Source organism: Perca flavescens, chromosome 3 (assembly GCF_004354835.1).
Source record: "Perca flavescens isolate YP-PL-M2 chromosome 3, PFLA_1.0, whole genome shotgun sequence".
NCBI classification, from domain to species: Eukaryota; Metazoa; Chordata; class Actinopteri; order Perciformes; family Percidae; genus Perca; species Perca flavescens.
In genome coordinates, this window is record NC_041333.1 from 10,371,818 (window position 1) to 10,505,250 (window position 133,433).

The following is a 133,433-nucleotide window of genomic DNA, read 5'->3' on the forward strand; positions in this document are numbered from 1 at the left end:
AACATTGTTTTCTGTCTTCAGTTGCAGATGGCTGGAAATACGGTGTTGTCCATTGTCGGCCGCATTCAGTGTGGTGCTTGTCTTGCCGTCCTGTGCCTGTGGTTTCTGGCAAACCATTCTACAAAAACCCATCTTTGTCGGCTCATTCAAACAGCTCCAAACCTCCGATCACGTCTCTTTCTCTTGCTCTGCAGCCTCATTTTAGGCAGCTTTCCTCAGGCGGTTCACCTGGTTGCCTGGCCCCAAGGTGTCAATCTGGACCAGGTGTCCCTTTTCTTCCCATCACCCCCTTTAGTGAGCCATGTCTGACCTACAGGAAGTTGCCAAAATATCACACCCCACCTGCACTGGAGGCCTACGTTTCCTCCAATCTCCATCCCCTCCGTTGCTGATGGCTGGAAGATATGCTACACTGCAAACTTCCTGGAACGGAACTGTTTAAATGTGCAACTTCGCTAATGAGTGTGAGTTATTGCCACAGATGGACATTAATAATGAACTATGAACAATTCTTAGGGCAGTGTAGTGATTAGAGAGCGTGTCTCTCAAGCAGAAAGGCTTGAATCCAATCACGTCTGACAGCAGGATCCCTTGGGGTGCCATTCTGTAGCTGATTCGGCACTTTGATGGCTTTGTGGCAGTGAGGTAAGCAAAATGAATATCTTAGAATATCACAAAAAGTGTGTAGGTATTACTCATATGTCCCTTTATGGTCTTCTAAGAGGTATTTCCTTCCCAGGGAATCAATTTATAGGACAGTGATCAGGTGCTGTTGTATTCATCGTGTTTTAAGGGGGGCAGAGAGGAAATTGTCCCGTTGGACAAGCCTCTGTGAATCCTGTCAGAGGCTCCGCTGGGGCTACCGAGACTCCCTCAATCAGGCCCAGAAGCCGCCAGGACCCTTGCATCTGGTCCTGCTTAGGGCAGCCCCCAGCCTCTCCCGAATAACACAACATTCATTTGCTTTTGCCCCAGTGTTCTACCACGGCGAAGCTGCAGAGGGGCGCTAAAACAGACTGCTGGGTGTGCTCATCTGCCGTGCAACTAAAGCATGCGTGAAAACAGTCAGGGTTTGGAGGAAACACATGCGCAAATACATAAATAAACACACACATATGGAGACTCACATACACAATAGAGAGAGAAAAAGGTCAGCTCTGCCTTTGCCCCCTCCCTCATAGACATTCCTGGAGCACCTGCACTCACTTAATATTTTGGCAGGAGTGGACAAAAATGCTCCTCCGCTCAGTGCCTGTCATGTTTGTTCACTGAAGGAAACAAGTTTGGTTTTAATTAGAGCCCCTGCCAAGAGTTGAGGTAATTGCCACTCTGTATGTCTTGCTTTCTTTTCAAAATGTCTTTTCTCTCTTGTTGCCTCATATACTTTAAAGTGGAGCTGAGTGGAGCTGGTGCTCGCGGAAAAAAAACAGTTTTGCAGAAAAAGCATTTGTCTGTGCGTGTGTTATATGTGGTCAGTGGGTGCATCTGTGCTGGGAATTGAAAAAACAGAAGGTCTGCAGCCCCTGAGTGTAGCCAGAACCTGTTTTGTCATTAGTAACACGGGACATACAGTACACGATGAGGAACATAATCATTTGGATAATTGCTGTGTTCATCCAAAACCCACCTCCCCGTGTCTGTATGCTTAACCTCTGGCTGTTTCTGGCCCAGACCAAGGTCTTGTCCTCCAGGGGTCCGGGGAGGTTCCGCTTTTACTTAACCCTCCTCACAACCTTGATACCCCCCCCCCCCCCCGCCCCTCCCAACCTGTAACCCAGCTGTGGCCTTGTGCAGCTCATGAAAATTCCCACTTACGTACTGCCGTTGATCCAGGCTAGGGTCCAATATTCACACTTACATAGCTAAATACGCTACTTCTGTGCCGCAACATCCCCTCCTCAATATAAGTTACTCCAATATAATTGATGCTGATGCAGACGTACACGACCCCGAAGATGATTTTTTTCTCACCTGTATCCAACTAATCTAAATCTGAAACCCTAAGAATATAAATGTATTGATTCGGCTGTACTGCAGGCAAAAAGGACTATAGCGCTCATCTGGAAGAAAATGGAGGCACCTACAATTAGATGAAAGAAATGAAAAGAATTTGGCGCAATGTATGACAATGGAGAGATTAACATATATATAAAAAACAAATTGGGGGTGTATGAGGAAATCTGGAAAACATTTGACCAGAAGCCCAGAAGGGGAAAGGACTGAGGCATGTCTTTGAGGGTGTTAAAAGTTGTAATTGCAATGAAGAATCAATAAAAACATTGTTAAGAAAAAAAAAACATTAAAATATGAACAGCTCTGAACTTCTACATACATGCATTTTAATGTTTTGCTGTTGCTGATAGAGAGGCCTCTGTTTAGCCATGTAAGGCTCCCACTGTGCACATGAACTTCTTATTCAATGGACATCATGTCATGTCTGTCATATATATATATATGCAAGAATGCAGTCAGGTCTGAAAACTCAAACATTGGTTCCACGCCCAGAAGTAAAATTGTTTCTGGGATGTTCTACTTCCTTCCATGACATGACATCATGCTGTTTAGTGTCGACCTGCTGTCAGTACAGCAAAACCTTAAATACACTGCGGCGCAGAGACAGTGAGACTGGCACACAAATTTTCTGCCATTTGTAAACGATTGAACCCTCATGTGATGCCTCAGGTAAAATAAACCACAAGAGACGCATTCATTACGAAGCACTCCGTGGCCACATTCTCCATGTTTCCTTTTAAATGACTTATTAATCACCGGTGCAGAAATGTCTATGCCAGATGCACTGAGGTGTTGGCAGGACATCCCTCGATTTTGAAGGACATGGATGTTTTACCCATTTCCCATCGCCATGTGGACTCGCTGAAGTTCAATCGAAAATACACAAATGAAATCCCGGGACACACACGGATCGCGAAAAATTTCAAAAAACATCAGCAAATGGGGGAAAAAAAAACATTTAACAGCACCGATCTCTGTATCCAGAAGTCGAGTGCGTTGGGTGGCTTTTGCTCAGGGGGTGGCCCCCGCCGTGGCATGTTATGAGTGTTGATTGTATACGGTGTGAGTATCAATTGTAACACCCCCTCCTCTGTTCGCCGAGGGGAGCATGGCTCCCTGTGGCCCTCACCTCCCAGGACACAGAAGGTGAGCTGGACACCAGCCCGGATAAATGTAGCGTCTGTTCCAGCTGGGGTTGTGTCAGGATCTCCCGGGCGGCGCGGACAGGCCCGTCTTTGTCCAACAGGAGCTGCGTGTGGTTCTGTATCTTAACAGAGTCATAATCACATCGGTGATCGGGGTGTTAACGGGCCCCCACAGCTGTCAGAAAGCGATGCACCCTGGGAATGCATGACGAAGGAACCAACCGCTGGCACTCGGCGTGCGAGTTGCAGTATGTGTGTGTGCAGCGTGCATACGTCTGTTCATCTCTGCGAGGGTAATATGGGTGGACGCCTCATTTTCTTGTCCAAACACACCAACAGCGATGGCAGCACATCCACCGCTTCATCCTGTAATTTAAGTGTCCTATGGAAAGCATCTGTCTGGGACGTCGAGTCGAGGCATTCCGAGCGTTGCCGTGATATATCTTTGAACAAATGCCGAAATACAGTAAATGACTGGATTCAAAAATAAACATAACAACATGAAACAACAACATAATTTCAGAACCAAAAAAACCCACAAGACATCATCTGCTTTAAATCAACACGAAGACATTCTCTCCTCGCCGAGGAGACATTTGGAGGCCTTTTGATGCGTGGAGTGTGACCCAAAAATAGCCCGGTGGTTAAGGCAAGGGGATCTATAGGGCATTGCAGGGAACTCTGTTCATGACCCGCGCTCAAGTACCTCCTGTCCAGGGGCTGATTCATGAGCAGGGGGGGTCAGTCCTTCACAGTATATATCAGGTTCTCAGTTTGTTGCTTTTAGCAGCTGTTATTGCATTCAAGAGACTGAGCTGCCCCCGCTGAATCGCAGGCATGAGCGGAGGGAGGGGGGAGGGCTTTGCCCTCAAGGGGCCCCAGCGTGAAGGCAGAGCAGGAGGCAGGACCTTCGCGATGACGCCACGGCACTACGGGCCGGCCCATGCCAGGGATACGGTAACACCGGCCCATGCCAGGCTGTCTCCAGGCTGGCAGGCAAGGCAGCACAGGCTAGGTGGTCCGGTCCTGTTTACCCCTAAAGCCGCACGCACAGGTTTGTTTAAACAGAGTGGGTGCCTTCACAAGCTTCCCCTCAGCCCTTGGACGTCATTAGGCAGGCGCGTGTTGTTGTGGCCCTTCCCTGGAGCACCCTGGACTGTGTCCTCCAGAGAGAGAGAGAGAGAGAGAGAGAGATGTTGCCAGCTGCAGGACTCAGACCACAGCAGCCCTCGTCCCAGTTGTTTGACCAGATGACTGTGAGCCAAAACGATGGCGAAACTGCATCAAAATCTTGGCTCCGTGGCAGCCCTGATTAACATTTCGATGCTAAAGTCCAAACCTCCAGCCAACGATTCAACATTCTTCCGCTCCACAGTACTGCCTGCTCTTTCCTGATTTCCAATACTCACTCCATCACCTGTCGCCTGCTTCTTACAGGTGATCCTGGCTGAAACCGTGACCAGAAGTACATATCTTACAGAAGGAATTCAAGCATGTTGATCATAAGGATTTTTCTGAAGTTGTAATATGGGTCATGAAACCAACACAAACTAAAACCTGTAGATTTCAAAGAGATAAATGGTTAACAAAAAAAAAGAAACTAAAACATTATTGTTAAAGTGGTTGAAATGATTTGGTTTCAAAAAAGATGTCTGGCCTTTGGCTCATCATTTCAATGTCAACACCTGCACAGGTGTTTTCAGTTCAATCTTTATTTATTATTTAATCTCAGAGTGACATTTGGGAGAACTAAAATGGAAATAAAGATGGAGATCACCACGTTTTATAATCTGATATGAAGCAGAAAATGTGTAAAGTTTTTGGTCTTTGCAGGTGCAACAAGATAACCTGACTCTGCCAGATGGATTGCTTCGCATTTGCTCGGCATATCCATCTGGGAACTTTCCGTTGGAGAACTTTTGGGAAGGGGTGAAAATACTGGTTAGCTGATTGGATAAACCATCTGTCTATCACCTATGTTGGTGATAGACGGGCCAAATCAACCAATCAGATCCACGAAGCGTATGAAAATACAACCACAAGCCCGCCCCTGCTGCTGCAGGCAAAGCATAGCTCGTTAGCTCAGCAAGCAAGCAACATGTCGGTAAAGGATATTTGCCGTTTGTTTAACGAGAATTTAGGAATAAAAGGCACCATTTCAGGTTCCCGGACCGCTGTCTGAAAATACTGGTTAGAAGAAGAAGATTTATTTATTTATATTAGGACAATGCACATTAATCAACATTTCAGTAAATGCACCAGTGTTAGCCAGTCGGCTAATTTTCAACTGTAGTCCTAGTTGCATGCATGTCTTTATGGTGGGAAGAAACCGGAGCACCCGGGGGAAACCCACGCAAGAACATGCAAACTCCACACAGAAAGGCCCGGGACGACCTGGGTTCAAACCCAGAAACTTCTTGCTGTGAGGCAGAAGTGCTAACCACTGAGCCACCGTGCTGCCTGTTAGCTGATTGGATAAACCATCTGTCTATCACCACCTAACCCACCTCAAAACCAACGCTCCAAATTTTCTCTACCTCAAGATGCCAGACTGATCTGCGAGTGGAAATCTGGCACTCACGAGATTAGGACGGTCTCACGAGGCTAGCAACAAGACCTCTAGGCAAACAAAAACAGAAAAGTGAAGGAAATGTCAATCAATCAAGCGCACGCATTTCTGAGAAGAGGTCAGGCAAAAGATGTGAAAACACCTGTGTAGGTGCACCAAGAGTGTGTTGGACCTTTTAATTAAAAGTCTCTGATGTAAGCCTGATCAATGTTCTAAATATGATGTCCATTTCTACCATTGAGAAAACATTACAAAGCCTATGGTTTAACATTCACGGCCAATACATTTGAATACAGCAAAGCAAAGCCATGATTACACGACACAAATAAAAGAGAACTTAAGAAAAATGCGTGAAGGTGCTGGTGTCTACCGTACCTCCGGACAAATGGTCTAATCAGAAGAGCCATATAAACGGAACTTTATCTCCTGAGAACAACAAGCTGCTATCTAGTCACGCTGAACCCTTTTTACTGAGGAATCTTAAATGCAGAAAATCTCCCACGGTCACTGATACCGAGCCACATCCATATCAGTCAAGAGCAGTTGAATGACTCATTAGTAGCTGCCATGAAGGCCACTTGGCAGCTCACTTTATCATTAATCAAAGCACTGTGTCCCTTAATGGCAGCCAATAGAGTGTAACAGGCAGTGCTATCTGTGTGCTTTGATCCAGCGTGGGCCTGTTCTCCATCACCCTGTTGGCCCCGGGGTGGCCCTGGGTGGCCATGGGTGGCCTTATGTTGTAGGCCCTGCCTGGTCCATGGGGACATGGCTTAGAAAAGGTGGCTATCTCAGATGTCCCCCCCCCTTCCTCCATACCGTTCTTCTGCATCCCTAAAACAGCCCCCCATTTCTTTAGCACATGAAAGCTAACAGAGGGCACGCCGGTCTGATCCCAGCCACTGACATTCATTTTTGATCAATGACTGGTGCCTCTTTTCTAACACCGCTCCTCTCGCCAGCCTCCCCACTCCTGATGGCAACACCCCCATCCCCACTCCACCCCACTCCTCCCCTTTCCTCTCACTCTAAAGCTTTGGGCAACTCCAAATGTCAATGATGTTAGTTTAGCCATTGTACACGGCTGGCCGCATCTGAATGGCTGACTTGTCCCCAGCCAGCCCTCTACAATGGCCTCCTTTCTCACTCGGACTTGTTCTCAGCATTTTCCCCCCTCCATGAAGAAAAGGCTCTCTCTCTCTCTCTCTCTCTCTGGCTCTTAGAGCTCTTTGGCTCTGCTGAGAACCCTGGAGCCGGAGTTAAACTGGAAGAGAGGGAGCAGGAGATCAAGAGAGAAGGCCAGAGAGGGAAAGAGAGGGTGTGAAGGAAGGATGGAGGTGGGGAGGTCAGTGGGGAAGTGGACCGTGACCGAGCAGTAAGCGTTTTATTGTTCAGAATTGTTACAGTGTGCCCTGCCAATAATTACCAGCATAGAGCAACGGCGGTAAATCTGGCTTTCACAGAGCAGCTAAGCTCGTTAGTGTGCTTAATCGGACAGGGAAAGAGTGTGTTGTGGCGCTGAAAGCTTTGGGGACTGAGAAAATGCGAACGTACTTTCCCTAATGAAGAGTGACGAGAGAAGATGGGGGGAGGGGGAGAGGGAAGTCATACGTGGATGATGAATTTACAGATCAGGATGGATTGAAATTCATCATCTGTGAGAGACTGCCTGTATGGACTGACATAGACCTGAGGGGCAAGCAGGATTATAGAGGGGGAAAAAAGCCGGTTGAGAAGAAGGTTGGAGCCCTTATTTGGGCCCCAATGTGAGGCGAACTGGGGCCCAGCTGATGTGGTCAGAGGAGACCAGTTCATGTCAAGGCTCGAGTCAGTTGAGACAGGTTCAAGCAAGCAGTCTTGTGAAACTAAATGTCAAGTCTTTATAGGCAAATCTAGTATCTAACTCTCTCATGTTAAGATGATACGAAATTTGAAGGTTTTCCTTTCCAAGTTATTATTATTTATTACTTGCAAATCTCAAGCCAAGTCAAATATTAAAGGAACTAAGCATACACATTTCTCAAGTTCTCAACCAAGCTAAGCATAATGTCATTCACATGCAGTGTTGCCAACTCTTTTTTCAATGAAAGTAGCTAGCACTAGCTCCAAAAGTCACTAAAAGTCTCCAGATCACAACATATGCTCATAACGACATCATCTGCCTGCTGCCACAGCGCAAGTAGAGAGGGAGAGAGAATCTGTGCTGTTGGCAGAAGTGCTGTGGACTGTGATTACGCTGAGCAGAATGCATGGAAATGAATTACAATATAATATGAACTCCATTTTTCCCCTGTTGGTATGAAGTCACTACATTTGTCGCTATTTGCCTTTTAGAAATGAAGTTGCTAAGAAGGTCCCAAAAGTCACTAGATCTAGCGAGAATGTTGTTGTAGACACAGTTGGAAACACGGTTCAGTGTTCACATGAATTTGACTGCTAAGACCATTTGTAGAGATGTATTTATGAAGCAGATTCATAAAGCCCTGAGCGCAAATTTTTCCCCCATCGAAACATTGTCAACTAATTCACTAAATTTGCATCGCCCTGATAACATTTGCATCTATTCGTACACACTTGCATTTGCCCAGCCTCTAAAGCTCACTGAGCAGCCAGGCCTCAACCCTTTAAAGCGCCCATATTATGCTCATTTTCAGGTTCATAATTGTATTTTGAGGTTGTACAAGAATAGGTTTACATGGTTTAATTTTCAAAAAACACCATATTTTTGTTGTACTGCACATTGCTGCAGCTCCTCTTTTCACCCTATGTTGAATTCTCTGTTTTCTGTTTCTCTCTGTTTTATCTCACTTCTGTACCATCTTTGTTGGCAGTCGCACATGCGCAGTAGCTAGATAGGGACTAGTAGCTAGAAGCTAGCGCTGCTAGCTGTTAGCCACCTCGTTCTCAATGGCAAAACGCTGCTACAACACTACAGAACTACTGACATGTCCCTGTTCTGCAGGTATTCCACGCAAAGTTGGAAGTGCGCCCTCGTCTCCCGGCTAATCCTGCCTCGTACTGACTGAAGTTGGAGAAACAGCTAGCTGATGTGGTATTAGCTAAAGTGGTTAGCACACATCAAATGTTTCGGCCAATGATGTAGACGGCCCTGCCGATTTTGACCAGCTCACCTGGAGACTGAAGGCAGGATACATTCAGAAACCCGTATCTCACTCAAAACAACATTGATGTTTTTTTTTTCCAAGTTTGTTTTCATAATATGGGCACTTTAACACCCGCGATAAGTAAGTAAGTAAGCCTGACTCGAGTCTCAAGTCTTCAGCTCAAGCCAAACACCCTTTTTCCCTTTCTTTTATTGTGTTATATATATTTTTTGTGCATGTTATAGGTTCACAGTACAAAGTGAAAAAGCCGTCATATTTGTAAATAAAAATTTTATTTACAAAAAAGTAATATCTGCAAATAAACATTTTAATTACAAAGTGAAAAAGCCCAAAGCCCACCCCAAAGGGAATTACTATCTCCAACAGAAAACACTGTTCACAAACTGCTCCAAACAGCTCTACTGTAGTCCAGCCTTTACTTCTGTGATGAACGTGGTCACTTTGTAACACACGTTATAATGCTCACCTAGCTGCTAGCGTGGCACGCCCTCATACTCTGCTTCTGACTGGCTAGTAGTCCTTACCTAGCTACTTTCAGGGCACGCCCTCATACTCTGCTTCTGACTGGCTAGTAGTCCTTACCTAGCTACTTTCAGGGCACGCCCTCATACTCTGCTTCTGACTGGCTAGTAGTCCTTACCTAGGTACTGCGCATGTGCGACTCCCAACAAAGATGGAACAGAAGTGAGATGCCTCACTCTGTAGCTAAAACAGAGAGCTCAACACACAGGGTGAAAAGAGGAGCTGCAGCAATGTGCAGTACAACAAAAATAAGGTGTTTTTTTGAAAATTAAACCATGTAAATCTATTCTGATATAACCTCAAAATAAAATTATGAACCTGAAAATGAGCATAATATGAGCACTTTAAAGTTTAAAGACGGATTCAGCTTTTGGAGAAACGCAACCCAACGTCACGTCGCGGTGGCCAATCATGTGACCGGCGACAGCCCTAGAAGGATAAATGCATGTTTGAGCTCCGTGAACGATTATGTTGACCTCCTAAACCCCCCTCCTCCCCGCCCTCCCCGAAATCTACGCCTATGAATATCATAAAATAGCATCCCTTGTTTCTCAACACATTTATTTTAGCATGTTAAAAGAAAAAACAACGTGAATGTGAAATGTTCTCGAACAGCTGCTGGCTGGGTTCGTTTTTTAATAGCGGACACACTTAAACACACACACAAAAACAACTTACCCCCACTCTTCCTCAATGGGGTTTTTATAGACCCTGAACATCTGGAGCAGGAAGAGAAGTAACAAGTCACATATTGTCGCTGACTTTCTTTTGAAGGAACAAGGTCATTATTTTGGCTTGAATTATGATGTTATCATTTTCTGAGTTGTGAATCTTCGTTCATGCCTACTTTTCCATCCAGTGGTTGTCGTTCTCATTAAAAGAATGATCACGACTGTCTTCAGCCGTACACTGATAATCCGTCACATGGGGAAGAGCAAAGTGTTGAGTACAAAATGGTATCTGCAGGGGATTCAGTTCCAAAAACCAAATGCTTAGTTATTATAAAGTTGAACATGGAATGGAAGCACAAACATTTAACACACAACAATTGTTTTTAAAAAGTGACTTGTAAGAATTGCTTCTTTTTTTTTTTTTTAAACACAGGTTTGCTTTCTGCATGTAAACTTTGTTTGCTGCCATCTACTGATGCCTCTATGAATTGTTTGGAGTCAGGTACGTCCACATCTGGAAGGCACATGCCTTCTGAGACAGATGTATGAGGGGTCAGGGGTCACCCGGGCCCTTTAATGCAGATTAAAGAAGAAAAGTGAAGAACAACAGAGACGAACAAACGTCTGAAGTGGCTCCAAGGCTGGACAGCACAGAGTGAGACTCTGATCAGCATCACTCAGGTATGCCTGAGATGACGGACTGGTTGATTGCACAAAAAGGCTGCAGAAACTGTCCAGGAGTAAAACACATTTATGCATGATTGCATTGATAACATGGGGCACACATCGGACTCATACTGGTTTTAAATTCAGGTTTTATTGCAATGTTTTTTTCCTGCTCTACTTAGGATGGTTGTAACTTCTGACAGTCCTACTTTAAATGTAGACGTGTTACGCGGCGTGCTTTTTCTGTCGAGTCTTTGTTCCCTCGGCTCCTCTGCTACTCGCTCTGCTCAGACATGTTCCTCTCTCCCTCCCCTAAATTCCCTTCTTTCAGAGAGGGGGTCAGAGGCCAGGGACTGTGACCTACCCTGGGGGGTGGGTGAAGGACTCCCCCCACCCTCCCTTCCTTGAGAGACGGGCCGTTCCTCCCCATCTCTTTATTTTGTATACACCTGAGTCCCTTATTTTCCCTTGGATCAACTGACTGAGTGCAGAAAGAGCTGACGTATCCAGTTTCCAGCTCTATTTTGGATTGTCCCGACAGATCAATAAGTGCTCCGCAGCCGGTTGTATGGATTCATTGTGCAGGCAAAAAAAAAAAGGGAGGGAAAAAAACATGGAAACTTTACTGATCATGCAGCTTAAAATAATGCAATTACTTTACAAATCCAATGGGCATAATGGCGCCCGCGTAGAACTGAATCACGTCCATTTGTGCGGTTACATTTTCCAAAATATGTTTCCAGTTAGAAGTAATCCCTAAGTTTTCCACATCCTAAATAGACTTTTTCGCCATCATTACCTGCTCAGGCTGTTCCCATGAACTATCATGCATATAGCTACGAAAGGTAATGCACTGTAATTCGTATGTATTCCACATATTTATTACTGTATGAAGCACAATATCTAAGAGCGCGAAACACAGGGGCTTTCAAGCGGAGGGTGGAGTTTGCATCCTAAAAGAAGTTTAAGTGCTCATATTATGCGCATTTTCAGGTTCATAATTGTATTTAGAGATTGTACCAGAATAGGTTTACATGGTTTGATTTTTTAAAAAAACACCATATTTTTGTTGTACTGCACATTGCTACACTGTGTGTTGAGCTCTCTGTTTTAGCTACAGAGTGAGACATCTCACTTCTGTTCCATCTTCGTTGGTTGGTTGGGAGTATGAGGGCGTGCCCTGACAGTAGCTAGGTAAGGACTACTAGCCAGTCAGAAGCAGAGTATGAGGGCGGGCCACGCTAGCAGCTAGGCGAGCATTATAACGTGTGTTACAAAGTGACCACGTTTGTCTCTGAAGTAAAGGCTGGACTACAGTAGAGCTGTTTGGAGCAGTTTGTGAACAGTGTTTTTTGTTGGAGATGGTAAGTCCCTTTGGGGGTGGACTTTGGGCTTTTTCACTTTGTAAACCTATAACGTGCACAAAAAAGATATATAACACAATAAAGGCAAGCCAAAAAGCATAATATGAGCACTTTCAGGGGGAATAACTAGACTTTCACAAGGAAAACGGGTGTTCCTGTCCTGGGAGTACTTCTTAAGGGGACTGGTGTTTTAACCCAAATCACAATCTTTCATCAAATCCTAACGATTCGATGCCTAAACTTGACCGCAGGACGGTCACCTTTTGTTGGCTAAACTTAACGGTGCTCTTTACCCGGGCTCACAGTCACCTGTTCTCTGCTAAATGTAACTGTTAAGGCCGCTAAACGTCGCTGTCATGTGAACGGTCGTCACGTGGAAGGATATCACACGAACCCATGAGAACACTTTGACCTGGTTCAGGGAAGTTACGTCAGATGAAGTCAGGACTCAGTCCGAAACAGACAGTGTGTTTCATACGCCCATGCGTTTTGATGTCGACCAGCCTTCGTCCTCCGGTACCCCCTGCTGCTCCTTGGCACCGGTCCTGCATGTGTGTTGGCTTAGAGGAATTTTCTGGAGCCCGCAGGGGAAAACGAGTTGCATTACACGCCGCTGTCTCCTGCTCGCTCGGTTCCAAAGCAAAGCGTTGCTGGCCTCCGTCTCTGCTTGTGCTTTTCAAACACGTTGTAACAACCTGCCTCCTCTCTGCTCCCCATTCCACATTTTGACAAGCCAGACAAGCAGAGTGTTTGGGATGAAGCTGGCCCCGTCTCAAGCTTGTGTCTCCTCACAGCGCCTTCAGCGATCTGGACGATTTTCACAATCTCCTGCTCCGTTCCCAAGATCTAAGATGTTCCTTATCATGTGCCTGCAGCCTGTTTTTATATCCAAATTTCAAAAATGTGAACGTTATAAAACAGATTTCAAGTGATCCAGTTCAAGTGTTTCTTCTGTACGTATTCTTCCATTATTACTTTTTTTGTTACTTGATCTCTGTTATATAAAGATGTTTATCATTCTTTGGGCGCCCAGATAGCTCAGTTGGAAGAGCAGGCGCCCATATATAGAGGTTCGACTCCGACCTGCGGCCCTTTGCTGCATGTCATTCCCCCCCTCTCTCTCCCCTTTCATGTCTTCATCAGTCCTGTCAAAAATAAAGGCCGAAAAATGCTAAAAAAGAAAAAAAGATGTTTATCATTCTTTGTCTTTGTGATCTTAATTATTGCTTTTCTTGACGTATTTCTATCCATTTCACGTCCATGTTTTATAAAATGCAAAAAGAGTCACCCGTTCCAATTTATCGCTCCTATTTTATGTTTTGTCATTTATTTCTTAACAGATAAATCAAACGGATCAAAGACAAATCCAAAATATTTCACCAGAAGCAGACTAGAGTACTGGAACAGTCTCAGAGTCCCTATAAACTGTTGAATTTATACTTTTGGCGAGGTTTTATGAGCGGGATATGAGATTCTGCCCTTCAGCTGGTGGCATTCCTTTGCTCCTCAAATGCAATTATCTTTTCCCATTTGTCTGTTTTTGTTTCCCCTGTTCTTCCCTCTTATACTCATTTCCTGTTTTGAGCCCCCCCTCCCCCCACTCCTGCCCCTCTTCCCATTAGTATGAGAGCATATCTGTTATTTACAGGCCCCAGGGGCTACCTGTCATTCTCACCGCCTCCATTGTGATTGCCATGGTGACACCCAAATTCCACGGAGCGCAGGTCCCGACCCCCACCCGCTCCACCATAAAGCTCTGACCCCTCACCTCCACACCTGGGGATGCAGGTCACAAACGTTATTGCTGTTATTGCTGTGATTAGAGAATGGAGGAGGAGACACACAGAGGCAGAATAAAACAGATAGGTAGGTAGGTAGATAGATAGATAGATAGATAGATAGATATATAGATAGATAGATAGATAGATAGATAGATAGATAGATAGATAGATAGATAGATAGATAGATAGATAGATAGATAGATAGATATTTCACCAAATGTTGAACTATTCCTTTTAAACCTAAAGCCATTTCTTGACATCAATTTAAAAAAAGCAGTTTGATGCCTTCTTCAACACAATGTGATATTCCAGTTACATGGTTAAAGATCTGAGGATCTTTTGGTTTTTTTTGTTTGTCGTTTGTTTCTGTGGTGCTGACTTCATAACTGTGCACAAGCCTCAATGTGTTTCTACATGTTCCTTTGTAGTGTAAGTCAACACTTCTCAAACCTCCTTCTTCAACCTGTGTGCGTGTGTGTGTGTGTGTGTGTGTGTGCGTGCGTGTGTGAATAGGTGTGTGTCTCCAGTTCACCATTGTAGACCTGTTTCCGTGGATACAGAGACATCAGAAGGCGTGATAAGAGGCTGCGGTGAACTCCTGACCTCCTGTGGGAGGCAAAGTTACAGAGAGTTACACACTGCCGCTGAGTTTAATCTGCTAACTATGGATATCATCTAATATCTTCCATTGTAATGCAGGAAAATCACACAGCAGGGTTTCAGTTTCTCTTTAAGGTCTGCCTCATGCTGCTACTGTTACCAGAAATTATGATACGTCTGACTGTTAATACAGGAAAAGAGGCTTATCCCATTCACAGGCGCCTTGGAAGTCAGTTGTGTGAATGGAGAAAAGATCTACCATTGTGCGACTGTTAACATTTAAAGTTGGGTGAATTAACCCTCCAGCCCCTCAGGCTGTATTACTCCATAATTACATGGTTTCGTGCTTTCCCTTACTCACATTTAGTCATGTAATGGTTTACTCCTGCAAATATTTTGCTACAGCTGGCGCTAAAGTGTAACTGTAGAAGGGGAGTAGTGCCGGGGTGCGCGCTTGTCTGCTCATGAATGGACTGACTGAGTAACGTTAGAGAGGAATCTATAGGCAGACACAATAAAGTCATAGAGAGAGCACATCGTGGGCAGAGAGAAAAACATGTCACTTTTAGGAAATATCAGCAAGAGAAATATCAAACTTATTTTGGGGTGTTGACTTTTAAAACAACCTCGCTATAAAATCCACCCTCTGATACTTTTCAGCCCGGTCTCATGGCAGTTTGTGATATGGTCACGTTATTGAATATTGAGTCGTGGACAGGACACGATAATGTCGTTTTTTTCGTGTGGTGATTACGATTTTTAAAGAAATGTATTTCAATGGGAAGTGCTGCCCGCTGCAAAACTTCTCTTCAATGCATTACCAGTCATCATTATACGTAACGGTGGAAAGCTAAACAGATGACGACAGCGCTGCGACGTCAAAGTCATTAGTAAACATTGCAAGATGGCTACGGATGAACACCAGTAGTTTGAAATGGATGAAATGCTAAAATGAACAAGTTAGACTTGGCTTTTTATCTAGAAGAGGAACAGAAGACGGCGCTCGAATCGTTCCTTTGCAAGACGGACCGTTTTGCTGTTTTGCCGACCGGATACGGCAAGAGTTTAATCTACCAGTTAGCTCCGCTGGTAGCTAAGAGTTTAATCTACCAGTTAGCTCCGCTGGTAGCTAAGAGTTTAATCTTCCAGTTAGCTCCGCTGGTAGCTAAGAGTTTAATCTTCCAGTTAGCTCCGCTGGTAGCTAAGAGTTTAATCTTCCAGTTAGCTCCGCTGGTAGCTAAGCGTATGGGCTCTGGATACGTCACCCGTCACCCGTGTATTATTGTGATTGGTCGTAGTATTATCCAATTGCATGCAGGGAGATTTTCAAATGCATGCTTGGTGCTGCCCCTCGAGTTGGGCCATTTTCATTACTCTTGCCAGACCCTTAATCTTTCAGATTTGGGTCTGGATTTCCACGCTAATTATACATTTACATAAAAATAGGCTATGTTAGCACCATACAATGTTCCAGAAATGCGATTTGACTGCATGGGTCTGGGGTTCTTCCTGGGGCAGGTTCCAGAGAACGGGTCATTCGGTATCGTTTAGTGAGTGCAGCTGGGCTGCCGGGCTGTCTGGACTCGAGTTTGAAAAGTACGGAAGTGAGGAATGAGAATGTATATCTCACTGATGTTAATGGTGCTTGTTCATTTGTTTTGTTTTTTATTAAGTCTAGTGTGTGTTATGTTCATTCATTTTTGTTCTTTTTGTTATTCTTTTATGTATTTTTTTTTAACAAGGTTGATATTAATTTTTCATTGCATTTACAAATTTCAACAACTGAGCTTTGTGACAGTAAAACATTGGTGCAAAGTGGCTAGTCGTTGCTCATAAAATGAGTATATTGGAAAATCTATTTGATTCCGTACAAAATGCAGCTTTAACTGTTGATATTTAAGGAACTTTTTTCTCTTTCCCTTGATGAGTGAGACTCATCGTGACGCCACGTAGTCTATATTTGGTTATAGTAACGATCAAAATAACAGGAAAATAAGAAACGGTTACAGAACCATTTTAACTCTCACCAGAGAGAGCTCAAATGTTAGTGTTACCAATTTTATGGATATTTAACATTCTTTTATAAAAAAAGGTATTGGTAACACTTTACTTGAAGGGATCTACATAAGAGTGGCATGACATTGTCATTAACACATGACACTGTCATGACACAGTAGTGACACATGATACTGTCATGAACACATGATACTGTCATGAACACATGATACTGTCATGAACACATGACACTGTCATAACACAGTCATGACACATGAACCCTAACCCTAACCATAACTTGTCATGACATAAACCGAATGACACTTACTAAAAGAAACGTTATGTCATAAACGTTTATGACTTGTTTATAATGTTTATGACACGTTCATGATAGTGTCATGTCACTCTTATGTAGATACCTACAAGTAAAGTGTAACCAAAGTATTACATTACGGTAAAAGCAGCAAAGACACAGACCGAGGTTTAAAGAATAGCACACTGAGTGTCTCATTACCATAAACAGTAACCAAACTCTCTACCTTGTTATTTAACAGTGTGTTAACCCATCTGTTGCCTTTACGAAACCTTACAGTCCTGTCCCAGGAGCGCTTCACAAGCTCTTTCCCCTCTGGAACAAACTGCTCGGTCTCGTGGTCCAGATCTAATGAGGCAGACATTATTGTTGGCCCGGGACACTCGCTCTTCGGTCTAACCCTTCGTGCCAACATGCCAATCTGATTCCTCTGCTGCTGCTTTCCATCTGACTGCCATCCCGGCTGCTCCACACCCCGTGTGACGCCCCACCTGTCCATCACTGTTTGTTTGCCTGTCTTCTAAGCTGTCCACTGTTGGGCCAAACCACACAACCGTCTGCCCCTGTGCCTGGCTCCTGTCCTCTGAGACATGGATCATCAAAATGTTATTCCAGTGTAAACCTCAGCAGAACTACTGGAACCCCGGCGCTCTGGCACACTCCGGTATTGTCTGGGAGACGTGAGGAGGGAACGTTTGAAGGAAACTCGACTGTATGAGCGATTCCCTCCCTGGGAGTCCTGAATGGCTTCAGAGAGAGCAGGACGTCGGGTCAGAGGGCCCCGGTACATGTGTTGTAGAAACACTGAGAACATGTGGTCAGACACCACCACCCCTTTTTATACCAACTGGCTGTAATGTCCATTATGTCAACCTGTTTTCATTTCTTATGCTTTTGTAATGCGTATGTGTTTTTTTGATTTCGATTTTTGAAATAAAGTAACACAATTCAACAATTTTAATACAAAAAAGGTTACATTTGGAAGAAATGCATTTTCCCAGCAAATGCACTTTGTGGTAAGCAGTGGTGGAAGAAGCATTCAGATCCTTTAGTCCTGCATTGAAAATGTTACTTAACTTAAAATATGTATCATCAGGGAAATGTACTTAAAGTAGGGCTGGGCGATATAGAGAAAGTCAAATATCACGATATTTTTTACCAAATACCTCGATATCGATACCGCAGCAATATTGTAGTATTGACTATTGGTGCTTTCACAAAATATTTACACAATGAGATTTTTGATAAATTATCATCTGTAATGTGGATATAATGATTAAGTGGGTAAAGGCAAATAATACAGTTACAACAGTCTGGTAAGTTCAGAAAATGACATCACTATACTGTAATGCAGCCTTTAAAACCAGGAAAAGACACCACTTATGCCATATTACGATATTACGATATCGAAAATCTAAGACGATATCTAGTCTCATATCACGATATCGATATAATATCAATATATTACCCAGCTCTAACTTAAAGTACTAAAAGTAAACGTACTCAATGCAGAAAAAACTCGAAAATGGAAACAGTCGTGTCAATCAACTAAGTGCTTAATCGGAAAATTATTTTAGCTGTACGTGTAGGCTGTTATATTGTTGGATTTTTTAATTTATGAACAATTAATGAACTAATTCATTAATTAATGAACTGCATGTGTTTTGTGTGCAAACAAAGTAACTAGTAACCAAATCTTTCAGATGAGTGTAGTGGAGTAAAAAGTAGAAAGTGGCATTAAAAGAAAAGACTAAAGTAAAGTAGAAGTAGCTCAACATTTTGGACTTAAGTACAGTACTTGAGTAAATGTACTTAGTTACATTCCACCAGTGGTGGGAGCATGTCTGGTCAGCATCGCTCTGATTAAGAACACGATTCATCAGTGTAACCACAGTGGAGACAGTAAAGATAGATTCACGTCACTGAAGAACATCTCTACCCCTTTTTAACCTAAAACCTCTCCATCACCCTACTTTCACACACGCGCCTTTATTATTTTGTTGCTCTTCTCTTCTCTGTTGTCTTTCTTTGAAAACAGCTTTCAATTTCCTGGGTAGCCGTCTTCAAAGGGAGCGGGGGGGGGGCGAGAGGCCGAGTAGGATGCCAGAGGCACAGTGACAGCTGGGAGGCAGGAGACTCCGAGACGAGATCAGAGGGTTTCGAGTTTCTGCCCCGCCACAGACACGCTGTCATTCTCTGAGCTCCTGCCCCCGCTGCTACACACACACACACACACACACACACACACACACACACACACACACACAGGGAGAAGTACATGCTAAAGACAAACAACTACAGTTATACAAACTGCACTTCCAAATACAGAGCATGGGCTGTGCATGAACACACTTACTGCACATACACACACAAACTGTTGAAATGAACACACACACACACACACACACACACACACAAAGTAGTTCAAACATACAGTCAATTGTTCACAAATTCAAAGCTGCCACAATGCAAACTTCAGTGCAAACTTTCCCAGAAGCACCTGCCCTGACTCGGCGCAGCAGACGTCTTGTGAGGCTGCAACTCAGCTTGCAACATCCAGCTTTTATTCCCAGGTGATGATGTAAGTTTTGAGAGAAGAGCGAAAATGATCTTATTCAATTTACATAATGTGTTGACTTTGGAACTGATACCATTGTGCTGGAAGGAGCGCAGGCCATTTTCATTGGCAGCTCTCTCGCTCAACACATTTTAGTGATTAATGCACTCAAACTGACTTGAAACATCTGTCCGACTTTTCTCATCGAAACGTTTTGGCGCTGCAGTTGGTTTGCCCACATGATACGGGTTTCGGCATGTCTGCTGTGCTGTGCGGCGGCTTGGTTGGCCTTCAAAGCCAGGCCAGGTATGGGCACTTTGGCTTTTGTGATGCTGCCACAAGCTCACAGCTGTGACGAGCTTTTTGAAGATGCTGGCGCCAGATTACAACAGTGTCTCTCTCCACTGTTAGATCCTACCTTTCTAGTGGCCCGGAGAGCTCACTGTAAAGGGAAACATGAGTCCCTGATAGCACTGAGTAAAGTGATGCCAGGCTGTTTTGTTGCCGCCTGACGTGTGGCCTGGCAACCCCTGGAGTGAAGTGACATCAGCGACCACAAAGCTCCCGTTTGCACACGAGCAGGAGCGGGGATAAACAGAGGATCTGTTTGGGAAAGGCTCGGCGACGCTTTGCTAAGTCTCACCTCAAAAACCAGAGTGTTGACTTCTCTCGTATTCCCAGTGCATCTCGCACTCTCAAGGAAAAATATGCAGGAGTGGTGGAGGAAAGCATGGGATCGAGTATGAAAGAGAGAGTGGAAGAAAATGAGACAGTGGGGATTCCAGCTAGAGGGGGAAAGTGGGGGGGGAATAAGGGTAGGGTGAGAGAGGGAGAGGCAGAGTGAGGGAGAAAGAGAAGGGGGGAATGGTCTTTGTTAATCCCTCTACATCTGGCTTCTATTAGGATGTGGGGGCCGCTAAAATAATGTTTTTCACCCTACAAGCCTTTCTGTGCTATAAATTACCCACCAGCCACTGTGCCTTCCTGACTGAAACTCTTTCAGAGAGCCTAGTTTTCGTTTCTCAGGCAGTCGACACGACGACTCCTCCCCCCCCTCCTCTCGTCCTCTCTGCTTTCTCAATTTCGAAACTCCCTCTTAGCGCCGGCGCAGTAAAATCAGGCCTCTCTTCCTGTCAGCCTTCCACACTTCCTGTCCATACTCTGCTCTATATAACTGTTGATCTTACTACATTTGGATATCTCCCTCACCTTCCTCATGAGTCACCCATGGGCAATCACGGCAGTGTAAGGCTGTGTTTTGGAACAGAGCATGTTAGGAGCGCGGGGGCGTTAAAATGTTGGAGGGTAGCCTTATCCGCCCCGCTCCAATTTTGCTCTGGTACCGCTCACACCTAGCCTAGAAATCTAGATGCACCCTAGCAGCAGCAAATGTAATTTGCAGCCATGGTCAGTGTAGCAACTCTCCGTTGGCTTGCGAGCTGGAAAAACCAAATTCTGGTCAGGCCAATCCCATCGTGTATAGAGTCGTTGGGCGGGCTTAACATAAGGACGGCAGAGTTGCGACGGTTCCACGTGAAGTCCCTGCTACTTCAAAACAAAGAAGATGGCTGCTGCTGCTGGCGAACAGTGGCCTTTCGAATCGGCTTTGGCCGCGACTCTGGAAGACTTGGAGTTAAGCGCTGAAGTCATTCTTAAAAAAGGAAGATGTGTTCGGAGTTTTGCCGACCGGATACAGCAAAAGTGTAATCTATCAACTAGCGTTGCTCTGGTTGGCTATGAGTGCAGAGGGAATTTGAAAGACAACCGTTTATCCTGCCGCTCGGATTGAGCCCTGCCAATGGTGAGTTCCCAGACCCAAAATCTTGATGTGGGTCTGGCTTGTCAGGCTAACTCGCACCATGAGTTCGCAGCATGGCCGAGCCCGACTCTGTGTTACTGCAGCATAGTACATGCAGATGAACAGCGCCCGCCCTCCCTCTCCATGCCGCCAGTGCCTGTCACCCAGCGGACATTTTGCTGGCGGAGCTCCGGGCATGAAGGGAGGGGTGGGCGTCGTTCGTCTGATAAATACAGCACAGGTTTTTGTCATTTTTTGGAGGAAGCGGTGAGCGAAGTGGCCGAGAGCGGCTTTGAGCGGGGGAGCGGAGGGAAAGAACAGCTCCGTGAGTGTGGAACAGAAACTCCCACTGCTCTGTTCTGTTATCATGCGCTTGTTTGGACCCAATAATAATACACCTCTAACAGCTTGAGCCCCTTGAGGCAAATTCTTGATTTGGGATATTGGGCTGGATAAATAATTCACTTTACTTGGCTAGAGTGATGAAGGCAAGAGTGGACCTGTGTTTGTAATTCTGTATCTGGAAGACCTGGCAAAATCTGTGGAAATTTTGAATTTAAACTTTGTTTGGTCACATTTCAGTCTTCAGTTGAGTCTGGATAGACTGATATCACAGAAATACTTTTAAAGATACAACCCGTTCCTGAATAAGTGGTATTGGGAGCACAGTGTGAGTTCACTGATGGTGGCTAATCCTAGCTCAACTCTCAATTTTGCATGCGTTAAGCGTGCAAAATACCTTAAAGCTTACACTGTGTAGCGTTGTGTTAATTCTACTGTTTACCTCACAAGTCCTGAGACATAGCGACATGTTATTTCCTCCACGATAACTTCTCACAGTTGTAAAACTCTGTCTCAGAGCAGTATAAACTGCTGCAATGCCTTGGCATTTGACGAGTCTTCAAACTGGACTTCCAAAAGGCCAGATCCGTGGCCCCCCTTCAGTCTCTTGGCAGTGAGACGGTCAGCCAGGTCTGATCTGTCAGAGGCTCATCACCACCAGGGGTTACACAGAGTTCAATGTGCAGAGGTGCATAAAAGTAGTGGGCCTGCATGTATGGAGCTGGAGACATGAGGTCTGATGGCCGGTGAGAGGGCCGGGGAGGGAGGGACGGAGGCTGGTGGAAAGGGTGAAGGGCCGCAGGTCAGTGCCTCTTCACCAGTAACACCAATTAGATAAATAAGAGCTGACAGCCTAGAGGATGAAAGGGAGAGGATTGACTAATGCGCATATATTTAAGTGGTAACGATGAACTGGCCGAACCTGATTTTATAGCCATTAGGCACCTGTTTTATTAGGGGCAGCTGGTCCGGGCCAGGAGGCCGAGGCTTCCCCAGGTGATCCCCGATACCCGGGCACATCAGAGCCATGTAGACTCAAGCACCCTCCTGCTTTGAGCCTAGCAGGATCAGTAGAGAGATGCTTTCAGAGATCAGAAATCAAGTACAGTTAACCAGAAATCATGTACACTCGACACACGATGATGATTAAGACCTTCATCAGGCAAGATTCAGGTTATTTTACCTGATGAGCTGATAAAATGTGGACGATTTCTGGCTTCTTCTCAGGCTACATCTACAATACTACGTTTTGGTTTAAAAACAAATATCTTTTTCTAAATTTCGGCCACGGCCACACTACTCGGCAATTCCGAGCCTCTAAAACGGTGACATTTGGAAACACTGCTGCCCCCGTTTTGGTTTGAAAACGGGGTTGCTTTGTAGTCTGGACGGGCCCAAACGGAGACACGCGTCAGTCAGTCTTAGCCTTTAGGTAGGCTTACATCCCTTTCAGTAACAGTTCCACCTCGTCGTCGCTCCAAACTAATCAATCCCTGCTCTTATTGTTCACCATTGTTGTTCTTTCTCCAAAGTATTTTCTGTATTTTCAACTTCTACGTCCATGATTTTCAACCGCCGGGTAACGTCAGACAATCTGCTTCCTGTTTACACCGGCACACACATGCCCAATGTGTGTGAATGGTCATGTGACATGTGTTGTCAGGCGTGTTAATATGGATGGAGATTAGTTCTGCTACGTAGCTGAAACTCTTGTGTGGACTGGGATCGTTTTGTCTCAAAACGCTGCTTGAAAATGAAGACATATACTAGTGTAGATGTAGCCTTAGAGATAAAATAAGACCTGGAAGACCTCTCACCTGTCCCCTCTGCTCCACGATGGAGCAACAATCTCCACCTACCCTCTGAAACTGGCACTCCCCAGGTAGTGCGTGGGCATCGCCCAGAGAAAAACTCTCTGATATTCAGGAGGACAGAAATGAGAGGTATCGTCTATCTATTGAGCATGATTTATGTGCTTTAATGTGGCAGCGCCGAGTCAACTCCGCTTTTGATAGTTTGAAGTCGTCCTGAGAAACAGCCGGGTCATATGAGCCTGGAGAGACATATTTCAGCACGGCGTAATCCTAGCTGGTCACGGCCTATCATCTGGATGGAGTGGATGTCATCCCTGTGCGGGTACCCATTGTGTCAACCCTTTGCCACATACTTCCATGTGCCCCCTGTGTCTTCTGTCTGTCCCGCCATTACTCCATCCCATAATTACGTTCTGCACTTCACTCAGTGAACCCAATCCTTCCTTTGCCTGTATGCCAATTCCTCAGATGTTCAGAGAGAGAGAGAGAGCCATGTCATTAGCCTGCTGAGATGAGGCTGAGCCAGAGCATTGACTGTCTGGGCCCTCTCTGGTTGGTCCGACAGTCTGTGTGTCTGTTCACAAATAACGCCGGCCTCCAAAACAGCTCGGGATCTTAAAGACTGTGATTTATTATTCGCGGGTTACATTTCTGTGGTCTGATTATCTCAAATTGGAAAAACCGCTGTTGCTATGTCTATCTGCTTGCATGACGCCTGTGTATCCTCGGGCTGTCAGAGTTTATCTCAGCTTCGAGCGAGAATGTGTAGATAAGAGATGAGCAGCGCGATAGACAGTTTAAACGCTGAGGTTGCAGATGAGTCTCCCCCAACAGACGAGGTCCTCGAATTCCAGCATGGGAATATCCCAATTCATCCTGTGAAAAGGTGAGGAAAGAAATGTAACAAACAACCTTTCAAAGGGCCATCTAGATGTATGTCAACCATGCTCAGGATACTAGAGCCCTCGTCATTTTTCTGTCATGATCCATGGGATTATTTGTATGGAGGTGGTTTGTGTGTGGGGGTATGAACAGGGGAGGCTACTCCTCCACGCAGGGGTCTAAGATATCAAAGCCAGAAGGCTGTGGGGAGGATGGAGAGGGTGGATGCAGCGGGGGTTTGCTTTTGTTCCAACCCCTTCCACCAAGATCCCCTGAAAAGATCACCACGCAGGCGGATTCGTCGCGGCTCCGAACTCTTCCCTCTGATTGGTTACGGCGGGCGAGCAGATGTTGGAGCTGCAGCAGGGGGTTCGGATGATTCCAGCTCCTCGACTCTCACACCGCGGGACGGTCTCACCAGCACCAGCAGCTCTCACACAACAACCTGCTGATACGGGGGGTGGGGGCACAACACACACCCCTCGCTCGGGTGACTCTCAATGACAGATGCACACTACGCACTGTTCACTTCTGCTTCCCTACATCAAAGATGAACATAAATGCTTGCCCTTAAACTATGTTTGCTTCTGAAATGTATTATGGGTGTTCGCTGACCGTGTATGAATCCACTTCAAGCAGCTATTGACAAAGTAAACATCATGTCATGGGGTCAGAGCTTTACCCCTCCTTTACAATAGATTACAAAATGCACACGGAGCACTGCTTTTCATATGATCTGAGTTCATTGCGTTCAAACCGATTGGCATCCATATTATTTATATTAACTTCTATATGCACCGTTTTATGTGTTTCCTTGTCGTACTGTCAGCTGGAATAACACAGTTAGCCTTTATATTTTAATGAGGCTTCTGCAAGCTGCTACTCACAGTAACTTGAACAGAAAATGAATAGCTACATCTACACTACTTTATTTCATTTTCAAGCAGCGTTTTGAGACAAAAACGGTCTCTGTCCACACAAGAGTTTCGGCCCCGTAGCAGAACTAATCTCCGTCCATATTAACGCGTCTGACAACGCATATCACATGACCATCCACACACACTGGGCATGTGCGTGCCAGTTTAAACAGGAAGCAGATTGTCTAACATTACTCTGCGGTTGGAAATCATATATGTAGACAGATACTTTGGAGAAAGAACTACAACGGTGAACAGTAAGAGCAGGGATTTATTAGCGTGGAGTGACGACGAGGTGGAACTGTTACTGAAAGGGATGTAAGCCTACCTATTCTATATCCATGACATTCCAAATCCGGGATTTCTCATGTGCCGCCGGAAATTTCATCCGGGTATCCATTACTTTCCGCTTTCTTTGTGTTGTAATTTTAAACTCCGGTGGATTCCTGAGGACTATGATTAACTGCTCCTCAGATCTCTGCAGGGTAAATCCAGACAGCTAGCTAGACTATCTGTCCAATCAGAGTTTTCTGTTGCGCGACTAAAACAACTTTTGAACGTACACACGTTCCACCAAAACAAGTTCCTTCCCAAGACTACTTGGCAGAGGCACCGTGACTCTGCCTGGTGCTTAGTGCCACCCATGACGATTGTGATTGGTTTAAAGAAATGCCAATAAACCAGAGCATGTTTTTCTCCCATCCCGGAATGCTGTGTGGACTAGCCAGACCCTCCTCCGCAGTGCCATGGAGGAAGGTCTGGCAATGCGAGACTACAGCCTACCTACCGATAAGACTGACTGACGTGTGTCCTCGTTTTCAAAGGTCTCCGTTTGGGCCCGTCCAGACTACAAAGCAACCGCAAAGTTTTAAAACCAAAAACGGGGGCAGCAGTGTTTCCAAATGTCTCTGTGTTAGGGGCTCGGAAATGCCGGAGTAGTGTGGACGCGAGGCGTAAACGTAGCAAAAGATATTCAGTTTTTAAACCAAAACGTAGTAGCGTAGATGTAGCCTAAAGCTACCGGTGCTTATGATAAATTAAAAAATTAAACAAAGGTCTGCCCAAAAAAAGTTTATTTGCTCCCGTAATGGTGAAGTGTTTCCTCAGTAGGGGGCTGGTTGTATGCAGTCTCAACGCACATCTACATCACCCAAAGACATCACAAGTGTGTAGAAATGTTTTAATCTAAAAAATAACGGAGTTCTGAACTTCTTCTCCCCAGAAATATGTTCCGTACAGTATTAGTCTTTTCAAGTCTTGTTCAGGAACTGCTTGCTTTTTTTCACTAACAGAGCTAACTGCCCAAGATAAAAGGAAACAGATGCCTCAAGGCTAATATTCAGACCTAACCCCCCGTTGAGTGAACTAATTAGTGTGATTAGTGCACGGATTACTTGTCTGTGTATCATTTGAGCGATCCTGTTTCCCATAACGTTGCTCTGTAGCTCTTTATCCCTATCTTTCGCTTCTCTGCTACAGCAGATAAGACTACAGTGTGTACATAGTAGTCTTGTGAAGGGAGTCAAACACACTGAAGCCTCAGCTTGTAGAGGCAATGACTTCTGCAATTTGGGCAGGAATTGTAATTGCTCTGCTTTGCATCAACAGACTGATGCTTGCTGAAGGGTCTGGGTCCCATACAAACTCTTTGTGGCAGAGTTAAAGAGGCAGATACGCTATCTGGAGAAATCTGCAGGCTCTGGAGCTAAAAACAGTTCCCATACTGTTCCTAAATGGCCATTTGGTTTTCCCTTTCTCTTTCTGACATGTCTTTTTATATACACAACAACAAATAGATCCCAATAAAGAAAACCAAAACCAAAAGTGGAGACACTGGCAAGTAAACAATGAAAACAGGGACTAACAATTCATTTTGTGATATAGTAGTCTATATCAGGGGTCAAAGTTTTTTAAGCCAAGGACCCCTTAACTGAAAGAGAGACAGATCAGGGACCCCCTACTACATATATTGTATAAAATGAAGTTGCATATTAATCTGGTCCTACGATAACTTTTAGGGCAGCCTAAAGCGTTTATAGATAACGTTTTTGCATAATACTAAGCTATTCAAATAGCCTAATAATTGTTGGCATGATTTTATAAATCATTTTTTAAACACACTTGTGGAACAGTCAATCATTTGGGATGAACTGTATCTGTGGATGGCTACCTTAGTGATTACATTACCTATAGGCCAGTAAGCCTGTCATCAGTGGGGATTTATATTTGCTAATAATATGTTGGAATCATGTTAAGACTTTTTCATTTTGAGGCCCCCCTGCAGTGACTCTGAAGACCCCCTAGGGGTCCCGGACCCCCTGTTGAACATCACTGGTCTATATCAACGACGTTTCACTTCCGGGATTGTTAAAGTGTTGGCGGAAATGCAGCCGGATGTCTTTCATTTCCGCCGGATGTCAACTTCTGCTTTCTTTGTGTTGGCGTTCTAATCTCCGGTGGATTTCTGAGGACTATGGTTAACTGCTCCTCAGATCTCTGCAGGGTAAATCCAGACAGCTAGCTAGACTATCTGTCCAATCAGAGTTTTCTGTTGCACGACTAAAACGTTTGAACGTAAACATGTTCCACCAAAACAAGTTCTTTCCCGAGGCTATTCGCTGTGGAGGAAGGTCTGGCAACGCGGGACTAGTGATAGATAGTGACCTGAAATAACTCTAATGCAAACTTGAATCATCTGTAGGGTTAATCAAGCCATGTCTAATAAATCTCCACAAGACGCTTTTCATTTCTGCTTCCATCTTGCTGGGATCTGCATTTACAGTTCTGGCAGGGGTCATAAGTAAAAGTGAGCATGTGAATGTGCACGTAGTTCACACACGCAACACAAATCAGAACATTTGGAGAGCCAACAGGGACTGATGAACATCTCAAGAGATTTATGGGTCAATTTACAGCAGTGCATTTTATTATTTAGAAACAAAACAGATGTAAGGCGATCATGATGGCAGTGGTTTTATTCACAATAAGGCCCTGCATTGTGAAAACCTTTCCGCCTGAGCCTGGACAACTGCCACCAAAAATGAAGAGCAGCAGTTTCTAATGACTACAGTGTGTCCATCAGAACCATACAGCAACGTCCCCTCGGCCCTCGGAGCTCGGGCCGATGTGTTTAAGGTTGATTTAAGATTATTCAGTTTGTTTCCTGTGTTATTTTATCGGCATTGGCATATTTACCGCTCCACTCACTTGGATCAAAATGTCTGTGTTTCTTCCACATTGTGTTGCATGGTTTTGGTTTTCCTGCAGTTCCGAACCACGCAGAGACAAGCAGCTAATGGCGAGTGATTTAAAGCAGGAGGCGCACACAGGAAGGAATTTCTGATTGATTGAAATAATGAACAGTTCAGTTTGTCAACGTTAAAGCCAAAGGGTCAAGGGGCAATGCTTCTCAGAGAACAGACAGGAGTTGTCTTATCCGCTCAAAATCAGCCTGCTGCGGCTCTGTTGCGTGTGCGAGTTTGCTCTCTTTGAAGCTGGGCGCTCCCGTAGGTATAGCATGGCGTGACTCGAGCCGAACGAGGGTGAGGAGCCCTCTGAGGGGAGATATTCTGGTTGTGGTTATCGGTGCGCTATGCTGGCATCCAGGCAGCACAGCATGTTGGAGAGATAACAGGCCTTCAGGAGGGAGAGCAGGGGGGGGGGAGAGAGAGAGAGAGAGAGAGAGAGAGAGAGAAAGAGAGTTAGATCATCCACCTTTTTAATACAATGTGACCGGGCCTCCACCCAGGTTGCGGACAATTGAAGTCTGAGCCAGTAATGCACATCTGTGCCTTATTTTATTGCTGTTCAATTTTGGGTCAGTATGTGCAGAGGGAGACAAACAAAGCACAGTTCCACCTTGTTCCCATATCCCTGCCTGAAAACTCCCTGCCTCCCCCCATGCGGAGACCCATTTAGATACACATAGGCATGCATTACAGAGAATGCAAAGGTACAGATCTTATATTGAAGTAGCATTCCAGAGTAGCCCCCACGGGGTAGACGACAGGGTTTTACTTAAAAGAAAAAAAGGCATGCAGGGGGAGACTTCAAGTCTGAAGAGGATATTAGAAAAATACATTGGAAAAAAAAAAAGTCCCCTCTGGCAATTTTGTACCTTTCCTTCAGAAGGAAAAGTGTGTTCAGTTAAGAGGGGGAAGGAGGAAGGGAGGGATGCTGTTTTTCTGGGTAGGGCTGAAGTGCAAAGGATGTAATGAAAACCAACTGGCAGGCCGTCACTATCTATCTATCGTGGTGCAGGAGTGCATTGACATGGAGAGGAAAAACAGGCCCTCTCCTAATCCAGTCAGGCCTGTGCTTCTCTTTTTCTCTCTCTCTCTCTATTCTTCTTTCTTTCTTTCCTCTCCTCTCTCTTCCTTGTGTTACATTTTCAAGATCAAAACAGTTCTCAACATTATTTGATGTTTGCACAAAACAAGAGAATGCCTTACAACCAGGATAATATATATTATTTGTACATATACTGTATATATATATATATATATATATATATATATATATATTTTACATTCTACACTCAACCCATTCCGCCTCCTTTTTCTTATGCTAAACAGCTATTTCTTTTACATATTTGTTTCTGTGTTTATTGTTTATTCTTATTTATGTTCAATCTGTTTGTTTGTTTGTTTGTTTATGTATGCACCACCAAGAGGAACTTCTAGTGTGACTTTCTGTGGCAATAAACACTTCTGATTCTGATTCTGATTTTGATGATGATGTGAGCTGATGTGTAGCCGTGCTCAGGTTATACGTTTCTTTGTCAGAGACTCCCGACAACATACATTTCACTCGTTTTCCTCCAAACACCAAGAACAAGACTTTAACTGTAATCCCATTCCTCAAATCCCCCATAAACATTTCAGATGGGTTGAGTGTTGAGTCTTTATGTTTTTTATTTTGCTTTGACTTGTTAAATCTCAGTTATCTAAAAGGTAGAACATAAAGTCCAAATGAACCAGGTGGGATTTGTAGTCCTGAACGTGTGTGTGCATGTGAATGCAGGGATTCAGGACTACATAAACTGACTCCTCAGATATGCGGCGTCCCACCTGGCTCCCCGGTGAAAGCGGTCTTTGGGTGGACTCTGAGGGTTGTCCAGCAGCGGGGGGGGGGGGGGGGGGGGTTCAGTCTGCGGGCCGATAAGATTCTGAAGAGAGCTCTTTCACACCCACTCTGCTTCCTAGCCACCCTACCCACCAAGCCCAATATTAGCTTTCCTGCAGCTGGCCAGTGCAGCTTATGAATATGAGCATGTTTGTTTGATTGCGTGTGTAGTGTTCCTGAGTTTGTGACTCTGTCTGTCGACATTTTACTCTGATGCAGATTGGATATTCGCAAAGCGCCATGAGGAAAGTTTCCTGTTTCACTTTTTTTTTTTTTTTTTTTAAAGAAGCAAACCTTCAAATTTCCAAGCTGGAACTAGAATAGAATATCTTTATTTGTCATTGTAACAGATACAACGGAATTAAGTGCAGTCCTTGTCAAGTGCCAAACATCTATGAAGTAATATATGCATACATAAATACATAAATAGAGAATGCTACTACTGCATCCATATTAATGCTAAAAACTCATAGGAGACACACCCATACAGACATCCACATTTAAAAATGGCACATAGCCCTATTGACATAGATACGTGGTGGGAACTACAGTACAGGTCAAAAGTTTGGACACACCTTCTCATTCAATGCGTTTCCTCTATTTTCATGACTATTTAGATTGTAGATTCTCACTGAAGGCATCAAAACTATGAATGAACACATATGGAATTATGTACTTAACAAAAAAGTGTGAAATAACTGAAAACATGTCTTTTATTTTAGATTCCTCAAAGTAGCCACCCTTTGCTCTGATTACTGCTTTGCACACTCTTGGCATTCTCTTGATGAGCTTCAAGAGGTAGTCACCTGAAATGGTTTTCCAACAGTCTTGAAGGAGTTCCCAGAGATGCTCAGCACTTGTTGGCCCTTTTGCCTTAACTCTGCGGTCCAGCTCACCCCAAACCATCTTGACTGGGTTCAGGTCCAGTGACTGTGGAGGCCAGATCATCTGGCGCAGCACTCCATCACTCTCCTTCTTGGTCAAATAGCCCTTACACAGCCTGGAGGTGTGTTTGGGGTCATTGTCCTGTTGAAAAATAAATGATGGTCCAACTAAACGCAAACCGGATGGGATGGCATGTCGCTGCAGGATGCTGTGGTAGCCATGCTAGTTCAGTATGCCTTCCATTTTGAATAAAACCCCAACAGTGTCACCAGAAAAGCACCCCCACACCATCACACCTCCTCCTCCATGCTTCACGGTGGGAACAAGGCAAAACATGATGGACTCTTCAGAAGAGGTCATTATCTTCACTCGAGCTCCTGCGTGCGAAAGTTGCCGGACGCCACAATCTTCTGAACACAGCCATACTGAGAAATACAGAGAGAGTTAACCTGATAGTCTTAATTAGCTTTGTAGCAACTCATTTGGCAATGGCTTGAATGTAACGGACGTTCATTAATATCAAAAAGTTACGCACTAAAGCTTTAGTCAACTAATCATTTCAGGACTACCCTGGACAATGTTTTTGAGAAGACCTTTTTTGAAATAATAATCAAAAATACAAACTTAGTGTGGATGCTAGCCTCCCAAAAGGAAAAAAGTGAATTGCATTAGCAGGTCTACAGATTTCATTAAGGCTGCATCAGCTTTTCACAGTATAACTCAGCCTGCAAAGATTCTACAGCAACCTTCTTTGGTATGAATATGAACGTAGAAAGATTCATTAGTCAGGTTGATGAATAGAGAGACAGGCTTGTCCATTTGCGGATGTCCATCAAAGTCTACCAAACAAAGCCCAAATCCTATTAAAACAACTGAGCTGCAGTGGTTCACTGTGACATTTAAAAGCGTAAACGCTGTACGAACTCAACTGGATCACAAATGGTGCTGGGATCTGAGCTGAATTGCGATTATGAACACGTTACACAGGGTATTGCTGTGCAGTCAAAGGAAGCACAGTGGTGCCTATTGTCGCTGTGAAACATTTATGAGCGCAGCTCTGCAGTTAAACGTTTGTTAACACTCCATCCAGCCTTTTCCTAATCATCAGTCATTAGTAAAGTCCAACAGGCTCCTCTCATTACCCAGCCCAGGCTGACAGCTAGACACAGCCTTTCATTCCCTCCACATTTATTATTGCCTACTTTAATGGGCACTTAGAACCATCACCTCCACTCTGTGATTTATAGCATTTTCAGCCGAGATCAGAGGCCCGGGCCCGTGAGGCCGGCAGCCTTTCCTGACACCCCAGGCCGGCCTGGCCACTGGGGAGACACAGCTGGGCCCAACATGGCAAGAGGTGTGAACTCCCTGGGTTTAATGAGCTGATGGGAGAGGCGGATTACACAGGGGGTCAGAGGTGATGGGATTGGGGCCGCAGAGGCTGCTCTTAATATCCATCAGCCAGCTTAAAACAGAAGAGATTAACTCCATCAATGTGCAGTCCCAGGGAATTCCTTAAAACCAAACTGCTAAATGTTCTGGGACAAGTTGACAGCTAAAGGCCCTGACGCGCCAAGGAGATCGTCGGCGGTCAGTCTATGTAAGTGGGCGTGGCTACTCGTCTGCTTTCGTCTGCCTTCGTCTGCCTTTTTTCAGCATGTTGAAAGTAGGGCTGGGCAATATATCGATATCGACATATAGGCTAGATATCGTTTTAGATTTTGGATATCGTAATATGTCTTTTCCTGGTTTTACAGGATAAGTAAAGTGATGTCATTTTCTGAATTTACCAGCCTGTCATTATATCCACATTACTGATGATAATCTATCAAAAATTCATTGTGTTAATATTTTGTGAAAGCACTGATAGTCAGCCCTACACATCCTCGACATCAAAGTATTTGGTCAATAATATGAGGATATTGTGCATATAAGTGTTGTAACAGAGCTAGCTTGCCTACCTACCTAGAAGCACAGTGTGATCATCAGACGTTCCCCGATGGCGGTGTCATCCCGGTAGCTTGTGTTTTGCCTCCTGATGATTGGGCTGATAAGTTCCTTCATATGTTATGTTGTGTTTACTTCAGGATATGGAACTGAGCAGGAAAGAGCCAACTAAATGTTTTTTTTAGATCGGAGGTTTCATTTAACTCCAGCTCTGGACACAGGTTCAGGAAAGCCCGTTGAGCGGGCCTCTGTAGTATCCAGGATTTCACCCATTTAGTGCGATTTCTCCTTATCTGTCGCCACTGCTTCTCCTTCTTTTCTTTTTCCACCAACAAAAGACCAAGGGCTGACAGCGCCAGTACCAAGTTCAACTTTCCGTCAGACATTTTTCTCCATTAGAGGAATCTAAATTAGGAGCGGTGAGAAAATAGTCTTGCCCTATCATAACAACGGTTTATACATATCCTTAGTCCTGTCGATGTTCCGGTTTCCCCTCTTTTAAATGATGAGTACAGACTACCGCTGCCTGCTGGTATGGAGAGTTATTTCCTCTCTTGCATATGCAGAACGTACGTGTTAGTTGGCAGTAGGCTGTTGTTTTTGCAGTGTTTTGAGATGCAAAAGTTTGCAATACAGCGAAATCAAAAGTGAGAACTACTCATTCATTATACTGATGTTGGTCTATATCGACGACGTTCCACTTCCGGGATTGCTCCTGTGATGCCGGATGTCATTCTTTTCGGCCGGATGTCCGTTACCTTCCGCTTTCTTTGTGTTGGCGTTCTAATCTCCGGTGGATTTCTGAGGACTATGGTTAATTGCTCCTCAGATCTCTGCAGGGTAAATCCAGACAGCTAGCTAGACTATCTGTCCAATCTGAGTTTTCTGTTGCACGACCAAAACTACTTTTGAACGTACACGTGTTCCACCAAAACAAGTTCCTTCCTGAGGCTATTTTGTAGCGGCACCGTGGCTCCATCTGGCGCTTAACGCCACCCATGACGATTGTGATTGGTTCAAAGAAATGCCAATAAACCAGAGCACGTTTTTCTCCCTTTAAGGAATGCTGTGTGGACTAGCCAAACCCTCCTCCGCTGTGCTGTGTAGAAAGGTCTGGCAAAGCGAGACTATACTAATGTGTATCAGATGGGACTGTTGTTGTTGGGACTGTTAATGGATCACCCCAAAACGCAAAACTCAATCATTATCCTCTCACCTTCATGTCCGAAAAAGCATAAACATTTTCCAGAAGCAAAATCATTCCTCTACGCAAACATGCAAGCTAAATAAATGTTGATTACGATTGCACTGTGGGTCCAAAAGACTAGCATTTATCTCATTATCACTTACATTTCCCTGACTTGACACCTCTATGTTTACAGAGACCATACAGTAGCAAGTAAGTCTTTCATTAGACTAAATATATGTGTCAAAGCACAGCATAATGAGTACGTAGAGTTAGTGCAGGCATGTGACTATTCAGTGTTTGTGTTATGCAGCACATGCTGTTTGGAGAAATTGAATACCCAAGAGTTTCGTTTTTTAAACTCTCAATGGAGGATGTTGTCTTCAATAGTTGTGAACAGGACAGAATAGGATCTGTGGGTGTTTGGGTGAGCCTCTGGGGTTTCAACGTACATGGGGTCAAAAAAGAAATGACTGTTAGCTGAATGAGGATGATTTCGACTGACAGATTTTGTTGATGTTTTTTTAATTTAGGTGCAAACTATTCTTTGTATTTTCTTTATTTAACCAGTTAAAAGTTTTTATTTGCTCTGTTCAGTCTGAATCTTATGCACTTTCAAAATAAAAGTTTCTTCCATACTGAAGTCCACAGACAGGAGCCATAAAGCATAGCTAAAGCTGCTTTGCTTAGCATCAGTAATAACCAGAACATTTTAGATAGAATTCAATACCAAAAAAAAAAAAAAAAACAGGTCAAAACAGAAATCCTTAAGTGAAGGCACGAGAGGCAGGTGGTCATACCACTGACGTCACATGAAGCTTGTTTTGACAGTCACGATGGGGAAATGATTCTTTGCGAGGTCAGGGTCGTGTTAGCCATGCTCCCATGCTGCCCTGACCCTGGAAGCAGATCTACCCATGAGCACCTGCGGGGAGATCAGTCATTATCACTGGTGGAATGTCACTCGGGACATTCACTCAAGTACTGCTCTTAAGTACAAAAGTTGAGGTACGTGTATTTTACGTGAGTCTTTTCTTTTCATGCCACTTTCTACTTCTACTCTGCTACATTTCAGAGAGAAATATTCTACTTTTTACTCCACTACATTCATCTGACAGCTTTAGTCACTAGTTTACTTTACAATTTAAGATTTTTGCACACAAAACACATGTGGTTTATAAAGTCTGATGTTTTATTATAAATAAAACTAGCCAACAATATAAGGGCCTACAAGTCCAGCTGAAATGATAAGACCATTAAACACACAACTGTTTGGATCCTTTCCACTTTCTAAAATGGGAGGATTTATCTGCATCGAGTACTTTTACTTTTAATACTTTAAGTACATTTTCCTGATGATACCTAGGTACTTTTACTTAAGTTACATTTTCAATACAGGACTTTTACTTGTAACAGAGTATTTTTGACAGTGTGGTATTAGTACTTTTGCTGAAGTAAAGGACGTGAATACTTCTTCCACCGTTGGTCATTGTCAAAGCAGCCATGTTAAGACTGGTACGACACTGTAGCTGCATCAGCCTCCAACAGTCCAGTATATGACAGAAGTGAACCTGAGCTGCCGGAGTGTTCCCTGTTGTGCCATCAATCCATCCTGAGATCTGGCAACCTCTCCTTCAAACAATTTGTCCCAGCTGCTCAGCTTTCCTTCACAGATAACATTCAACACAAAAGAAAACATATCCTCTTGTCCTCTTTCCCATGGTCTCTGATTATGAGGGGCCATCTGGGTCATTATTCACAATTACCTCACACGCATACAAGTGAAACGCTCTCACACACTCTATTGAAAAGCTTTCATACACACTAGTTTTTAATTATACTCTCACATACTTACACACACATGCTCATAGACGCTACTGAAATGCTCTCAGAAACGCTACTGAAATGTTCTCATAAACGCCACTAAAACGCTCTCATAAATGCTACTGAAACGCTCTCATAATCGCTACTGAAACGCTCTCATAATCGCTACTGAAACGCTTACTGAAATGCTCTCATAAACACCACTGAAATGGCACTTAAACGCTACTGAAACGCTCTCACGTGCAATACTGAAACGCTCTTATAAATGCCACTGAAACGCACTCATAAACGCTACTGAAACAGTGTATATGAGAACGTTTCAGTATAGCACGTGAGTGTTTCAGTAGTGTTTATAAAAGCGTTTCAGTAGTTCAAACCAAAACGGGGCCGGAGGTTTTTTCAAATGTCTCCGTTTTAGGGGACGTGAGGCGTAAACGTAGCAAAGATATTCATTTTTAAAGCAAATTGTAGTAGTGTAGATGTAGCCTAAAAGACTTGTCAATCAATGTAAGAGCAGGTTCCAAAGCTACAGTTTGAACATTGGTAGTTGTGCAAACCCTTTGTTTGTATTTGGATCACAAATAGTGCTTTTAAGTGACTAAGCGCCTCAGAGCAAGAAATAAACCCAAATGTCTTTCAATTACATAAAATAACATTGTTGACAATTTGCAGTGGAGGTTTTACAAAAATGTCAAAGCTGTGGTCTTGCCAGTCTGCACAGTCTGCCGCGATAGAATATAGTATATATAGTCAAGTATAGTCAATAATTTAGGATTATAAACCTGCAGGTTTTCATGTGCTGACACACCACATTTAATTTCTCCATTTTCATTTGAAGTATACAACTCTGCAGTGACCTCAGTCCATCAGGGCACGGAGGCACAACGAGGGAGGAAGTCCAGCGAACTCCCGCTGGGCTGGGACATTAACCACGGGAGCACACAGGCCATGAAATATATACCTCTTTAGAGACAGCTCTTTATTTGCCTTTAACAGGGCTGTAAAGTGCCTTACTGTGCCCTGATCAGGAGACCACAGGCACAGTGACACCCGCTACATCCATGCTAACACACTGACTCTCACCTTCCAGTGTGCGTCCACACTGCTGGACGAAAGGGGATACAGGACGTAGACATAAATTCAACTTTGGGGTCGAGGTGGTCTCGCATTGCCAGACCTTCCTCCACAGCGCTGCGAAGGAGGGTCTGGCTAGTCCGCACAGCATTCCGCGATGGGCGAAAAACGTGCTCTGGTGTATTGGCATTTCTTTAAACCAATCACAATCGTCTTGGGCGGTACGAAGCGCCAGACGGAGCAACGGTGACTCTGCAAAATAGCCTCGGGAAGGAACTTGTTTCGGTGGAACATGTGTACGTCCAAAAGTTGTTTTAGTCGTGCGAGAGAAAACTCAGATTGGACAGATAGTCTAGCTAGCTGTCTGGATTTACCCTGCAGAGATCTGAGGAGCAGTTAACCATAATTCTCATAAATCCACTGGAGTTTAGAACGCCTAAACAAAGAAAGAGGAAGGCGACGTACATCCGGCAGAAATGAGGGACATGCGGCGGAGTTTCTGGCGACACCTGAACAATCCCGGAGTGAAACGTGGTCCACATGGACTAGGGTCGAGGGGACTTTTGTCCAGCAATCCTAATTTGAAACAGGAGCCTTTTCAGACAGCTCTATCTGCCTCCCACTTGTACTGTCTTTCCAGCTATCCCCGGGGAGATGGATTTATGGAGCGGAGAGGGGGAGCACAGCGGATCTAGCCTGTCTCTCTGGCATGACGGGGAGAAATCAGAGGAGACGGACGCGCAGAGCTGGGTAAGGTTGCATGAGTTACAGCAGGAAAAAAACAACAACAAAAAACAGAGATCATTATGAAGACATCAGTGTCTTCGCTTCACATCTGCCCAATATTTCCCCATAGCCCATGTGTGATTAGATAGCGGTCATCGCCGTGATGTGGTTGGAGAGACATAACATGCATCCATATAGCTACATATAAAAACATACACTCAGAGAAACAAAAAGTAGCTCGACATTCACAGTATGTCAGCACACAGGCACACAAACACAATTTTGTTTACTCTTGGTGCATTTTCCTGCGTCTCCACAGCCACTATCTGGTGATATTCTGCAGTGATTGTGTGCCTAGCCTAGAAAAAAGCGGAAGAGAGATAGATGGTATCTTCTGGATGGTGTGTCTGACCAGTGCGACGCACGAACAAAAGTGATACTTCTCCAGAGATGAGGGCGCTGTCTGTGTCGGGAGAGACAGGCGATGAGGGCAGCGGGTTGTGGCCTTGTCCTGGCCTCAACTCTCCAGTGTCTGCATCCTCACTCGAGTCCCTGACAACAAACGAGCATGAAAGCATGGAGAAACATCGTCTAGAGGAGCGCACTGCACCACTTGAGGCCTCCATACTGATGCCAAAGAGCTCTGTTTGTGGATTATTTTAGCACCTGCGGGAGTGACAATAACTTCCAAAGGCTGTAATGAGATAAGTTTAAACATCCAAACATGTTGGGCATGCACTCTCCTCAAGGTTGACAAATGTGCTCTGCAAAAGCTGTGTTCAGGAATGTATGCTGACAGCTTCACAGAGCCGGCATGATGGATGGGGTCCTTATTACAGGTGACAGCTGGTAGATGTTTGTGTATTTGCGTATATATAGATATATGTATGTGTGTGTGTGTGTGTGTGTGTGTGTCCACAGTCCCAGTTCCAGTCTTTTTGGCATATGCAGTCTTCTTTGTGCGTCAGGGGACAGTGTTTGCTAGCTGAGAGGGACAGTAACACAAAGTTGCATTTTGCTCCACAAAGACTGCAACGTGACTCGATTTGTCTAATTGCTGAAGCCCCATATTTGCTTTTGCTGAACTTTGAAGTCAGTTTTTGCACAGAATGAGAACTGTTGAGTTTGAGTTCACCTCCAGTGTATGAATAAGTGGTTCTATATAGAACCTTTAAGGGTTCTAGAGCTCGGTACATATTTGGCATCCTCAAAAGGTTCTATGTAGAACCATTTCAGGTTGAATTAATATGCCAAACCCTTTATTGCTTCAGTTGGCCACATGTTTTCTTATTTATAATTTTGCAGGATTACCATTATATTAAGTTCATTTATGTAACTACTACTAGTAGTTTAAATAAAAAAAAAAACAATAACCTATAATATCTTAAACTTCAATAACATAAAGTCAGCACTTATCCGCCACCAACTTATTGTAGATTAAAGAAAAACAAAAACGAGGTGGTTTCAAACTGACTGTATTAATAATCAAAAAGGAGTTGCACCATATAAAACATTATTATACACAATATCCTCTCCGTGAACCATCACCTTATCGTGGTGGAGAGGTTTGTGTGTCTCTGTGAACCTGAGGGCTGTGTTGTCTGGAGCTTTGTGCTCCTGGTAGGGTCTCCCAAGGCAAAGTGGTCTCAGGTGAGGGGCCAGACAAAGAATGGTTCAAAAACCCCAATGAAAAAGCTAAGCAGAGATGGAGTGACCCTGCCCGGAGGAAGCCCGGGGCCCCGTCTGGAGCCAGGCCCAGACGGTGGGCTCGCCGGGCGAAGCGCCTGGTGGCGGGTTTGCCACGGAGCCCGGCCGGGCACAGCCCGAACAAGCACGTGGCAACTCCCTCTCCATCCCATGGGCCCACCACCTGTGGGAGGAACCGTTGGGGTCGGGTGCGATGCCACATGGGTGGCAGTGAAGGTCAGGGCCTCGACGGACCAGACCCGGGCAGCAGACGCTGGCTCTGGGGACGTGGAACGTCACCTCTCTGTGGGGAAGGAGCCGGAACTGGTGCGGGAGGTGGAACCGGTTAGATCTGGTGGGGCTTACCTACGCACAGTCTTGGTTCTGGAACCATACTCCTGGATAGGGGTTGGACTCTTTTCTTCTCCAGTTGCCCAGGGTGTGAGGCGCCGGGCGGGTGTGGGGATACTCACAAGTCCCCGGCTGGCGCGCTGTGTTGGAGTTTACCCCAGTGGACGAGAGGGTCGCCTCCCCACGCCTGCGGGTTGTGGGGGAAAACTCTGACTGTTGTTTGTGCATATGCACCAAACAGGAGTTCGGAGTATTCGGCCTTCTTGGAGACCTTGACTGGAGTCCTGCATGGGGCTCCAGTGGGGGACTCCATTGTTCTGCTGGGGGACTTCAAACACGTGGGCAATGATGGAGACACCTGGAGGCGTGATTGGGAGGAAAGGCCTCCCTGATCTAAACCAGAGTGGTTGTTTGTTGTTGGACTTCTGTGCTAGTCATGGATTGTCTATAACGAACACCATGTTCGAACATAGGGATGCTCATAAGTGTACCTGGTACCAGAGCACCCTAGGCCAAGGTCAATGATCGATTTCATAATCGTTTCATCTGATCTGAGGCCGTATGTTTTGGACACTCGGGTGAAGAGAGGGGCAGAGCTGTCAACCGATCACCATCTGGTGGTGAGTTGGGTCAGAGGGTGGGGAAGACTCTGGACAGACCTGGTAAGCCCAAACGTGTAGTGCGGGTAAATTGGGAACGTCTGGAGGAGGCCCCTGTCCAACAGACTTTCAACTCACACCTCCGGGCGGAGCTTTTCGTGCATCCCTGTGGAGGCTGGGGCAAGTGGACAATGTTCAAAGTTTCCATTGCTGAAGCTGCAGCGAGGAGCTGTGGTCTTAGGGTCTTAGGTGCCTCAAGGGGCGGTAACCCACGAACACCGTGGTGGACAACGGTGGTCAGGGAAGCCGTCCGACTGAAGAAGGAGTCTTTCCGGGATATGTTATCCCGGAGGACTCGGAGGCAGTTGCAGGGTACCGAAGGGCCCGAAGGGCTGCAGCCTCTGCCGTGAAAGAGGCAAAGCAGCGGGTGTGGGAGAAGTTTGGAGAAGACATGGAGAAGGACTTTCGGTCGGCACCAAAGTGCTTCTGGAAAACTGTTCGCCACCTCAGGAGGGGGGAGGGGAACCATCCAAGCTGTGTACAGTAAGGATGGGACACTGTTGACCTCAACTGAGGAGGTAATAGGGCGGTGGAAGGAGCACTTTGCAGAACTCCTGAATCCGACTAATACGCCCTCTATGTTAGAGGCAGAGCTGGAGGATAATGGGGGATTGTCGTCGATTTCCCAGGCGGAAGTCACTGATGTAGTCAAACAACTACACAGTGGCAAAGCCCCGGGATTGATGAGATCCGTCCAGAAATGCTCAAGGCTCTGGGTGGAGGGGCTGTCCTGGTTGACACGCCTTTTCAACATTGCGTGGAAGTCTGGGACGGTGCCAAAGGAGTGGCAGACTGGGGTGGTGGTTCCCCTTTTTAAAAAGGGGGACCAGAGGGTGTGTGCCAATTATAGGGGTATCACACTTCTCAGCCTCCCTGGTAAAGTCTACTCCAAGGTGCTGGAAAGGAGGGTTCGGCCAATAGTCGAACCTCGGGTTGAGGAGGAACAATGCGGATTCCGTCCTGGTCGTGGAACAACGGACCAGCTCTTCACTCTCGCAAGGATCCTGAGGGAGCCTGGGAGTATGCCCAACCGGTCTACATGTGTTTTGTGGATTTGGAGAAGGCGTATGACCGGGTCCCCGGGAGATACTGTGGGAGGTGCTGCGGGAGTATGGGGTGAGGGGGTCTCTTCTCAGGGCCATCCAATCTCTGTACAACCAAAGCGAGAGCTGTGTCCGGGTTCTCGTAGTAAGTCGGACTCTTTTCAGGTGAGGGTTGGCCTCCGCCAGGGCTGCGCTTTGTCACCAATCCTGTTTGTAGTATTTATGGACAGGATATCGAGGCGTAGTCGGGGTGGGGAGGGGTTGCAGTTTGGTGGGCTGGGGATCTCATCGCTGCTCTTTGCAGATGATGTGGTCCTGATGGCATCATCGGCCTGCGACCTTCAGCACTCACTGGATCGGTTCGCAACCGAGTGTGAAGCGGTTGGGATGAGGATCAGCACCTCTAAATCTGAGGCCATGGTTCTCAGCAGGAAACCGATGGAATGCCTTCTCCAGGTAGGGAATGAGTCCTTACCCCAAGTGAAGGAGTTCAAGTATCTTGGGGTTGTGTTCGCGAGTGAGGGGACAATGGAGCGGGAGATTGGTCGGAGAATCGGGCGCAGCGGGTGCGGTATTGCATTCAATCTATCGCACCGTTGTGACGAAAAGAGAGCTTAGCCAGAAGGCAAAGCTCTCGATCTACGGGTCAGTTTTCGTTCCTACCCTCACCTATGGTCATGAAGGCTGGGTCATGACCGAAAGAACGAGATCCAGGGTACAAGCGGCTGAAATGGGTTTCCTCAGGAGGGTGGCTGGCGTCTCCCTTAGAGATAGGGTGAGAAGCTCACTCATCCGTGAGGAGCTCGGAGTAGAGCCGCTGCTCCTTTGCGTCGAAAGGAGCCAGTTGAGGTGGTTCGGGCATCTGGTAAGGATGCCCCTGGGCGCCTCCCTAGGGAGGTGTTCCAGGCACGCCCAGCTGGGAGGAGGCCTCGGGAAGACCCAGGACTAGGTGGAGGGATTATATCTCCAACCTGGCCTGGGGAACGCCTCGGGATCCCCAGTCGGAGCTGGTTAATGTTGCTCGGGAAAGGGAAGTTTGGGGTCCCCTGCTGGAGCTGCTCCCCCCGCGACCCGACACCGGATAAGCGGACGAAGATGGATGGATGGATGGATATACACAATATAAATCCCTGGCTCCATTACACAATACAATATATTACAGCGAACAAAAAACATCATGCACTCACACACAGTGGACTCGCAGTCCTTGAAATAGATCAGCACCACATTCACAAAAGAAATGCAAATTCAGTTAAGTTATCTCTGAGTGACATTTGAAATGAACAATACCAAATACATATTTAACATTGAATATGGTGACAGATTAAATTAAACCAGCAATTCAAAAAAAACGGGAGGCTAAAGGTTCTCTCTCAATGCACATATCAACATGGGAGTATTGTTTAAAGAGAGCCTTCTCTTCTGAGCACTTGTAGCATGTGAAAGGGTTGAGCACTGGCTTGTACTACTTTTAAATGGCTTCAAAGTGGATGTAAACACCCGCAACATTTAACCTTCTAGTAAGCGTTTTCTTTTAAATCTAATGTGCTGGGGGTTGCAATAAACTCATACACTTCATTTCCTAGTCTCCGCTTTTATAGTCCCCTAACTCACCCCTGCTCTGAATGAAGTCCCACTCAGAGCGTATATTTGTTCTGAATACTTGCACCGTGATGGCAAAAGTAGGAGCACCACATGCACAGCTTGCATAACAAAACAATGAAGAGAGCTAAGGGTGAAAAGTCAGCAGAGAAGTTACCTGGCAGAGAAGAAAAAAAACATGCTGAATGTGGGACTCAGGCTGTGTGTGTGTGTGTGTGTGTGTGTGTGTGTGTGTGTGTGTGTGTGTGTGTGTGTGTGTGTGGAGGTTATATGACCAGACGGTGCGAGTGAAAGAGAGTGTGGTGACCTGTAACAGCTCCATGACTCCAGTCTGGGGCTTTAAAATCCACACGCCGGGGTCCTGGGTTGAACCCACAGCAGACCTCACTTCAGTATAGACGAGGCCGCCCCAATGGGAAACCGATTGTTTATTTAACTACTGTTTTATGGAATACCTAGTGACAGGAAGTCCTTAAAACAGCAGCAGTTACTATTTATATAGTCCCCTTTTCTCCGGAGTAAACACACTCGCTCGGCTCGCCCCTCCTCCCTCCCGCAGGCACCCCTGCCGTTGAGGAATGCAGCCATTAACATGCTGGTGGCCATCTTGGAAGCCTGCCTCTCACTTCCTGTTTCCATGGCTACACTCCACTGCTACGGGAGATGATAAGCACTAGCGGTTTTCAGGTCCTAATCCTCTTCATCTAGCTCATTTTCTACATCACTTCATGCCATTCAAGAATGAGCTGGAAAAGCCAGTTACCCGCAACAAGCGTCACATTTTTTTTTTACGCACGTAATCCCTTGATTCGCAGACGGAAGCAGATATAATACCAAAGGAAAGAGATCGGGATACATTTTGTTTTCTTTTTCTTTCAGTCCAACAGCCGGAAAGCGTTCCATTCCAAAGCTGCAATGATTATTTTCATTATTTTCAAATTGTTTTATTTTACAGCCGAAGACATGAAAGGGAAGAGAGAAGGGGGAACGACATGCAGCAAAGGGCCGCAGGGTGCAAACCTGCGGCCGCCGCGTCGAGGAGTAAACTTCCATGCATGGGCGCGCAATCTACCAGGTGAGCTGCCCAGGCGCACCGCTCGTTTGATTTGACCACACAGACTACCAATCATGCTTTTTTTTTTTCTTATGTAATTTTTTCTTTTCTTTTTTTATTAGTGAAGGCAGTGTAAAAGTGCCATACAAGGTAAATGACACATACAATACGTACATAGACAATACATAAAAAAATATGAACAGACAGTGACAGACAGTAAAGACAATAACATCCAGCATACAGCAGTTATAATGATGTGGTGAGAGGCAGAGAGAACGGTGTGTGTGTGTGTGTGTGTGTGTGTGTGTGTGTGTATGTCGTGTGTAAGTGTAACAATGTTGGGGTGTTCGAATGTAAGAAAGGCAGATATGTATGTGATTGAAGATCTTGAGCAGGTTGACAAATGTGGTGGAGACAATAATAGGGAAGAAGAGAGAAAAACGACAAACTAAGAAACAATAAAACTCATAAAATTGAGAGAAAACCCCAATCCTGCTTGGGTCTGGTACACGTGTGTGTGTGTGTGTGTGTGTGTGTGTGTGTGTGTGTGTGTGTGTGTGTGTTGTTTTTTTTTTAACTACATTCGTGGGGTCCAACAACTGGGAATACAGTATACTTTTGGGGTCCGGACAGCTTTGTGGGGCCAAAATGCTGGACCCCACAACTTTAAAGGGCTGTTTGTGGGTTAAGACTTGGTTTTAGGATTAGGGTTAGAATTAGGTTATGGTTAGGGTGAGGGTAAGGGTTAAGGTTAGGCATTTAGTTGTGATGGTTAAGGTTAGGTTAAGGGGCTAGGGAATGCGTAATGTCAATGACGGGTCCCCACAAAGATAGTGCCAAGCACTGTGTGCGTGCGTGCGTGCGTGCGTGCGTGCGTGCGTGCGTGCGTGCGTGCGTGCGTGGGTGTGTGTGTGTGTGTGTGTGTGTGTGTGCGTGCGTGCGTGAGTGTGTGTGTGCAGCTATGGGGCAGCTGTATTCTGATCTGCTCCTCCAGCGCTGCACCATAAATCACTGGTTCGCCATGAGCCTGTGAGGCCAGAGGAAACATCAGCGTTAAACAGGAATGATATTTCACTTCAGCCTACTTCCTGCTCCACTACTCCCCAGATACCCACTACAACCAACTCCCAAAAGCGTTATCGTGACAGCTTCATGTCAGTGCCGATTCGAATGTTGGGGATGAGACCGGAACAGCACGTCCGTATGATTTGAAAAATCCATTATAAATCCCAGCTCGGTGGAAGAGATATAGTGCAGAGTAGCAGAACATCTTTCATGGCTCCACATCGTGAGTATTCTTCCAAAAAATTGACTGGTAAGAGATGTTGGTACATTACTTAAGAAATAATGTATTTTAAGACTTTAACTCTGCAAATGCTTACACAACATACATGGCTGCAGGTGTTCTACATCTTTTCACATATTCTAATTCTCTGATAGCTACAGTTTAAATACTAACTTGCTTTAAAAAAGAAATCATACTTTTTGTAAAAAAATGATTGCAGTTTATCTTTATATAGCAATCATTAATTATATATATCCATGTATTTACAGTGCTCAGCATAAATGAATACACCCATGCTGAAGTTGACTAAAAAGAGGGATAAAAAGAATCTACTTTTGGAAATTGATCTTAATGCCTTGATTAAAATAAATTTGGAAAAATTCAACCCTTAAGGACACCAATTTTCTTTGTGGACAAATAATGTATCGCAAATAAATAAATAAATGTTCTCCCTTAAAATACAGGGGGCATAAACACCCCTATGTAAAATTCCCATAGATGCAGGCAGAGTTTTATTTTTAAAGGCCAGTTATTTCATGGATCCAGGATACTATGCATCCTGATAAAGTTCCCTTGGCCTTTGGAATTAAAATAGCCCCACATCATCACATACCCTTCACCATACCTAGAGATTGGCATGGAACTTTATCAGGATTATCCTATCCTATTATCCTCTTTTTAGTCAACTTGGTGTATTCACTTACTGTATGCTGAGCACTGTATATCATTTAGGTTTGGATCCACCCAGCTGGAACGTGAGCATGTGTAAGAACATTTCATCAAATACCATTTTATCATTTACTTTTTCCCCTGACGGATCCCTCTGTGGTTAAAAACCGTCTAACAATCTTAGGATCATCAAACCATAGCTAATGTTTTCTTTTCTTAAATCTACTTTACTACCTTATTCATTAAATACGACCAAGAAATCTAAAGGTAAAGAACACATTATTATTATTATTATTATTATTATTATTATTATTATTTTTGTTACTTATGAATAACTGCAAAAACTTTGTGTTCAACTCCTTAAAGTTTGACTTTGCCCTCTCCCCGGTTGGTTTGGTTCCATCCCTGTAGGCAAGGCAGTAGCCGTGTTTATGTGAAGGAATATATATATTGTTGAGCTGTGGACAACTCAGGCAAAAGATTTAGACAGTTTTATGCCCCATAGCAGTTCTCACAGAGGCACCATATCAGACGGGAGAAAGCTTTAAAGGTGCTCCAACGATGTACCGGGTCACTGCCGTGTCAGGAGGGACACTCAGGATTGCTGTACATGGTAGAGCCCGCGGAGACGTGTGAAGAAGTGAGATGTTACAGACTGATGAAATTCCCAGAGAGCCTACGATGGATCATGTGACCCCGGCACAGTGACGCTGATGCACAAACCAGATGGAGAGAGGTGCCTTCACATTTCTCTTTCTCTCTTTCTTTAACACATCCACCGACACACACACACACACACACACACACACACACACACAATACCCGAACCTACATACAGAAAGACACACAAACTCACACACACATGCCCGCACGCACGCACGCACACACACACACACACACACACACAATACCCAGACCTACATACAGAAAGACACACACACACACACACACACACACAATACCCGGACCTACATACAGAAAGACACTCACACACACACACACACACACACACACATGCTCGCAAGCATGCGCACACACACATAATACCTAGACCTACAGAAAGACACAATGTATAAATACACACACACAATCACACACACGCACGCACACACATCCACCAACACACGCACACACACACACACACACACACACACACATGCACGCAAGCATGCACACACACACATAATACCTAGACCTACATACAGAAAGACACAACGTATAAATACACACACACAATCACACACACACGCACGCACACACATCCACCACACACACACACACACACACAATACCCAGACCTACATACAGAAAGACACAATGTATCCACACACACTGTCTCTCACATGCACGCACGCACACACACACACACACACACACACACACACACAAACTCATTGCACACACCTGTCATGAGATATACAAGCCCTGAGATATACAACCCTCAGAGGGGAAATCCATTTAGTCTATGTTGTAAAATAGTGTGATTTTTCTCACTCTCGTATATATATTTCTTCGCCCGCACAAAGTTTTCTTTGTCTTATAAAAACTTCTAAAAAGTCGCAAACAAATGTTCTCGTCCCAGCTCCTTAGAAGAAACAAGATCTTGCGACTGTCCCCCTCCATGCCTAAGCACTTACTGTAGATAAAGAAAAGGCAACGAGTGCTTATTCACGGCGGTTTACGCTCTAAATCTGACCCACAACGTCTGCTTTCATGTCATTACATCAAATCGGGCGTCAGATCGGACGAATACAACAAACAACAATTGAGCTTTGTTGCAGATTTTATCCTGCTGACCAATCCACAGATCCAGACTGGCTCAAACAGAGGGATGGTACTCCTGTTATCTGAAAGTTTCTTTTAATAGCCCTGGGGAGGGGCCAGGCGTCCCTCGGGCCCCTGCTGACAGAGTCAACACGACGGCAGGTCATAAACACTCTGTTGACAGTGGTCGGAGGCTTATTACCCTCAGAGCAAAGGACAGCGAGCTGGAGGGACCCACTCCACACAATCCCAGCCTGCCGATTCAGACAAAGCCCTTGTTAGCAGGTCTCCTGCCATTTTTCCCGTCCTTTGGGGCTAAATCAGGACGTCACACGCTGAAAGTCAGTCATTTTTTACTTTAAAGTTAAAGTAACAATTATATATTAAAGACAGAGAAGATTATAGTAATCCAGAGGCATAACCTGTCTTCTAAGATTCATGGCTCAGGTCACCCCGGTCTTTACATGTCCCATTTCCCTCAGAAAAAGGCCCGTATGTGGACTTTTTGATTGATTTTTTCATTTTTTTGATTCAGACACCAGAAACGTTTTTTTTTCTTCCCTCTTTTCGTTTTCAGTTTTGAAACAAATGACAACTTTTGTTTTTTTTTCATTTTCTAATTACAAAAGAATTACGAACTATCCAAGGAAGTTCGCGTTTTGTTGTACCTTTTAATGTATGTTTTTGCTGTCCTTTGGATGTATTGTGAGTGTAAATGTTATGGATGGATGTATTCCAGCCTATGTAATATTCTTATGATATAACAGACCCCAGGAAGAGTAGCTTCTGTTTAAGACAGACAGGAGCTAATGGGGATCTTAATAAACAAACAACCAAACAAACACCCGGTACCCATACCTGGTAGATATTGGATCTACTCCTGTGCAGGGTGTAATCTATTTTAACCAACTTTAACCCTCATGTTGTCCTCGGGTCAAATTTGACCCGTTTTCAAAGATTTTTACCGTGTGTGTCTGTGACTATCCACTCAACACATGTTCCTCTGAAAGATTCTCGTAAAGTGCTCAAATTATGCTCATTTTCAGGTTCATAATTGTATTTAGAGGTTATAGCAGAACAGGATTACATGGTTTTATTTTCAAAAAACACCATATTTTTGTTGTACTGCACACAGCTGCAGCTCTTCTTTTCACCCTGTGTGTTGAGCTCTCTGTTTTAGCTACAGAGTGAGGCATCACACTTCTGTACCATCTTTGTTGGGAGTCGCACATGCGCAGTAGCTAGGTAAAGACTACTAGCCAGTCAGAAGCAGAGTATGAGGGCGTGCCCTGACAGTACCTAGGTAAGGACTACTAGCCAGTCAGAAGCAGAGTATGAGGGCGTGCCACGCTAGCAGCTAGGCGAGCATTATAACGTGTGTTACAAAGTGACGCACGTTCGTCTCTGAAGTAAAGGCTGGACTACAGTAGAGCTGTTTGGAGCAGTTTGTGAACAGTGTTTTCTGTTGGAGATGATAAGTCCCTTTGGGGTGGACTTTTCACTTTGTAAACCTATAACGTGCACAAAAAAAGGTATAGAACACAATATAGGAAAGGGAAAAAGCCAAAAAGCATAATATGAGCACTTTAAGCCAAGTCAAAATAATTCTTGTTTTCTGCTTTTTTAAGTAAAAAAGTAGATTTCAACATCATCAACAAGTGCTCTTGTATCTGCTAAATGCGTCATCTATTGATATTTGATCAGGGCTGATATGACTAAGGGAACAGCCTCCCTATCAGTTATATGTGGGCCAGAGGTCACTGCTGCATTGTGCGCCCAGTAGTGCTTCTGCTTCTGCTCTTTTCCAGCTCATTCTCAATGAGCGGCTCGCTGAAGCAGCAGTGGCTCAGCAGTGCGGAGCTGGCAGCTCGGCACTGAGAAGTGAGCGAATACCCCAGGGGGCCAGAGACAGCCGAAACCCTCAGTGGATGAGAAGTGTCTGTGCTGTCAGCTTTGGTTCCCAGCGTGGCCTCTCCTCCTCGGTCGGCCCTCCCGCCCCCGCCGAGCCCCTCCCTGGCCCTTTGTGTGTGGACCCTGCTCCCTGTGGACTAGCCGCTCTCTGGCCTTTCACATGCGACTGTGTCCAATCACCCCGCTCACCCCCCTCTGAACCCAGAGCCTCCGTCTCCATCTCCAACCAGCCCCTGACCCTGAGGGAGAAGGTGTGGGGGGGGGGGATTTAAAAAGAGAGAGAGGGGGGAGAAAAATTGCTGGGTTGATGAAAATAGGGCTTATTTTCCTAGTCTATTCATCTGTCGATTATGTTCTCGATTAATCGACGAGTTGTTTGGTCTCTAAAATGTCATAAAATTGTGAAAAATATCAATCAGTGTTTCCCAAAGCCCAAGATGACGTCTTCAAATGTCTTGTTTTGTCCACAACTCAAAGCTGTTCAGTTTCGTGTGGCAGGGTTGGCTCAGTGGGTAGGCGCACATGCACTGAGATGTTTATGCCTCGACGCAGAGGTCCAGGGTTCAAATCCAACCTGTGACGGTTTCCTGCCTGTCTCCCCTTGCTACCTAGCTGTCCTGTCAATAACTAAAGGCAGAAAAGCCCAAAAAAGAAGATATTCAGTTTCCTGTCACATAGGAGTGAAGAAACTAGAGAATATTCACATTTAAGATGCTGGAGTCAAAAAGTTACTCAAACCGATTAATCGTTATGTCAAAATAGTTGCTGATTAATTTAATAGTTATCAACTAGTCAATTCATTTTGGCAGGTCTGGAAGAAAATAAATCACTTGCATTGAAGATGATGATGGAAAAAGTGGGCTGTACTGTCTAATGAAACACATTATTAAAGGCTTCTCTGACCACAATAAACCACCAAGTCTGTGGTTTAATAGTTTGTCCATAAAGAAATTAGGGTAACACTTTACTTGAAGGTATCTACATAAGAGTGACACAGACATGACACATGAACCCTAACCCTAACTCTAACCCTAACCTAACCCAAACCTAACCCTAATTTGTCATGACAAAAACCCAATAACTATATAATAATAATTATGACTTGTTTATAATGTTTATGACACGTTCATGACAGTGTCATGTCACTCTTATGTAGATACCTTCAAGTAAAGTGTAACCAAAATTAGAAATAAAAATAATAGCAATACTAATGCTATTAAAAGTAACTATAAAAGCAATGTGGATAAAGTGGTCATTACATTAATACACAACATTAATAAGTCTGGAGGAGGAGGTTGAACTGTCCATTGCAGTCGGCCTTTCTGCATGACGAATTAAAGACCCAGTTTTAATTCACCATCAGGCAGAAATCCAAATATTTTAAAGGTCAATTACTCATCTACAATCAATAATTAATGATTCATGACATTAGTAGAATCCTTTATTGCAACTTATAAAGATTTTATAACGTATGACATTAGTGCTGATAAGTGACTGGACAGTATGTAGAGAAGAAACACACAATGGCAGAAAACTGGCAAGGACAATATCAGGTCTGTTCAACTGTGTAAACAGAGTTGAAGCATCCATCATCATCATTATTATATTAAAAGGTTTTGCAACTCTTGGATCCAAGTGATCACCAAGTAAAATAAGATAATTGAAAGAAAGAGTCGAAGCATCCATCCTTCATCCGTCCTGTCTCCACTGCCTCCTCCATCTCAAGTTTGTTGGCGTTGGCCCCTGAAGGCCCTCCCTGGGTCGACCTAGACTCGGGAAGGATTGGATCACACCTTCCATAGCAGTCAGCTGTCAGATGGCGAGCTGCACCTGCTGTCTGATGCAGGGTGGGCCCGCCCGCCGCCCGCCGCCCGCCGCCACAGCCGCTGCTGCTGCCCAGCCAACGCTGGAGCACATAATTACTGCCTCAAAGATGATTATGCTGTTTACTCATGCCCATACGCACAACAGATGCCTGTTTTACACTCCCAGCCCCCACCCCCTCTGCCTCTCTGTGAAGACTTTGCACCTAGCGATGAGGAAAGAGCTGCAGCCAACCAACATTCAGCCCATCCAACCGACAGGTCTGATGCCAGAAATGACCCGTAGCTATTAGCTGTTCAAACATCCCCCCCCTCCCACAGAACTTTCATTCAATTCAATGGGCCCAGTGAGAGCTGGTTCAATCTACAAAGCACAGTGTATTCCACAAAAAAAAGAGAAGTGCCTTTATGGCTTTGATGCTGTTTGTGCAGTAGATGGAAGCAAACAGAGAAGTAGATTTCCTCAGATTTAGGTAGAAACAATGTAAACTTGTGTGGACACTTGACTGTTTTAATTCTGGTCTCAGTAACAAAAGTCTTCTAGCAAACAGACTGTGTAGTAGGAGAAAAAAAAAGATCCACCTCGTCAGACACTGACATGCATGCACGTAGTGGATAGTATCATCTAAAGTCAGTTGAATCCAAATGTTACTATAGATTCTATATGCACATTCTGCACTCAACATATTCAGCCTCTCTTTTCTTATATGCAACAGTTATGTTGTATGTATATATTTGTTTTCTGTATTTATTGTTTATTGTTGGTTTATGTTTGCACCATTCACCGAGGCAAATTCCACCTAAGTGTACTTATTGTGGCAATAAACCTTTTTTTTTCTGATTCTGATGTTCATCTTCAGTGTAAAAGTTATACAGAGAATAAGGACACACATCCCTTGCTTTGTTTACAATGGGAGGTAGGTTTTCTTATGATGATCCCCTGCCTGCATTAGATGATTACAGTTTATTGTAGATGACAAATAAAACCTTGTTATTTTATCCCATCAACCTGCAACCTATAGTGAGCGATAACTTACAATCCAGGTAAAATAGCTCTTCGTAGATTTCAACTAATCTACAAAAAATCTATTGATTTTTATCATGTCATTTCATTTGGGGTTACTTTTCACTGATGCAATATGGGTTTTTAAGATTTTTAATATGTAATTTCATGTATTTGTCTGTTTCTCTTGGTTAACAAATAGGATTTGTTCTGGATCTTCTTCTGGATTCATTGTAATTTGTAGATCAATAAATAAATCCAAATTTCTGTATGTATTATTCCCCATTAAAGCCCTTATTATGAGCCTATATGTGCATCATCACGTTAAACAAGAGGGAATGATGTGTTCAGGTGGATCAACCTTCACAAGATAACAATAAGTCACACAGGTAAGGGCGCAGAGGAGGAAGGAGGAAGTTTTATCTATTACTTTTTTCTCGTTCGATTGTAAAACTTGTTAATGCTAAGTCTGTATGGGTAACACCCCCCTCTCTCTCTCTCTCTCTCTCTCTCTCTCTCTCTTCCTCCCTCCCCTCTCCAGGAGCCGTATGGAGCTGTGGGGCTGGGACATTCCTGGTTTGACGACCAGCTTCGCCGCTGCCATGATTTGCTGAGCAATTCGACACTGGCTTCAAAGATGCGTGTGTGGAAGAGGCAGCGGTAGAGAGACGGAGACCGAGACCTGGGGGAGACGTTACAATAACGGGTACAGTGAGTGAGATAGTGTCGGGACGTAACGCTTTTATCCAACACGAGGACTTCAAACTTGCCAGGAGAAAAGTCTTCACTACCTCAACTCGAGTTTAAACCAGGGGGAGTTGTCGCACCTTGGCTCCCCGAAGCCTGCGCTGCTCTGCGGGTCTACAAAACTCTCTTTCAGCCCCTCCACGTCCGGCTGTTTTCATGTTCCTCCCGTCGTCTCGCACTTTGAGCCCGTGTCTAATGGAGGGCCCCGTACGGATTTGCCTCCAGAATAATGCGTTTTGCTGCTAATTCACCCGACGGCTCGCAGCTTTTGCCCTCCTGCACGAGAGGTAAGGACAGGGCGGAGGGGAGGCAGACCGGGGCAGGGGAGTCCCCGCGGGGCCGGGGCTGGCCCGGGGGGCTGGGAGCGGATTGGGGGAAGCTTCGGTGTAGGCTACGCACCAGGCCAGCTGGGCTTCTCTGGTAATAACAAAAGAAAAAGGTGACATTCAGAGAAGCAGAGAGCTCCACAGTGGCAGTTTAATCTGTTTCCCAAACATGACCGTGTGTTCCTAACTTTGTATTGTGGGTAGCCTAAAGTAGAGAGCCGCGGCGCGGAGAGCCAGCAGGCTACATGTATGCTCCGTCTGTGTGGCAGACTGGTGGACGGGGGCGCCCGTGTACGAACATTACTATTCTAGTTCATTAATTAACTAACTGTCCACAGACTATATACAGTTAAATGTAGCTTGCCTACATAGGCTACTCTGTCTCCAAATAATGACTTTCATACGTGTTACATTTGCTCCTTAACGTGCAGTTCCTTCATTGCATTGACAGCATGACTATGATGATTGAAAATCTGATTTCTCCAGATCAGTTTGTAAATGTCAGAGTATGACTGTGTACTACAGTTTGGATTGTGTTGACTCCGGGCTACATGTTTGTTAGATTATTATCTGCACACAGAGAAAAAAAAAAAAAAAAAAGACTGAGCAGCATTTCTGTGTAAAACCATGCTTTTGTATTTTGGCTAAAATCACCCCAAATCATTTGAATTATCATTATTATTCAGCAGTTATCTGTAGGTGTACATTCCAACACAGCTCAGGGCACTGTGTTGTCTCAGAGGTGAATGGAACACAAGCAGAGGCATACATATTTGTTTGGTAAACAGTCCCGGAAGGCAGGGACACTTCCAGATGAAAACAGATGGCCTGCGGCTACATTTCTGCTTTGAAAGATGAAATCTTTTCTTTTCTTCTTCTTTAGAAATGGCAAATATGTCCCTCCGTTGACACATTGGTGTCACACGGTCATAAAAAGTGAAAATGGACAGGGTCTATGTGAAGCATTACTTTGTTCTAAAGTTATACCTTTTTATTACGGATCTGCTTTAGGAGCCAACTTTCAGCCACCCTGACCACTGTGCAGAATGGTGGCTTAGACTAATATTTATGTAATATTATAATATTCTTACTTTTTTTTCTCCTCTCTCCAAAGACAGAGAGCCTTTATTGTTGTAGATACATCCCCTGAGGGTGTCATAAATGTCTGTTTGGTAAATCCATGTTGGTGTTGCTGTAAAATTTGACAAAGTGCACAAATAACTGCAAAGCAAGTGTAACCTACCTGGCTGCTTGCATGAAGGTGTCATTGTTTACTGATTGGGAATGTGATTTTTGCAGATTTTTGATTGGGGATTAGTTGAGTTATACAAAAAAAAAAAAAAAAACCCCACCAGAGGCAGAGGGGGATCTTAGTAAAGATGCAGATGTGTTTGTAGTCTGATCAAGATCATCAAACGGCTTCTGCCTTGTTCCTGTTGGCTCAATTTCACGTTTTATTCAGTGTCTCACCCTTTTTTTTCCTCAATGTTGGAAGAATTCCAAAAACAAGAAGGGGAAAAAAAATAATTTGATGTGTCAAATAATTGCCCTGACTAACAGCTCAGGACTGAGTGTGCAAGTGTGCACATGAGCTTATTCTACTCCGGCCTCGCTGTGTTGTGATCCGCACCGCTGCACCTCAGGAACTTTTAAAGGATAACAACTCTAAACTTTATAGAGTTTTTGACTCCTAGACAGACCTATTCTTAAATTTTAACATGAATCCACATTGTTAAAAAAGTTAGTTTTTGTATTGTGTTGCAACTTTTCTATATATTTTTGTATAAAGTAGGCTACATCATAAACTATGCATGCAGATTTGAAGAGGCACCGTATATGTCGAGGATTGTAAATATAATTCCAAGACGAGACTTTGGTAAAGTCTTTTAAGAGCACACAAAAACGGATGACAGAGTAAAAATGACAGTGACAATGAGACAAGTTCCTCACTTATTTCCCGCCCCCTCCTAAGTCATTTCCTCTGCTGTTGTTCACTATCATCGGAGCTGCGGGGACTTTTGTTACATAGGGGTAACCTCTCAGAAGAACCCAACACTTAAAAAAGTTTTTCGAGAACAAAGTCTTGAATCCCTCTTCGAATGCATGACATCTAGTCAGTGGGACACGCATGGCTGCTCTCAGATAAAACACTTTCAAGTTCAAACAGTCGCTCGTGCATTGTCGCGTCGGTGGGGGGAACAAGAAGACACTTCCGATGCCTTTTCAAACCCTTTCAGTGCTCCCCAATATTGGGGCGAGCTTTTGACGGGGGCAGAGAGAGATTTGCTCTTTGTGTTGGGGCTCGGACGCTGACAGCGTTCACTTTAAATCCTTCCTCGGATTTTGACACTGGGTGTGTTCCACGAGGTTTTTCCTAAGGTGTTAATTCATTTTTGTATTTTTTTTTGTAACTCAATTCCCTCCGTGACTCACCACATTTCCTTAAATACCTTTCTCCCTCGCTCTTACTACTACAACATTGGCTGCGTTACATTCTGGTCAGTCTGTGAAAAAAAAAATAAAAAAATTAGTTTTGTTTCTTTGTTGCTGGAACTATTTCAACATGGCATCGCTTTGATTTTTTTTTTTTCATAGAAAATATAACAAAATAGACCCATTAATCGGATTTCAAGCTGAACATTAAGACCTGTGGACTATTTTTAGTATGTTGGTATTGTGTGGGATTTTTCCAAAAGTGACTATTGGCAATGTGATTGAATCACAGACTTGAGAGAGCCTCAGAGTCCTGTTTTTATTTTCGCAGCGTTTTTTTTTTTTTTGTGTGTGACTCGTAGGGAAATTAATAAACCATTAGCGGTCGGGCTCTTATCAGACCGAGCTGAACAAAGCACAGCTCTGCCATTAAGCCAGCCCGAATAATGTTAGAGCCATTAGGGCGCTTGCTAATGATAAACACATGTTGCTGTAGGAGAACTATGTTAAGTGGGCAATTTGAATGGAAGCATGTGTAATGATACCAGCCGCTGCTCTCATAATGGCTCTTTTGATTTTTCTGATCACACAACCGCATATACATACGCTCCAACAATGACAAATTATTGTTGAATCGTAGCAGTGGAGGTAGGAGCTGGATTCCCATAGTAACGACCATGACTCATTAAAGGTAAAACCAGGAAGTGCGGTCCTTTTATTAAAATAAAGACACCTTTGTCAGTGCTGGTACGATTACTCGATCAAACTACTCTAGTCGAACTACTTTGGGGTTACTTTGGGCATTGCTTTCTCAGAGTTTTATAGGGCGAACAACAATCCATAAATCTAAATAGTCATGTTCCAAAAAGTCAAGAAAAGGTAGCACATCTCAGGTTCCCAAGTTTAGGAGGACAAAATACTAAACCAATAGTCTAATACCAAAACAATTAGTCGTCGGATGAAAAAGAAATGGTTGGTTGGGGCCGTGCTTCCAGCTGCTGAAGAATTCCCGTGATGGTAAAGTGGATGGATGTCTTATCGGAGCTCAGTGTGGTGGGAGAGGCTGCGTCTAAATGGGTGACTAAAGTATATTTTGGGGCACCTCCATTCTCATTTTCTAGGCCGTACAGATTGGAGGCCAGGCAGCAAACCTCAGCCCTGGCCCTGAAGCAAAAGGAAAGTGAATTTAAAAACCTCAATCACAACGTGGTTTGGTTGTTTATTTGGTTTCAACGCAGTGATCTGTTATTTTTATCAACCTTTTTGCTGTGGAAAGCAGCCACCTCATTTTTCATCGTCATCACAATATTTTGACAGGTGTAATTAAGCCTTACTCGTTTTCTAAATCTCCGATGGCTAATCCATTTCAGCTTCTTAGTAGAATGAAGTAGAATTTAGCGGACTGTTGTATGGTTGGTGTTTGACCCCCGCCGAGCAAAACGAAAAACCTGGCTTTGTTTTGAACTCTTAGACACATAGCCCTCCTTCTTACACTCATTGCTCAGTGATTGAGTCATATACTGCAGCCTTTTTTCTTTCTTTCTTTTTTTCACCATTTGATAATGCTGGCCTTTACTCTGTGAGCTTCAGCTCCCATTCGTCAAGGACAGAGCCATAGCTCAGGCCCCATTAGATGGACAGAAGAGAGTTTTGGGCAGAATGCCAAAGAGCCCCCATGTTCAAGGAGCCAGGGGCGGGGTGCTGATTGACAACACCCAGCAGCCATGAGCAAGGGGTCGATGGGAAAGATGGGCAGGTCAGAGAGAGAGAGCGAGAGAGCGAGAGAGAGAGAGTTTGAGTTCTCGTGACTGCTGGGTTGGTGAGTGCACCCTGCAGCTGCAGTGCTAAAAAAAAAAAAAAAAAAAAAAAAAAAAGAGAACTTTCCACCCTCCGTTTTCCTCCCTAAATTTATTCCAGGGACACGCTGTGAGTGGAGTTGGATACACTGAAGCTGTGTTGAAGAAGCTGTGAAAGCAAACGCGGTAGCTGGAGGTGTCACTCGTGTTTATGTGAAGCTGTCATTAGTAGCACTTCTTATCTGCCCGGAGCTCACACCGTCATTATTTTAACTACACAATGCATGTGTCTCTCAGTGGGACCCCCCCCTACTCTGACAGATGATCCAAACAGCCCGGTGCTGACTCGCTTCACTATGCTGCCATGTCGCTCCAGCAGGTTTACAGATAGGCTGCGTGCTTCCTCCGGTACAACTCCTTCTGAAATGTCAAAGGTGAGCCGGCTGTAGCCCGGTGTAAACACCAGCTTTCAACAGATGGTCGTATTGGGTTTCTAAAAAAATAAAAAAAAATAAAAAAATAAAAAATTCAGAACCTCGAAGGAACTGAAACTGTTATAATGATTTTCGAGAGATTTTGAGAAATGAAACGAGAAACATCGGGGCTTAATTGTCAAGACAAACAAACAGTTTTTGGAGCAGCAGAAACAGATGTTCCAGCCAGCCACCGAAGTGCAGCGGGACGAAGCCGTACAGGCTGCAGAGATGCACGGAGAGGAGCTCCGCTTCGTCTCTGAAGTTGGTTTATTTTCTGTTAATGTCATGGAAATTATATATGTGTGTACTGTACATATACAGTACAGGCCAAAAGTTTGGACACACCTTCTCATTCAATGCGTTTCCTTTATTTTCATGACTATTTACATTGTAGATCCTCACTGAAGGCATCAAAACTATGAATGAAGACATATGGAATTATGTACTTAACAAAAAAGTGTGAAATAACTGAAAACATGTCTTATATTTTAGATTCCTCAAAGTAGCCACCCTCTGCTTTTTTTGATAACTCTGCAAACCCTTGGTGTTCTCTCAATGAGCTTCATGAGGTAGTCCCCTGAAATGGTTTTACCTTCACAGGTGTGCCTTGTCAGGGTTAATTAGTGGCATTTTTTCCCTTATTAATAAAAAAGCAAAGGGTGGCTACTTTGAATAATCTAAAATATAAGACATGTTTTCAGTTATTTCACAGTTTTTTGTTAAGTACATAATTCCATATGTGTTCATTCGTAGTTTCGATGCCTTCAGTGAGAATCATGAAAATAAAAAGGAAACGCATTGAATGAGAAGGTGTGTCCAAACTTTTGGCCTGTACTGTATGTTCTCAATATGATAAGGGAATGTAACCCAATACCACACACAACGCTTTGCCGGAAAAATGGTTATTGTCCAGACGGGTACAGTTAATAAAAATACCTCAGCAGCTGTTTGTGTGACACAGAAGGACACTTTGATAGAGACCATGATTTTACTGTAGGGGGAAAAAAAGAAGGGATGTACCGTAGAATCAAATCTTATACGTACTCACTGCAAAATACTTTGTCGGTCCTGAGCCATTTGAAGCACACTGTCATTTTGTTGTTGTTGTTGTTTACAGATTGCAGTTTACTTTTTTATAGATGCCTTTTTTATTATCAAAATCATTTGCGAGGGAGTGCTTTTTGGCTTGTGTAGCTGTAGCATATGTGCCTTTTTAACATGATGCGTGACACCAGAGAGAACAAAAAGTAACCCAGGAGGGTGTGACGTGACATTTTTTTTTTTTACACAATACTGGCCTCTCGCCAAAAACAACAATCTTTCTGGTAATTGCCGAGCAAAGATACGATGAGACCCGTTGTCTGCGGCCTTGTCTTGTGTACGGTTCTTAATGATTCCTCAGCCCTAGGGAAGATTTCAGGGAGTGAACTTCTGAACCGGACCTTTTGTATTTCAGAACATTTCTTGGGGATTTTTTTTTTCTTTTTTTTTTTTTTTTTTTTTTGTTGCATCCTGTTTGCAAGATTCATTTCTTTTTCCCTTCCTGAAAAACTGACCCCCGCTAAATATGCCTGACTTAGTCTGCTGCCCCAGCGCGGGGCTCCCAAGAGTTAGAGTCTTTCCTTCTTGAAATTGTGAGCAAACCGCAGCTTTCTATTTCTAATGCTGAACCAATAAGTCACATCTGACATGGGTTTTCTGCGAACCAGAATATGTGTGCTGTTGAAAAGCCAGCGCAAGGATCAGCAAGACTATATTAAGGCAAAACTAGTGGCTGGCACTCCCCCTCCGGCTGACAAACAGGCTACTTGTTTGAAGGGCTGTTTTCCTCCCAGATCAGAGTGTGAGGCGGTGTGGGTACTGCTGTTGCCTGCCTCCGGGCCTGTGGTTTAAGGGGGGGGGGTGAGCCATTTTGGGCCTTCCCTGCTCCAAGATGTAGCCCCTTAGGGAGCAATGGAACCCCTCATTTTTAGAAAAGATATTCAAAGTGAGCGGAGGAATCGAAGCCAGAAGGACATATATATATATATAACATATAATTGGTCCAGCCGTCTGCATTGTTCTGGGAAGCTTGTAGCAGATCCTCAGCATGCTGCTGGATGCATTTCTGCCTATGTGATGAATGAAAACACAATCCCGGGTTCAGCCTTGACTTTAATCAAAAGTCAAATAAATCACCGTCATTCATTGCTTTTTGTGGTGCTCTCACACAGTAGCAAACACTACCCCAAACCTAGCCGGAGAATGCAGTGAGTAAGCACACGCCCCGGTTTCTGGATTATTGCTATGTTTTGCTGTTGTCACGACTGAGGTTGTGTTTCTCTTGGCTCCATCAGAGCACTACGTCATCTGCCCCCAAAAAGCCCTTCTCGCCCTCCGACACTGCAGCAAAAGAACAGCCCTGGATCCTAAATATGTTGCAGAAGTGGAATCTTAGATGGCCCGTGCGTGCGTGTGCGCGCGCGTTGGCGCATCACCACCGAGTTTGTTTTGCGATCGCTCGATTGCCGCACAACAAGCGTGGAGTGTTACAAGGCGAGACGGATAAACATTTAGACAAACTAAATAAAGCATTTACACACTCTGTTCGGGACTGCATATTTATCTTTCGGGTCCTTCAAACGTGTACGTACAAGGGTGCTGGTTTGTTTGGGTTCTTTTTGCAAGAGATTTGTGTTGTTGGTGAAGAAGACTAATTCTATCTTAACATTTGTTTGTTTTTGTTCGGGCCGGCTGGATGTGGAGATCAGGCAACGCTTTTCTGTCCTACATATCCCCCGCCCCTCCCTTGCGAATATACAGCCAGCGCTCCATTATATTTGCAGAGTCAATTTATCATTCTGAGAAATGGAAATGCTCCGTGTGTACTTTCTTTTCTCACGCCTCTCGAGTGGCAAACAAAGACGAGGCAAACACCCTGAAAGCAGCTCCGCTGAGTTTTATTCCTCAATGTGTTTTTTTTAATTTTATTTATTTTTTTAATACTGACTTAGAACAACCTCTTGTTAGTATCTATTTAGACACCCTGCCACTTTGTTTTGGTTGCACACGTTTGGAATTGCATTATTAAATATATGTTTTTTTGGCTCGAAAGTGCTTTTGGTCGGCAGCCAGGGACCTATCAGGAGGAGACTGAACAGAAACTGTTGTCTGCGTCTTCGACCGCTCGTTGCCGTAGAGACGCGGGCAGTGATGGAATCCAGGAGAGTTTGGGAGGGACGAGAGACTGAAGGGAGAAGGGATGGGGGTGTGGGGGGGGGTCAGATCACTGCTGTATGCCCAATAGTTCACACAGCCCACACAGCAGCATTTCAAAACACAGATAGTGTCTTCGACTCTCCCCCTCCTCCTGGCCAAGGTGGACATTTTCAAGGCATTTGGCAAAACGAGATCTTTTTTTTTTTTTTTTACTCCCTCCCCTGCATCGACGTCTTTTCCCATCATCTCTCTAATCAAGGCTGATATCGAAGGAATGTGTGGCCTCCTCTGCTTCGGTGCCACGGCAGCACAATCCCAACTTGTCTCTCGCCTGGCGTGAAGAATCAGACTCTTGGCACATGTTGGACATCGGTGTTATAACGCACCCTGCGGGCAAGACAGGCCCTCTTGTGCATTCCTCCTTTCCATCAGAATTACCTTCTTTTTTTTTTTTCCGTCCGAGCAGACGTTCCCCTGTGGGCTGAAAAGCCTGTGAAATCAGCCGGAAGGGCCCAGAGTGCCCCCCGACAATGGGGCAGGGTTGTTAGTTACATGCGCTTTGCAGGAAGGGTCTCGATGTGGCCTTGTATGGCGGCGATACCCGGGGATCTGTTTCCAGTGTCCGAGGCCGCTATTGAGTTTCGCCCCTGTGGTTAATCCCGCTGTTCAGGTCCTTGGGAAACAACCGCACCTCCCCCCCTCTAACCGATTCCCAGGAAAAACCAGGCATTGCAGAACAATCTCCAATTAAGATGGGTCTTACATACTGTACCATTCAGTCCCCACTCTCTCTCTCTCTCTGTCTGTCTCAATCTCTTTACCCCCCCCCTCTCTCTCTCTCTCTCTCTCTCTCTCTCTCTCCCTCTCTCCCTCTCTCCCCCTTTCAGCTCTCTGTTTGTGTCCCTGGCCAACAAGCCTTGGGGCTAGAATTAGCGCTGTCTCCCAGGTCCCGGCCCTGGCACTTTGGGAGGGTCGGGGATGTGTGTCCTCGGTAAACAGGGCTTTGTGGGATGTGACTGTCTGATCCCCGGGGGCCCTCTCCTTTCATTCCCCCCCACCCCCCGCCCCCCCTCTCTTTCTGATCCCATACCACGGCCGTGTTGTCAGGGCTGTGGCGTCTCTCTGGGTTCTGGGACCCGCGTGGCCCCGCCGTTACCCTGCGCCTCCCGGACTGCTTCTGCCCTGTCCTCCTGCGGTCACACACACACACACACACACACACACACACACACACACACACACACACACACACACACACACACACACACACACACACACACACACACACACACACACACAGAGACAGCAGTGTCTGAAATACAGACTGTCCATGGAAGGTGGATCTCATTTGTCTTCTGCAGTCACACTCGGTTTAAATCATTTATCAAGGGGACTTGCATTAACTTTCTGCATGATGTCAGGTTCAGACAAGGACAGTCATTTTGTATTATGGATTGACTAAACCCTTTGAATGTGATTTATTTTTTTTAATTTTTTATATATATATATATTTTTTTTTTCTCATTGTGAAACAAAAAAAGACCCCTCTTCTCTCCCCCCCTAATTCCCTTATTGGATTCCAAATCATGTCTCTCTCTTTCTTTTTCTCTCTTTCTCTCACCCTTTTTTAGCTCCCTGCCATTCTCTAAGTCTGTCCCACTTTTAATAACGTCTCAACAGACAGAGTTAGGCCCAGTCTTTCCACTCATTAGTTCCCTCCGTGGCCCAGGGCTGCCTCAGTGGGCTCACCCAGACCAGCAGAAGAAGCCCATAATGGGCCCCTAGAGTCTCTTCTCTCAGGACGCTCTTCCCGAGGTTATTTTTTTTTTGGGGGGGGCGAGCTGAATGTAGGCTGTAGGCTGAATCACCAGTCAGTTTTGGCAGACGTGGAAACGAGCTCGGCCATTATCTGTACGTCTATCTCTGAGCCAAATAAAGAGGGAGGAGAAATGAGTCGGGGCTTGGCAACTTTTTACCTCCTCGTGAAGGTTTCACCTCTTTTTACCCCCGCATCTCCTTTTACTACTCTCCCAGAGAGCTTTTCTTTCGATTTTCTCTCGTAATCTTCTCCTCTCTTCTTGTTTTCAATGTATCTCCCATCTCGTGTGTGTGTGTGTGTGTGTGTGTGTGTGTGTGTGTTTGTGTGTGTGTCTGTGGCCATTTCTCTGTCTCTCTGTCTCTCAAATTCAATTCAATTCAATTTTACCAAGGCATCAGCCAAAACACAATTAACAGTTATATGTACATTAACATTGTCTCTGTCTCTCTCTCTCGGTCTCTCTGTCTCTGTCGCCTTCTCTTTCTCTCTGTCTGTCTCTCTCTCTGCCTGTGTGTGTGTGTGTGTGTGTGTGTGTGTGTGTGTGTGTGTGTGTGTGTGTGAGGCTGAGGAATGCGTGCTGCAGATCCTCTGTCCATGAGATGTGGGGCGAGTGCAGACAGGTTTGGGGTATAGCATGTGAATCAGCTCCAGCGCACAGGTCAGATTAGACCATCATGCTCTTCCTCTTATACGCCCCCACTGCTCCCTCACGATCAACTCTGAGCTTCATCCAGTTTCAGGCATTCGTTACAATTCCATCTCTCTTTTTAAGATACACCTTATACAGTATATACCACTCTGGTATTGACTGCCGGAGCATTCAGGATAGACAATTTGCGATAGCGTTGTTGAATATCGCGATAACGACGTTACGTGCGATAAATTAAAAGTTGCCTAATCCTGCTGCTTTCAGTGTTCTGCATAAATGCAGCAAATTGCTTGTTGAATTGAGAACAAATGGAAAGGAAATCATTTCCAACATTCTTTTATTGAAGAAATTGAACATTGAATTGAATATAAAAGGCTCCGCAAAAAAAAGAAAAGTTTTTTCTTTCCTTTTTTTTGAATGACCGTTACATTTTTCTTTCAACTAACTCAAGATCTCGGCGTGCCTCTCGCGATGTGTCGCGGTCTTTCGGGATGTGTCGCAGTCTTTCGCGATGTGTCGCAGTCTTTCGCGATGTGTCGCAGTCTTTCGCGATGTGTCGCAGTTTTTCGCGATGTGCTTCTTGCGCTATTTGATGACGCAATAACAATAAAAATAAAAAAAAACAATATATAGTGTGCAGCCCTACTTCGTGATGTTTGCCGTTGACTTTTGTTCAGCTGTGTAGTGTTGTGAAGCGGAGAGGCCAGTACCCCCCCCAGTCGGCAGCACCAGTTGTGACCTGTTCTTCCTCTGCCCTGCAGGTCTTTGATGCTCCACCGCGTTGCCTTTGTCCCTGTTTACCCAATATGACAGGGATATGGGCCAGCCCCACATGCAGGCAGATGGGGCTTTAAGTATTTCCTGCAGAGAGGAGGCCAAAAAGAAGTGCAGGTGCTAAACCCCCCCCCCCAGAACTCGAACCCCTTTCCTTTCCCTGAGGGCAGCCTGTCAGTGTGTTTATTTTCTCCTGTGTCATCACCAGGGATCCCTCTTGTCCTACCAGGGGATATATGGTGCTATTCCTGTGTCAGAGTTTTGTATTACTCCCACGATAGATAAATAAAGGTGCTGCCTGTCAACACTACATCTCTACTACGGGTTTCTCTGAAAGGGAACATGATGGATAAACTACAAAAAATAATAAAAATAAATAAAAAAAAAAAAGTAAGACTGAGTGAGGGGCTCACGCTGTCTAAGAAGACTGCTGTCTTTTTTCTCGGTTTCACACACTTAAGCTAGGTGTCAGTCAGACATTTCCCAAACATACATGGGTCAAAAAAAAAAAAAAAACCTTTTCCACTTGAACTCACTGACACTGAACTCATTTATTTTCATAAACTGTCCCTGTGTCTGTATATCAGCTTTCAACGATCTTTTTTGTACGCTGGATGTCTCTCGATCATCCCGGCTTGAGAATGGCCGTGCATCTCCAACGTAAGTGCAATAACAGGAGGGTAACACAAGATCAGATTTGGGCTAGGAGGAGGAAATGTGGAACACAGGATTTATTTTTTTCCTTTAAGGAGTATAGTCTGGAGTTTAGAGAAGGGGAGCGGAGAGGAGCGAGGGAGTGGGCTGGCCACAGATCAACATGGGACCAGAGGAGACTTCATGTGATAGTAGGGCTGCTCCATTATGGAAAAAATAAATAAATCATAATCACGGTTATTCGTACTCATTGAACTTTGGAACAATGTTGCATTTATTGAACTAAAAAAAAAAACAGTGGAACAAATGAACAGGGAAAACACCTTGAACTGTGAAATTTCCCTTCATACTTTTTGATTTATTTTTTTGTTCATTAAGAACACAATATACAAAATCAGAGTGTACTCGCAAAACGCAATGTGCAAAATAATCGTTTTTCTCGATAACTCTGTTTTGGCGCTCATTAGGAGGTGAAATCATAATCCCGGTTACAGTTTTGGTTATTGCACGGCCTTCTGCGATAGGGACTCCCCCCTTCTGCCAAAGAGCCGCTCGCTCCAGCTTTTGTCAGGGCGTCCGCTCAGGACGAAGCGGGACTCGCCTGCCCGTCCATGCAGCCGGTGCAGCCAGCATCGGGACGACTCTTGGTGATGAGGGATACAAGAGATCCTGTCTGTCTCCACTGGGGCGGCTTCATGGTGGCGGATGTCAAGAGGAAAGCCAAACAGATAAGAGGCAGGAATGATGCCCCTGTGTTTCCTCGTTGAGCCAGATCGATGGGCGAGATAGGCAGCTGTGTGTGTGTTTACACAAGGGCACCCAGTCGGTGCTGTAGCGCCCGCTGGGAGGAAGTCACTGGTTAAAGTAAGACAAGCGCGAGAGAGAGAGAGAGAGAGAAAGGTGGATACAGAGAGAGGGAGTTTCAGAATCCTCTCCGGTTTCTCATCATACCGTGTGCCAAGGTGCCTGCGCTTGGCTGTTTTTTTTTTTTTTTTTTTATAGCGCTGTTGTTATTATTGTAATTATATATCATTATTCCGGCAGGGAGAGAAAGATCGTTTCCACTGATGACATGGGGGCAGTGTGCAGCGCCTGTTGCAACTTGTGGGATGGAGAATTGCTAGCCTGTGAGATGTGGGTTGGATCTGCTCGAATGAGCGTGCACACACTTTAAACTGGAGCCTGAAATGCAGAGGGTACATAATGCAGTATGTTCAATCCTAAAGTCCAAATTACGTCGTTGTGACACCGTAGTCAGAAAACCTGATTGTTTTTTTTTACTAGTTTTTAATGTTTCTTTTAGGTTTAGCTTTTTTAACTTAATCTGTGGATTGTTTTCTGGATGAATGGATTAGTTGTTTGGTCTCTAAAATGTCAGAAAATGTGGATCGGTGTTTCCCAAAGCCCAAGATGACGTCCTCAGATGTCTTGTTTTGTCCTCAACTCAAAGCTATTCAGTTTACCGTCACAGAGGAGAGAAGAAACTAGAACGTATTCACATTTAACAAGCTGACATCATCAAATGACTCAAACCTATTTATTGATTAGCAAAATAGTTGGCGATTGATTGAAAAGTTGACATCTAATCGAAATCGATTAATCTTTGCAGCACTTTTACACCTGTTGCGTGTGGAGTTGTTTGGTAGTGTGTGTGTGTAAAAACAGTGTGTGTGAGTGATAACAGGGAGCGCTGGAGGTGACCCCCTATAGGGACCGGCCCAGGGGCCACCAGACACCCGCTGGTCCATCCTCTCTCTCTCTCTCTCTCTCTCTCTCTCTCTCTCTCTCTCTGCTCCACCCTGACCTTTGACCTCGGGTGAGAAAGGGGCGGGAGCCAGGAGCTGGGAGAGTTTATTATTTCCTGGACTTATAGGCCCTTATATCGTTGGCTAGTTTCATTTTTAATAAAACATCAGATTTCATAAATTACATGTGTTTTGTGCGCAGCAATCTTAATGTGTAAAGGAACTAAAGCTGTCAGATGAATGCAGTGGAGTAAAAAGTAGAATATTTCTCTCTGAGATGTAGCGGAGTAGAAGTAAAAAGTGGCATGAACAGAAAACACTCAAGTAAAGTACAAGTACCTCAACATTTGGACTCCAGTACAGTACTGGAGTAAATGTACTACATTCCACCACTGGATAATGAGAGGATGGATAAAGCATCTGTGTCTCGGGCCATTTGTCAAGCAAAAGTGCAGAACATTTGCTTGTTCCAGACAAACAAAATAGTTTCAGAAAATGAATCAAGAGATGAATCGAAGATCGTTGCTGCCCGACTCCAAACTGCTCCCCCCGCTGGGACAGAGTTGTCATTTTCTCGCCGTCCCGCAGCCGTCAGAGGAGGCTAAATAAATTGACCTGCCTGAGTGAAACAATGTTAGGATGAGGGTTAGAAACCTGTTCAGCTCCACCGATCCCACCCAGACAATCATCCTTTTAATTTGACCCGGGCCTTCTGCCCAGGTCGGCCTTTCTGCTAACGCCTGCGAGCCACCGAAGCGCCAGTGTGAATATCACAGCTGGACGGCCATTGTCCAGCCGCCCTTCAGGCTCCGACCCCGGTAACCAACCAGGAACCTGGGATCAAAGCTTTCCCCGGATTACTCTCAGGAAAAAAAGGAGGAGGAGGTGCCGCGGTTGGAGAGGGTGGGGGTGGGGGGGGTGTGTGTGTGTGTGTGTGTGTGTGGGGGGGGTTGAAAAGGATAGAGGAATGCTCCTAATTACGTGCCCTCCAGTGTGTCTGGGCCTGCACTTGAGGCTACAGTGAACCTATGGGGAAGCAACACAGTGTGACAAGAGAGCGATATTGGGAGTGAGGCGACAGTCTCTCCACGGCCACTCCATTAGCGGGAGATCTCAGCGGCCCAGTGGGGGTGAGAGAGGCGCGGGGGGGGGGGGGGGGTGGACATTCCAGCCTCCGTGGAGACACGGCAGTGGGTGAGAACGGGGGTCAGAGGAGAGGCTGGGAGGTGGAGATCAAGGAGTGTGTAAAGGGGATGTGTCGTGAAGATTAGAAGGATTGTCGTACAGGATTCATTTGGAAGCTAATAGATTCCCCCCCCCCCGATCAGATCCACTGATCTAAGAATGATGTCACCGGATTTTCACCCTGTGGACAGCTCGTGTCCGGACGCCGATCGACTTAGCTTTTGGACTACCTGTGACAGAGGACCATTCTCAGTATGTTCAAAATCTTAAGTCTCACTTGGAGAAGAGCTACACAGTTGTCACAGAAGGAGGCAGAAAAAGTCCCGCAAAGAAACCAAACCAGATTGGACTTATCTGTGGGAGATCGTGTCTGGGGTCGGAAAGGTTCGGCTGAGGGCCGGGCGATATATCCTGAAAGTCAAATATCACAATATTTTTGGCCAAATCCATCGATGTCGATATTGCGGCGTTATCCTAGGGTTGACTATCGGTGCGTTCACATAATATTAACACAGTGAGAGTTCTGATGAGTAATCATCAGTAGCAAGGATTTAATGACTAAGTGGGCAAAGACAAATAATACAACAGCTAGAACGGTAGCCTATGGTAAGCTCAGGAAATGACATCACTTTACTGTAATGCAGCTCTTTAAAACCAGGAAAAGACAACACTTGTGTCATATCACGATATCCAAAATCGAAGGCGATTTATATATATATATATATATATATAGCCTCATATATATCGATGTCGATATAATATCGATATATTTCCCAGCCCTTGCTGGCTGGCAAACACAAACTTGCAGACGAATGGAAATCTGAAGTCTGCATTGTTTTAAAGAGAGCTGGTACTCTTCCTGTCTACGCTGTCAGACCTGAGAATAAAGGCAGTCCTCTCCGAACACCACACCGGGACCTTCTGCTTCCTTGTGGGTCCTTACAGTACCTGCACCCACAGAAATTCCAGTTTGTGAAAGAAACCCTTGAATCAGTTGATCCTCTGAAATCCTCCTCCCAGCTCGTTTTGTCGTTTATATCCGGCTCAGCTCTTCTTTTGCTCGTACGGATTCTGTCATGTCTCCACCCAGATTTCTGGTCTGACGTGTTTCTCCCCCCCCCCACCCCACCCCCACCCTCTCTGCTGTGGGTTGCAGGTTTGCTGAACAGACGAGGGCGCGCTCGCCGGGCAACACGGCTGCTGGCAGGGGTCAGAGTGCACCATGGACAGTGGCCTCAGGGTCCTCCTGTCAACTGTGCTGTGTCTCAGCCAGGCCCTGCTCATCGGCTGCTCATGTAAGTCCCTTGTCCTTCTCGCAGCTTAACACGGATGGAAGTGGTGTGATCCCCTAAAGCAACAGGGGGGTCCGGGACCCTTAGGGGGTCCTCAGAGTTACTGCAGGGGCCCACCAAATGATTGCTAATTTTAAAAAACAAAACAAAAATGTCGTATCTTGAATCCAACATATTATTATATAAATCAGCCTATTTGTGAGAAAAAAAAACCCATTGATGATAGGCTTACTGACCTATAGGTTAGGTAGCCAGTGAGGTAGTCATCCACAGATACAGTTCATCCTAAGGGTTCACAGTGCTACATGTATGTTTAACAATAAAACATGATTTATAAAATCCTGCCAACAATTATTATTTTAATAGCTTAGTATTCTATGCACTAAAAATGTATGGATAGAGGCTTTAGGCCGCCCTACATGTTATTGTAGGCCCAGTTTGATATGCAATAGGGATTGACAGACACTGTTTTTTTAAGGCTGATACTGATACTGATTATTAGTAGTCAATGAAACCGATACAACGCTGATACAGATAATCTGCAAACTGCCAAAAAACAGCCCGATAATCAGCCAGGGCCGATAATCGGTCTATCCCTAATATGCAACTCAATTTCATACAATATATGTAGTAGGGGGTCCCTGCTCCGTCTCTCTTTTAGTTAAGGGTTCCTTGGCTTATAAAAACGTTAAAGGAATACGCCACCGTATGTTGAAATAGTGCTTATCACGGTCTACCCTGGCTGTAGATAGGTGGGCCAACGCATTTTTTGTCTCAGTGCAAGTAATTAGTTTTTTTGTGTTTTGTTGGCTCACTTTTACTCAAAACATGCTAACCGGCAACATAGGATTCCATTCACTACGCTAAGCTAACTAGCAGCGGCGCTGCCGGTGTTGCACCGGACTAAAACAATGCATGCACAAAAAATGCGTTGGCACACCTATCTACAGCTAGATAGGTGTGATAAGCCCTATTTCAACAAACGGTGGCATATCCCTTTAAAGACCCCTGTTCTAAAGCTGATATGTGTTCCATCATTTGTACATTAACAATGGAGCAAATGATTGTGTGATGTGAAATGTGTCCCACAGCAATGATAAGAGACTCTGCTTTCATGCATGCTTTCTTCAGATTCTAACAGCAACATGGCGGCTGTTTTTAGCCAAAAGGAGGATAAATGTTGGACTTGAATTCATCAAGACCTTAAACATGACTCCAAATGAATGTTTCTCTGTGTCTGTTGAATGTGTTAGGGTTATTTTTTCCGCTTGATGTGGAGTCTCCTATTCCCAACTGGCCAAAAAATAGTTTAAAGTAATAATTTACACAAACATTTCTTTTTTGTTTGAAACATCTGGTTTAGGTTAGGTCTATCCTGTCGTCCACTAGAATGCTAAAGAAGCCGATAGCATGATAACATCACAACAGGCCAAACGAGGGTTTGGTGCGTCCTGAAAGTCAAACTTAATCAGGAAGACATCGATGTAGCCTCATGCTTTTACTGATAACAGAGCTTTTGAATTTGTATGGCAAAAACAAAACCGCAAAAAGGGACAGTTCGCCCAAAATTCACCATTGTTGTTTTTATTACCTATCTGCAAAAAATATGAAAGCCATCCAGATAGTTTCATTTGTCTATGAGATGTGTTGTTCTGGGTGGAGGCAGACTTCTATCTGCATGAGAACATGTGTTTGGTAATCTGGGCTAACCCAGTGCCGAAATTGAGCCTGTACCACTCACCAATTGTGATTTTTGTCCACATAGGTACCCTTACTTCTAATTGTTAATAACAGTATTATTAATAGGCTTATATTCATACCAAATATATATCTCACATGGCTATATATCATGATTTATTGGAAAACAAACAAGCGATTCTATGTAAAATCCGACATTCAGAACCCCCGTATAGCCTTAATGGAATGATCCTTTGTTTCATAAGAAAATGTTTTCAGACACTGTTGGCCGGCAGTCGAATCAGGCTCCATAGATTGATTAGCTGACTATTCGGGGACAAACCTACAACATATATACGTATGAATCTAAATATATCCAAGACACATGATGATCATGTCATGCAACTTCTGAAACCTTTTCGTGATATTTAAATAGTGACGATATAAACTGTGAGACACTGGGAATTCAAAGATTTGTTATACTGTCGTAGACTGGGTAAACCCAGCCCGATCTGCCGGCGATTTCATTTCTCCCTGCAGGCTGGAAACCTGTACGTTTATGCTTCTGTTAAAAATTTGTGGGGACCAATCACAAACTTATCCACCTGGCGTGCTATTGGCGGGTTTAACACGATGACGATAGAGAAGCAACCAAGCAGCTTTTTGTTTACATTCAACATTCAGCAACCTGTTGATGCCGCTGTCGCTGCTACGTCACCCGGATCGTTGGTCTGATTGGTTGAAGGACTATCCAATTGTGTAAAAAGTAATTTGAACTGTACCCGTTGATCACGCCTTTTGTGCAGTAGAAAACACAGAGCAGACTCCCCAGACTAATGTTCAATCTTAAAAGATTGAGCTTGGTCTGGTGATAGCCAGACTAATACTGTCAGGCTGGTCTTAAGAACTGTGACTAAAGAAATTCTAGGGCGACTCATACTCATATGATTTTCTCGAGTAATCAGTCAAACCGAGTTTCTCCACAAAGAATCATGCAAAAGCACCACTTTAAATCTTGTGTTTATGAGAATGTGTTCATACGTTTTCTTGGGAAAAAAAGTCATGCAGCAAGAAAAAGCATAAAGAAATGACCAGTCGAATAAAGAAATCTGACTCCGCTAAGACCAAAACGGCCGATTAGTCGAATAATCGTACTGGCACCTTTTTTGGTCCGATTCAGGCACTGGGCCAACCTATGACAAAATGACTGATTCCAATCTGTGAACCTGTTTTCCTCTGCTCCTGTCTCCTCCACAGCTCAGTATCCCTCTTTCAGCTCTGAGCCTGCCTCCGTGGTCCAGAGTCCAGGCTCCGTTGCTCGTCTGCGCTGCTTAGTAAATCCTCCATCAGCCTCGGTTTCCTGGCGCTTCAGAGGCCGCCCCCTGGACCGCGACAACCTGTCCGGTGTGGAGATCAACCAGGGCCTCCTCACCATATCCTCCCTTAAGCCCAGCCATGTTGGTGTCTATCAGTGTGTGGCACGCTTAGACCACGGGCCGGCCATCGCCAGCCGCCACGCGCGCGTGGCCATAGCAGGTACGGATACAGGCTATTGCCCTTGGGTGCACACTTCTACTCACTTCAAAGCAGAGTGGTGAAAAAAAGAGAGGAAGTTGCCTTGAGAAAAGGAAGGTCGCTCTGTGAGTGTTGAACACTTAGAAAGAATGCCTGTCCTCGGCTGCCTGCTGCTGAGTGGCGGAGGGGAAGGAAGCAGTAGGAGTTTTTTTTACTCGGGCACCCTTCCAAAAGCCTCTTGACTGGTATCCTTAATGAGCCTTGGGCTTTCCTGTGTAGTGTGTTATGTTCCTGCTGGGGTGCTGCTTGCTGTTGGACACTACCCCCTAAGGGGTTGACCCTGATCTGGAACTGTATCTGGCTTGAATAGAATCGCTCACTGCAACAATAAACAAACCCAGCGATCCAACACAAACAGCTTGGCTCAAGTAGCGCCGTTTTGCCTTCCCTCTTCACTGCGCATATTGGATATTCATATTGAATGTCCAATAGTCTGCGCAGAAAGAGAGTTCGACTGAAGGAGTCTTCTTTTTCTCTGTCTCTGCAGAAATATCAGAATACGAAGATGGCCGACGGCGGTCGTTATCGGTGCAGGAAGGCAGCTCGGTTCTTATAGAGTGTCCTCTGCCGCACAGCGTCCCTCCAGCTCTTCCCAGGCTGCGAGCACGAGGGGAGCGGATAGAAGTATCAACAGGTTTGTTCGAGACCAGCAAATCAATCGGAAGTTCCTTTTGTATTTTGGAATAATGCTTTTAACTTGAGGTTGGCAGTACGACTATATAAACTGCAAAACACTAGAAATTCAGATTTGTCAAGTTTATCCAAAAAGAATCATGTAAAAGCGCCACTGTAATCCTGTGTTTACCAGAGATCTGCTCATATATTTCTTGGAAATAAGTCGTTCAGCATGACAAAAAGAATAAAAAAGGACTAACGGACTAAATAAATCTGAGTCCACTAAGACCGAAACGACCGATTAGTCGACTAATCGACTCAGAGCGAGCAGCCCTATTACTCTCTTACCATTTCTGGTTGTTTTAGGCCATTGCGGGCAATGTTGAAAATCAGTGAGCTGGACTACTTGTGCATCAATGTGATGATGATTCTAGATTTATTTTTTTTCCTCACAGAATTTATAAAAAAATATCCATTTCCATTTGGTCATTTTATCTATAATGATTTCTCTATTGATATTGCAGATATCACAACATGATGCCATATAAAACACACTTACCATGCTCACGGTGTAACAAACACACACACACACACACACACACACACACACTCAATATATTAATACTGTGGAAGTTCTCTGAAACTGTTGCCTTGCCTTTTTCTTTTCAGATGACTATGTAGTTCTTCCGTCTGGAAACCTCCAGATTCTCTCTGTGTCAGCCCGGCACCAGGGCATGTATAAATGCGGCGCGTTCAACCCGGTTACTGGGGAAACCGTCACGCAGCCTCATGGCACCAAGCTGTCGGTGAAACGTGAGTCTGATGACATTTAATTTAGGATTCGCAAGTTTTCATGTCTCAGCTGTGTGCTCTGTTATCGTGTGCTAACGTGGTTCATTTGCCCGTTTTTAGATTCAGACTCCTCCCCCCCAGTGCGGATAGTTTACCCCACCGCCCCAGTGACCGTTTCAGTGCAGCGGTCCCAGCCGCTGACGTTGGAGTGCATCGTGTCTGGTAGTCCTGCACCAGCGGCCACATGGTTTAAGGACGGTAAGGAGGTCGCACCGGGGCCTTCTCACCAACGGCAGCACAACAACCTGGCCTTTGTTTCGGTGATGAGGAGCGACGAAGGGAGTTACACCTGTGCTGCTGAAAGCACACAAGGGACTGTGATCAGCGCCAACTATACTGTCAGTGTTCTCGGTAAGAAAAACACAAGAAAGGCTCTCGTTAGGGCTGGGTATTGTTAAAAAAATGTTACAGATACCAAAACCAAAACCGTGGGTTGGATACCGGTTCCTTTTTTCAATACCAAATGTATAAAATCCATTTCTACGACGTGTAACGTTAGACAGCCAATCAGCAGCATTATTAGATCTTTGTAGAAGCATGCTGCATGCTTATTGGCTCACTGATGCTGATGGGATTTATTCCTTAGGTATTTCAAATTTAGGTTTGGGCATCGTTTTGATTTTAACAATTCTGAATCCAATTCCAATTCTTCCTTTCGATTCCGGTTCTTATCGCCGATTCTTTGAGTTGTGGAAACGGGTCACATGCCTATTTCACAGATAAGAGGAACATTATATTTTGATTCAATGGTGATTTACAGATTTTATCGGCTCTTTCAATGTAAAATAAAGCCAGACTTCAGAGCACCGCTTGCTGTGCTCCATGGCTGCAACACAACAAGCGCCTGGAAGTACGGCGGCTGCTACGGAAACCAAAACTTGTGCTTATTGAATTTGGAACCGATGATTGGATTTGAAACCAAAAAATGATTCCATTGGAATTGTAATGTTTGAAACCATTCCAAGTTGGAACCGGTTCTCAATGCCCAATCCTATTTTTAAAATTTGGTATTGAACGACGAGGCATTCTTCGATGCTCCATAGTCGGGAGGCAATTCGGTCAGTGCCCAAAAAGTAGGAAAATGGGGTACCCAGCCCTAGCTGTTGTGGTGTGGGGACTGTTTGTGGCAGATCCCGTGGTGATGCTAATCCGTCTCTCCTCCACAGAGCCTGTGTCTATCACAGAGGGCCTGACCAACCAGCTCGTCTCTCCCGGCTCCTCCACCCACTTTACCTGCGCGGCGACAGGAAACCCTACCCCAAACATCACCTGGCTGTTCAACGCCGACCCCGTCACCCCATCGCGTCGCTTTCAGATCTCTGGATCCTCGCTTGTCATTGCAGATGTGACGCCACAGGATGAGGGCGTGTTCCAGTGTCTGCTGGACAACGGGATTGGCTCGGCACAGTCATATGGAATCCTTACGACGCCAACGGGTATGCATCGGTCATCGTAATTTGTGACTTGGCTTTCACATGGCTCGACTCAGCTTGTATTAGTATTAAAGACAGACTTTTTAAAACACTTAATGCTTCAAATCCACAGACATTTGAAATAGTAAGTAAGTAATTGGGGTAGAGAAGCAGCACTGGTTGCAGCTGTCACCATCAGCTGTGATGTGATGCTGCCACCAAAGCATCGTGATCGGCGACGTGAAAGAGGCAAATTGCCACCGTACTGTAAGATCACTCGCCTAACAACACGAGTTTGTACGCTGACACTGGATGCCTTGCAGAGCGCCTTGCAGAGAGTTTACACATACAAAAGGGAGCGTTTTGAGACACGCCACATCATTGTGCATTGTTCCGAAGATTGTCGCTAGTGTTGGAAAGGCGTCCTACCAGGCGGGATCTCTGTGGGCCTGCGCATACGGTATCTGCAGGGAGTCCTTGCTCTTTGAGTGCGAGTGTGTGTGTGTGTGTGTGTGTGTGTGTGTGTGTGTGTGTGTGTGTGTGTGTGTGTGTGTGTGTGTGTGTGTGTTTCTGAGGGCTGGTAGGAGAGGCTTAGCCAAGGCCGCCCTCCTCCTGAGCCTTGAACTGAGCCTGAGCGTGAGAGTGAGCTTTGTGCACGCCGCCGGGGATAAGCCCCCGGACACTGGAATGTAAGGAGTAGCCGTGGAGGGTTATGACGAGGACCAGACCACCCAGCTGTCAACATCATACACAACTGCCTTTTATTTATTAACACATCACATCACAACGCCCCCCCCCCCTCCCTCCCCACCAAGCCTCCCCTCTCCTGCCTCCCCAGCCGCTGTACGCCAGGGCCCCATTCCTCAGCTCACCCCTCTATCTGCAGCATGATTAATACAGCGACATGTGGTACATAGGGAGTACAGATCAGACAGGATCAGGCGGGGTCACTGCAATACATTTGCTCCCCCGTCCACAGAATACAGCAAGAAGGATGAGATTTCATATCTTTTTGCTGCAGATATACACAAAAGAGAATATGAAGGCGATAAGCAGGACGTGCCCGGCAGAGGTAAACACTCCGAGGTCAGTTTGTGTTCACTTGTTTCTAAGGTGCCAGGCGCCGGAGCTTATCCAATGCCCTTTGCATTCAAAGTAAACACTATCATTGATGTGAGTAGTCTGTTATTATTATGAACAATTCATCAATAAGAGCGGTCTGAAATATATTTGGTTTTCAGTTTGGTATCGTTATTTTCCAACTCCTTCGATTGGGATGCACCACAGGGGAGATGTGGTGTCCTCCTGGCTCTCACATGTCAAAAACCTAGCCCAGCGCTGCAGCCACAACACATGCTGAAATGATTATTTGATCACTTGATTGACAGAAAATGAATCAAGAACAATACCGTACATTGGTTTCCTGCCTTTTCTCAGTTTTATATATCATTGTTCAATGAATCTCTTTGGTATTTGAACTGCTGGTCTGAGAAAAATAGCAATTTAAAGACATCACCTTGACCTTTTTTCACTATTTTCTGATATTTGTTGTTGCAACTCTTGTCACTAATCCCTAATCTCACAACTGCCACCTCCTCGCCACATCAGGAAAGAGCTATTGTGACATCCGGGAAGTCAGCCAGTCAGGATTATAAAACATATATTCACTTGTTCCAGTTCATCCAGTAAGCTGAGCTCTGTCCGAACTGAGGCTCTCGTCTCTGCTGGTAATCCGTCACAGTTACTCCCAGGTGTTCATCTCTAATGCACTGACCTTTTTCTGGGAAGGACCTGGCAGCGTATCTCTGTCCAGGTGTAGGAGCACACTCAAGTGAATTTGTCAGCTGTGTGGAGCGGAGTTAGCAAAGTTTTTCAGCTGCACGGCTTCCAGGAAGGCTGCTCTCTGTATCCTCGCTCATAGCTCCTCGGAGATCCCTCCTCGATGCTAGCTCCTCGGCGCAGGAATAACAGCTTTGAGACGGCCTTCAAGAAGGAGGGCCAGAACAACTTCCGGTTCAGCCGAGGAGCGAGGAGATATCAAATAAGGGAACTAGGATGTACCCATGATATATCACTCCTGTCCATGAAGACTGTGAGGATGCCGTGGCCTTAACTGCCTCCTCCTGTACCAGTGTTTTGGAGGCTGTGGTTAAGTTGTGAGTCGGAGCTGTTGAGAGGGCAGAGGGAGGGAAGGGAGCAGGAGAGTGTGTTGGTCTGGCTGTAGCGCTGGCTGGGGTCTGATTCTCTCCGGTATTTTAATGGTCGGCGTCTGGAATGTGTGGCAGCTGGCCGCAGTCCCAGGATCAGGTCTAGTGTTACCATCCCCGGGCCTGTTTGTTTTACAAAGTGAACCGGTGCCGCACACAAAATAGCCCCGAAACTGGAACCAGGACCCTGCAAGCGTGGCCCTGTGGCAAGCCTCGGTGCTTTAACCTCCTTACTCACTTGTTTAGCTTTGAATATTCAATTATGGTGCTCTTTGACCGGTGTGGTGTGGCTCCGAGTCGAGCGGGCCCCCTGCTCTTGTGGGCTGTGCTCAGTGTCCTCTAAACGTCTGTGAAATATTCCACCCGAGCTGTGCCAAACCGGTGTCAGCCATAATAAGATTCCCAGCCTGCATGATTCGCCCAGGTGGACCTCTCTGGCTCGGGTGAAGATTTAATGAAAAAAAAAAAAAAAAAAAAAAAAGCATGATTATGTAGTGTTGCACAGATCCAGGTTTTTCTTGTTATTTTATGTAGATTCAAAGGCTTGTTCCAAATGTAAAAGTTTCCAGCACTGGTTTTCCTCTGTGGACATGGAGGGCCACCTCGGTTAGTCACTGACTGTGTAACTTTGTTGCCATGGCTTCAGCTTTTATTGCTTTGTGCTTTCTCCAGTGACTGTTGTCTCAAACTCAACACAGCCTAGATCCAGGTTATTAATCAAGAAACTAAATATGCACCATTATAAAAAGCTGTACATCGGCTAATAAACACTTACCAATGCATACCCTATGTAGGAGATACTGTACGTTATATAAATGTTTTTATTTTTTATTTTGCAATGTTCATATATGGTTGATCAGTTACATTTAGGATATTGTGATGCAAAAATGTGACAATATGCATTTTAGAGCTGAAAAATTCATCCGAAATCATAATCCGGTCTATTGCCATGTAGGTTTTCACATCCAAGGAATTTGCCTTGGTGATTTGATGCATAACAATACAACATAATAAAGAAAAAGAAAAGATTAAAGCAAGTACTGCAACAGTCAGACAACAATAAAATGAAAATAATATAATTACAAGTTAATACAATATATCTGTTTTCAAAATGTCGAGCTGTACAATTTGTACAGAGATGTGCACAATATTGTCCAGGGAAAGTATGTCGAGTATGTATAAATAATTTGTGTATTCTTGTACATAGATGATAGTCCAAAAGATGAGCGTAAATGGAATGCATTGTAAAAGACGTGGAGACTTGACGTTAATGATTGCAACTAGGGATGTAACGATAACCGGTGTAACGGTAAACCACGATAAAAATGTTGACGATAACAATTGCCGTTTTCATTTAAAATATCACTATTATCACGGTGGATTACCACGGTGTGGAAACCGTGTGTTTAGTCCTTCCCAGCTTCATCCGAGTCTCCTGAAGTTGCCGCGCAGGCGCACTGCGTAGCCTACGACGTGCGTTTCTTGAAGTTGGAATCGTGGCGGAAGGAGGAGATGACAGCGCTCAGGACATTTATCAGCCCTCTGCGAGGACTAAGTCTGAAGCATGGGCAAATTTCGGTTATTCTTAGAAAATATTGAACACACTTTTAAAAATATACCGAAAACCATGATAATTTTGGTCACTATAACTGTGAGGTTAAATTTTCATTCCGTTACATCCCTAATTGCATCATAAATCAATTTGATTGAATTTTGTTTGCATAATCCCAAAAATGAAATTGCGTTCCAAAGTCTCAGCTGCTGCCTGGAAATTTTGACATGTCTTAAAAGAAGCTCTTGTTTCTTGTTTTGTGAAGATGTTTGAAGTTGGAGAATGTTAGTTTTATCTAGAGAAAGACATTTTTGTATACAAACAACTTTTCATCTTACAAGACAAGACAATTCATTTTGAACTAAAACCTCTATGAAAGGCATTTAAAAAAGAATCAATGGTGAAACCTGACAATTTTAGTTTTGCACAAGAATAAATGGAATTTTGTCACAGTGCGTCTTAATTGCAGCTTTGTTTAAGTGTATCTGACTGAACTGAGTTGACTTCATTTATATTATCAATAATATTTGATTTCGCTCCCTGACAGATGTGCATCCGGGCTCCACTGCCGCCGTGCTGCTGGAGGCGTCACCATCACTCCACCCCATGCAGAGCGACGAGGGCCATGAGCGCTTCCTGACTGAAGACGACGACGACGACGAAGCTGCCGTCAACCTGCCGGTCGACAGGAGCAGTGAGCGGCCAACTCCGGAGGCGCCGATCATCACCAGCCCGCCGCAGACCCACAAGCCTGATATGTACGACCTGGAGTGGAGGGCCGGGCGGGATGGCGGGAGCCCAATCAACGCCTATTTTGTCAAATACCGTAAGGTGAGGAGGAAAATACACGCTGCCATGTTTCACTTCTTTCTTGCCAAATTTTAGTTTTACCACAAACGCACAACCTTTTCTTGAAGTGTTTTGCCTATAACAGAGGTCCTCAAACTTTTTTAGGGCAAGGGAATGGGAATGACTGTAACGGCACTGTACCGGCCGCTACAGTGCCGTTACAGTCATTCCCTGACTGCAATGGCAGTACAGAGATATATATATATATATAGTATAGTATAGTATAGTTGTGACATCACAACTGTACAGAAGTCCTGACGGCTCGTTTAAAGGTACAGTTTCTGAATACGGGCTGTGTGCGTTTCTTTGTGGATTGAGCGTTTTGATACTTCACAGTATTTATATGGCACCTCGACCTGCTTTATAATCAAAAGAGACATGCACATCTCAGCAATTACAATATGGGACCTTTAAATAAAGAAGGTAGGATCAGTACCTGAGCTGACTGATAGGCTGCTTACAGTATTTCCTGTTTAAAATCCTGTGTTTTCTTCAGTAATATGCTCACTCTGACTATAAAACCGCAGCAATACTTTGTTGGCAGCACGACTCGGTTCTGCTGGAGTTTGGAAATTGTGACAGAAATCTCCCAGGGATTGCTTCTGAGGCCGTTCCCTGTCTAGAGCGACTGACACTGAACTATGGAAGGTTGTAGAGCGACACATGATTTTGTTTTTCTTTTAATCATGTGTTTGTATTTGTCTATGTGTGTGGCCGTCTGTGTGTGCGTGTCAGGTCGATGAAATGGGAACAGTGGTGGGGAGTTGGCATACAGTTCGTGTCCCTGGCAGCGAGAAGACCCTGCGGCTGTCAGAGCTGGAGTCCTCCAGTCTCTACGAGGTGCTGATGGTGGCCCGGAGTTCAGCCGGCGAGGGCCAGCCGGCCATGCTCACCTTCCGCACCGGCAAGGGTCAGTCCAACCACGGGCTCTCAGCACTCAAACACTGTTTAAAACAACTGTTAATAACAATGTATTTAGGCCTGTAACTAATATTGCATAATTGTCTAATCGCAATTTCTTAATGTAGTCGCCGTTTTCTTTGCTTACCTGCAATGACTTGCTGACATTAAGTAAGGTCCTAAGGCAGGGGTGTCAAACTCAATTTCACTAAGAGCCACACAGGAAAATAAGAATCCCAACAAGGGCCAGACATGTTTAGTTTATTCACATGCTTTTATTTCATCAAAAAAGTCAAGCATCTTTTACTGTATTATCGCTGTCTCATATAGCCTTCTCACTTACATATATATATATATATATATATATATATATATATATATATATATATATATATATATATATAAATAACTATATTGTTAATCACAATTATTTCCGAGACAATTAATTAAACAGTAAAATTTGGAATTGTTACAGCTCTAAATGGAACTTTCGAGCCCTGTGTGTTTTAGGTATTCTGGGGAATAATGGCGTTTTTCCACTACATGGTACCTGCTCGACTCGGCCGCGCTGCCCCATCCTCCTTTTTCCATTGCAGATTTAATACCGCCTCATGCGTGAGGCGAGCGTGGCTGGTCACCATAGCGACGCCGCAGGAAGCTGCCGTGACCTAACGCGACACACACAAACAGAACGTCGAAGGTGTGTTGTTTTTGACTATCGGCATGTGGCTGTTGCCACAGCCAGAAGACACATTTTGTTTCAAAAAAAGCTGGAGGCAGCAAAAAAAAAAAAACACCGCTGGTTAAACTATTTAAAAATGGCGGGTTTGTTCAGGACACCCCCCCCCATTTGTCGCTAACAATGATGACGCAGTGATTAGTGACGATTCTCTCCGACCAATCAGTAGCCTGCAGGTTTTCACGTCACCTTTTGGTATCACCTCAGCTCGCTTGGAAACTCGACGGAGGTGATACTAAAAAAAAGTACTTGTTGGCAGGTACCAGGGACTTTTTATCATAATGGAAAACCAAAAAAGGGTAGAGTAGAGTTGAGCTGAGTCAAGCAAGTACCATGTAATGGAAAAACGCCGTAACTGACCAATGGAAGACTCCGCTTTACAGCTTCTCCAACAAAGCTCCGATAGAAAGAGGTTCAGCTCCTAAAACATCATCAGTAAATGTCAGGTTTTGGTGTCGGCTCCCCTAAATTAAAGAGCATCTGGTTGTATCTGAACTCCAGATTTTTTTTGTTGCACTGACATTAAACAGACATTCAGGCAGAAATTTATCGGAGAAGAAGCAGAAATATGCATCTCTTTCTCCAGCGATAGCAGTCTCATGAGAACAGAAAAATATGCAGAGCACATTGCGTTTTCCAGTTCGAAAATCTACTGTGGCTCTTTGGATGATTTTTTTTGCTTCTGCCTTTGTGATTTATAGAAGAGGAAGCACAATAAAGTGTTTTCAATCAAACGGGCAAAATGAAATTAGTTCACCGTTTCTGTGGACTGAAGTAGAAGCAGATGAGACAGGCTAGGGATAATTGAATACACTAAAACATAAAATTGTGTCTTCATTACAAACTAACTGCTGACTAAACGTGTATTCTACGCAACCGTATCCTGTCTCTGAGGGCGGATTATTCCTTTAATTACTTCTACTTCCACCACATTGTCCAATTATAATCCTAAATTCAATCATAATGATCAGTATCATAATCATAGTGAGTTACTTTGAGCAAGTTGTTTGTGTTTCTGAGACAAATAGAAACAAGGACAACCGCAAATGTTCCAAAAAACTTACAATAATGCTACACCACAGCAGGGTTGACAAAATGTTCCCCGCTCAGAAATATGCAAAATACTGCCAGAAACCACACACATGGTTCTATCCCGAGGGTGGTTCTTTTACAAAAATGGTCCTGGACCCAAAAAAAAATGCCAACCAGACCCATAAGCAACGCCACCTCCCCAAGAAACACTTGACTGATCCTCAATATGGCCATTTGCTTTTGGTCTCAGTTGTATTTTTTTCTTTAAAAATGTATCTCCCGTTATGATGCTTGTTTCAAAACCTTCTCCACATTGCCAGGAATATAATTCTGGTGGAGAATAAGTCAATCTATAATCTATGATTATTTTTGCATTAAAAAGAAAAGAATCAGCCTTTAAAAATCCACCAAATGTATATTAATAGAAACCTCAAATACCCAGAAACAACCACGAGGACATGTTGTCGGTATCCTCAGGGATAGCTGCGGCCCCGTTTAAAAGATGCCATGCAAAAAGAGAATGAATTGACTGAAAAAAAACGTGATTAGCATGAGGCTGAAAAGTGTTACACTCAATCCGAGCAACAACAACCCAGCCGAGTGGAACTGCAAAGCGTTGTCGGGGTGAAAACCTGAACCCCACCCTGATAAAACTCCAAACAGCTCTGGAAACCAGGAGGAAAAGTTTAGATTTCAGAGCCAACATCCGGAGCTGTTCCATGTGCTTTTGGTGGAACTGATAGCCCTGAAGACCTGTGGAGCCTTGTTTTTCTTACTCTCTTTTCCTTTTCCTCTCTCTCTCTCTCTCAGAGAAGAGCACCACCTCCAACAAGAATCCGTCCAAGCCTCCCGTCATCTCCATGCCTCCCAAAGTTCCAGAGGACAAAAGCACCAACACACACTTTGGTGTGGTCATACACGACAGAGGTAGGTCTGCAGAGTGCTGTGCTATATTGCTGCTGCTGCTGCTGCAGTGGCTGGAATGTGTGCACACAATGACTGTGGGACTGTGGGGGTGTTTCCCGAGGAAGATATGGGGCTTTCTGTCTGAGTAGATAGTTCTAATGGAGTTCGTGACCGGACCGTGTTGGATAGATCTTACAGCTTAATGTTTAGATGTGGTCTGTTTTGTTTCTCTGTGCCTTGGAGTAGAAACAGTGACACGATATTTGACACCCTGTAATGTCTCTTTGGATGAAAGATGCTGTAAGCAGAAAGCTGTGAGAATGCACACGGCTTTAGAGGTCAGATCTGTGTGTGTGTGTGTGTGTGTGTGTGTGTGTGTGTGTGTGTGTGTGTGTGTGTGTGTGTGTGTGTGTGTGTGTGTGTGTGTGTGTGTGTGTGCATGTTAACTCACGTTACCAGCAGGCCTACTTTGATGATACTCACATTGGTCTTTTCACTAACCCTCATTTCTCTCTCTCTTTCTTACTCTTTCCTGCCCTCTCTAACTTTGTGGCTAAGAGCCTAAGCAGTAAGTACACATTCCTCCACGTCATGCCGTATACATATATTTTTTTCCTTCTCTGTGAACTTGTTCCATCCTTACATGAGTTGGGAAGCAGTGCTGACGTTTGGCAGTTCTGTCTGTCTGTCTGTCTGTGTGTGTGTGTGTGTGTGTGTGTGTGTGTGTGTGTGTGTGTGTGTGTGTGTGTGTGTGTGTGTGTGTGTGTGTGTGTGTGTGTGTGTGTGTGTGCGTGCGTGCGTGCGTTTGTTTGCACCGCTCAAGAGGGTTATTCCTTATTTGTTTCTGCCCCAGTGCCCGAGGCCCCCGATCGCCCCACCATCTCCATGGCGACTGAAAGTTCGGTGTATGTCACCTGGATCCCGAGAGCCAACGGCGGGTCGCCGATCACAGCTTTCCGTGTGGAGTACAGACGCGGGCGCAGTGCAGAGTGGATTCTGGCCGCGGATAATATCTCACCTCTCAAGCTGTCCGTGGAAGTCCGCAATCTGGAGCCTGGTGAGCTTCCTTCTCCAGTAAAGGCTTTGTTGATCTTAAGTTATCACGTGATGCTATATGTGTGGTTTGCTTATCTGTCTTACCTTTGTTTTGACCTTAATCCAGACTAATCTTACCTGTTTCACCGCTGCATCATCTAGCCAGCTGATATTTGTTTTAGTTTAGTTATTGGGGCCAGACAACAATTGGCCCCACAGTGGTAAAAAGCATGCAATCATTGTTTTTGTGACACAACGATAATGTTGTTTTTTGTAGCTTTGTTATTACTGTATCACAATATTTGTAAAAATGATGGTATAAACCTATAATATAACAAAATAAGAAAATGACTATGTTTACATGCACAAAATATTATTCTGAAAAAGACGATATTCTTCCAAAGCTGTTTACATGGCTTGAAAGTGAATAGTCCACTAATATTCCCGTTTACATGCAGCCGTGCGAAACAAAACTTTTTCAAAGTTATCCAGTTGCGGGGGACTTGTTGGACCGTGCGAACACAGCCTCCCTCTTTCATTCCTTCAACCAGCTGCTTGAAAAGGTTGGCGTTGCGATGTTTGTGGATATCCAAAAATCTGTTGATATCCAAGGCTTTCATAACTGTTTAGAAGTAGCTGTGTTTCTCCTTCTTTTCTTTTGGCCATGCATCTCTACCACAGCCCAGCAAACTGTCGGCTGATTGGTTTGTGTACAGCAGCCACAGCGACGCACAGAGCTGACCGTAAACAGTAAAAAGTTGCACACTGCCGTAAAAACCCTGATTGAGACGCATATTCTGAATGGGGAAAATTCTATATTGAGAAAACTGCCTTATTTGGAACTGCCAAACGGAATATGCGGTTTGCATGACCTTAATCAAATTCGGGAATATTGTCATTTTCAGAATAATAGTGGAATATAAGTGTGCATGTAAACCTACTCTGTGTGTTTTAATTATTACAGAAGAATCAAAACTAAGACACCTTCAGCAGCTCTCTACTTGAGTTAAAGAGATACTTTGCCCATTTTAAAACAGCTCTGTGTCCTGGCAGTGTGTTTACGCCGTTCATGGAAACACACTGCCCATGCAAAGATGGCACAGAGCTGGTTTAAAATGGGCAAAGTATTACTAAAATGAATCATTAGAAACACAGACAGCATACCATAGCTTAGTATAATGTAATGATGGACGCCACAGGATAAGAAGTAACATTTCTGTTCTTCCATCTGTAAAATTTCCCATGTGTAACGTTGCATTTCTTTCTCAGGTTCCTCCAATAAGTTCCGTGTCGTAGCCATGAACATGTATGGTGAGAGTCCTCACAGCATTCCCTCCAAGCCCTACCAGGTGCCACAGGCCAGCCCTCGCATCGCAGACCGTCCCGTGGTCGGCCCTCACATCTCATCCACCGACGCCATCAGTGACACACAGATCATGCTGCGCTGGACTGTGAGTACCCCACTGACCTTGCCTTGATGGGCTTCATTGATGTCCTTACAATGCAATATTAATATAATTTAATATGGAAGGCTTAATTACCCCTGTCCTATAATTTTTTTTTAGTATGACTTGAGTCCAAGACTTGTAGACATGTCATGTTTACAGCTATCAGTCAGAGGGAACAATCTATCTAAATAAGCATCCCTAGTTTCAATGTACGTTTCAATGAGAAAAACAACAGTTATGAAGCTATTTGGCTCGGCGAGGTAGTTAAATTTATTTGTTTACACATATACAAATCCTACAGATTAATATACACATAATGTGATGGAGAGATGCAAAAAAAAAACAGAGGGGCTTAATCTGGGCACTCTCCAATGCATACTCCAATTAAAATAGAAAGAAACTAAAATACTGATAAGAGGGACGAGAAAGTATAGCATCAGTTGCTAGGTTACAGACATAAAAGTTGATTTTGATGAATGAATTGAGTATTTCGGATTTCCTAACCTACGACATGATGAGTAAGATGAAATAGGATTTCTAAAGTTCGTTGGGATTTGCTTTTTTAATACCAAATTGGGAAAATCCTACCTTAGACTCTTCCTATGTCAATTTAGGATTTAAGATAGGAAGTTTCTATAATACTGCCCTAGGGATATAAGACTAAAGTAGAATACAATAGAAATACAAAATGACATAGTAACTTTTTGCCAGTGAAAGACTAACTCGGGCGATGTATAGTCTTTACCAGCTGGCTCACCTGTGTGTGTGTGAGCTGCTGGTTGTTCTTTGGCAGCAGAGACCCAATCAGACATTTTTAACTGAGCGCCTGTGATGATTGGAGCGTCCATCTACGTCTAGATTCCGTTTCCCCTCCTCACCACAGTTAGGGCTGCAGATGGACGCAGATAGTTCCCCACATTTACTTAACCTCAGACAGTCTCATTATTTCCTGAACTTTAGACACAAAGTGCAATCACAATCATGCTTGCAGTCCTGTACATCTGCTGATAACAAGCCCTGCCATTAGTTGCCGGAAAATGTCCTCTCTTTGTTTAGTAATTGCTCACCGGATTGCCGTAGTCCAACGTAATCTTCTTTTCCATCTCCTTCTAGTATAGTCCCTCGAGTAACAACAACACTCCGATCCAGGGCTTCTACATTTACTACCGGCCCACGGACAGCGACAACGACAGCGACTACAAAAGAGACGTGGTCGAAGGTGAGCGGAAATGCACGCGTGAATGTTTGTGTGTCCGTGTTTCCACTGCAGACTGGGCGTGTAAGCTGGTGTAGATTGTTTGTCGACAGCCCCGTCCCGTTGGGATGTTCGGCTCACGCTCTGCAGATACATTGGCAGTCGGGAGGGTAATGGATACTCAGTGTCAAGAGTGGGCTGTAGTGGAGTGGGGCATTTCTGCAAAGATTTATAGAGAGTGCTGTCCCTGGGCAGCAGGGCTTTCTGAAATCTGTTTTTAATAAATGGCTGCCAGAGCTGAAATATGAGCCGTGCCAGAAGAGAGGGGCTCAGGTTGCCGGCTGGAATGCTAACAGAGCAGCCTGGTACAGGAAGGGAAGGAGGGACGGCCTCTCGCTCTCCGCCCAACTCGTTAACATCTCAACGTCTTCCTTCTCCAAAACGGGCGTGTGTGTGTGTGTGTGTCTGTCTGTGTGTGTTGCTTCGTACCCAGTAAGCACTGTTTTTTGGGGATTTAAGGTCCAAAGATGTCATTACATTTAGGCTACAAATGGCTAAATTCAGTTTTAGATGTTTAGATGTAAGTTAATATAACCGTGTTTCCACAAACATTCAACGACTGCTTAGTTTAGTGTATTATAGGATTAGATTAGATGTGCCCTTAACCACAGCTACTCTTCCTGGGGTCCACATTTAAAAAACATACTGTGCATTAAACATTACAGTCCACATAATTCAACACATTTAAAAAATACAGTACATTAGCTGTATTTCAATGTGTAGTTTAGAGCTGCAACGAATAATGGATTATAAATGAATCTGCAACTATTTTGATAATCGACGAGTCATTTTATATAAAAACATTTTTAAATGCTGACATCAGCTTGTTAAATGTGAATATGTTCTAGTTTCTTCTCTCCTCTGTGACAGTAAAGTGAATCTTTGGGTTGGGGACAGAACAAGACATTTGAGGACGTCACTTGGGCTTTGGCAAACTCCGATGCACATTTTTCACCATTTTCTGACATTTTAGAGACCAAACAAACTAATCCATTCATCCAGAAAATAACCACCAGTTGCAGCCCTAGTGTAGTTATGAACTGCTTTCACTTGATATCTAATTTAACCCAGACATCTACAAACTTTCCAACCAGCTGACACGCCCTATTTAAAAAAAAGTCTTATTTTTACCTGGATTGTCTCAATTTTGCACTTCAACATATGACTTGACAATCATTTGAAAGATGTGTTTTGTACCTGCAGTTCACCTCGGTTCTTGCTTCATCTTTTAAAATTCAACGTGATACCCTGAGTTTCAGTACCACACAAAACCTTTTTGGATACCATACTTTGAGGAACATGGACACGTTTCTCGACATTTACTCCCTTTTTTTGTTCACGAACTTTGCCTTAAGAAGACAAAACTAATCTGACAAACCACACAATGTCATTGTTTTGTTACCTGGCAGTTTGATTTATATCTATATTAAATCTATATTTTATAATACATATGTGATTGAGCACAAAGTGCTGTTTATTTGTGCATTACACTTCTGCTTATGTATTGATTCTTAATTAACAGCACAGAGGGGATTTAGCTTCAGCAGCAGCTTTCCTTTATGGTTCCCACTTACAACAGTTGGAATCTACTTTTGGGCAGAGTTAGCACTCGTGATTTAGCTGTGATTTATTACACTTCCTATTTAACACAACACCGCGAGAACGCCAGCTTATTTCAGCCTCATTGGATGGAAATGTAGCATTTCCATGTCGTCTCATCTGTGATTTCAAAAGTGTGTGTGTGTGTGTGCGTGTGCGTGTGCGTGCGTGTGTGTGTGTGAGAGTGAGAGAATACTGGAGGCTTGCCAGGACAAACATGAAGCTGCCATATATGGAGCTCATCTAAAGTAAAGCAACTGTCTGAGCCCTCCTGGGACCGTCGGAGTAAGAGAGAAGTGTGTGTGTGTGTGGGGGGGGAAAAAGAGGGAGAGGGGGGTGAATGAGAGAGAGAGAGAGCATGAAAGAACATGACCCGAAGTGTGAGACATGAAGAGAAGGTGGAGAAATAGTGAGTTTACACAGGATTTAGAGCAATGTGAGTCAACACAGGCCCATAGATTTCTAAGTGATTTCTAACCTTTGTCGCTCTCTCTTCCCCCCCTCCCCCGCCTCCCTCTCTCTCGCGCCCTCTCAGGTGTAAAACACTGGCACATGATTGGACACCTCCAGCCTGAGACCTCCTACGATATCAAGATGCAGTGCTTCAACGACGGGGGAGAGAGTGAATACAGCAACGTCATGATCTGCGAGACCAAAGGTAAGAGCAAATAAACGTCATGACTCATGCTCCAACCAAACCTCCACTTTATGAAAAGTCCAGTCATGTTTCTGCCAAGCCTGCCACTTTAATGACGGGTATGATCGCCATAATTACACAACATAAACCTACTGAGTTTTATGAGGCCGACAACAATGGTTTGCATTCTGTGGTTTGGTACTGTGTTATTTTTTTCTTGGTTGCTTGCGGGTAAAAAGCTGTTCCTCATGTCCCCTCCTTCCCCCCCCCCTCTTCCCTTCTCTCTGCTGCAGCACGTCAGTCCCCGGGGTCGCCCAGCCAGCACCCCATCACCCCACCCTACCCCCACCCGCAGGAGCCACCCAGCCCACCTGGAGGACTGCTGTACCTGATTGTGGGCTGCGTTTTGGGAGTGATGGTGCTCATCCTGCTGGCTTTTATCGCCATGTGTCTGTGGAGGAATCGCCAGCAGCACAACATGCACAGTGAGTTTCTACACAAACTAAACCTTAAGCATAAAACCGGTACAGATTCTGCTCACACTGTGACATTTTAGACCAGGGTAGTCAAACTCAGTTCTCCTAAGGGCCACACTGGAAAATGAGAATCACATCAAGAGTTCATTGACATGCTTTTATTTAAGAGAAAAAGTCAAATATTTTGACTGCATGTCTCATCCACTGTAGTCTTCTCATTTACATTTTGGGCCTCATAAAGCACCCAAAAAGTTTGGCAAAAAAGTTCCTCAGCCAGCGACAAATACATTGGGAAAAAAAGCGCCAAAAAAGTTGGAAAAAGGCCAAAAGAAATTGTCTGAAAAAGTGACAAAAAGTGGCAAAACATTGCGTAATGCGTAAAAAACGTTATAACAAAGTGCCTAAAGCATAGAAAAAAAGCGCATAAAATGCGTCAAAAATGTCTTTAGAAAAAGCACGTGTTTTAGACAGTGTATTTAAAATGCATCTATCATATGGCGCCTGTTCACTCCAAGTTTCATTAGAGCTGCAAAGAATTATCGGTTTGAGTTATTTATTTTTTATGCAGCTTGTTTAATGTGACTATTTTCTAGTTTCTTCTCTCCTTTGTGACAGTAAACTGAATAGCTTTCAGTTGGGGACAAAACAAGACATTTGAGGAGGTTATCTTGGGCTTTGGGAAACACCGATCCACATTTCTCACCATGTTCTGACATTTTAGAGACCAAACAACCAATCCATTATTCATTATCCAAGAAAAAAGTAATAGACAGAATCACTATGAAAACAATCGTTAGTCGCAGCCCTAAGTTTTACTTTCCTTCACGTTAAAAAGAGTTTGCAGCACCAGCATGCATACTGAGAGTTAACTCCAACTTAAGTGTCTCATATTTAAAGATAGTTGGCCCCAAGACAGCATGTGCAGCATATTCCAAGTGTTCATAGTACATATATGGCTCCCACAGCACTTGCAAAGGCTTTTGCCATTGTTGGATGGACTCTTTACCAGACCTCTTTGCTCTGTTAATAGTTGGGGCTCTGTAGCTTAAAGATTTTGGGTGGGAAAGTAAGATTGAGTCACAGGTGCTTACTCTCTGTGTGATAACTCATGCAGTTCATAAACATCAGAGAGAATAGAACAATCAAGCTAATCTTTTTTATTTATCTTTTTTAATACTGGTGGCAATATGTTACCGGAGTTCACTTCTGATGCCAAAACAATTCTCATTTCTTTTTTCTCATCAACTTCTTTTGACAAATATAAACACAGTTTTGTATAAATTCTGTCTCTCATTGTACAAAATAAGCCCAACTTCTCAAAGTGCAGCGTTTAATGTTGTCTTAACACAAACAGCTTCACAAGAACATTGCCAATGTAAAGAAATGTCTCAAATGTGCAAAATTATGATATATACTGTAGTTATCTGATAAAGATCAAATGAAAAGCCTAAGAAGAATCTGTGTGTCAGTGCCAAATTCCAGTACTTGATGATGATGATGATGATGATGATGATGATGATGATGATGATGATGATGTACTACGACAGAAAAAAAAAAGTCTGCACTGACAAAAAAAGAGATACATTTATTTCCTATCCACCAGGTTAAAAAGTTTTTTTGGGGGGGAAACAAGAAAAGTAAAGGATTCCCTAATAATTATTAATTATTTTTAATGATTACTCACAGCAACACGGAGATATACTGTGTATATATATATATAGCTTTATTTTGATATTCCCACTTTATATTAATTCTTTTTATTCAAAAGAGTAGTTTTGTTTTTACTTTAAATGCTTGGAAGATCTCAGTAATGAAATTGACTAATCATACAGTATATAAATGTAACTGATTAAAGGGGCTTATGTATCGTCTCAGGCCCCTGAATCGAATCGAATAGAAATGGTATCGTGGCAGACTTTGTTACATCAGTAAATATCGTATTGTTGTCCAAAGAATCAATATAATATTGTATCATGATAAAACTTGTGATTTACACCCGTAATAATTATCTGAGGACTGCACTGGCCAAATTAGTAGTTTCTCATTGTTAATGCATCCTGGCCTATGATCAGATACCAGTGCGTGCTAAAGAATGATCCGGCTCAAATACCTAGCGTTGTCAATAATAAAATGATTTTTCCTTTACCTGTCGTGATGTAGAGTATGACCCTCCCGGGTACCTGTACCAGCCAGCGGAGATGAACGGCCACGTCCTGGAGTACACCTCTCTGTCTGGCACCGGCCGCATCAACGGGGGCGTCCACGGGGGTTACGGCCACAGCGGGCCCATGTTATCCCAAGGCTGCCATCACCTCCACCACAAGCTCCCCAACGGCTTGGCGCTGCTCAACGGCTCCGGCAGCCTGTTCTCACCCGGCCACCCACACGGCCACGATGGCACCCTGCCCCACGGCACGCGGGACTGCGAGCACCCGCACCCCCACCACCACCATAACGTGAGTAGTCCAAAACCTAGAGGCTGGACCCAATGTTCGGTTATCAAGGCCCGTGCAGTATCGTCTCAACTGGTGGATGATCTCTATTTATTTCTCCTAGTGCATTGTTGTCTCGTTATATGTTGTCTTGTACTGCACTGTCTGTGACAAACTGTGTGATGGACAAATACTGTGTTTGTATGTAGCTGTTGTCAGCGCTTCTTGCCCAAGACAAATTTCCCACGGGACAATAAAGTGTATCTTATCTTATCTTAAGGCTAGAAGGGAAACAGCTACAGTTAAGTTGAGGCACCAAAACGACTAGTTAAAGGAACACGCCGACTTATTGGGACTTGGTCTTATTCACCGTGTCCCCCAGAGTTAGATAAGTCCATACATACCCTTCTCATCTCCGTGCGTGTCCTATTCTCAGAAGGCCAAGCACTTCTCATTCGGCGGAGTGATCACCTTTTCAACACCTGAAAAGCACCGTTGTTCCTCTCTGCTCCTCACCACGGGGCTTCTCAGGTGCTTCGAGCAAATCACTCCACCCAAGTAACAGAAGTAGCAGTGCTTCGCCTTCTGAGAATATAGTTCCCAGTATGTATACGGTTAGAAGATGGCTGTGTCTCATGTGACCTTGTTATTTGTACACGCTGTGACTATACAAATCACAACATGTAAATAGGAAAATGTTGGCGTTATTTTGTCACTTATTGGGAACAGTAGGCTAGATGGAGCCGGTTACCTCCAGGATCAGTGCTAAGCTAGGCTAGCGGTGGGTGCGTCAGACAGAGTTACGACACGCACAGAGATGAGAAGGGTATGTATGGACTTATCTAACTCTGGGGGATACAGTGAGTAAGACAAAGTCCCAATAAGTCGCCGTGTTCCTTTAAGTTTAGGCAAAAGATTATGGTTAGGTTTTAAACACTGCAGAGGAACGAACACGCGTTTTCTAGGTGAAAGTATTAAAATTATATTCTTAAATTAGCCTAGATTTTGCATAACTTCCAGCCGTAGCTGTATCCCTTCTAGCCACAACGCCGTTATTCATATCCACGTATTAAAGACCAAGTATGGTATTTTACATTATATGCAGGTTGGTTTGGCTAATTGTAGTGTGTGTGTGTGTGTGTGTGTGTGTGTGTGTGTGTGTGTGTGTGTGTGTGTGTGTGTGTGTGTGTGTGTGTGTGTGTGTGTGTGTGTGTGTGTGTGTGTGTGTGTGTGTGTGTGTGTGTGTTCTCTTGTCAGGGCGGAGGCATGTACACAGCTCTTCCCCAAACAGAGTCGTCTGACTGCATGAGCTGTCAGAACCTCTGCAACAACAACCGGTAAGAGGAGACGTTTTTTTTATTTATATATATATATATATATATATATATTCTTTTTTTTTATTTTTTATATTTTTTAAGAAATCCAGGAATTTATTGGTGTTTATTAATCCGAAAAGAAACTGAAAAACCGGGCAAGAATTGTGTCTGTTAAAACATGTGAAACAACCCAGAGACACTCTATGGTGAAATGTATCCTCTTTTTTTACTTACTTGAAGGAACTCTAGTTACAAGAGCACAATAAAAATGAATTATGGCTATTGGAAGGAAATATATAAACAGACACACTCTCACACACACACACACACACACACACACACACACCCTACTGGTAGTCCTGTTTATGTACTTAAGGGTCCCCAGCATCACAGTTTACCCTGTGTGCACCCAGCCAGCAGACCTAATGAGCCCTGTGTTTATTTACCTCCGGCTGCTGGGAAAAGAGGGGGGTGTGGTCACAATCCAATCATGTGCCGACAGAGGGAAGCTGAGTTCAGGGAAACATGGTTAAAGCTGGCTGCGTGCACGGGTCTGCGTTTGGGAACTTCAGCGGAGAGCAAAAACCACAGCGTGTCCCGGTTCTTCAGAGGCGGTGAGACCGGACCTTTAATCTCCGGTCCAACTGTTGAAAAGCTGTGCGAGATCGCTCCAGGTTGTGTTAGAGAGCTTTCGTTGCTTTGTCCACTGGCAGGGCAATTACAGTAACACAAGGGGGGTTTCTGTGTCTGCCGGACAAAAAGCCACACATATCTGCAGAGAGGAAGAACCATAGCGGTATTTTCAGCAGAAGAAGCTTTATAAACTGTCCCGTTTTTTTTTTTTGTTTTCCATCTCTCTCTGTCTCGGAGCAGATGTTACAACAAGACCAATGGCACTTTCTCCAGCGGCACTCTGCCCGTAATGCATCGCGTGGCGCCGTGCCAGCAGGACGGTCTGGAGATGGTGCCTCTGGGCCAGGTTTCCTCGCAGTGCCACGGCCCCGACAGCCATCTGCTCTCTGGGGACCCGGGGGCCGACGCAGGGGACCAGCCAGACGAGCACAGGGAGTCCTCGCCCTCACAGCATTCCTGCTGTCTGGTCGGGAACAATGACAACTGTCCAGCAGACAACACTGGTGAGACACTTTTTTATTTTTTACCGAATGCCCACGAAATCTTTCCAAGTATTTTGTCTTTTTTTTTTCCCCTCCTCCGACACTCTTTTTTTCTTCGTTTTCTTCGTTTTCTCTTCTCATGATTTCTCACTGCAGCGACAGACACAGAACTGCAACTTCTCACTGCCTTTTTGGTACTATGCATTTGAAATTTCATATTTAATTAAAAAACTATAATCAGAGGTCTTTTTTTGGATAATATTGAAACATAATTTAGTTGAATTCTGAGGTTCTAAGAATCCACTATTATTTTCCAAGCTGGGGTACGTGTTTGTCTAGGGGTATGCATAGTGACATAGGGGGTATGTGAAAAAAAATGCAGGGTATGTAGCTGGAGGTTGAACGTTTGAAGGGGTACGGGAATGTAAAAAGTTTGGGAAACTGAAATGAAATGAAACATACAATAACTAGTTATAACTAACTATTAGGGCTGCACAATATATAGTTGTTTTTTTTATCACAATAACCACATTGCAATAGACACTAAGAGACTTGTTGAGTTGGTTAATATCAGTCGAAAACTGCACTTTAAAATGTCACTGTCCTTTTATTAAAGGTGCTTTTTATTTTTAATCAAATTGAATTTGTTCAATAACATAATTTTTTTTAAATTCAACAAGCAGTTTGGTGTATTGGAGCGGAATACTGAAAGCAGCAGAGAGGCAGAACTGAGTAGCCTACACTTTAATATCTGTTAATTTATCGCAAGTAATATCGTTATCGCAATATTCAACAACGTTATCGCATATTTTCCTCGTATCGTGCAGCCCTACATATAATGTCACCATAACATCCTTTTATCCCTATTGTTAACAGTGATACTATATACTTTATAATAGAAAAGTCTTTTGTTGTTTCTTATTACAATCATTGCCGGAACACCTTTTAAGTGTTGTTGGATTGTATAGCATCTGTTAATGATGGCTCGTAGCAAGTGACGTATGTCATGATAAATGTAGGAATAACGCACAATAACAAAAACACAATCAGACTGGCTTCTACAGTAACCAATTATGCTATTATTTAACCACATAGCTCATCAGCAGGCTTAGCTTAGGTTAGCTTAGCTTAGCATAAAGACTGGGAAAAAGTCTTACTCAACTTCCTAAAGTCTTGTCGTCACCCCAAGGTTGTTTTCCCCCTGTTTTCAGTCTCTGTGCTAAGCTAATCTAAGCTAACCTACTCCTGGCTATAGCTTCATTTTTAACGGGCAGTGTGGTATCGATCTTTTCATCTAACTCTTTGCAAGAAAGCGAATACGCATATTTCCTAAAATGCTAAACTATTGTTTTAAAAACAATTGAGCTCAAAAAAAACAAATTTCCAGGAAAGTGAAACTTTCAGACCTTCGTGGTTCAACGCTAGCCTGGCTCCGCCCTCCTACGTACTTCCGCTCAATTTTCATTTCGCTTCAGCACTCCGTCTGGGTTCGCGGTATAGTCTAGGGTTTTCTCGACCAAAGTTTTTGGCGGTCCAATCAGCGAACGGAGGGAGTGGCTGAGAACGATGACGGTGAGGACGTTCGCTAGAAAGATGCAAGCGAAGCCATTCATTCCGTTGTGGCAACGCCGTCGAATATCCAGAAGTTAAAGCCCGAGTAAGAACAATCTTTGCTGAGTTTTGTTGGTGGCCATGATGTTGTGGCCCTCCTCCCCACAGGGTTCGGGGAAAAGTTTGATTTTCCAGCTCGCCTCAGTTAGTGGTGAAGGAGTTGGCTAAGGCGAACGCTATCGCTAGCGATGCTAATACTAATGCACATGACATACGTCAGAACCAAACGTTAGCGATTGGTTACGGCAGATCCAGAGTGGCTCTGGGCAGATCCAATCGTTTTAAACTTCAACAGAGTACCCGCATTCAAGGAAGGTAACACTTGTCGATGGAGAGTGGCCAGACTCTCTGTACTAATGAAATGTACCAGAGTCTGGTAGGACCAGGCTGGTTCAACACTGGTGTGAAATTGAACTCTCTACAGTTGTTGTTCTTCTTCTTCTTCATGCCTTCCTAGTCTTCCAAGTCTTTATATCTTTACCAATCCTCATGTTGTACACAGACAAACTACGCAGCATCACCACAAATTACTCTGTGGGCTTCTCCAGAATCTGTTCCTGTCTTTTTTGATATAAAGTATAAACCAAAGTCTCTCTCTCTCTCTCTCTCTCTCTGTAGCTGAGGAGGAGCTGGAGTGCGTGGACACGGAGGGGCCTGTGGTGTGCTGGGAGAGTCTCGGCCTGCCAGACTTGGACTGTGACGAAAAGCCAGGGTGGATCTCCAGCAGCAGCCTGGCAGGCGAGCTGATCCAGCCCAGCCCGCAGGAGGTCTGAACACAGCCCACACACCAACACACCCCCCCCCATGCAGCGTGGAGGCTTTAGAGGAACCAGGCAGAGACACAGTGGTGGAGATACATCACAGAGGAAGAGGACCCGGCGATGGGATAGTCAGAGACACTGCACGTTACGGTGACAAAGGACACAATACGTTGGACGGACTGAGCTGAGATGAACAAAGTGTGGAAAAGGGCGACGGAGAGCGAAGCCAGATGGAGAGAAACGCAAAGGGGGCAAAGGAAGCCTTGCTCAAAGACAGAAACTACAGTAGATCCCACTGGAGGGAGGACTCTCGTGAAAGATCACAAACTCTTGAGATGACTTATTTATTTTTTTGTAGTAGTGAAATATTATTTCATATGAATGTATCTGTTTTAAAGTTAAAAAAAAAAAAAGTTTGTCTTTTATATTATTTATGCCTTTTTGGATGAGAAATACGTTTTTATTTGTTGTTGTTTTTGTCCCTCCGTGTCCCACTCTAAAGTGTGGAGATTAGCAATGTTCCGTGTAAAGTTTTGTAATAATATAAAGAGAAGATATGGAAGAGTAAAACAACAAGCTATTTTCAATGTCTTTTCCTCCCCCCTCCTTCATGTGTAGCGGCCAATGAATGATTGCCATAGTGGATTTCGCGGCCCGGGTCCAAACCCATCCATATTTCTGGCAGGCCTTTGATGTGGCTCTGTGATGGGCTGTTCCACTGCAGTGACCCCTGAACGGGGTTGAACACTCCCTTCACTGTTCCCATTAAGGCGGCTGCTCTTTGCTTCAGTGAATACTTGATAGCTCATCACTTTTACGCAAAATGCACTGTTGCTTTGAGAGCAGCGTTGACCTACTGCTCCCAATCTGTTAGAGAAGTGGAGTGGTCGCATGTTAAAACTGCTCTGCTGCTAGTGACAGAATACTTTCCCGCCCTTTCGTGGTTGTAAAATCCCACAGGTGAGGTTTATCGGAGGTCAGATCTACTAAACAAATCTACTAACCTGACTTCGCATTTGCTCGGCATATCCATCTGGGAACTTTCCGTTGGAGAACTTTTGGGAAGGGCCGAAAACACTGGTTAGCTGATTGGATAAACCATCTGTCTTATCACCACCTATGTTGGTAATAGACGGGCCAACTCAACCAATCAGATCAAACTCTTGTTGAAAATAGAGGTGTTGAAATTAATCAAATAATCGATGCATCGAATTGCAGACATGGACGATGCTGCATCGATAATCGGCAGGCTCATAGTCGATTATTTCTGTTTACAATTTAATGTAGGCCTAACAACATTTCTGTTTACATATTCTGTTACGTTTTGCACATTCAGGAAGTCCCATGTGCTCAGTGCTGTAGTTTTATTTATCCAATTTATTTATATTTATTAGAGCACAGCAAAATATTTTGTTTTTGAAGCTTGAAAAGCTATGAATTGAATATCCTGCATGGCTTTAATAGAAACATTTATTTGACGCATCGTGATGCATCGAGCTATCGAATCGAACTGAATCGCTATCATGAATATCGTAATCGAATCGGGAGGTCAGTGAAGATTCACACCTCTAGTCAAAAACCAGTCGGGAGAAGAGCAAAAACATCTTTTCCTCCGAGAAAAGCCTCCAGTGCCGTTTTTTTGCTCTTCTTTCAATGAAGGAACACTTTCTAATTCGGATAAAACTGGCGCGATGGCTACGCTCACCTCATCCGAGGAAGCTTCCATGTTGTTTAGACTGAACAGTCGCTTCTCGTTGCGTCACACCTAAACCCGCCTCAAAACCAACGCTGATTGGTCGGCCGTTTGGCGAACGGCTCCAAATTTTCTCTATCTCAAGATGCCAGACTGATCTGCGAGTGGCAAACTGGAGCTCGCGAGATCAGGACAGTCTCACAAGGCTACAAATCTCCAGCCACAGGAAGGAGTTAAAGTTAATTATTAAAATTGAAGCAAATGCTCCATCCAGAGAAAACCGTATCCTCTCTCATCCATGTGGCATTCTTGTTGTGAAAGGGTCAGTTCACCCAAATCATAAAAACATGTTTTTTTGTTTGTTTTTTTACTTAAAGGGTAACTTTGTTTTCATTTCAACCTGGACCCTATTTTCCCTTTGTTTTTTGTGTAGACTGATGGGAACAACCATTTTTTGAAATCGGTCCAATATTAAGCAAGATCGCTGCAGTCGGCAACGGTGAAACAAGCTGTAAGTGTAAAATGTAAGTTATTGGGCAATTACGCATCTTCCATCCACTAAAAGTGCTTGTTTTGCCGCTGACAGGCTCTGATTAATATTGTAAGTGTCTGACAACATTATGGAAAGGATCCCTACAGAGATCCTTTTTGTTAAAGAGTAAGATCCTTTTTGTTTAACATCAATAGCTATCGCTAAAGCCACCAGACCATCATTTGATCGTCGTGAAACACACTTCATTCAAAGTCGATAAAAACACAATAAAATTATTAAAACCCGTATTTGTTCATCTTAAACCCTTAATTCACCCATTTACATGTTGAAATATGCTGGCTCTATACACGCTAAAAGTGCTGATTATTTACATGGAGTCTGGGGGGTTTTGGTGATGGCGTTTTGGTAGTTTGTGGTTAAACAAAAAGGATCTTACTCCTTAACAAAAAGCTCCATCTCTGTAGGGATCCTTTCCATAATGTTGTCAGACACTTAGAATAACAATCTGAGCCTGTCGGCGGGAAAAACAGAACTTTAAGTGGTCAGAAATTGACGATGCGCATTTGCCCTACAGGATTACATTGCAGTCCGGTTTGTTGCTGCCAGTTACAGCGTTTTCGCTCAATACTGGACCAATTTCAAAGATTTTTGTTCACGTTAGTCCCCTTGACACCAATGCATGGGGGAAATATGGTCTGGGTTGAAACGTGTTATTTTACAAACTTTAACATATGAAACAAAGCCTATCTGCATGGCTGGGTACCATTGAGGTCTGTATGACAAAATATGTTATTTTGTGGTTTGTGTGGACTGACCCTTTTTAAGTAATCCCAAATTTGGAAGGTTGGTAAAAATGGCCATCTGTCCCATATCATTGACATTACATTGCATAATTTCTGGGAACTGAAGGTTGAATGCCAGTTGGAGCTGCTAACATGCAAAGTTGTCTGTTGTTGCTTTCTTATTCTTATTCTTATTACACAATGGGCAATGGTACATTAGAAACAGACGGAGGGTGGGTTGAGATGAGTAAATGTCATCAGAAGTTGCTGTGTGTGTGTTCCTAATGTGTGAAAACACTGCAGATAACTCATTCATAAAACAAGTTGGAATACACTCTTCTCAGGTTTCAGCCTGCATTAGCCAAAGCCATTTTTCTGAAGGCTTAAACCCTCCATTGGGTTTTAAATCATCTCCATGGTGTGCTGACTGATTGGAGTTGATAGGATTGCAGCGGGCAGATGACAGGGCTGGCCCTGCTTCACGGAGGATGACTGTGGTGCAGGCTTTCCATGCCTGGTGCCTGTCTGCCTGTGTTTGTGCCAGAGCCAGCTGCCAATCCTCAGGCCCCGGCTCGCCTGGCATCTCTTCCCCCATGCTATACGGGATATTCCTGGCACCCGGATTTACTCGCCTGCTGCCGAGGCGTGGCATAGCCTCTTCCGGGTGTTATTTTTAGTCTCGATGGAGGCTTTCGGCATTCGTTCAGTTGACTTGACTTAAACTCCGTTCTTTTTCCAGGAATAGCCTGCTAAGTTTCAGAGAATCCAAAACTAAAAAGTGACAAGTCACAGCACAGAATGATGGGAAGAAGTGGCCATTCGCCTGCACAGTCTGATTGAGTTCCCTGTCATCTTTCTGCTTTACTTCCACACAGTATAGAGCTAGTATTTGAGTGTCCATTTATGAGTCCCTTGCTGGCAACAGAGAGAAAAAAGGAACACAACAATGGGTAGGAAATGAAGCTGGAAAGGAAAGAGCAATGGTCCGGGGAGGGAGAGGGGATGCTGACAGATGCAGACTGGGCTGATGGAGAGAAGATAAGGGCAGGGTTGTCTCTAAATGAGCTGCTTCTCCATCTCCCACGTCTATCAGTCGGCACTCTCCGTCAGCCCTGGCCTGCACCCTCTACCCACGCAGCTACACCCCTTCATTAAGGAGCCCATGGGAACAAGAAAGCTCATTGTCTGCCCCGGAATTTCTGCCCCTTGCTGCAGAGCCGACCTGTTAACGCCGGTCCCTCTCCCCTCCGCCCACCATTCTTCTCTCTCTCTCTCTCTCTCTCTCTCCCCCCTCTCCAGCACACCCTGAATGAATGTCATTCTTATGAATCGGGCAGTGTGTTGTTAAGTCGCTTGATACAGCCCCGGGCGGTTTTTTATTATCCTTGAGATGTCACAAACCAGGAGTGAAGCATGTTGTTGTTGTTGTTGGATGAACTTCAGCGGGTCCCTGCAAATGATGAGCTCATATGCACCGGAAGATTATTAATCTTATGTGTTCCCTCAAGGATATCCGCTATCAATTAAACAGGCTCAAGTCTTACATGATACATGAATAGCGTTGGGCATCGAGAACCGATTCCCACTTGGAATCGCTTCAAAAATTACGATTCCATCGGAATCGTTTCTTTATTGGAATCGTTTTGAGGATTTGGTTTCTAATCTTAGCATGGGTTCCAAATTTAACATGCGCAAGTTTTGGTTTCCGTAGCGGCCAGGCGCTTGTTGTGTTGTAGCCATGGAGCACAGTAAGCGGTGCTCTAGTGTGGCGTCATTTTACATGGAAAAAGCTGCAACCCACCATTGAATCCAAATAAAACTTTCCTCTTATTTGTGAAATAAGCACGTGACCCGTTTCAACTCCACCCCTCAAAGAATCGGAATCGAGAATCGATAAGAACCGGAATCGAAAAGGAAGAATCGGAATTGGAATCAGAATCATTAACATCCAAACGATGCCCAACCCTATACATGAAGATGCCACACTTGTCTCGCCTATTTGTACACTGCACCTGTTAGATATAATCAAGGAAACGCCATCTCAGCTTTATCCCAGCGACATCCATTTAGATCAGGGGTGTCCAACTCAATCATTAAGGGCCACACTGGAAAATGGGACTCCCATCAAGGGCCCGACATGTAGAGTTTGTTGACATGCTTTTATTTAATCGAAAAAGTCAAATATCCTTGACGGTATTGTTACATTTCTCATATAGTCTTCTCATTTGTCAACTTGAAGCCCTAAAAAAGTTCCTTGGCCATCATACGATTTAGCAAATCAAGCAAATCAATCATTCTGATTACATTTTTAAAATGTAATCACAGGCCTGAATATTGAATCACATTGCTTCTGTGGGAATTTCTGAGCCTCAAAGTCTGCAAATCTGCCAAATTCTGTTTTGAGTGTAGCGTAATTACAGTTCGCCGCACAACCGGGCGGGCCAAAATTGATTGTCAACCTGAATTGATAGGCGGGCCGAATCAAAGTGAGGGGCCGCATTTGGCCCGCGGGCCTTGAGTTTGACACGTGGTCTAGGCAAATAGATGGACTTTATTAATCCCAAACTGGGGAATTACTGATTTAACTGCCCCCATTCTGTCCCTGTCAACACACTTAACGAGTCCACTGTGATCATACTGATCCGGATCAATAATGAGCCTACTGAAGACAAGACATGAGCTTACCCTCCGAATGAAATTGATGGTATTCACATGAGTCAGGGGAAATCCTGAGAGCCACACACGCTGAGAACTAAATCAGCACCATCATTTTTTTATTCCCCAACCACTCTCTGTGCGCAGATATGAGTAAATGTTTGTTTTATAAGGATTAATTATCTACGAGAACGTTTGTCTTATGCGTGAGGATTTCTGTCAAGGCATCTGACAGTTCAAAGAAGCTAAAATGCTGCCGAGAAATGAAAGTTGAGAGAGTTTGCAGCTTGGGGCAAAGTGCTTTTTTTTTTTGTGTGCTCTGGATGTGCCACAGCCGCTCACTCTGTTCAAAGCAGTAACATACCGAGCAGTCTGATGCATTTAGGGAAAGAAAAACAACGCAGCAGGGCGGTTATTAGAACGGAGCAGAAACAGTGATGAACAATATATTTCGAAAGAAAAACCAAATGGTCTTGTCTAATGAACCTGCTATCCAGATGGTTTTAATAATTAACACAATACAACACCGGCTAGGTATTTGAAATGGAAACCACAACCTCAAGGTCTACATGGTGTCACTTTATACGGCTACCAGGACTGCAGGAGACACGCTGATCAAAGTGTCTCAGTGTGTGTTTCAGTCCAGACTGGTGCTAAGAAGGTCTGTTCACCCAAATGATAAAACAAAAACACATTTTCTCACTTAACTTTTGATGTATTCAGTAGTTTTGGGGTTTCTTTCCCCCTGGTTTTGAGTTTTCTGTTCCTGAGATTCCTGCCTCTGTCCTAATACAATGGAGGTGCGTGGAATGTTATGCGCAATGCTTACAAAATTGACAAAATGACCTGCAAAGTGTCTTTCCAGAAATGCGGTACTCCCAAGTATTTTGTGTTGGACTCCCAACAGATTTAATGGGGATCTGAATGGTCCTAATCAATACAGGCTGAGATATCCTGTCCTGTATTACCTTGTATAGGTCAAGCTACAAAGATGCTGGATCCTACACTTCCCATAACGCAACTCAATAGTTTATTTAGTTGTGCTCGGTAAACACTGCCATCTTTCAAACTCAGCATCTCGGCAAACACAGACTTTTAGTCATGTCTTGAAAAAGATTCCTTCAGAGTCGTACAAGACAACAGTTTGAGTTGAGTAGTACTTCCCCGGGTGAATGAACTGTAGGTGTATACATAAAATGTGTAGATTGTGGTGTAGTTTCCCTTTAAATGTACATTTTCAATGGTGAAATTCCCTTCCCCTTCATTGTATTGTGGTGAGGGCAACACATGTCAGACGGATATGTCAAATCCTGGCCAAAAAAAACGATGCACGGCTTGGTTCCACTAAAGGTAAGTTTGAGAATATGTTTTTAACATGCGCAAGTTTGGGTTTCCCCTAGCAACCAGGCACTTGTTGTGTTGCTGCCATGGAGCACAGTAAGCGTTCTAGTGTGGCGTCATTTTACGTTGAAAAAGCCCAGTGAAACTGCAACCCACCATGGAATCCAAATAAAACTTTCCTCTTATTTGTGAAATAAGCACGTGACCCGCTTCAACTCCACCCCTCAAAGAATCAGAATCGATAAGAACCGGAAATCCAAAGGAAGAATCGAAATTGGAATCAGAATTGTTACAGTTTTTTTTATGATTGCTATGACAATTTTTTCAATACTTCTAACAACTTTCCTAAAATCTAAACACGGTTAGCACAACATCCGTCTGTGTAGGCTAAACAATTAACACATTTCTTGTCGCTTTGACACAAATTGCATATAGTTAACACACATTTTAAATGCTTGGAACATCTTTCACAAACAAGCTCAACCAAGACCAAAACAATGGATATGTACTGCCAAATTCACAAATGCTTTCACACTGTAAGTCAGAACGGATAACATCATGTTCTAAACCTAACTTATAGGCTAAAGTGAAAGTGAACCCCCTGCATTTTATCCCATTGCTACCGAGTAACAGTTGATTGAAGCTATGCAAATAGATCAATCACAGCTGACCCCTAACCCTAACCCTAACCCCATCTAGGAAACACACTCAGGTGCTGAGGTTCTTTCAATAGCGAGACCATATGCTAGTACATACAGTAGAAGATTTGGGCTGATTTTGTGTGGAAAATGAACAATACTGTAAAATACATAACGATGCCCAACCCTAAATTAACACAGCACACTGGAAAGGGATGAGACTGATGTAAACAGAATGCACCCAAGAGTCGTCATCAGTCGTCCTCCACCTCCAGCCGGGTGAAGTAGAAAGTTATCCTGGTGCCATCGTCCGTGTCGTACAGCGCCTGGCAGGTGTACATGCCCTCTGCGTCCCTCTGGAGCTCCTCTATGACCAGAGCAGAGGCGTTGGCGGGCACCCGCATGCGGCCCAGGCTGCTGGACTGAGCCTGGAGCTTGGGGCCTTGGCCGTAGTTGTAGGCCACGGCTACGTTACTATCGGTCCCCGGTTTGGTGAAGCCCCAGATGAAGATGGCGGGCACGGTGGAGCCACAGTCCAAGGTGACCGAGCCTCCCGCTGTCGCCGTAGCGTGGGAGCGAATGTACTCCACCTCCTCGGGGTCAAGTATCTCCAGAGCTGTAACGAAAGACGCCCGGAGTCACTTCCCTAATACTGGATGGAAACAAAAAGCTCTTGCGTGTTTTCCACACATCGACAGAAACCGTCCCAACAAGCTCAGCGTTGACAGATGTTTATTAGCGAGTGTCTTCAGAGAGCTTTTTTACAAGACCTCACAGTTGGTTGGGGAATGGACTGCGTCAGCTCTTGAGGATGAGCACAACGCATAATTAAACCCACTCTCAGTTTATCAGCCTCTGGCCTATTTGGTGGATCAAACTTTTATGACCCTCTCCTCTGGCTGCGCTTAGCAATTCGACATAATAATGGCAGCAGTTTGGGATAAAGAGAAACTCTACTCGCCTCAACTTGTCTCCAACCCCACATCTTTGTTGTTTAAAGGAAGCTAAAGTACTTTTACCTTGTAGAGGAAGAGCCAGCCAGCAGACGAGCAAGCAGATGTAAGGAATCATCCTCAGACTCCCTGTGGTGCCGCGAAGCTTCAACTGGAAATCTGAAGTCGGGGGCAGCTATTATAAAGCCTATCACTGAGGTGAACGCGTGTCTACCTCTCCTGTCCACACTGCTGTACACGCTGAGACCGATTGAGCCAGGCTGAAGGACTGACGGGGAGGATTCAAACTACTACACCGGATACGCTTTTAATTATTCATCGACGCATCCAACCCCCCCCCCCAGTGTCGCATCATTTCGCCTGTCTCTCCAGCTCTTCCACTCGTGACCAGCCTAATGGCTAGACCTGAGCATGAAAGGTGTAGGGTGTCAGGATGATGCCGTGGCTTCATTTATTATTGAACGAAACAGGGTGAAGCCTTTTTTAAGAAATTCCGTCACTTCCAATGGGAAATTTCAAAAAAATGAATAAAAACAGTGCCGGAAGCTCCCTCACAAACAAATGAACGTTATTATTTACCCTATTAAAGGCATGCAGCCAGTATAAAATCACAGCGGATTCACAACATCTCCAGATAACTACATTTCTCATGACTCAGTGAACGGCATTGTGTCGTCTCCAAGTTTAGGCTGGTGTGAAACGTGGAAGCAGTGCACATACGCACTCAAAAATGCATGGGTTTTTGCATAATTCATGTATGGATATTGAAATCCTTAAATGCTCGTTGAAGCACACTCGTAAAAGTATCTCTTGTAAGGAAAAAAAAAGGTTCTGTTATAGGTCCCATGGCATGAAAATTTCACTTTATGAGGTTTTTTAACATTATTATGTGTTCCCCCAGCCTGCCTATGGTCCCCCAGTGGCTAGAAATGGTGATAGGTATAAACCGAGCCCTGGGTATCCTGCTCTGCCTTTGAGAAAATGAAAGCTCAGATGGGCCGATCTGGAATCTTCTCCTTATGAGGTCATAAAGAGCAAGGTTACCTCCCCTTTCTCTGCTTTGCCCACCCAGAAAAATGGGCCACCCATGAGAGAGAGACATCATGGCTTGAAAACAAGCGAAACATGGCAGTTGGTCAAGGCCACACCCCCAAACTCCACCTTGCACCCCCACCCTCTCCTCCTCAATAGCTACAGACACAGAAATGGCACATCCTAAGGAAAGCTCATTGTGGGACTGGCTCTAGTGGCTGTAATTCTGCACCAAGGCTGAATTTCGGGAAAGAGACTTCAGATACAGTATTAGGGGACCACTAAGGTCTATATAAAAGAGACTTCAGATCCAGTATTAGGGGACCACTAAGGTCTATATAAAAGAGACTTCAGATACAGTATTAGGGGACCACTAAGGTCTATATAAAAGAGACTTCAGATACAGTATTAGGGGACCACTAAGGTCTATATAAAAGAGACTTCAGATACAGTGTTAGGGGACCACTAAGGTCTATATAAAAGAGACTTCAGATACAGTGTTAGGGGACCACTAAGGTCTATATAAAAGAGACTTCAGATACAGTATTAGGGGACCACTAAGGTCTATATAAAAGAGACTTCAGATACAGTATTAGGGGACCACTAAGGTCTACATAACAGAGACTTCAGATACAGTATTAGGGGACCACTAAGGTCTATATAAAAGAGACTTCAGATACAGTATTAGGGCACCACTAAGGCCTATATAAAAGCATCCAAAGAGCACCATGTTATGGGACCTTTAAGATTAGATTTAGGAGGAGACAAACCGTGAGCATCATTAGTGGTGCCACGCAGCAGCCATCAGTAAAAACTCTCCGAGTTCCTCAGGGCCTCTGGCTGTAGTCTGGGACTGATGGCTGCAAGAGAAGAGGCTGAAGCTAAGCAGCGCTGCCCTGCAAGCAGCCCATAAAGCTGCTCTCACTGGAGGCAGCCCCAGGCTGAGGAGAAGGCTCTAATTAGTAGGGACGTAGAATTAGTAAGGACTTAGTTCAGCTCTTTTGGGAGGGGGAAGAGGAGGGCTATATTTAGAAGGCTGCTGGAAGGCAGACAGATGTAATAAAACTTGCAATATAAAACAACATGGTTTGTGAGGGCAGAGTGGACTGGAAGACGAAGTTCAAAGACATTTTAGGGAAACACTGACAAGCTAGTAAACACATTGCACAATGATGTGTCTGCAAAAATTGCAAAGAGGTATGGTGCAATGGAAAATATTGACCTGAACATTATGTACGGAAGAGCAAAATGTTGCAGCAACAAGAGAGCAAGACAGAAACGAGTCAGAGACTGTTAAGAGTGGTTTGTACTAGAGATGTTCCGATACTAATACCAGTATCTGTATCGCCTCCGATACTGCCTAAACTGCTGGTATCGGTATCGGGAAGTACTGGAGTTTATGCACCAATCTGATACCACATAATAAAGCCCTAAAGAAAATCTACGATTAAGTAGTTTATTTTATGTTCTTTTTCCATTATAACTGCCTGTCAAACTGTCAAAGTTCTGTGGCATTCATTTTTTGTGTTTGTTCATGTTTCACAGTTTAACCTGAGCCAGGCCGACAACAAAGTTGAAATAATATCACATCCATACAGGGATTGTAGTATACAGTTGGTAAACATAATAAAATTTATGGCACACTGGTATCGGATCAATACTACAGCCGATACGCAAGTTCAGGTATCAGAATCGGTAATCGGGAAGCAGAAAATGGTATCTGGTCATCTCTAGTTTGTAACGGTGTGGCAGTGTGTGCAGCATGTCTCGTTTTCCTGCAGAAAATACAAAAAAGAAAAACAAGTTTATGAGGAGTTAACAAATTTGGGAGACTTTTAACTTAGTATTTTCTTTTGGAAAGAACGATCAACTTGTTGGAAGGCAGTTTTATGTTATTTCCCCCCCCCCCCCACTGGCTGGATCCCCAGGGTATATAATAGGCATGCCTTGCAATACATGTTATTAACTGTGAAGGGCAGCTTTAGGCATCTCAGCCTACAGCCTGCCAGAAATCCATTCGAAACGCTTCAGCTTTATTGTATTTGATCGGAATCAGGCCTTATATAAGCAATACAACTATCCTTATATATGTAACACACAAAATGTCAGCCCGTGTGCAGTGCCTAGGCTGCTAACATTACCGTGGCAACGCTGTCTTGCGGCTGCTACACCACGCTGTAATATCTGACTGTGACAAAGGAGGGAAGGACCATGATTTGTCATCAATGGGACCAGTAAGTCCTGTTCTGTTGGACTAAGAGCGGACCCGAATTCTTTGCTGGTGAAGCAGCACCTTTCTAAGTGCTGCAGTCCTGCACCCAAAGGCCTGCCACATCTGCTGGCTGCCTGCCTGATTTGCCGCCTGGCCGCTTGCAATCTTAAAGAAAAAAAAATGATTTGGGAAGGAAGAAGACCAGGCGACTGGAAAACGAGTTGGTGGTGAGTGTTGGGGGTTGTTGGCCTTGGAGAGGCTGGGGTGGGGGGGTTGGTGGCGTGGGAGGGGGCTGGCGAGAAGGGAAGGTTGTATCTTATCTGGACCCTCTTTGAGCCCTAAAAGCTCTCAGGTGCAGAGCCCCGTTGAGTGGATTCGGCCAGGCCAAGCTCGAGCGACTGGGTTTTTTTGTTCTTGGCAGCAGATGAGAGAACTGACTCAGACCCAGATAGCTGGGACTACATAGGGATCTGGGTAACACATTACTGCCACCCCAACATGTGCCACCCGCCCCAACTGTGAGCACTTGGCAACGCTGCACTTTATGTGAGAGCAAAGCTGGCAAAACAGGTGGGTTTCCGTGAGCGTGCCCTGTGATTAGATCAAGTCATTACCACTGGCTTTGTTGACAGCGAAGCTAACCTCTCATTTCACTGGACCACCTGTACTGGAATGTGTTGCTAAATCTTAACAGCAGATGATTCAATCTCTGGATTTAAAAAAAAAAGAATAGTCTTGGCTCCCAGTGAGGATGTGTGTTTCCACTTATCATCTAATGAGATTTAGATTCGCAGTGCAGTACAGCCACTGTGTTTGTTTTTGGACCTCAGGACTTTATCACAGTTGTCCAGTGTCCAACAATGTTGACTTCCTCTTGTTAGTGTAGCCATAGGCATAGATAGCGCTGGGGGGGATGCAGGGATATGTCCCCCTCCAATATTTAGAAGAGGTAGATTTGTCCCCCTCAAAACATTTGATAAGCCACTCCCCAAAAGAGTTAATGTTCACGGGGCTAAGAACGTGTGTGTATATCAATCATGGTTTTTATTCCAGACTCAAGGTCCATTCAAAAGACAGACATGACATACCACATACCTTAACAACAAATAAAAACATATACAAAGAAATAAAAGCCAGAAGAAACAACAATACTACATTTCTATAAAAGACACTTATACCAGTGTTTCCATAGTGAAGATTGGTATCGTATGGCACTAAACCTAGGATTTACTAATAGCATAACAATGTTATGTTGGGAGACGTTCAGGCGACAAATAAATTTGTAGATGAGACTCCTTAACAATGCTCAACAAATATGTATACATATATATATATATATATATATATATATATATATATATATATATATATATATAGAGAGAGAGAGAGAGAGATGGCCCGATACCATTTTTTGCTTCCCGATTCCGATACCTGAACTTGTGTATCGCCCGATACCCAGTACCGATCCGATACCAGTGTGTCATATATTTTATTATGTTTTACCAGCTGTATACTACTATCCCTGCATGGATGTGATATTATTTCTATCTTTGTGAAACATGAACAAACACCACAGAACTTTCTTTTATTGTCCACTTTGACAGTCAGTTATAACAGAAAAAGAACATAAATAATCTATTTTAACATAGATTTTCTTTAGGGCTTTATTACGTGGTATCGGATCGGTGCATTAACTCCAGTACTTCCCGATACTGATACCAGCGTTTTAGGCAGTATCGGAGCCGATACCGATAACATCTCGCTCTATATATATATATATATATATATATATATATATATATATATATATATATATATCCTTCTTACCTGTAAATATGTTTCCCAACGTTTCCCAACGATTTCAGAAACCACTATAGAGGACCGAACCATCTTAACCTCACAGTGCACGTCTCCTTTCTCTTTTCTATTTCTCCGTGAAATTTAAGCTGCCTTTAAGTGTGGTCAGAAACATCCAGATCTATAAACGATCTGACGGAAAGCAGCAACCGTGAAATATAAACTAAAGATGTGATTAGTGCAGAAAAGGCGCAAATTGTTGCACAAAAATTCACCAGAATGCAGGAAATGAAGTGTTTTTTTTTCTGGCAGAGGACATCCAAACCCCCCCCCCCCTCCCGGTTATATAACACATTATAATCCCCCGTTATAATGTGCCCCCCAAACAAAACCTACACCCTTGAGTGTAGCTGTCCTCAGACTTTTGAGTACCAGACGTCTCACGCTGTGAGGTTTTCTCGTCCTCATCCTCATCCTCCTTCTCCTCCTCCTCCTCCTCCTCCTCCTCCTCCTCCTCCTCTTCCTCTTCCTCTTCCTCCTCCTCCTCCTCCTCCTCCTCCTCCTCCTTCTCCTCCTCCTCTGGGCTTCCTTCTTCAGTTGACAGTTTGTGTCGGGGACCACACATTGTGGAGGTGGAGCACGGCTGCCAGACAGGGTAACATGTATTAGCCGGGCTACCGTACATTTCGGCTCTATCATCATTCATCTAGCAGGCAGGCAGAGCGGAGGTGAGCGAGGCTGTGCAGAGGCTTGTGCTCGTAAAGCACGGAGCCCCCCCAACCCCCAAGACCCCCATTTCCCTCCTGGCTCACTCATCTCATGGCCTCAGACCTCGCCATGCTGGCGTCCTCTGCACAGGGCTCCCTGTAGGCCCTACCTGAATCGCAGAGCAGAGCCCAGCACAGCTGACTGGCCTTGGGACAGGAGCAGCAGGAAGGGGGCCTCTCTCCTCCACCGAGCCCCACGGGTGCACCGGCACTACATATTGTTTTACAGAAAGAAGGCTACAAATAACCGCTGCAGTCCTGCAGCCATGGACAAATGCACAAATTGTTTTCTGAACAGCTAGGTTCAGTGTGGGACTAGAATCAAATGACCAAATAGGTCCAGAAAACTGTACCAGGAAATGCGTAAATAATACTCCAAAAATATTACAATCGAGGGATTTACGTTGCAAACTCTTTTCCAAAGTACTCACTGTAAAGCAATAGTTTCACCTTTTTGGAAATGCTTTTAAACACTTTTTTTTCCCCCACCAAGAGCTGGATTAGAAAGGTCTGTGTGCATTTTTATAGTTTTTCTTTTTTTTTTTCTAGATTCCATGTTTTTTCTTTTTACTGTAAGCCAAAAAGGGAAGAAAAAAAAGAGAAACAGAGACGTTTAAGGTTGATGGTCTCTAAATCAAAATAAAACAAAAACAGGCCAATTTTGGTTTTGGCAAATTCCTTTTTGTCATTATTCCGTTTTGAATTGAAGAATGAAGAAAGACAGACCCGGAGGTTTAAAAAAAAATAAAATAAAAGCCCGGACGATTGATCGATCCAATCCACCAACCAGCACCTCCGAAGCTCAATAATTACCATGTTATGGTAATAACATGACAAAATGATGTGTAGTGATCACTTCCGCTGCACAGAACTTACATCATAGCAAGTCCTTCCATCTTGTTTTTCTCACAATCATTGGGCTAAACTTCTTCCCAGTTAAAATCAACTTGTGTAAACAATTTATTTGAATCAAGTGTTGCTCTTTTGAGACTAGTGGAAAGATCCGCTTATTCGGCCTTGTTCCAACATGTTTACACTCACAGAGTTGTGTAACCAGAGAAGCCCCGGTCCATGGAACAGAAGTTGTCTCACTCCGCTGACACAAGTTTGATTCTGGCTCCAGAAGGACACAATGTCAAAGCTCTAGTTACCGTATTTTCCGGACTATAAGTCGCACTTTTTTTCCTACTTTGGCTGGTCCTGCGACTTATAGTCAGGTGCGACTTATATATCAAAATATATACAGTATAATTTAACATGTTTTTACATGTTTTACACATTACCGTCTACAGCCGCGAGAGGGCGCTCTAGGCTTGCGACAACTAGAACGCTCCTCCTAAAGACAACTGAGAAAGAAAAGAGATAACAAACTGCAGGTAGTAAAATATGCAGCCCCGAAAACGGTAATCGAGCAGCAGAAAGAGAGTTTGAAATGAGGGAGAAACTTATGAGGGAGACTGGCGAAAAGGTGACTCTTACTGCAATGAAGAAAACAAAGAAAGCTAATCAGCAATTGGGGGCTGAAAGCTAGATGGCCAGAGCTGGAGGAACGCCTTTTAATACCTCCATGCTCCACGCCCTGCTAGCTAGTGGTTCTGTGTGCTATTGTATAGTTCAATAACTGTTAATGTGTTACGTTAACATACCGGACACCCACCGTATTCAGCGTATTGTTCTGTGTGCTATTGTGTAGTTGAATAACTCTTGTATTTATATTCTAAATAAATGTGACTTATAGTCCGGTGCGACTTATATATGTTTTTTTCCTCTTCATGACGCACTTTTTGACTGATGCGACTTATACTCCGGAGCGACTTATAGTCCGAAAAATACGGTAGCTATTTTATATTAATGAACGTCCGTTACATTCAAGCCGTTGCCAAATGAGATGATGCGAAGCTAATCAAGCTTAACAAAACTCTCTCTGTGTTTCTCCGTATGGCTGTGTTTACAGAACGGTGCCGTCCGGCGACTTTCGCACACAGCGGCTCGAGTGATGCCTTTCACGTCACCGCTGAGAAAGAACAGCAGCAACGCTCAGCTTTGGAGACGGAGAGGAAATAAAAACCACAAGATAAGGACCTCTTCTGAAGAGTCCATCGTGTTTTTGTTTTTTTTAAATCTTCCATGTCCTCCTTGTTTTGACGGGTTAACTAGTAGTCAAGCATTGCCAGACCTTCCTCCACAGCGCTGCAAAGGAGGGTCTGGCTAGTCCACACAGCATTGCGGTATGGGAGAAAAACGTGCTCTGGTTTAATGGCATTTCTTTAAACCAATCACAATCGTCTTGGGCGGCGCTAAGCGCCTGGGCGGAGCCACGGTGCCTCTGCAAAATAGCCTCGGGAAGGAACTTGTTTTGGTGGAACACGTGTTGATTGGACAGATAGTCTAGCTAGCTTTCTGGATTTACCCTGCAGAGATCTGAGGAGCAGTTAACCGTAGTCCTCAGAAATCCACCGCAGTTTAGAACGCCAACACAAAGGAAGAGGAAGGTGGTGGACATCCGGCCGGAATGAAAGCCATCCGGCGGAATTTCTCCCGCGGCACCTGAACTATCCCGGAAGTGGAGCGTCGTCGATACAGACTGGTTACCTAGCAACTGCGTGTAGGAGGGGTGGGGGGTGTTGTTGTCATTATTTAGAATTCTTCACGGGGGAAACAGAAACTAAGCACTATAGCTTTAAGACTCAGTATGCTCAGCAGTATGGTATGTTAAACAGGGTCTGACTGTGGTCTCTTTCTTACAGTGTGCTGGTCTGAGTGGAGCTTGCGACATGCTAGGTTGGGTATGTGAACTAGAGCGCGGATCAGGCCGCGTTTGTCTGTCCGAGCCCGGCCCGTGTCCGACAGGCATTAAGATATTTATGTCCGAGCCCGACCCGAGCCCGACACAGTTAAAATCTCATTTTTTTCTCATACTAATGACACATAGTACGTTTGTTTGTGTGGAAAGCCCGCTTCTATTAAGCAACTGTAGGAAGGCATTCGGAAATATCAACAGATGAGCGCATCAGCGCACACGGGGCAACACGCGCACGTTAACACAGGTGCACGTCTGTGTGTCTGTGTGTGTGTGTGTGTGTGTGTTGTGTCACAAAAACGAACCTTTGCATCAAGTGAAACAGGCCGATTGGCTACCTACATAATAAGCTGCTTTACATTAAAAAACGTTCAATGCCTTATCGCGCTGATGTGACCGAGCCCGACCCGAACCCGAACATCATTTCTAAATATCTGTCCGAACCCGGCCCGCCGGGTCCCATCGGGCTCGGGTCCGGTATCCATCCTCCAATGTGAACCACAGGACTACAGAGGGCCAAGTAATGCTGTTTACACCAAATTCTTACACTATCGACGACATGTAACTTAAAATAGTAACATCAGACAATTTTTGCCCCGTTTTAGGTGTCAGATGTGGAAATAAGTCATAATAATAAGCCATAAATATTGCATATAGCTGCTGTAAATGGAGCATGCCCCCCTGGACCCCCCATAGGTTTGGGCTGAGCCCCGAAGGTTTACAACGTCTGGCTCCGCCCCTGTGGACAACATATCTGATTTGAAACATATTCCTCTTTATCTTTATGATCTTTGAGAATGGTCTGTAATATAAAATAATAAATAAAACAAATTGTAATTCATAGGGTGTGTGAGATTATGAGGTCACAGAATGCTAAACAGGGTCTGACTGTGGTCTCTTTCTTAGAGTGTGCTGGTGTGAGTGGAGCTTGCAAAATGCTAGGTTGGGTATGTGAACCACAGGACTACAGAGGGCCTGGCTCTCTCTCTCTCTCTCTCTCTCTCTCTCTCTCTCTCTCTCTCTCTCTCTCTCTCTCTCTCTCTCTCTCTGTCCCTGGTGAAGCAGAAAGCAGGTCTATGTCAGAGAGCGTGTGTGAAGTCCTGGACGAGCTGACCTGGAAAGAGCCAGATGGGGATTGGGGTTTAAGTACCGAAGAGGCCTTCTGCAAACAACATGTGGAACGACTTTGGCGGCTAATGTAGCGTGGAGTATTTATGTACTGAGCGCAGACTTGAACACTGTCCATCAGGATCTGGGGAGCAGATATGCCACATGCAGCCACCACCTCGGCAACCATTCCCACATGACCACGCTGTCTGGACCGGTGGTGGACGAAGTATTCAGATCCTTTACTGCAGTAAAAGTGCTCGATGGTGTTTTAAGCCCCCACCGTCGACTTCAAGGCAGCGTTGCGACCGTCTACTTCAAGGCACCTAACCCTAACCCTAACCCTAACCCTTGCCTGACCCTAGTGCCTTACATGCACTGCCTGGAAGACGACGCTGGGGGCTCAAAACACCAAACGCCAGTAAAAGTACTAATACCACACAGTCGCAAAACTCTGTTACAAGTGATAGTTCCGCATTGAAAATGTTACTTAAGTAAAAGTATGTAAGTATCATCAGAAAAATAAAGTATTCAAAATAAAAGTACTGAAATCCATGTAATGGAGTAAAAAGTAGAATATTTCTCTCTGAAATGTAGCTGAGTAGAAGTAGAAAGTGGCATGAAAAGAAAAAGACTCAAGTAAAGTACAAGTAGCTCAACATTTGTACAGCACTTGAGTAAATGTACTTAGTTACATTCCACCACTGGTCTGGACCCCCTCCCTCACCGCGCCATGACCCCACGGGACCCTCACTCAGCTCCTGGTTCAGCTGTTTAGTGTACAGTAGCTCATACCCACAATCCTCTCTGAGCAGGTGGTTCTGTCATAGGCCTCTTTGTTTTCCAGAGTGTCCCATGGCAGCTGAGGGCAGTGAACTAGAGGAACATGCTATAATCCAGCGCTTTAGGCTTTTTTTGGCAGCGCCTTCTCTGCTTCAGTTCATTTAGTCGGAATGTTATCATATCAGATTAAGAGAGAAACGTTGACACAATGGTTTTCTCAATGAATCTGAATCTCAATGAATCTGGTGGTTTTACATGCTGTGTTTTATGAAGCCTATAGGGCCGTGTAGAAGGGCACGGTGACGCCAGCAAGTTTTCTTAGATATTACCACAACGAAATGTGAATTTTCTAAAAAGGGACAACCAGGGGCTCAAGCCCTGAATGTTTTCTCAAAAAGCCCTGAATTTTTTAGGTTTTTTTTTTTTACAAAAACTTCAACTTTGTGTAATTTCCCCTCAGTCTCTATGACCGGACTGGACAATGAATGGAGCAATAGTTCTATTACTGAGGAAATAGCGCTGCCGTTCATTCTCTATTAAAAATAGGTTTCAAGATCAGTAATGCTGTTTACGCCGAATTCTTACACTATCTCCGTTATGTAACTTTAAATAGTAACATCAGGCAGTTTTTGCCTCTCTTTAGGGGGCAGAAGTAAAAATGAGTCATCCTCTCAACATTTGCTGTGTTCTGGTTTCAGAATGATGAAGACAGTTGGAGAACAGTTAGACACAAAACAGGATGAAGGCTCTACAGGAGGATTCTGTCCCTTGGCAACTCTTTTGTTTTCCCCAAATGATATACAGATTTTTAGGCATTCTATTATCAGAACGGCTTGAAAAATAGTGCAAATGGTTCCAGAAATGGAGCCTCCCCCCAGTTTTGGGATGAGCCCTGAATATTTACAATGTCTGGCTCCGACCCCTGCGGACAACATAACTGATTTGAAAGATATTCCTGTTGATCTTTATGATATTTGAGCACGGTGTGTAATATAAAATAATAAATAAAATAAAGTGTAATTGATGGGGTTTGTGAGATCATGAGGTCAGGGAGAAGTTCTAAAAAATGTCAGAAACCAAGTACCAGTGCATTTTCACGAGATTAATGCATTATTTAGATGATTACCTTTCAGTTTTTTTTTTTCTCAAACATGCCTACTAAACTAATTAGCATGTTACATCTTGTTTGTTGTTGCCAATCATTTCCATACTCCATAAAAATCATCACAGATTTATAACGTATTGATCTCTCATCTTGAATTTTGCTTAATACTTAAAGCTTAAACTAACTAATGTTCACTGTGATGGATTAGGTCAAAGTTGAAAGCCTTTGACACATAGTTTTTCACCGCATTATGAAATGAATGGAACTAATGGGCATACCTTGAATTTGGTAAAAGCACATTTCAGAAACTTAAAACTATAGCGTGCTTTCAAAAATGATTAGCAGTAATGTTAAGTGTGCATAATGATGAGTGGTAAATGGGCTAAAACAGGCAGCAACCCAGGTGCTTAAATAGCTATGGGCAGATGCTAACTTCATTAGTTTCCCTTCGGTGTCAGACAACATATTTCATTGTCACTGCGGCCCTTGTTTTCTTCTTCAAACTGTTTATACTACACCATTTGGGAAACACGTTGTATTATTATCCAATTTATCACCAGATGTACGACAGTAAATTATCAGACTCATCAGAAGCCAACGCTGTGGCATGCTGACAATTTCAATGTCGAGACGTTTCCCTAAAACCGAAATTAGCTTAAAAAATGCTTCAAACATGACAGTGAAATTACTGTCTGGTTTCCACCGGCCTAATGGAGTTGTCAAACATTGTTTAACTCTTTCGTCTTCTAAGAAAAAGACATGGCGTGTGTAATTTACGAGCACACCACTAATTTGTAAAGTGTGTGTGTGTGTGTGTGTGTGTGTGTGTGTGTGTGTGTGTGTGTGTGTTGGGGGGGGGGGAGGGTAGAATGTGCCGGATGCTGGTTGGCACCATGCTCGCTGATTCAAGAGTGGCAGAAATGTGACGCAGCAGAGTTTCTCAGTCGGCATCCTACAAGAGTTCACCTAACATGCAGATTGAATGTTTTATATTAAAATGCATCAAAATATAATTTTCAAATCATTTATCTCTTAACCCTTGTGTTGTCTTCCCGTCGACCATGCACTTTGTTGTCCTCCTTCACTCGGTCAGTTTTGCCCAGTTATAAAGCATGAAGTATAAATTATCACCCAAATCTATTTTACACCTTCTAGACAACTTTTTTTTATAGATAGATATAGATACATAGATCTTTATTGTCACTGTATGCAGTACAACAAAATTCTGTTAGAGCCATCCTCTCTAAATAGCAGCGTAGAGGAAAAAGATATATATATATTATGTAGTGAGGATCAGATGAATATATGTTGATGTTGATTTAGTCAGGATACTGCTTTGAAATCATTTTATTATTTTGAATGGCAGCACATATTTCTGATAAAGAAACCTTGAAAACGGGTAAAATTTGACCCAAAGACAACGCAGGGGTTAAATAGAATCACACTCAAGTTCACATTAACTTATTTATATTAACTTATCAAGTTAAAATTAACACACTAATTATTATTCTTCCTGTGACTTTCTGGACCTGACAACATGCCTTTAGGCTACAGAGTTTTGAAACCTTAGAGGAATAAATATATCTGTAATGTATAGTGACTTAATGGAACCAACTATGATCTCAGCTAACATCGAGTCAGCTCCTAACTCCCATGCTGCTCCTAATGTGCGTTTGTATTACTCCACCCGTCTGTTGGCTCAATCTGAACCTCTACAACTGGTGATTAGCCTTTGCGCTGACATATTTATGAAATGTAGCCGATGCTGTTGCTGGGAAATAACAGTAATGAAATCACTTTTTATTCGGCAACAATGGAACAGAAGAAATGTATCTCTAGTATTTAAGCTTCTTAGTCACTTTGAGTGAGTGGAAGGAGGATATAGACCTAATCTTTCCAGCATATAGAGAGACTTTGTTCCATTGATTTTAATTCAAACTGATGCATCATGTAGAAAAAACAGAATATTTATGTTTTCGTGTTCTATTTTTACACGGATGTTGACACACGCAGCCAACAGTGGCTCATTAGCTGGAGACTCAAATCAGATATGGACAGCGCTTTAAATGAACTTTTTCGATTACCAGCCAACCCGGCTAGTAGATTTTTAAAGTTACCAGCCAATCAGATTTTCCACTAGCCACGTTTGTTTGTTTTTCTCCTAACTAACTTTACTTTCATTTCAGCTCCTCTGGTTTGTTTTGTGCCGTTCTGTTTGTCTTCTCCGTTTCAGCGTGGCTCGTAATTGGTGTTTGGTGTTTTAAGCCCCCAACGTTGTCTTCCAGGCAGCGCTGCATGCAAAGCATTAGGGTTCGGCAAGGGTTACGGTTAGGGTTAGGTTTAGGGATAGGGTTAGGTGCCTTAAAGTCGACGGTAGGGGTTTAAAACACCATCGGGCATCGTTATCGATACCGCACACACACAAAGCCAAAGGTTGTATGACATGTCATGACATAGTGGTTATTGGTTATGTAGGATTACAACTACAAGCAATGTTGCCAGATAAACAAAGATTACGTTTCCGAGCAAAACACACACAAAACAGACTCTTCTTTCTTCCTTGGCCAAACCGGCTAGTATCTTAACAATGTTACCTGCCAAAGTACATTTTCAACCCTAATTTGGCAGGTTGGAGAGTGTGGTTAATTGCAGTATTTTATGAAGAAGAAAAAAAAGTTAATGGCTAAATAGCTGGATTTAGCCACCAGTTTATTGTTTCGGAGTGTCTATTTGCACCCCCGGTACGAATAGCCTCGGCCACACAGCTGAGCTATTTACACCCTGTGACGTAACAACAAAAAAACGTTGCTCGTGTGCACCGAAACCATGGCGGACGTTCATCTTCCATGACCGCAGAAACTGGCATATTAGGGAAGTTTTGTCTCTAAAGTTTATAACAATTGAATTTCTAGCGGAAAATGGATACTACAATTGCGCTTTCTGTCTTCAGTGAAAGCATACAACCGTTAGTTTGTTAGTTAGTATCTATTTTTTTGTATACAGTATGGTTACCTAGCAACCGAGGCTTGAAGAAACCAAGTGGTAAACAGTTGTTCAACTTCCTGAAAGAACTGTTAGGTGAGTGGTTACGCTTACCTTTGTTATGGGAGTTTGGAGTTCAATTCCTCTGTGTGGTGATCTTATTTTTTTAAATTGGGATTGGATAATTTGCATGCAATTGCGCAAGTCAGGACCCATTGCAGGGTGGTAGGGGAAGACTCATGAATATGCCTGCTCTGGTTGGGTTGGTTAGGTTTAGGCAAGAGGAGTGGGATTGGTTATGGTTAGGGTAAGAATGTCAGGGCGATAATATTCCAAAAAGGTGTAATACATGAGTAGTATGGATAACTGTGTGTAAATATATGCCAAGGTACTGTAAATGCACAGGGGTGCAAAAAGCATACATTGATATTTGTACCAGACGGGGTATTAATAGAACACATTGCTGTGTGCACCGGCGGGGTACTAATAGCATTCATTTCTAATTTCACCAGGGTACGAATAGCACTTCTAATGGCACCAGGGTACAAATAGCATACACTGCTAATTGCACCTGGGGTGCAAATAGCATACACTTCTAATTGCACCAGGGCACAAATAGCATACTGCTAATTGTACCAGTGGTGCAAATAGCCTCACCCTTATTGTTTTGAACTCCAATTAGAAGATAAAAGCTAATCCTTATAGCCTCTGAAACTAACTGTACATTACAGTATAACCATATTGTTAAAGGTCCCATGGCATGAAAATTTCACTTTATGAGATTTTTTAACATTAATATACGTTCCCCCAGCCTTCCTATGGTCCCCCAGTGGCTCGAAATGGTGATAGGTGTAAACCGAGCCCTGGGTATCCTGCTCTGCCTTTGAGAAAACAAACCATTAAGGTCTATATAAAAGAGACCTCAGATCCAGTATTAGGGGACCACTAAGGTCTATATAAAAGAGACTTCAGATCCAGTATTAGGGGACCACTATGGTCTATATAAAAGAGACTTCAGATACAGTATTAGGGGACCACTAAGGTCTATATAAAAGAGACTTCAGATACAGTATTAGGGGACCACTAAGGTCTATATAAAAGAGACTTCAGATCCAGTATTAGGGGACCACTAAGGTCTATATAAAAGAGACTTCAGATACAGTATTAGGGGACCACTAAGGTCTATATAAAAGAGACTTCAGATACAGTATTAGGGGACCACTAAGGTCTATATAAAAGAGACTTCAGACAGAGTATTAGGGGACCACTAAGGTCTATATAAAAGAGACTTCAGATACAGTATTAGGGGACTACTAAGGTCTATATAAAAGAGACTTCAGATACAGTATTAGGGGACCACTAAGGTCTGTATAAAAGAGACTTCCGATACAGTATTAGGGGACCACTAAGGTCTATATAAAAGAGACTTCCGATACAGTATTAGGGGACCACTAAGGTCTATATAAAAGAGACTTCCAATACAGTATTAGGGGACCACTAAGGTCTATATAAAAGCATCCAAAAAGCAGCATGTCATGGGACTTTTAATAAATATTGTCTCCCTGAGTTTCACTCTATACAATGAAATATGGCTTCAGGTACAGGTCTATCCAGATCTATACATTAAAAAATGATGTTAGAGGAACAACCCACTGGTATTCATGAGGTGGTGGGACAGTTCCCAGTAATCTCAAACACCTCAGTGTAACGTGTGACAGATGTTTCCATGCAAGACAGAGGTTAAAACCCTCCATCAATCCCTCTCGTCTTTCTGTTCCCTTCAGCTACTTTACAAGCTTCTAAAATGGATACTTGCTCGTTCTGAAGTGGTTTCTGCTTATATGTAGGAGGTCATGAGAGCTTTTTCGGGTGGGAAAGGTGACCGTAAAGAGGTCAGTCGTTTCTCATTATTTGGACCCTAAGAATATACTGAGTGGAACGAGACTTGTGTTGTCAATGTTGGAAAATGAACTGTGTATAGTCTTTCATTTTTTTGGAAACTTTGATCTTTGAATGGATAATATGTGTGGATTACCACTTAGACATGTATGAAGAGTTACATCTAGAATGGTGGAGTTACGGCCCTTTTTGCAGTTCAGCAAGGTGCAGGCATGCACACTGGAGGACTGGGTTCGTGCACAACAATGTTCAGACAACATCACCATCTTTATATTTAAGTTGAATGTGCCCTAAAGGTGACATATAAAAGAATAGACGAGGATGCTGTGTGAATACTTTCATCAGCAGCTCAAGTTTGCACACACATGGCAACGCGAAGCCATACTCTGAGACTCGGATCTGTTCCATAAGCTCATACCTTTTCATAAACTGCTTACGGTGGCACCGGCGTGCTTCCATTCACACATACAGTAGCCAGGTAAACAAACACCGGCCGAGAGAAAGATACTGTCTACACATGGCCTCTGGGTTTTACAGAGTGACATGCAAGTATGTGACCGGCTGCTTTCTCCTCTCGCTGCATGGTTGCTGTAAGGTAAAGACATTAAAGCATTACATTTCTTTTTTCTTTTTTTTCAAAAACAAACTTGAACCCCTGAGTGCCTTCCCCCATCTGGAAGCAGTAGAGGACTTGTCTGAAAGATAAAAACGATATGAATCGCTGCTGGCAACTCAAATGTCCAGTCTGGGATCAATTACCAAGACAGGATTCAGAGAGAGAGAGCGAGAGAGCGAGAGAGAGAGAGAGCGAGAGAGAGAGAGAGAGAGAGAGAGAGCGAGAGAGAGAGAGAGGAGTGGAGCACAGATTCTATATCACGGTCTGGTCCAGCATCGGCATGTAGCCCACATACACCCACACATACACACACACACACACACACATACACGCACATACACACACTAAACAAACTGCTCCGTGACCCGAGCTTGTGCACACAGTTCCCAGTGTCTGCTTATGGATCGGCTGTGATTTCATGCTGCCATGTCCCCCCCCCCCACACACACACACACACACACACACCACCACCCCTCGCACACTGCATTTAACAAGCCACTGATGGCAGTTCCAGATGAGGCCGCTCTCAGCCAGCTGCTCTGTCATGTGGGTTTGGGGGCAAGGATTTCTGCTCTAGGATCAATAGAACAAGACGGTTGTCTCTTTTCACAGCTCTGTGTAGTTTAACACCACCAAAGAAATCCCATATAAACATTAAACGTGAAAAAATGATCCAATTTTAAGGATTATTCCCCAGCTTTACGTTCAACGTCCGAGTTTTTCTAGCATTTCTCTACCCTGATACTCATATGGTTCAGCACCACGCAAACATCTGCCCGGCAGTCTTGACGCAATGCATTGTGGGATGCTAAAGACAGAAGGGGGGGGGGGGGGATATGAATAACACAAAGTAAAAACAGACAGCACAACCAGGAGGGGAGAATGGGAGAGAGACAAAAGGATTTAATAGGATCCAGATTGTTTGGAACTCTGGCTGTTTCAAAGGGAGTCGCTGCCATGTGTACGTCTACACTCACTGTGTTTGTTGGAGAGCTGAGCGGCCGGGCCGGGCCGGGCCGGGCCGGGCCGGGCCGGGCCGGGCCAGGCTTTCAGAGCTTTACAGAAAGGTCACAGCAACACCTCCAGTCTCGGAAACTTTTTAGGGCCAAGCTTCAATTCACAATCAGTGCAGGACCTCACCTCATGTGGCCCCTTTAAACTTCATAAGGCAATGGCCTGCCCTGTGTCTCCCAGACCCTCACAAATGGAAATACACACAGTCGCAACTGGTCGGATGTTCCACATTATTGTACGGTGATATTTTGATTTGTGGGCTCTCTTACATGTAGGGTCATGTTAGTCAGATTAATCTGAGTTGAGTTAAGGAAACGTTACTTATTAGCAGGGCCACACGGAGTCTGCGGATGCAGAATTTCGCAGAATTTTCCGGAGATTAAAAGAAAACAATTCAAATTGAACTCTGAACGTTAACACGTCTCCACCACGAGCAGATACACAGATGGCCTAATTCCACAGATTTTCATTGTGGATCACTGCTGAAAACTGTAAGAAAAACAATCAGCAGATTCCGTTTGAGTCTGCTTATTAGTGTAATTATGATATAGAAAAATGTTCCCAAAGTGGGGTCCGGGGACCCCCAGGGGTCCAAAAGGTGGTTCCAGAGGGGGAATCATTTAATTTCACTATAATTCCATCCATAAGTAACACAATAACAGAATGGATGACTAGTTTGGTCATGGGTAGTGCTGGAAGAAGTATTCAGATCCTTTACTTCAGTAAAAATACCACACTGTAAAAGTACTCTTACAAGTAAAAGTCCTGCGTTCAAAATGTAACCTAAGTAAAAGTAATTAAGTATCACCAGGAAAATGTTCTTCAAGTATTACAAGTAAAAGTACTTAATGCAGAAACATCCTCCCATTTTAGAAAGTGTAAAGCACAAGTGTCAAACTCAAGGCCAGCGGGCCAAATCCTGCCCCTCGCAGATTATGATCCGGCCCGCATATCAATTTAGGTTCATGATACATTTTGGCCCACATAGTTTTTGTCGCTTTTTCTGGCATTGTTGTCAATTTTTTGCCAACATTTTTGTCAATTTTTCTGACGTTTTTGACACTTTTTCCGACGTTTTTGTCACTTTTGCCGAAGTTTTTGTCATTTTTTCTGACGTTTTTGACACTTTTTCCAACGTTTTTGGGTGCTTCTTTTCTATGATGGCTGCGGAACTTTTTCCTGACTTCTTTAGTACTTTAGTCGACCAAACTGTAAGTGAGAAGACTATATGACACATGCAATAATACAGTCAAAAATATATTTTACTTTTTCGATTAAATAAAAGCCTATCAATAAACGAAACATGTCTGGCCCTTGATGTGGTTCTTATTTTCCAGAGTGGCCCTTAGTGAAGTTGATTTTGACACCCCTGGTGTAAAGGATCCAAACAGTTGTGTGTTTAATGGTCTAATCATTTCAGCTGGACTTGTAGGCCCTTATATTGTTGGATAGTTTCATTTATAATAAAACATCAGATTTTATAAGCTACATGTGTTTTGTGTGCAGAAATCTTAATGTGTAAAGTAACTAGTAACTAAAGCTGTAACAGATGAATGTAGTGGAGTAAAAAGTACAATATTTCTCTCTGAAATGTAGCAGAGTAGAAGTAGAAAGTGGCATGAACAGAAAAGACTCAAGTAAAGTACAAGAACCTCAACATTTGTACTTAAAGGTCCAATGTGTAACATGTTTAGTTGTTCATTATCAAAATCTGTGTTGCCCGTTCACAAACTTGTCCTTTGAATCCTCATGAATATTTACCACCACCATCAATTCCAAGTATTCCTTTAGGCTTGAAATTTTACATTTGCATTTGCAAGAACTGCCCATGAAGAACTGAACATGGAGGACAACACGTATTCAAAATCCAATTTTCAGGAACAGGAGTCTTCTTCTTCTTCGCCCAGAAAAAGAAAAAGGATATTGAAAAGAGCAAGAGACTGGCTTTTTGAAGCGTGAAGGCTACCGTAGCTGTAATACCTACTTTGAACTGCGTGGTGCGAGAGAGTTGATTGCGATATGTGATCTCAACGCTAGATGGGAGAAATTCCTACACACTGGACCTTTAAGTACAGTACTTGAGTAAATGTAGTTAGTTACATTCAACCACTGGTTATGGGGTTCATACTCTTTCTGTAATAAAACATCTTAAAGCAAAAATCCTATCAGGTGGGGGCCCTGTGACAAAATAGGGGTCCGTGGTCTATTTTGTGTCAGTTTAGGGGTCCTTGAAGTGAAAACGTTTGGGAACTTTTTAGCTTTCCTTTTACTTTCACCTTTTTTTTCATGTGTTTAATATAAGTCTGTGGACTAGCAATTGCTTTTATCCACAGAAGAAACATGCATTTGTGCATTACAGTTTTTCACAATCGCTATGACACTTTTTTCAATACTTTTAACAACTTTCCTAAGCTCTTAACACAGTTAGCACAACATCCGTCTGTGTAGGCTATACAATTAAGACATTTCTTGTTGCTTTGACACAAAATGCATTCAGTTAACACAAATTTAAAATGCTTGAGCTTCTTTTACACACAAGCTCCACCAAGACCAAAACAATGGATCTTCACTGCCAAATTTACAAATGCTTTCACAGTGTATGTCAGAACAGATAACATCATGTTCTAAACCTAACTTATAGGCTAAAGTCAAAGAAAAAAAAACAGCTGATCATATTGTAAATTGAAACACAAATATATTCCCTGCATTTTATATATGCATTTATTGAGAAACAGCTGATTGAAGTCATGCAAATAGATCGATCACAGCTGATTCCTTTCTAGGAAACACACTCAGGTGTTGTGGTTCTTTCAATCGCATGATCATATGGTAGTACAGTAAAAAAGGACCTATTTGAACAATATATTGTAGATGAACACAGAAAATAAGAAAAATGCCTTCACGAGGGAGAGGAATTGGAGTACCAGGACAAGTCTGTCTCTGTCTCCTTTTTTTCACAAACCGTACTTTCTATAAAGCTACTCTGAGATGGGTCATTCATTTTTTGTATTCAATCTCTGCAGCAAAAGAAAGAAAATGGTGGCTGGGTTGGCTCAGTGGGTAGAGCATGCACACATATACTTGAAGGTTTATGCCTTGACGCAGATATCCAGGGTTCAAATCCGACTATTTCCTGCATGTCTTCCCCCTTTCTCTCTCTGCCCTTTCTCAACTAGCTGTCCTGTCGAATAAAGGCAATAAAAAAGGAATAAAAATCTGCTAAACAAAACAAAATGTAGAGGCTTCAAAAGGATCTGCAGTCCAAAACACAATCTATGATCAATACAGTCACTTTTGTCTGTTGTATAAGGGCAGACCTGATACATAAAATAATGTAGTTTCTGTTATTCCACGGGATGTTAGTGTTTTTTATGACATTGTGCTATGATTGACTAAATGTTCCTGTTGGGAGAGAACATGTGTTAGTGTTTTGGAAGAATTATTTGATTTTGAGACATGATTACATTGTTTTGGTAAACACAGTGTATTGTGTTAGTGAATTATTGTATTTTGAAAATCGGTGTTGGAGTTTAGTTTACAATGTGTGATTTTGAGCATGAAATTAACTGTTTTGCCAATCGTGTCTTGTAGGTGTGTTGGTGCGTTAAGAGGACAAAGGAAAGTTGTTAAAAGTATTGAAAAAAGTGTCATAGCGATTGTGAAAAACTGTAACCCAGGACGAAACAATTCTGTGCAGTTGCACTATGTTGCAGAGAATTAGGAATGTTCTACCAACACAGCACCCAACTGGCAGTTTATACAATATCTGGAACATCTGGATTTGCCAGCTTTTAAAAGACATCTGGAGTGGGATGTGAACATTCTTAAAGCCCTAACTCTTCTTGTGCTTTTCTGTGAGTCATACCTGTGCTTGTGTAAAGCAAAGCTGACAATAAACCAAGGGATCGGTGAATGACCGGGACGAGGATTCAAATTCATCAGAGTAACTCCACTGCCATCTACTGTCTGCTCCCGTTTTCCCTTACTCGGACCACCAGAAAGATAAAACAAGAGCAGCATTTATTTTAACTGACTGCAGTGCAGTGGTGGAATGTAACTGAGTACATTTACTCAAGTAATGTACTTAAGTACTAATTTCATACACAGTACTTTCTATGGGCCCCTCCCTGCATCCACAGCTATTTATTCTAGCATCTTTTTGGGCCCTCCTCACGTGAGGGCCCTGGGTACTCAGTCCCCTTTCCCCCCCCAGTCCAACACCCCTGCACAAAACACATGTAGCTCATAAAATCTGATGTTTTATTATAAAGGAAACTAGCCAACAATATAAGGGCCTACAAGTCCAGCTGAAATGATTAGACCATTAAACACACAACTGTCTGGATCCTTTCCACTTTTAAAATGGGAGGATGTTTCTGCATTGAGTACTTTTACTTTGAATACTTTAAGTACATTTTCCTGATGATACTTGCACTTTTACTGAAGTAACATTTTGAACGCAGGACTTTTACTTGTAACAGAGTATTTTTTTTACAGTGTGGTATTAGGATTTGAATACTTCTTCCACCACTGTTTGTTTCTCGATTAGGTCAGTTATTTGTCTAGCTTTAGCTGTAGTATTTTTCTTGGTCCCATCCGATGCCGATGAGGGAGACACAATTGGAACACTCTGCTGTCAGCGTGATAATCACCGAACCCAAGCTACCCAACTAAACATTACCTTAATTGACCTCCTACCTGGACTTAATCCAAGACAACAAGGTGGCCATCTACTGCAAATAATTGGCCACATGGGTGTTTAGGTGTGCCAACAGCCTTGATCACAACACAAACAAGACTGTGGAGAAGAGTTCGACTTCCACACGAACCCAGATGCTCATCTCCCCCTGGTAATCATCAGTACTGTCTTGAGTATACCATCCATCCATCCATCCATTCATCCATCCATCCATCCATCTTCGTCCGCTTAATCCGGGGTCGGCTCGCGGGGTCAGCAACTCCAACAGGGGACCCCCGTACTTCCCTTTCCAGGGCCACATTAACCAGCTCTGACTGGGGGATCCCGAGGCGTTCCCAGGTCAGGTTGGAGATATAATCCCTCCACCTAGTCCTGGGTCTTCCCCCCAAGGCCTCCTCCCAGCTGGACGTGCCTGGAACAGCTCCATATGGAGGCGCCCAGGGGGCATCCTTACCAAACCTATCCAAACCCCCTCAACTGGCTCCTCTGTGTACACAGTTGACTCAATTCAATACATCACGACCCCCTCGGATGGGACGAGAACATTTCCAGTTTGACTGAAAGATGCTCTTTGTGTCTCGACACTGGCAGCGGGTTCTCTGCGAGTCCATCACTGTGCGGTTTGGATCGGCCACCCAACAGGACAGGAACAGACTGTAACAGACAGTCAGGACTGCAGAGCAAATCATTGGTGCGCCTCCAGAGTCAAGAAACGGGCAGGTAACATCATTGAAGACTAGTCTCCTAGTCACCAACAGCCAAGGCAAATTCCTCGTAAATGCTACTTACTTGGCAATAAATCCATTTTCAGATTCTGATTTCGAACTGTTCCAGACTGGAGGCTGAAAACGAGGAGGTGATGGCGCCTTCTCCATCAGGGCACCTAGGTTTGGAAGGACCTGAATCAGTGACTTCTTTTTAAACACTCTTTAAAACACATTTGTATAGACTTGCTTTTATGTAGTGTTGTCTTTTTAATCGTCTTTTGACCCTATCACCTGAAATTCCTTTAAAGTTGTCCTATCTTCTGTTTTTACAATGTGTATCTACTGTATGTGTATTGATTTGTATGTGCACTCTGTAAACTTTTTTTAAAATTATTATTATTAAACACTGTCATTACCACCTACCTCATGTACTGTATATAAGCAACATTTTTTTATTTAATTCCAGCACAATTTGCCCTATTGTCTTTATGTGTATATGCCCTATACATACTTCTATCTGTTCATAACTTTCAAATATTTCTGTTTATCTTTGTTCAGCTCGCTGTCTTTGTTTTAGCTATAGAGTGTAGATCTACTCTGTGTATGTACTGTACATTGAAAGCAATACCAAACCGGAGTCAAATTCCTTGGTGTGTGTTCATACTTGCTTGGCTATTGAACTGATTCAGATTCTGTCTTCTCGTCACAGCAAACTGTCCACATCCCTAGCATCCATCACTGCTAGTTCTGGCTGTGCCTCAGCCCTTTCTGAGCAGTTTGTCGTGTCTGTGTCTGCTGGCTGCCCTCCATCAAAGACCTGCATGATTTTAAAGTAAGAGCAAGAGGAAAACGTGATTGTTGCTGACTTTGGCCATCTGGGAAACCACCTGCTGATACCGCTCCTGTGCATCAGTGCCTGCACCAGCTGCCACGGCAACCGCCTCTCCCCAATTACAATTACACTCTCTCTCTCTCTCTCTCTCTCTCTCTCTCTCTCACACACACACACACACACACACACACAAACACATACGGTGTCAGACTGACTGAATAAACTAACTCATCTGCACATGGCTGCTGGTTATTCAAGCTATATATCAATGTCAGCCCCTGCTGCATCGTTGTCACTTTGTTTTGTGCTTCACTGCATTCTCAAGTTGATCCATTTCTGTTTGAAATAGTCAGGATTAGGACAGATAATGACAGTATTGTATGTCAAGACTGCTACAGTGTTTCAGTGTAGTGTGTCATTTCTGTGTTCATTGTGTCTGCACTGTCTCTTAAGTCCTGTATTTGACATGCGCCTACTGTGCCAATTCTTTTCTTGTCTTGTATGTAATGTGTAATTTATTGCATGCATAGATTGGTGCACGGCCTATTCTGCAACTATTATGGGTGAAAATCAGCATGAAGACACATTTTAAAATGTCAACATGGAGGCTACTATATGCCCACTTGTGGCACATAATACCTATAAAGAACACTTTCATTTATGTATGATACTTTTGTACAAGAACACCTACGCTTTTGTAGGGGGGGGGAGCCCAAAGGTGAGAGGTAACATGAGGATGAGGTACAGAAAAACTTTTTCTTTTTTTTGCTCCCTATAATACCATCGCACATTTCTGGAGGGCCTCTGACAGGTGGATTTCTAAAGAAGGAGGCTTGAATCCTGTTATGTTTAAGATTCTTGAATGAAAAGTGTGAGTCAACCTGTTGAAATAAAATGCAGCAGTAGCCGAGCCACAAGTTGTTCACCCACATTAGTAATTCACACACTCACCCTGACCTCTACACAAACTCACAAACTGATACATTATACATGCCGATGCTTAATATATGCCTCTACATTTAAATGTCCATAATGTTGCCCTCATCATTACTTGTATACATTTCTTTTTTCTTTGAAATCACTTCTTAAAATCCATTTGTAGGCTATAGACTTGCTTTCATGTGAAGCCGTAGTTCTCATTGTCTTACCAATTGTCTGTTCATTTCAATTTATGTATTCATTGTCGTTTTTCCTGTCCTTTAAAGTTGTACTCTCTACTATTTTCACTATTGCAATGATGTATGAAAAGTGTGAGAGGGCTTACGTGCATCTCCATCACTAAATGTCAACCTTTAGAAATAATAATGCAGCAGTAGCCGAGCCACAAGTCGTTTTAGTAGCCATATTATTAATGCACACACTCACACTGACCTCTACACCACACAAACTGATACTGTGTGCATGTAGATGCTTAATATATGCCTCTACATTCAAATATCCATAGTTTTGTCATCACCATTACTAATATACATTTATTTTGGTTTCAAATCTCTTTATTTGCATTTACTGTTATGGAAGGTCCTCTCTTAAATCCATCTCCCAGCTTATTTCTTCCCTGTAGCACCATCCCATTCCCTAAGGGTAAACCAATTTACATTCTTGTTTTGCTCTTCAGGTCCATGCCAGTTTCCATGACAACATAGTTTCACTTTCTCATCCTCTCTGTCTCACTCTCTCTATCTCCCGCCTCTCTCTCGTTCCACACTGATCCTTTCTTACGTTCTCTTGACCTTCCTCCACTGTTTCATCTTCTTTCTCTCCAAATACCGGGCTCCCAATTCCTCCTCTCCTCTAATTTCCTCACCTAATTTAGCTCATTCCTCTGCTTGCCAGAAACCAACAGAGAATAATGGACTCAGATAAAACATATCTCAGAGGAGGGTGGGACGACGCTAGGGTAGAATTCACAGCATCTTTTTGCATTTTCATCATACAATAAAAAAATGCAGCATACTCTGTCTGCTGGCTGTTTTATTCGCTCTTAAATATTCCCAGGCTGCTCTATTTGGCAGGAGTGATGTCTAGAGCCCCTCATTTTTGTATTATTTCTTTCAAATTAAAAAAAAATACTTGATTGGCATTTAGTGTGTCTACGAAAAAAAACATACCTCGTGTCAAATAACCCTAAAACAAAAAAAGCTTATCTGAGCTTATTTCCCTTCTGATTTGGCGTGTCATGACAGAATAATGTAGAGTGCATACAGTATCTCTACCCAATGGCATAACTAAAATCTTCAGCTATTTAATTACTCAATGATTAAAAATGTCTGATGCCAACAGGTGTGGTGGCGCTTCCTCAGCTGATTAATGCCAGTCCCTTTCTGCCTTGTCTGGGAGGAGAAGGTCATGAAGACAGTTGTGGGTCTCCTTCACGACTCGGACCCGCCTTCCTGCTCTCGCTCCATGTCCGCAGGTCAGGAAGTCTCAGCAAGCCACCTCTGTGGTTTGTGATTATTTACACTGCTCCATTCTGACGTGCATCCAGTCCACTGTAGATCTGTGTTTAATTCCTCTACTTCTCCGTATAAATCATTGCAGCTCCCTCTTCTGTGATTTAGCACTTATATCTCCTTGCCTAATATACAATTGGTTGCCTGATAAAAAAAACAAAAAACATCAGGGTTTCTTATTCATCCTTTCAGCAAAAAAACATTAGGAAAAAGATAAATCCCTCCATTGTGGATGGTCTAAAAACATACTAGAGAAGCAACTGTTGCAGGTGCAAATCCTCGCAACATCTG

At 43.9% G+C, this 133,433-nt stretch overlaps 1 protein-coding gene across 5 annotated transcripts; it reads left to right on the forward strand.

Moving 5' to 3' along the window:
* Positions 1-53,228: 53,228 nt before the first annotated feature.
* On the forward strand, positions 53,229-97,822 carry cdon (cell adhesion associated, oncogene regulated). Of its 5 annotated transcripts, none has more exons than XM_028574475.1 (19): positions 53,229-53,724; positions 69,649-69,787; positions 72,719-72,997; positions 73,524-73,670; positions 74,321-74,464; positions 74,564-74,854; positions 75,670-75,939; positions 80,222-80,505; positions 81,259-81,433; positions 84,005-84,121; positions 84,954-85,157; positions 86,405-86,586; positions 87,697-87,802; positions 89,973-90,095; positions 90,368-90,559; positions 92,711-93,006; positions 94,240-94,319; positions 95,172-95,434; positions 97,643-97,822. In XM_028574475.1, the coding sequence occupies exons 2-19, from the start codon at positions 69,715-69,717 to the stop codon at positions 97,795-97,797; spliced, it is 3,381 nt and encodes a 1,126-aa protein (XP_028430276.1). In that variant the 5' UTR covers positions 53,229-53,724; positions 69,649-69,714; the 3' UTR covers positions 97,798-97,822. The 5 variants fall into 5 exon arrangements, with proteins under 5 accessions (XP_028430276.1, XP_028430278.1, XP_028430279.1 ...); XM_028574477.1 differs by lacking the exon at positions 53,229-53,724 and adding an exon at positions 65,475-65,568; XM_028574478.1 differs by lacking the exon at positions 53,229-53,724 and adding an exon at positions 66,608-66,696.
* The last annotated feature ends 35,611 nt before the right edge of the window (positions 97,823-133,433 follow it).

What these genes read in the sequence shown, in the direction of transcription:
- cdon (XM_028574475.1), top strand. Translation starts at nt 69,715, where the DNA reads ATGGACAGTGGCCTCAGGGTCCTCCTGTCAACTGTGCTGTGTCTCAGC. An exon ending in GCGGATAGAAGTATCAACAG is followed by an intron (nt 73,671 to 74,320) that starts GTTTGTTCGAGA and finishes TTTTCTTTTCAG; the next exon opens with ATGACTATGTAGTTCTTCCG. An exon ending in CATGATCTGCGAGACCAAAG is followed by an intron (nt 90,096 to 90,367) that starts GTAAGAGCAAAT and finishes TCTCTGCTGCAG; the next exon opens with CACGTCAGTCCCCGGGGTCG.